Genomic DNA, 144,179 nt, shown 5'->3' with positions numbered 1-144,179 from the left:
GAAAAGAGAAAGCACGTTGTAAGTCAAACGGGCGCAGCAAAGGATAAACACAAAAACATGTTCTTTGATGTTGGATGTTCCTTGAACGAGAACATCAACGGGGTGCTGCAAAAGTGATTGCGGGCGAAAGTGAGAGTTATCGCGGGCGCTTAATGAGCATGATGAGGTTTGCCATATGGCGCCACTGCTCCTAAGGACTCTCCCGCGCACATGCACTGTAGCTCTAGGCTGGTCATGGTAGCATTTTTTGAGCCCTCACTAAAAGTCTCGCCAGACCGGCACATACGCTGGGTCAGGCGAGACCTAAAAAACTAAACAAAAAGCAACAAAACTAGAAAATGCATTTCCAAATGCTGCAAAAGAGAAACAGTTAAAACAAATGAAAAATATTAAACTTTGTTGGTACCTTAGTAATGTGCTTACTTCTGAGCTTCACTCCATCTGCAGCAATAACGCTCTGAAAGGAGAAATTACTGCAGTGAGTCTCAAGAGTCTTCAGTGTTACTGGTCACAGTCACGAAGACTAGCGTCGGAAGATAACTTTCTCTTATTTGGCTTTATAGTTCCACCAGTCACGCCATCGCTTTTAGCAGACACGCTAATGTTAGCATCATCACAACTTCAGGCAGACCAGCAATTCGGATATCACCACTCAAATCGGGTGAATATTTAACAAGTATGGTCTCAGCTTACTAAATAGAACAAAATAATCGGGTCTCATACCATACCCATAGCCACAGTTAGCTCTGCCGCCACTTGAGCACACCAAATACCTCAGCACTTAAGCACCAGTCACAGGGGAGACCATCTATGATGTCCTTGTTAACTTGCACCACTCCTGGGTCAGCACAAGCAGTATCATGGACCACGTCTAAAACCGCTACCACAACATTCATGAACATCCAAATCCTTGTCACCCAAACTACACAAAAAAGGCTTTCTAGATAAGTAACCAGCCCTGTAGTTTCTGTCTCTGTGTACTAATTTGATCCCAAAGTTGTAATTTTAAAAACAGCCTTAGCAATCTTACAGGGGCCTTACTGAAACCATTAAGGGTTCAAACCAAAGGGCTGTGGTTTGTGAACTTTAAAAGACGAATGCCCCCATATCTTTTCTGGACAATAAAAACTGGTGAAACCATTTAAAGGAATTGGTGACATCATAAATCCAGAGGGCAGTAAGCTCACTTCACTCCCTCTGGGTCGTTGAGTGCTGATTTTGGAGCGGGACGGGCCCATCCGGCATCTCGGACCCGCCGAGTGGAAATCCTTAAGATGGCGGCAGCAGCCGCACGGAGTCCCAATCCTTTGCCAATCCACTGTCCGTGACCGGCCCCGCTTGCCTGTGGTGGGAGCTCCTTGTGTGGTGGGCTTCCCTCGTCATGATCGAATCGCCGCTTCCCCTGCGTGACCCACAGGCACCGAGTCTGCCGCCCTATACAGCGGGATGAGATGGTGGTTGACTGGCACTGTCGTCTTGGGCTGGCTGGCTCTCCCGAGGTGGAGCCAAGGTGTTTGCGACACCGCTGCTCTGCAAGGGGTTTCAGTGCTCGCTGGCCCACACTCAGGAGTTGTACCGTCGGGTGGAGCATGCTGGAAACAGGTCCCGACGCAACAACCTCTGCCTGGTGAGCTTCCCGGAGGGAGTGGAGTAGGGTTGTGAGGTGGGCTTCCTAGAGAAGTGGCTGAGGTCGTGGGTCCCCGGGGGCTCTCTATCCCCTAGGTTCGCAATTGACCGGGCTCACCAGTCCCTGGCCCCCAAACCAATGCCGGGTGCACAACCCCACCCGCTCATATGGAAGGTTCTTAAATTCAAGGATCGAGACACCATCCTGTCTGAAGCCCGCAAGCAACAACAACTCCTCCATGAAAATTGCGCTATCATGATCTTTCCAAATTACACCTGTTAGGTCCAGGGCCAGCGTTGCTCTTTTGGAGAGGTTAAGCAGAAATTGAGGGCACTTAAGATTCAGTATCGGCTCCTCTTCCCGGCTCGCCTGCGAGTGGTGTTCGCAAACAATACATTGTTTTTCAACAACCTGACGGAGGCTTGGACCTGGGCAACAGAGGAGCGCCCTCTGTGGGCTGAGGAGGCGCCCTGGACCGGGCGGGGGACGGGCTTGGCCGCCCCACTCCCTCTGCTACTCACGCCACGTAATCAATCCCACAGGCGCAGTGACTGGAGGCGGGCTCGCTCGGATTCCCCGCCGGGCCACTCACAGCAGCCACCCTTGGTCGAAGAGGGAGCATCGACTGGGTGGTGCTCCTGTTCCTCCAGCCGACAGAGGAGGCGCTTCACCCCGGTCTTCCATGATTGACCTCCCAGACACGGACCTCTCCTGTAGCCCGATGCTCCTGAAGGACCCTGCTTGAGCCGGTCTCTACCTGCCGGGCCTTGCTCCGCGGCCAGTGACAGCGCTCTGACTCAGAGAAGTTCCTAATTTCCTGATGGCTTTGTAAATATGCATCCGAACATGAGGAGGGGTCCTCCACGCTTGCCCATTCTCAAGCATTTTAGTTTGGTTGTTCCCCCTGTGTATTTGGATATTGTTCTAATGGGGGGTCAACAGATGCTTCTTTTCCTGAAGTGTAGGGTGGGGAGGTGGGGGCAAAGGGGGGGGTTTGGGAAGGTTTTTTCCCGTACGTTGTTATGCTTCTTGTTGTTTTTTCTTTCAGCTACCACAGAATGACACAAGCTACCAGTGGGAGGGAAGGGTGTGCCCCCATAGCAAGTGAACACACATATCACTGCTGGCTCCCAAGCGCGTCTGCATACCCAACTCAATACACACGTCCTAGACCAGGTAACAACCACCATGACCGATAACACTTCGCCTAGGGCGTCTCTCCACGTGCTGTCGTGGCATGTCAATGGCCTGTTGGACCGTACGGTGGTCCTAAGGTACGTGCAGCGTCTCCACATAGATATCCTCATGCTCCAGGAAACGCACCTCTTAGGTAATTGCTGCCCCTTCTTAGCTCGCTATGGTTATGATAGAGTTAGGAACTCCGGTTTCTCCAGGGGCTCACAAGGGGTGGCCATCATCCTGAGGTGCACCCTGCCCTTCATCCTCCCCCAAGTGATCTGTGATCCTCAAGGTTCATCTGTGACAGTTTGCAGATCGCTGGCTAGTTCCCCCTCACTCTCATGTCTGTATATGCCCCCCCTCAATGCTCGCGTCCACACTTGCACACACTGCTGCCCTGCTGAATAATACGCCTGGTGGCAACATGGTTATTGCGGGTGACTTTATTGCAGTTTTGGCCCCGGCCCTCGACACAACAGGTCCTCCATCTGCTGCCCGAAGAGCGAGTGCGAAACTGCTGAAGAACTGGCCTAAATCCCTGAGGCTCTGCGATGCATGGCGTACATGGCACCCCCGCAGCACCCAATTCACACATACCACCGCGGCTCACCACACCCAAGCACGCATAGATGCGATCTTTATCCAGGCCCGACTGTACTATGATTCTAGACGTCTGTATTTTGCCCACAGGCATTTCCGACCACTCTCCAAAACTCCTTAGCACAGAGACTCCCCCTCCTTCGGCACAGCAAACATGGAGGATGAACGCTTGGTTTCTCCAAGATAAAGAATTTAAAAAGGTGGTGGGGAAAGAACTTAAACAATACTTCGCTACTAATGAGGGCTCTATAGCCTCCCCGGGCACCCTATGGAAGGAGGGGAAGGCAACCACACGGGATGTCGCTAAAGGGCAGCTTAAGATCCAGAGGCAATACAGTTGCGCGAGGTCTCTTCAAAGGAAGTGCAGGCGCTCTGCCTGGAGAAGCCATTATCCACATCAGAGGATGCCGCCCAGGCCCGACAACTTGCCCACATTCGGGATGACATTAGGCAACTATCGCTGGACGCGGCCAAGCTCCTCTTGAGGTCCTCGGTGGCAAGAGTTTATGGTTGGGGGGACAAGAATGGCGCGATCTTGCACAGGCTGGCCACATATCCCAGGGCGAGTCGTATTATCCCAGAGGTGGTTCATGAGGCTGGAGCAGTGCAACATGCCCCCGTAGCAATGGCAAATACCTTTGCTGCCTTCTACCGGAGGCTGTAAACAGTATACACCCCTGAGCTGTCTATCTCTGCTCTCCTTGATCGGGGTAGGGTGCATCTTCCTAGGCTGGAAATAGCAGCTCAGAAAGACCTAAAGCGCCCCATCTCTCTGAAAGAAATTGAAGAGGTGATCACCCTGGCCTCCCCGGGTGGGACCCCAGTACCAGATGGCCTTCCTCAGGAGTACTATGCAGCATACCGAGACACCCTAGCGCCCCACCTGGTGAGCTTATTTCTGTGGAGAGAGGTTCCTTTCCGCCGGAAACAGACATGGCCACCATCTAGGTTCTACTAAACACAAAGAAAAGGTCCCAGGGGTATATTTAAAGACCCTTCCTGTTAAATCCCCTGAACAAAATTGACACCAACCTATGTTAACAGTGAGTCTACACAAACAATGTACCCAAATATACAATATAATAGGGAAGAGTTTAACAAAAGCGAGTTCCCATCAATCCACCATCGAGACCGCCCTTCATCATCTGGGATCTCTTATACATACACATATAGCTATCGCTTTCAGAGGTGAAAAAACCTGTACTGGCTGTTGACAAACCATGCACAGGAAAAACCACAGCAATTATGTAGATGTGAGAAAATGGCGTGTCTAGTGGAGAACTGAATAGCAGTGCATAGAAAACAGTGTGTTGTGAAAAGAAAAAGAAAAAGGTTCTAAAATTAGGTGGTGATCAGGGACAACAATTTTAATATACACCCTCACACTCCTAAATCAATAAAAACAGTGCAAATTAGTGGCATAACAAATAACCACTTATTAAAGATGTACGGTCGACATGTTTCTGCAGTCAGACGGAGTCTCGAGATCTCCTGCTGCTTCCTCAGGACCATTAGTGCTACTGCTAAATAAGATCAAAAATAAACCATATCACCTGGATAGTGTATGTTACTGTACAATCATCTTCTCATCCTGGATATAAGAAGAAAAGTATATATATATAAGAAAAATATAAATGGGTACATTGTAAATCATTAAATTATCAACTATAACATGCAGTATTATGCATTCAATATAATGTTGTGCCAGTCATATATAGTTGTTGACCGTCAACTAGACCGTCTAAGTCAGTCACAAATCACCAATTCGTGAATATGCAAATTTGAATTCACTCACCCACTCGATGGGAAGGAAAAGCCCCACCTCACCTGGCATGAGCTCAGGTAGTGGATGCACCGCACTACAAAGAAAATGACAAACAAATAGATGTAAACTACACCTATATGTATTCCTAGACTAACCAGTCTCAACTGACGGTCAACAACTATATATGACTGGCACAACATTATATTGAATGCATAATACTGCATGTTATAGTTGATAATTTAATGATTTACAATGTACCCATTTATATTTTTCTTATATATATACTTTTCTTCTTATATCCAGGATGAGAAGAGGATTGTACAGTAACATACACTATCCAGGTGATATGGTTTATTTTTGATCTTATTTAGCAGTAGCACTAATGGTCCTGAGGAAGCAGCAGGAGATCTCGAGACTCCGTCTGACTGCAGAAACATGTCGACCTTACATCTTTAATAAGTGGTTATTGGTTATGCCACTAATTTGCACTGTTTTTATTGATTTAGGAGTGTGAGGGTGTATATTAAAATTGTTGTCCCTGATCACGACCTAATTTTAGAACCTTTTTCTTTTTCTTTTCACAACACACTGTTTTCTATGCACTGCTATTCAGTTCTCCACTAGACACGCCATTTTCTCACATCTACATAATTGCTGTGGTTTTTCCTGTGCATGGTTTGTCAACAGCCAGTACAGGTTTTTTCACCTCTGAAAGCGATAGCTATATGTGTATAAGAGATCCCAGATGATGAAGGGCGGTCTCGATGGTGGACTGATGGGAACTCGTTTTTGTTAAACTCTTCCTATTATATTGTAGATTTGGGTACATTGTTTGTGTAGACTCACTGTTAACATAGGTTGGTGTCACCATCTAGGTTCTCCTGAAATTCCAGCCTCCCTCCAGCATATGCGTAGAGTATCGTCCCATCTCCCTCCTCAACACCGAAAGATGGAGCCCTAGGCTTCCGTGGTGCAGGCTGAAGATAGTCTCCGCGGATGGGAATGGCCCAATACTGAAATGGACAAGATCGCATTATACACGGACGGCGTCCTTGTCTTCCTGGCTGACCTAGCCTCCTACGGGCCATACTGCCTCCAGATCTTGCACTCTTTCGAGCAGGCCTCAGGGCTGAGGCTAAACCCTGGGAAATCAGTGCTGGTTCCCCTGCATCTTTCTAGGGAGTGCTTTGATTGGCAGTCCACCATACCACTCCGGAGGCAATCCTTTAAATACTTGGGGATTTCGATTACCCTTCTTCCCGAGATGGTCTGGTCCTTCAACGTGGCCCGGTGGTTAAGAAGGCCAAGGAGGACCTCCATAAATGGAAAGCGCTGCCTCTGAACCCTATTTCATTCTCTCATGCTACTTCTCACTTAGTTTTCACATTCTCTTATTCTATCTTTCTATCTCTTTTGTTGTTTTGGTCACACATAAGACTACCAGATTTTGAAAACAACAAAAAAGCTGTAATCTCAAAAACTAAAAAGACGACTATTTTACATCAACTGACGGGTATGGGATGACATTGCTAATCAACATCGAAACACCAAGGAAATAAATAAAATGCAATTTTAAACACAGTTTCAAAAAATGTGCCTCTTTCAGTTAGCCTGCTATGAAAAAAGGGACACCAGCCAAATTTCTTGAAATTTGAAAGACTGGGGTTGTCCTGGTAAATCCGGGTCACCTCATCACCCTAATCACACACGCACTTCATAACCTTTGTTTCTCCTTTGCTGTTTCTCATTCTATTTTTCTACAACATTCACTCTTTTTATATCCCCATTTTCTCTCTTGCTTTGTTTTCTCATACCTATTCTCGGCATATCATATCATATATTTCTATACCACATCTGATTACAGAAATAGCAGCTTGGCGAACTGCTATAAAAGACTATTCCAACCCTGATGAAGTCCATGTTGGATGAAACGCGTTGGCTGGGCTGATGCATTTGACTACTAATAAAGAATACATTGAAAAAAGAAATCTCAAGACGCTTTGCGCTGTATTTTCGGATTTGGTGGATCTTATAGTTTGCCAATGAAATGAGGTTTAATTGCATGCTTGAGCATAATTCATGAAGGAATCTAGTTATAACTGAATGCTCCTTTTCAGAATTTGACAATCCTAGTCAGGATAAGGCACAAGCCAACCCCAAATTAAACTGTGGTCAACCCCCTGGTAGCTTGGCACAGAGCAGTCAGGCTTAATTTGGAGGCAATGTGTGAATATTTTTGCAACACTTCAAACAGTAAAACAGCGTAAACAGCACACAAAATCAACACTAGGTTAGAAAAATAGAGTTTAGTTTAACTAACAAATCGAAACCCAAAATACTAAAATTCAATAAGTAGAACCAGAGATATGAATAACCCCCTGGTAGCTTGGCATAGAGCAGTCAGGCTTAATTTAGAGGTAATGTGTGAATATTTGTGCAACACTTCAAACAGTAAAACAGTGTAAACAGCACACAAAATCAATACCAGGTTAGAAAAATAGAGCTTCGTTTAACTAACAAATCGAAACCCAAAATACAAAAATCCAATAAGTAGAACCAGTGATATGAATTTTTAAAGAATAAACTTCTATATAGCACCTAAAAATATAAAGCACCAACCAAGGCAATCTGGTCCTGAAGGGGCAGCAGTTACCTAAGAGGTGTGTTTCCTGGAGCATGAGGATATCTATATGGAGACGCTGCGCGTACCTTAGGACCACCGTACGGTCCAACAGGCCATTGACATTCCACGACAGCAAGTGGAGAGACACCCTAGGCAAAGTGTTATCGGTCATGGTATGTGTTACCTGGTCTAGGACGTGTGTATTGAGTTGGGTATGCAGACGCGCTTGGGAGCCCGCAGTGATATGTGCGTTCGCTTGCTATGGGGGCACACCATTCCCTCCCACTGGTAGCTCGTGTAATTCCGTGGAATACATTGAAAAAAGAAATCTCAAGGCGCTTTGCGATGTATTTTCGGATTTGGTGGATCTTATAGTTTGCCAATGAAATGAGGTTTAATTACATGTTTGAGCATAATTCATGAAGGAATCTAGTTATAACTGTATGCTCCTTTTCAGAATTTGACAATCCTAGTCAGGATAAGGCACAAGCAAACCTCAAATTAAACTGTGGTCAACCCCCTGGTAGCTAGGCACAGAGCAGTCAGGCTTAATTTAGAGGCAATGTGTGAATATTTGTGGAACACTTCAAACAGTAAAACAGCGTAAACAGCACACAAAATCAACAGCAGGTTAGAAAAATAGAGCTTAGTTTGACTAACAAATCGAAACCCAAAATACAAAAATCCAATAAGTAGAACCAGAGATATGAATAACCCCTGATAGCTTGGCACAGAGCAGTCAGGCTTATTTTAGAGGAAATGTGTGAATATTTGTGGAACACTTCAAACAGTAAAACAGCATAAACAGCACACAAAATTAACACCAGGTTTGAAAAATAGAGCTTAGTTTAACTAACAAATCGAAACCCAAAATACAAAAATCCAATAAGTAGAACCAGAGATATGAATTTTTAAAGAATAAACTTCTATATAGCACCTAAAAATATAAAGCGCCAACCAAGGCAATCTGGTCATGATGGACCAGGTCAAAGTCAAAAGTTAAAGCTGATCATGATGGAAGGTGAATTAGATAGAGCCCCAGATTGGTACCGCTGAAGGTTTACCGCCTCAAGTTTTGAGCCAAGAGCCCTGTTCGCATTGGAGAGGGTCGCTGGGAGTAAGGAGAGTGTTGATGGCGGTGGTGGACAAGGCACGAAGAGCAGGCCGGGTGTCGCACACGGTCGGGCTGGAGCTTTGTGTTGGTGGTCTTCCACATCGATTGATGCTTGCTGTGCAAGGAGATAGGCGACAGGGGCTCACGCTGAAGTTCCGTGCGAGCAGTGGGATTTCGGTGGGAACAGGCTCATTTGCAGTTTTGAAGAGTTCAAAAGCTTGATTTAGGAGAACACTGAACCACATCAAGGGTCTAGGGCCTGAGAAGCACCATTTGGGAGCAAGGAATGCGCTGAAGACTGGTCCAGGAGCTGCTTGGGAGCTTGTTTTGGCCCTCAGGCTCAGATCAGGAGGCCAAAAGACTAGCCCTCTGACTCACTCTGGGGTCCCGGGTTCAACATAGAGTTGCAGGCCTATATATTCTTCCCCAGACAAGTGTGCAGCAGCCCAGTACGGCGCATATCCTTATAGAGCAGCAGTCCAGCAAAGAGGCACTCCTTGTAGCGGCACAGTAGTCCTTCTCCCTGGCAGTATCCCCAGGTTCAGAAGTGTACTGAAGTGCTGGTGTCCAATGTCGTTCTTTCATGTGCCTTTGAAGTGGGCAGAAACTTCTAGAGGCATACCTTTGAAGTGTACAGATGCCCTACCTTTCCGGCCCTTGTTCCGGACTAACTATAGGGGGTGTGCAGTTCTTTGTTTTGAGACACTACAGAGCCTATTCAGGCCCTCCCTCCTATCTTCGAACATTGCGGTTCTCTGCATCTCGTAATCTCCTCTGGAAGAGCACGAGGCCCACCATCTTGCAGAGTTGGCCTTAAGCATTTTTGAACGAATTCCCAGATTTGCGCAATATTTGCAGTACCGCTCAAAGTCTCATCTCCAAGGATACGTTAACTAGAAGCTTAAGACCAGAGTGGAGTGACCGTCCCTGTGCGACTTTACCTTGTTAAAACTGTGTAACTGTACGATCCGCGCCGCGTACGGTCATCTAACCCGTGCAACACCTTCTACGCTCATTGTCCTTATAGGTGACACTTTTGAGCTAGTAAAATCAGGTCCAGTGTTACTGTTATATCTGCAGTCCACTATTTGAAGTTGCAAAAGCTAGAATCCTGTTAAGGAAAGGGCTTTGAAGGAAAAAGGGGGAAATACTGGGCGCACAGCCCTATTGACACACAACTGAGTATGGTGAAGGTGGTGATGGTGGTGCAAAAGTGGCGAGGGGGTAAGCCCTTTAACCCCTCAAAAAGTATATGGTAAAGACCACACACTCACAATAGCACCAATTCAATGCCTATTGCACACACATAGTACAGAAGTATAGAAATTCTTAGTCTTAATAGACACAAAAAGAACTGATTATAGCTCTCAGAGAAACACAGATGTTTTCGTAGTTAAATCTTCATTTAATGGTCTCGATAGCCAGCCGACACGTGTTTCGTCACAGGAATGTTAAATTCCGGGACTCATCAGGGCTGGAAGGATACAAATAATACATATGGAACGTACAGTAATACAAGTGGAACATAATAATTTTTCGAGTACAGTGACTTGGTGATCATCCCATGTCGTTACAACACACTATTATCTAAGAATTTAACACATTTTCACATGATTCGAAAGGATGTGACATAGGGCAAGTAGCTAGCGGAGAGCAAGCAGAAACCCACATACCTATGTGGGCTGTAGTGTGTGAAAGAAAATGCATGTATTACACAACGACATGCCAGATACAAAATGGTGAGTTAAGTTGAGGGTGCCTAGGCCCAAGTTTCGGATAGGAATTGAGTATAGATAATTGTTGAATGAGAAAGAGAGAGATCTTAGTGAATAAAAATGGAAACAATAGGAGGTGGGGGAGGACAGGAAAAAGATAGAGGATCAGTCCTTAAACTCTAATCAGATTATACTCCCCTCACACTGCCATAAGATATTTATGTTACCTGAGAAAAGGCTAGGATGGAGGCTATTGGTCTGTAGGGGTAGGAGATTGAAAAGAGGGAACAAAATGGAGAGGAATGATATTATAAGAGCTATATTTACAGGGTCTTGCAATATCGGCACAAAGTTCTCCAATATGCAAAGGTAATAAAAGGTAATAAAGTACATCATATGTTAATGATGTACATAAGGGTCGATTTACAGAAAGACCAGAGGAAGAAATGGATAGTAGAGACTCACCGCTAGGCCGAGGATAATTCCAACCCGGCCCTGCTCAGGACCAGGTGTTTATTAAAAAACTCCATTCTAGCCAGTATTTCCTTTAACTTAAGGAACACGGAGTTTGTAATGAGGGCGGGGGCATTCCAGCACATGAGTTTACGAGCCCAGGCATTTCTTTAAACATGCCCCTGATCTCGTGCGGCTGCCGTTTTCACGAACCGCAGCGGTGGCCGGCAGCTAGCACGGATACCGACATATACACGATTGTTAATCCCGGCATCGATGGGTGCTTCACCTCCGGGTTGTGCTTTTATTTATGCGAGGGCAGTTTGAGGATCAGAACCATAACTGCTGATGTCAGCGCTCCAAATTTAACAGTTTTTAACCCCCCCCTTTTTTTATCTACATGAGCACTCCCACACAATGGCTCACGTAGGAGAATGCATGTACACTATTATTAGTGTGTCGGTACACGCTAGTGAAACACAAACTAGCATGCAACACACTCTTGATTTGAAGTCACCTGATGTTTTGTTTAATACCTGTTGTGATTTGCTTCTTCTTTTCCCCTACCAGGTAGTTGCAGCTTAACACAGGTATTTCTAAGGAAAAAGGGTAATACAGGAACATGTCCCCCCTCTTTTTCAATTTTTTAAGAATCACACTACTGTATACACATGACATATACATTAGGTACATTGATTCTTTGTAGACAGTGAACACGCTAGATACCTGCTAATTTAGTTCCTTTGGTCCTGAAGAATCGCTAGTTAATTGACACAAGCGAGAAACATGTTGACCGAACAATAGCACCCTCTGAGCGATCCTTATAATATTTAGAGCAGCGGACCGCCAGAATAAATTGTTCCTAGGTACCCCTAGCTCTATTTTAACCCACACTTGTACGTCTACAACTCTTCCTGGCCCCACACCGCACTTCATCTACACAGCAGTTGGAAAAAGATCTCAGCTGAAGAGCCCCTCTTTGAGGTGTTTCCCGTTGGGTATTGCACCACCGACCCAACGAGGAGCAGGCCCAAATGTTGAAGCATGACACCTGCAAAGGTGTGTGAGGGCATTACATCCAACAAAATGGATGCCCAAGGGTAAATCCTTTTATACCCATACAACATCCTCCCCATCACATGACTCAAATTTTAACCCTTAAACCCAGGAACGGCTCAGCACCTTTTGAATTCCTTGTAGAGCATTTATGACATAAAGTGCTTTATAATGACATCTTTTCAGGACAGGAAGCGGTTGCAATTTGACCAGTTTGTTAGAGATCGACCTTGATTTTATTAACCTCAGAACAAGCCCAACTTTGCGAATCATCCATGATCTGATCTAAAATGCAAGTTCAAACGGATGACGTATATCATTATTAAAACCAATCAATTAGATAGAGCATCATTCTTTTCTGCACCAATATTTAACACTCTCTGTGCAGCTGAGATTGAGATTTGTATAACTGTATAGAGCGCACATTTGGAAAAGTGATTCCGACTAACTGGCCAGTCTATATTTTTTGATGCACTGACCTCTAGAACTTCCTTTTTGTCTGCTGCACAGTGTAGATCCATTAGTGAGGTCTTGTCAAGCTAAGCAAGTGTCTCACAGCCCCATCAAACTTCCTTCTCATGTGTCTTCATTGCCGTAGAGGCTTTGCCGCAATTAGTTTAAAAATGAAGTTATATTAGAAAGAGGTTGTAGGTTAGTGACCTTTCATTTCAGTAGTTTCCCATTATTTTCAAAATATGTTCAGATCTTCTCATTGTTCAAAATATAGAAGTTTTTGATATTTATTTCTTCCAATGCACTTCATTCGATGATTTTTTTAAATGCAGAAAGTGCCACCGTAAGGGTCACACATTTGGCAGCTGAGTACATAAGTACATTGAAACCATTGAAATGTTACACATGAGCAATCTCAAACGTGGCAGCTATCAGACTGCACGCATAAGAAATGAAGAGGCTGAACATTACGCAGTGCCTCAGAAAGGAATGTGTGCCGTTGTATAAATAAGAACCACTGACTTCAAGAACACGGTGTCATGCACCAGCGCTTTGCAGCAGTTTCAAGTTCCTGGTTGCTCTACGGGTGTAATTTCTGATATTTATAGGTCTCCCTCGTCTTCATTGCCTGATTGTGCTCGGGAGAGTGTCCCATTAAATGTCACACATAGCTGATAAATGTCACTCATACCCGTTAAATGTCACTCATAGTCTTTGTAGCAGCAACAATCTATGTAGGCGATATTCAGATATGCCTACGTATAAGGTGATGCAGGAATCCATTCTCGAAAGAATCAGAACCTGTACCAGATCCTTCCTAGATAAAGCAGGGATTAATGGAAGTATTTTTCTGATAACTTTCAGCAGTCAGAAGCCTGTAGAGCAGGTGATTTTAATGTATCCTTTTAGGAACAGATGCAAGACCACCCAAACTTCCGATTTGCTGACCTGATGGAATGGGGTGGACAGAGATCCCAACGACACCGGCCGCCACCCTTGCGCTATGAGGCTCCGGTCCCAAATACCACTATTTCCGTTTTTCCACTGTTTAGCGCCAGGGAGTTTGAGCTCATCGAATCATTAACTTCCTGGCGGCAGCTCCTGAAATTAGTGAGCATTTTATCTGTATTTAATTCTAAACCAATGATTTGTGTACATTCGAGTAGAGGTGATATTGAATGGCTCGATCAGGCGTATTTTCTTCTAATCTAATGATTTGTGTATCATCGAGTAGATGTGATATCGATTATCGAATGACTCGATCAGGTGTATTTTCTTCTATCTAATGATCTGTGTATCATTGAGTAGAGGTGATATCGATTATCGAATGACTCAATCAGGTGTATTTTGTTCTATCTAATGATCTGTGTGACATCGAGTAGAGGTGGTATCGATTATCGAATGACTTGATCAGGTGTATTTTCTTCTATCTAATGATCTGTGTATCATAGAGTAGAGGTGATATCGATTATCGAATGACTCGATCAGGTGTATTTTCTTCTATCTAGGGATCTGTGTATCATAGAGTAGAGGTGATATTGATTATCGAATGACTCGATCAGGTGTATTTTCTTCTATCTAATGATCTGTGTATCATTGAGTAGAGATGATAGCGATTATCGAATGACTCGATCAGGTATATTTTCTTCTAATCTAATAATCTGTGTATCATCGAGTAGAGGTGATATCGAATGACTTGATCAGGCTGGCCAAGTGGGCCATGTAAAGATTGAAAAGATTGTGGCTCAAAACCAGCCGGGGGGAGGGGGAATTGTCTTAGGGGTTGATCTGAAGTTAGCTGATGTCACCGCTTGGGTCAGATCTTTGAAAAAGGATAAACACCAAGCAGGCACTTTCCCCAAAGACCCACCATCTCCAATCTCTGTAGTAATGTGGAGTGGGAGATGGTATCAAAGGCTTCTGATAGATCTAATCAGATCAGAGCCCCACCTCCCCACCCCCATACATAATGTCTCTAATATCCCACGTGGCTTTAGCTCTGTTGGAGCCCTGGATGGACTTTGTGCAGAAGTTGGTGGGACTCAAGGTATTTGGTGAGCTGCTTGTTCACCGTGGCCTCAGTTAGTTTGGCGAACATCAGGAACAGAGAGACAGGCCAATCCTTAGAGTTAGAACTGCTGTGACTACTGGAGCAGACATCTGGAAGTAATGTTGTCTAAAACACTCAGATTGGCTGCAGGCTGGGGTGCAACGGAGGGCAAGAACAAGAAGGTGGTTGGACTGGGATGTGTCCCAGAGTAATTAACAGAGCCTGGGATGAACTCAAACATTCCACCCATCATTTTGCTTATTCATAAATACGCCAGGTGTGCCCATGTGTGGGTCCCGTGCTCGCTGCACCGCTGGAATCAAGTCGCACCCTACAGTCAGAGCCCAGATGTGGGTCCCGTGCTCGCTGCACCACTGGAATGAAGCCGCACCCTACAGTCAAGGCCCAGATAGGCTGAAACCCGTCTTGGGTTGATTGTGTTCCGGTTCAGAAAGGATCTGGATTGGCTCTTCAGGCTGGACTGCCCTATTGGAAGAAGTCTAAAGCTGATTTGCATATGTCTGCTTCCTGTTTGAGGTGGCATTGTGGGCCAACAACCAATTGATCTCCCTGTCCGGCTTGGCCTGGTGAGAACCTGGACGTGAGCCGGAGTCTAGTGAGGAAGAGTATGTGATCAGGGCCTGTTGAAGACCAGGACGTGAGTCAGGGCCTTGTGAGGGCCAGGACGTGAGCCTGAGCCTGGTGAGGACCAGGACGTGAGCCTGGGCCTTGTGAGGACCAGGACGTGTGCCGGAGTCTAGCGAGGACCAGGATGTGATCAGGGCCTTGTGAGGGCCCAGACCTGAGTCGGGCCTTGTGAGGACCAGGACATGTGCGGAGCCTGGTAGGGACCAGGATGTGAGCCGGAGTCTAGTGAGGACACGAATGTGAGCTGGAGTATGGTGAGGACCTGGTTGTGAGCCAGAGTCTAGTGAGGATGAAGATGTGATCAGGGCCTTGTGAAGACCAAGATGTGAACCGGGGCCTTGTCAGGACCAGGATGTGGGTTGGGGCCTTGTAAGGCCCAGAACATTAGCCTGGGCCTTGTGAGGATGAGGATATGTGCCAGGGCCTGGTGGACAGGACGTGAGCCAGGGCCTTGTGAGGGCCAGGACGTGAGCAGGTGCTTGGTGGACCAGGATGTGAGCCAAGGCATTGTGAGGACAAGGACGTGAGCCAGGGCCATGGGAGGACCAGGACATGAGCCGGGGCCTTGGGAGGACCAGGACGTAATCCAGAGCCTAGTGAGGACCAGGTCGTGAGCCGGAGTCTAGTGAGGACCAGGACGTGAGTCTGGGCCTGGTATGGACCAGCACGTGAGCCATGGCCTTGTGAGGACCAGGACGTGAGCCGGAGCCTAGTGAGGACCAGGGCGTGAGCCGGAGTCTAGTGAGGACCAGGACGTGAGTCTGGGCCTGGTATGGACCAGCACGTGAGCAGGGGCTTGGTAGACCAGAACATGAGCCAGGGCCTTGTGAGGACAAGGACGTGAGTCAGGGCCTTGTGAGGACCAGGACGTTAGCCATTGCCTTGTGAAGACCAGGACTTGAGCCAGGGCCTTGTGAGGACCAGGATGTGAGCCGGGCCTGGCGGATCAGGATGTGAGCCGGTGCCTTGTGAAGACCAGGACGTGAGCCTGGGCCTTGTGAGGACCAGGAAGTGAGCTAGGGCCTGGTGAGGACCAGGCCGTGAGCCGGGCCCTTGTGTGGACCAGGACGTGAGACGGGGCCTTGTGAGGACCAGGCCGTGAGCCGGGGCCTTGTGTGGACCAGGACATGAGCCGGGGCCTAGTGGAACAGAATGTGAGCCTGGAGCCTGGTGGACCAGGACGTGAGCCGGGCCTTGTACAGACCAGGACATGTGTCGGAGCCTGGTAGGGACCAGGACGTGAGCCGGAGTCTAGTGAGTACACGAATGTGAGCCGGAGTCTGGTGAGGATGAGGATGTGACCAGGGCCTGGTGAAGATTAAGATGTGAACCGGTGCCTTGTGAGGACCAGAACGTGGGCTGGGGCTTTGTAAGGACCAGAGCATGAGCCTGAGCCTTGTGAGGATGAGGATATGTGCCAGGGCCTGGTGGACAGGACGTGAGCCAGGGCCTTGTGAGGACCAGGATGTGAGCCTTGGCCTGGTATGGACCAGCACGTGAGCAGGGGCTTGGTGGACCAGGACGTGAGCCAGGGCCTAGTATGGACCAGCACTTGTGCCGGGGTCTGGTGGACCAGGATGTGAGCCAGGGCCTTGTGAGGACCAGGACGTGAGCCAGTGCCTTGTGAGGACCAGGACGTGAGCCATTGCCGTGTGAGGACCAGGACTTGAGCCAGGGCCTTGTGAGGACCAGGACGTGAGCTGGGGGCCTTGTGAGGACCAGGACGTGAGCCAGGGCCTTGTGAGGACAAGGACGTGAATCGGATCCTAGTGATGACCAGGATGTGAGCCGGAGTCTAGTGAGGACCAGGACGTGAGCCTGGGCCTGGTATGGACCAGCACATGAGCAGGGCTTGGAAGACCAGGACATGAGCCAGGGCCTTGTGAGGACCAGGACACGAGCTGGGGCCTTGTGAGGACCAGGATGTGAGCCAGGGCCTTGTGAGGACCATGACGTGAGCCAGGGCATTGTGAGGACCATGACGTGAGCCAGGGCGTTGTGAGGACAAGGACCTGAGTCAGGGCCTTGTGAGGACCAGGACGTTAGCCATTGCCTTGTGAAGACCAGGACTTGAACCAGGACCTTGTGAGGACCAGGATGTGAGCCGGGGCCTGGCGGACCAGTACGATAAGGATGCTAAGTCCGCCTACAAAGCATCTATTAAATCTTATCATGCGGCCATTCTAGAGGCCAAAAAGAATTATTTCGCCAACAGAATTGAAGCTGCGTCAAACTCGTGTAAAGAAATTTTCTCCATTGTCAAAGAGTTTGTTTCTCCTAAATCGAGTTCAGTCCAGCATAAGTTCTCTGAATCCTGGGTAAAGGAGCTGGCTATCTTTTTTAATATGAAAATCAAACTCATCCAAGACGCCTTTCCTCCAGCTGTCCCCAATGTACCTATGATTGATTCAAATTTGTTGTCTTTTCCATCTGATACGTGCCCCACTCTATCGGAGTTCCCACCTTTATCGGAATCTACTTCTTTGGATCTCCTACTCAGAATTAAATCAGGCTCTCCGCTTGACCCCTGTCCGGCGAGTTTTCTAGCTAGGAATGCCAAGATTTTCAATTCCCTGATTTACCCTATCTTGAATTCATCCCTGTCCAGTGGCATGGTTCCGCCAGCATGGAAGAAGGCAATGGTTGTTCCCCTTCTAAAAAAACCAGGCCTTGACCCAGAGATACATGCGAACTATAGGCCCATATCTCTCCTGCCCAGTCTGGCTAAGATCGTCGAGAAGCACGTCCACTCTGTGCTTTCCTCCTTCTTGGAAGACCAGGGGTTACTCCACCCTACCCAATCTGGCTTCCGCTCCAATTTGAGCACCGAGACCGCTCTTTTGGAAGTAAACGAAGCCATTAAGGAAGTTCTCGACGCAGGGGGAAGAGCTATGCTGGTGATGTTGGATCTGTCGGCGGCCTTCGACACCGTCCCGCATGAGGCCCTCCTGAGAAGACTTCACGAGATTGGTCTCCGTGGAACGGTGTTGAGCTGGTTGAGATCTTACCTAGCGAGTCGTCGACAAGTGGTCTGGGCCCCGCCGTACTCCGCAGAGGTGCCGCCTATGGATGTTGGAGTCCCACAAGGGTCGGTGCTTAGCCCGACCCTTTTTAACATCTTCATGACTCCACTGGCGGTACTTGCGGAGTCCATGGGTGCCCAGATCATATCATACGCTGACGACACCCAGCTTCTCTTCACCTGCAAGAAGGGCATGGAGTTTGACGGGGAGAGCATCCGGGGTTGCCTGGGGGCTGTCTTCGACTGGTTTCAGCGAAGCAGCCTCAAATGCAACCCTGATAAATCTGAGGTGCTTTTCTTCGGCTGTCAAGCAGATCCACCGTGGCAGGAATGGTGGCCGGTGTGTATGTCACCCCCTTCCTCCTCCTCTGTGGTTGCAAAAAACTTGGGGATCAAAATTGATAACACCCTTTCGCTGAAAACACAGATCACAGGTCTTTCCAACACCTGTTTTGGTCTGTTAAAAATGCTGCGAAAATTTCTTCCTCTGCTCCCTTTAGTCCACAGGAAGCTGACGGTACAGGCTTTGATTTGCTCCAGGATTGATTACTCAAATGTCCTCTACCTGGGTTTACCGGACTACCTCCTGCACCAACTTCAGGTAGTTCAAAACTCCGCAGCAAGGGCGATCTTTGGCCTACCTCGACAAGCTCGGGCTTCAGAGCTGCTATCTTCCCTTCATTGGCTCCCAGTTAAGAAGCGTATTACTTTCAAGGCTCTCACTTTAGCCCACAAGGCACTCCATTTGGTTGGGGCCTCGTATATTCAGAAACGGCTTCTTTTCTATAAACCCACCAGATCTCTCCGATCTGAATGTCTTGGCCTGGCAATGGTTCCTCCCATTAGAAGGGTCAGGATAGGTGGTCGTTCCTTTACACATCTTGCCCCAAAACTATGGAATTCCTTGCCTGTGGATCTGCGCCGTACTTCTAATCTGCTTGCCTTCAGAAAGGCCCTGAAAACCTGGCTTTACAAGCAGTAACTTGTTATGTTTGTGTTTTCTTCCATCTTCTTTCTCAGTTTGGGGTCAGAAAGCGCCGGGACACTCCCTGGAGTAGCCGTGCGCTATATAAGCAACCCCAATAACATAACAATAACATAACATGTGAGCCGGTGCCTTGTGAAGACCAGGACGTGAGCTGGGGCCTCGTGAGGACCAGGACGTGAGCTTGGGCCTTGTGAGGACCAGGAAGTGAGCTGGGGTCTTGTGAGGACCAGGACGTGAGCTGGGATGTTGTGAGGACCAGGACATGAGCTAGGGCCTTGTGAGGACCAGGATGTGAGCTAGGGCCTGGTAAGGACCAGGCCGTGAGACAGGGCCTTGTGAGGACCAGGTTGTGAACCAAGGCCTTGTCTGGACCAGGACATGAGCTGGGGCCTAGTGGAACAGGATGTGAGCCTGGATCCTGGTGGACCAGGACATGAGCCGGGTCTTGTGAGGACCAGGACGTAAGCGTGGGCCTGGTAGACCAGGACTTGAGTCAGGGTCTGGTGGACCATGACATGACCCAGGGCCTTGTGGGGACCAGGGCGCAAGCCAGGGCCTTGTGAGGACCAGGATGTGAGCTGGGGCCTGGTGGACCAGGATGTGAGCAAGGGACTTGTGAGGACCAGGACGTGAGCCGAGGCCTGGTGGACCAGGACATGAGCCGGGGCCTTGTGAGGACCAGGACGTGAGCATGGGCCTTGTGGACCTTGTGAGGACCAGGATGTGAACATGGGCCTGGTAGACCAGGACGTGACCCGGGGCCTTGTGAGGATCAGGACGTGAACTGGGGCCTTGTGAGGACCAGGAAGTGAGTTTGGGCCCTTTGAGGACCAGGACGTAAGCTGGGGCCTTGTGAGGACCAGGACATGAGCTGGGGCATTGTGAGGACCAGGACGTGAGCCAGGGCCTTCTGAGGACCAGGATGTGACCTTGGGCCTGGTGAGGACCAGGCCGTGAGCCGGGGCCTTGTGTGGACCAGGACATGAGCCGGGCCTAGTGGAACAGGATGTGAGCCTGGAGCCTGGTGGACCAGGACGTGAGCCTGGCCTTGTGAGGACCAGGACGTAAGCATGGGCCTGCTAGACCAGGACGTGAGCTAGGGTCTGGTGGACCACAACGTGACCCAGGGCCTTGTGGGGACCAGGGCGCGAGCCAGGGCCTTGTGAGGACTATGACGTGAGCTGGAGCCTGGTAAACCAGGTCGTGAGCTGGGGCCTGGTGGACCGAGATGTAAGCCAGGACCTTGTGGGGACCAGGACGTGAGCCAAGGCCTGGTGGACCAGGATGTGAGCCGGGTCCTTGTGAGGACCAGGACGTGAGCGTGGGCCTGGTAGACCAGGACCTGAGCAGGGGCTTGGAAGACCAGGACATGAGCCAGGGCCTTGTGAGGACCAGGACACGAGCTGGGGCCTTGTGAGGACCAGGATGTGAGCCAGGGCCTTGTGAGGACCATGATGTGAGCCAGGGCATTGTGAGAACCATGACGTGAGCCAGGGCGTTGGGAGGACAAGGACCTGAGTCAGGGCCTTGTGAGGACCAGGACGTTAGCCAATGCCTTGTGAAGACCAGGACTTGAACCAGGACCTTGTGAGGACCAGGATGTGAGCCGGGGCCTGGCGGACCAGGATGTGAGCCGGTGCCTTGTGAAGACCAGGACGTGAGCTGGGGCCTTGTGAGGACCAGGACGTGAGCTTGGGCCTTGTGAGGACCAGGAAGTGAGCTGGGGTCTTGTGAGGACCAGGACGTGAGCAGAGCTGGGGTCTTGTGAGGACCAGGACGTGAGCTGGGATGTTGTGAGGACCAGGACATGAGCCAGGGCCTTGTGAGGACCAGGATGTGAGCTAGGGCCTGGTAAGGACCAGGCCGTGAGACAGGGCCTTGTGAGGACCAGGTTGTGAGCCAAGGCCTTGTCTGGACCAGGACATGAGCCGGGGCCTAGTGGAACAGGATGTGAGCCTGGATCCTGGTGGACCAGGACATGAGCCGGGTCTTGTGAGGACCAGGACGTAAGCGTGGGCCTGGTAGACCAGGACTTGAGTCAGGGTCTGGTGGACCATGACATGACCCAGGGCCTTGTGGGGACCAGGGCGCAAGCCAGGGCCTTGTGAGGACCAGGATGTGAGCTGGAGCCTGGTAAACCACGACGTGAGCTGGGGCCTGATGGACCAGGATGTGAGCAAGGGACTTGTGAGGACCAGGACGTGAGCCGAGGCCTGGTGGACCAGGACATGAGCCGGGGCCTTGTGAGGACCAGGACGTGAGCATGGGCCTTGTGGACCTTGTGAGGACCAGGATGTGAACATGGGCCTGGTAGACCAGGATGTGACCCGGGGCCTTGTGAGGATCAGGACGTGAACTGGGGCATTGTGAGGACCAGGACGTAAGCTGGGGCCTTGTGAGGACCAGGACGTGAGCCAGGGCCTTCTGAGGACCAGGATGTGACCTTGGGCCTGGTGAGGACCAGGCCGTGAGCCGGGGCCTTGTGTGGACCAGGACGTGAGACAGGGCCTTGTAAGGACCAGGTTGTGAGCCAGGGCCTTGTCTGGACCAGGACATGAGCCGGGCCTAGTGGAACAGGATGTGAGCCTGGAGCCTGGTGGACCAGGACGTGAGCCGGGCCTGCTAGACCAGGACGTGAGCTAAGGTCTGGTGGACCACAACGTGACCCAGGGCCTTGTGGGGACCAGGGCGCGAGCCAGGGCCTTGTGAGGACTATGACGTGAGCTGGAGCCTGGTAAACCAGGACGTGAGCTGGGGCCTGGTGGACCGAGATGTAAGCCAGGACCTTGTGGGGACCAGGACGTGAGCCAAGGCCTGGTGGACCAGGATGTGAGCCGGGGCCTTGTGAGGACCAGGACGTGAGCGTGGGCCTGGTAGACCAGGACCTGAGCCGGGGTCTGGTGGACCAGTACGTGAGCCAGGGCCTTGTGAGGACCAGGACGTGAGCTGGGCCCTTGTGAGGAACGGGACATGAGCCGGGGCCTTGTGAGGACCAGGACGTGAGGCACGGCCTTGTGAGGACCAGGACGTGAGCCGGGGCCTTGTGAGGACCAGGATGGGAGCTGGGACCTGGTGGACCAGGATACTGAGCCAGCTATCACTCCCCTTGAGAGGCCCGACTAAACACCTGGTTTGTCCTCTCTAGCAGGACCAGGGATGGGTCAGTCCAGAGATCCAAGGACACCAGAGACTGGGGCGCTGGACTTGCACCCCCTGTTTTTCATTGTATTTCTCCCTGAAACAAATAAAACTGTGTGAAATCTCCTTGAGAGAGATTCGTATTATCACAGATCTCACTGGACTCACAATCTGGAGAAAGAGGCTGAGAATGAACGTCCTTGCACATAAACTGTTCTACTCTTGTCTGCCACGATGCCCTGGGAAGTACCAAATATTTCCGTAGAGTGATCCCCCGAATATTCATGCCTGTACTTTCATGTAATACGTAAGGGCATTCTGGGGGTTGTAGTCGGTTACTTTACTAAAGACAGTGGTTTAAACAATAAACTCCATGCATGGAGGAGATGTGCCTTTGTCAGCAGCCATATGCGGCTCTGTGGTAACTCCAGATACTTTTCAAAAACTAGGATTATGAGCTCTTAAAATATAATGATATGTCTGGAAAGGAGCATCTCTGGGCGGTGAGAGCAGCGGGTGAGGCGGTTCACATTCTTCATACCAAGTGAAAAGGACAGGCCTCACCTCCTACCCCTAGAGGGCAGGTCTTATCCCAGCAGATGACACGCCTCCACTCCTCTGCATCCTCCTGGACAGACCTCTCCTCCTCTTCCCGCTGGACAGGCCTCCCCTCTTCCGCATCCCCCTGGACAGGCCTCACCTCCTCTGCACCCCTGGACAGGCCTCTCCTCCCCTGCACCCCTAGACAGGCCTCACCTCCCCTGCACCCCTAGACAGGCCTCTCCTCCCCTGCACCCCTTGACAGGCCTCACCTCCTCTTCCCGCTGGACAGGCCTCCCCTCTTCCGCATCCCCCTAGACAGGCCTCTCCTCCTCTGCTCCCCCTGGACAGGCCTCACCTCCTCTGCACCCCTGGACAGGCCTCACCTCCTCTGCTCCCTCTGGACAGGCCTCACCTCCTCTCCACCCCTGGACAGGCCTCTCCTCCTCTGCTCCCCCTGGACAGGCCTCACCTGCTCTGCACCCCTGGACAGGCCTCTCCTCCTCTGCACTCCCTGGACAGGCCTCACCTCCTCTGCACCCCTGGACAGGCCTCTCCTCCCCTGCACCCCTAGACAGGCATCTCCTCCCCTGCACCCCTCGACAGGCCTCACCTCCTCTTCCCGCTGGACAGGCCTCTCCTCCTCTGCTCCCCCTGGACAGGCCTCACCTCCTCTGCACCCCTGGACAGACCTCACCTCTTCTGCTCCCCCTGGACAGGCCTCACCTCCTCCCCACCCCTGGACAGGCCTCACCTCCTCCCCACCCCTGGACAGACCTCACCTCCTTTGCACCCTTTGGACAAGCCTCACCTCCTCTGTACCCCCCTGGACAGGCCTCACCTCCTCTGTCCCCTGGACAGGCCTCACCTCCTCTGCACCCCTGGACAGGTCTCACCTCCTCTGCACCCCTGGACAGTCCTCTCCTCCTCGGCCCCTCCTCTGGACAGGCCTCTCTTCCTCTGCACCCCTAGACAGGCCTCTCCTTCTCTGCACCCCTGGACAGGCCTCTCCTCCTCTGCACCCCTGGACATGCTTTTCCTCCTCCGCACCCCAAGACAGGCCTCACCTCCTCTGCACCCCTGGACAGGCCTCACCTCCTCTGCCCCCTGGACAGGCCTCTCCTTCTCTGCACCCCTGGACAGGTCTCACCTCCTCGGCACCCCTGGACAGGCCTCACCTCCTCTGCCCGCTGGACAGGCCTCACCTCCTCTATACCCCTGGACAGGCCTCTCCTCCTCTGTACCCCTGGACAGGCCTCACCTCCTCTGCCCCCTGGACAGGCCTCTCCTTCTCTGCACCCCTGAACAGGTCTCACCTCCTCGGCACCCCTGGACAGGCCTCACCTCCTCTGCCCGCTGGACAGGCCTCACCTCCTCTGCCCCCCTGGACAGGCCTCACCCCCACTGCACCCCTGGACAGGCCTCACCTCCTCTGCCCGCTGGACAGGCCTCACCTCCTCTGTGCCCTGGACAGGCCTCTCCTCCTCTGCGCCCCTGGACAGGCCTCTCCTCCTCTGCGCCCTGGACAGGCCTCACCTCCTCTGCACCCTGGACAGGCCTCTCCTCCTCTGCACCTCTGAACCGGCCTCATCTCCTCTGCACCCCTGGACAGGCCTCACCTCCTCTCCTCCGCTCCCCACTCATGCTCAGCAGGAGAAAGAGCTGAGCTCTCCTGACCTCACCCTGAATGCCAGGCCGGGGGGAAATCTGATCCCAGGATTAATAAATTGCAGCCAAGTGAGTTGGCAGCTCTCCTACCTGAGCAGAAACCTGTCCAGGCTCTCTCCTCCTCCTAGGGGGCAGATCTGGGGTCTGAGGGGGGGTCTGAAGATGAAGGTAACTGCCCACCAGACAGGGCTCCTTCCTCCTCTGCAGCAGGCTGGACACACCAGGAGAGGCCGGAAGTGATGTCACCACTGTTGCTGGTGCTGTCTCTGCCGCCGCTGACCCGGAAGAGGGAACCCTTCTCCCTTTCATCCAATGTGCAGCTCAGTGGATTCATCAGCAGGTGAGGATCGCCCTCTGGTGGCCGCTGACGGAACCGCCGCCTCCAGGCTCCAGCAGTGAATACATTTCACACAAACAAGCATTGGTGCCTGTAAAGACCTCGGATTTCAGATGTCACAGACGTGAATGTTTTTAAGGGTGACAGTTCAAGTACAGGGCCTCACACTTGGTTGCTGCTGTAGAAAAGTATTTTTAGCTTCACTCAAGATGAGCATCTTCCAAACACTGATGTAAAGGAGTATTTACAGAAAGGTGACAACTGGAAGTGGCAGTCTGTATTTCAATGAATATATCTGTATTTCAAAGAATATATCAGAATATCAGTCAGTTTTCTAATTAAACTGGACAGCTTATTTATTCTTTTTAAATAATTTATTTGCAGTTTCTCAAATCCTTAACGTGCTAGATAGCAAAGTAAACAGAGGTAAATACCATGGAGTTTAAGACACCAGATCAGTGACAACAAGGCATAGGTCATGTGTCAAAGCGACAATTGAAGGAACATCTTATTTCTAATTTTCCTGTGTCTGTGGCTTATTTCTTATATTTAATACAGTTTTATATCCTCGAACAAGACTGAATTGTAGGTTCTAATTAGGTTTTTGAGTTTCTGATTTAAGAACACAACGTCTCCTAAAATATTAAGATAGCGGCCTCTTCCAGGCTTTGTTTTTTTTGTTTACAGTAACCCCCTCCCTCTCTCAACAAAGATTCACTGACGAAAAATAAAGCAATTTATCTTTGAAACAATTAATTCCTAAGATAGGGCAACCAAGTATGAACCAGAAATTTCTCACACAGTTTACATTGTATCATAAAAATGAGTGGGTATTACAGGTCTGAAGAACAGGGGAGGGGCGTTTCATTACTCGAAAATATTCCAGTCCTTCAAATAGGCTCCTAAATCATAGTACGCTTGTCATCAATACAACGCCGGTTAGTGAGTGCGTCAACTCTTTGTAGCATTGTCATGCAAGAAGCCTTGAGTGCCTCGACAGCTACATTAATTTGGACTTGCATACATCAGAGCCCTCAAGCCTCACTCATCACGAGTGACACTCACAAATTTGGAGGTCGTGCTGAAGTCTCACACAAACCTTGGCCCATTTTTCCAAATTATGGATATAGACTAGAACTTCGCACATGACTATTCAGCACAGAGTAGACCCTCTGTCCCACATTTTAGTGGCAAAACGTTTCTCATATTTCACCATGAGTACTGCACACAGTTCAGTAGAATGTTAAATTCATTGTCTATTTTAGTGAGACTTGGTTGTAATTTTATCACTTTACATGTGTTCTGATCATGTCTATAAATTCAGTATTGTCTCTTCCTTTGGAATTGTCAAAGTCAAATGTTAAGTGACACCACTCCCTGTGTCTTTTTTTAAATACCTCAATTCTCTATTGATTATTAATATACAATGAGCATATTACAGGGATGGAAGTTTATCAATTGAGCAGAGCCCAAGATACTGTGTAAACTAGAACTTGTGAGAAGACATTGAAAACAGGAAAAACAATAAATGAAATAAACCCCTACAGATAGAGTTGATGTGGCTCAGAAGATCCTGCAGATGATCAGGGAAGGAGGATGAGGGAGAACACGAGGGGAAGGGACATGGGAACAGGAAAAAAAAATGTCAGGGTGCCAAGCCCCATGGTCGCCACCAAAAAGACAACTCCCACTATGAAGGCCATAGCCAGCTAACTCTTACAGTGGTGGGTTAAATCCTGGAATACTGACATTTTGTGAAGCAAGGTCCGACGGGCCATCAATTGCGGTGCCACCCCTAGGTTGGTCATCAAGGTATCCCAAACGGAGCCCAGTAGCACAAAGTACTGTTCAGTCCGCAGGAAATGCCAAATGTCACAGGCCGGTGTGCCGCACCTCCAGCACTTGGAATCCTCCACCATATGTGCTTTATAGACTCCGGCGTCCAGTGCCAGTGGTGTAGGAACTTGAATTAACTGAATTTCAACCTGACCACCTGGAGGAATCTGCCATGGTCTTTCCAAAGGTCGTGTCCGTCCTGCTCAGACAGTAAGAGGCACAGCCTCTGCTCCCACAAACAGCATAAAGTGTGGGCAGTGGTGCTCGAAAAAAGGCTGTCCATAGTGGTAACATACAATCCCACCATAGTGTCCTTGAATTCTTTACACATCAGGATATAATGCAACATTGGGTCAGTCTCTAGATCGAAAGGGGTAGCACCCAGCATGTGTGGCAGGCTCTGCATGAGCTGTCGGTACCGTCAGTGATGCGACTGTGGCAGCCCATAATCACGTATGAGAGTAGCAAAGGGGGCCAACTCAACGTCCCCTACTATATCGTCAACAGAGCGTATCCCTCTGGCCCTCCACTGTGTAATGGGAGTTCAGATCATACTTGGCCCCAAGCAGCTCCTTGAGAAGAGAAGGTGTCAGCAGTGCATTATACGTCTGAGCCAGGTGAAGCATGAGGTCAGTCAACCAACGCTGTTATGCCTCACAGTGGCACTTCTAGGCAGCCAAATCATTCATCAAATTACCTCTAAAAGGCCTTCCTGCCCTGCCACAGCACCTGTGCATAGGAGATGGACCCAGCGTTCTCCTCCAAGTACTGGCTCAGATATTGGCACCATCTGTGCTTGTTTTCAGGGGCTTTATACCATGCTGTATACATACGCCAATGGGCCTGAGGGGTTTGCAACAGTCGAAGATTATGGTTGAGTTGCAGAAGATCATGATCAGAGGTACTGTTTGGGAGGATCAAGGCGTAAACGTTTACAATGGATGCAGGAGGTGAAAGTATAGTCCGCGTCCCTCAGGTGTGTCAATCACCATGGATCCATCAAGGCACGGTCATCAATAATGTCAGAGAGGATGAACCGGTTGCGGGGCTGCCTGGTTGTATGGTTTCTGGATTTGTCAAGGTGCCATATTCCAGCACCCCCCTCATGAATACCCTGGCTGTCCAAAGGAGAGCAGGAGTTTGTTCAGCCGCCGGGGCATAGATAAAGCCAACACACAAAGACTCATTGAGAATCTGAACCTTGGCAAAAATATATCTGCCCAGGGGGTCCCGCCATGTCTGCAGTATGCAAACCCCCAGGGATTTGTGAAAACAGATGTCCAACCCACTCTCCCCCTGTTCCAAAGGAGTAGGTGGGTGTGTAAGGGTAGTCTGGATCCTGCTGGCATGTAGTACCGTACTCATCCAATCCCTTCAGAGTTTATCATGTTCACTAGGTGACAGGTGTGTGTCCTGGAGCAATGCTACATCAAGGCGGTGCATCTTCTGAAATGAGAGGATTTTCTGTCTCTTGATAAAATAGGTCAGGCTGTTGTCATTAAGGGGCCTAGTTACAAGGAAGTGGTAGAGCACGGCGTTGGCCTCCTTGGCTTAACGTCACGCTCTCCACTTCTGAAATGCAGGACTACACCGTATTTACAAGAATCCGGTGCAGCCCTGCATTTCTCCCTGTGCTGGTGCTAAATTTAGCTGCCTAGCGCCAATGCAGGCAGCCTTGCACCATAGTGCAACGGTGCCTGCTTTGAGGGGAGCAGGCCTGCAAGTACCACGCATCAGGGGTTAGAGTAACACATTTCAATGTGGTGGTCCGCATCACCGTATTGAAATGCAAAGACACACATTTTTATGGCTTCCTGAGCTGTCAAGTGCTGAAGCGCTGCTATAATAATTAGAAGTCAAACTGAGCAAAGCTGGCAGCGCACATTTAGGGGCTCTGGTTTAGCTACATTCAGGCATGTTTTGTATGTTGTTATGTCAAGTTAATTTCTATAGCGCATGACTCACCCGGGGGCATCTCAGCGCTCGCCTAGAAATTTGACCCGAGGACAGAAAGTCAGAACAGAGTTAGAACAGGAATGCTTTTAGTTGTTTCCTAAGGGTGCTGTATATGGAAATTTTGTTTAGGGACAGCAGTAGTTTATTCCAGTATCTTGGGGCCAGATGCGAAAAAGATTTTCCACCAGTCTGACTCAAACGTATACGAGGAACCTGTAGAAGGCCTAGAGTACTGGATCTGAGATTTCTGTTCGGTGTATGAAAGGCGAGTTTCTTTTGTAGATAGTAAGCGCCTCTGCCATTCAGCACATTGTAAGTGAGACAACAGATTTTGAAAAAGGATCTCTTCCTTACAGGTAACCAATGCAGCTCTCTCAGCAAGGGAGCAGAAGGGGAGCCAGCGGGGCGGTTCAGTAACATTCTGGCCGCCGTGTTCTGAATCACTTGTAATTTAGTAAGCAGGGTCTCTCCCACTTCCGCCAACAGAGCATTACCATAGTCTAATTGGCTGATGATCATGGCTTGAACTAAGGTTATGCGGTGATTAGTGGGCAAGTAGGGAAGAAGTTTGCGGAGTAAACTCATACTATAGTAGCAGGAGCTAGTAGTGGCAGCAATGTGGTCTTTCATGGTTAATGACTGATCTAATTTTAGGCCTAGATTTTTAACACATTTTTTAGGAACAGGAGCTAGTCCCAATTGTGAGGGCCACCATTCATCAGACCAGCTAGCTGAGGCTTTCCCCGTTAGCATGACCTCGGTCTTTCCAGGATTCAACTGAAGGCAGTTCTGTGTCATCCAGCTAGAGATTACAAGGTGATCGATGAAAAGTTAGCATAAATATTAATTATCTTTTCTTGAAAATAGATTGCTAACGAATTACAAAAATCTTGGGTTTCCATAGGCGATTGTCTACAGACATGAAGAGATACGAAGTCTTTTATTATATTAAATAGGGCCTTTGGGACGTTACTGACACGTTCAATTTGGTTAATAATAAATAGACGTCTGGCTGATTTTAAATTCAGATTACAGCTAGACAAGAATTGTTTATACCGTAGTTTGTTTTGTGGGTCTTTACTAACTCGCCAAAGTCTCTCCAATCTCTTGCATTTGGATTTTTCAATCTTTAGCTCCGAAGTGCACCAGGGGTCTGATGGTGGACATTGGGGAGAATCCAAAACTGTCACAAAGGCGGTATTACATTCTTCCAACGTCGTAGGAGCATCCTTATCCTTCTTTGGTGATTCCAGGTGAAAATCCTCATTAAAGGCTTCCACAGAAAGATTTCGCCAAGGTATTGCGCCACTTGTTTTTTCCCTGCACTTAAGTCTGAGCTCTTAGGGCATGGCTGTTCGATAGAGAATCTAATCATTGAATGATCGGTCCAAGTGAGAGAGTCTGGGAGGTTACAGGTTAGATGATCAATATTAGAAAAGATTAGGCCTAGCGAGTGGCCAGCTGGGTGAGTTGGGCCTGTAACTCTTTGGGTGAGTTCAATCATGTCAAGAGTAGAGAGGAGTTTATTAACCTCAGGGTTCGTATTATTTTCCCCATGAAAATTGAAATCCCCCAACAAAAGAAATGTATTTGAGGAGAGCACATGTATAGCAATTAGATCTATCAGTTGGTCCGTGAAATTGGTCTCAGGAGAGCTCTTCCGGGGAACCCTCCCTGCTCCCGGGACCGACGTTACAGAGCCTAACAGCAACCTAGGTCTGCTGCCAATGCCAGACACAATTCTGCCCTCCTGCTGCTGGGCCAAGGCCGAGCAGGTGAAGGTAGTACAATAGGTTTCCTGTCACAGGGAGGTCGCTCCCCACACTGCAACAGCACTACCTGTCTGCCTGTGTCTCCCAGCTCGCTGCTGTTGCCTCGGACACGAGTTCTAGGCCCTCCTCCACCCGCAGGCTACCACCTGTGCCTCATCCCTGGTGGCCAGTGGTAGGTTGCTTTGTGTAATTGTATTGCTTGTTGTATTGTTTATTTTGTTTGCTTCATTCCCCCTGTTACCTCTTGCGCTACTTCTGTGCCCTGTGCCCTTCTGCCTTCTCGCCGTTCATCCTGTGGTTTCCCCGCCGCTGAGTCCCTTGTGGCCCTACCCCCCGCTCGCTACACTTCGCCTTAGTGTATTTTGTATTGCATTTTGTCGGATTGTTAGTTGTTTTCCTTCCCATTACTCCTTTTCCTCTTGTGCCATTTCTGTGCCCTTTCTGCCTTCCGTACCCTCGCCGTTTCTTCCCCGTTTTCCCGCCACTGCGCCCCCGCCCTCCCGCTCACCCATTCATCTGCCCCCACCACCCAGCTGATCTTACCTTCCACCTCCCCTTCTTATGGCGTCCGCGCCTGGACCACGGCCACAGCCAGAACATCTGGCCCCCGCAAACGCCACGACACCCGTCTCCGCTACTATTTCAGCTCAGTCCACGCACTCAACCCCGGACGATCATGCACCTGCTGCCTGGCTGCCCCGAAACGCACCCAAGGACCCTTCTCCTGCCAGAACTGCAGCTTCACCAGCATCCGGCCCGCCAACCCTCCTACCAGGAAAGAACCCAACTGCCTTAGATGCATTCATCTCAACACTCTCAACACTAGAAAGCATGTTAAGACTCACTTACCAGCCGGGATGAGATGAAAACTGTGGATCAATGTTTTGTCCACGGGGCAAAGTAACATAATTAGGAAAATTAGTTACATTAGGATTGCTATATAAGATACAGTGCCAAAGTTCATAATGCCATCTTTGATGTAATCTTTCCTAGTTTTTCAGTGCAGGGCAGTAGAAAAACGAATTTGCAGGAAGTTGCGCTGAGTATGGCACTTCTTTACGATCCTAAAGGGATTCTATGAGGACAGTATCCACTTTTCCTAGCTCAAATTTACATTTTGTTACAATCAGTCAGGGAACTTAGAGTCAAAGAACTTAAAGTATAAGTAAAAGATTCATATATTCATTTGAAATGTAAATGCTCCACGTTCGATTTCTGAAGAACGAATAAATCATTGTGGGTTCTCTCCGCGCTTCTGGTCAACGAAACACGGCAGAGAACATCAACAGCGTGTACATGCAGTTTTCAAAGGCCTCTTGTAAGATGGCCAATCAGTTGGGTGGTGGTTTAGCTGCTGCTTGCTGTATGGTACAAGTGGGATGATACGAAGTATGCATCTAAGACTACCCAAGGTTACAGTCCTGTTTTTCTATCACAAACTTACTTCAAATGTTTTGTTTGATTTAAGCTATTGCTGTAACTGTTCAAAACGAAGAGATTGATCTTGAGAACACAATTTGTCACAAGGGTAGGCTGAGAATTAAGAAAAACAACAAATCTCCTGGTTTTATAGATGCCATCTTGTTTTTAGTGGATGTCACTGTCTGTGATGGTGAGACCGGGACTGTTCTTATCATGGAAATGCCACTGACTGCGAGCTGCCCAGACCTTGAATAGAGAGTTCACAACCACAATATTCTGGTAAAGAGGTGAAGCCACATATAAATGAGTGAGGTTTGTGGCTGTCCAATTCAGTGAACACCTTGTCGGGGGGGGGGGGGGAGATTCACAAGGATTTTTTTAAAGCACTCGCTACTTTAACAGAGCCAGTTTCCAAACACTCAAAGTGTTTACTGATAAGAGACTAGGGGACAGATGTAGGTAGCTAAATACCGGTCGGTAACGGCCAAAAATCAGTGAATTTTCCGTTACAGACCGGTATTTAGCCCTTTCCAATGTAGGAGGCTGTAAATAAGGATTCGGTAATTTACCGATTCGTTTTTCTAAGGAATCGGTAACATTCCGATTCCTTATTTTAAGGAATCAATAAATTACCGAATCCTTAAAACCTATGTAGGTAGCACTTAAGTGAGTGCATTTTTGCTGTACGGATTCTCTATTTACCACCAACTACAAGTTGGTGGTAAATACAGAATACCTTTAAAAAAGCAATGTTTTGCTTTTTTCAAAGTGCCATGTGGCAGACATACATGCCCTTAGGGCATGTATGTGCGCCACATGTGCACACATGCACGATTCAGGGGTGTAACAGGGTGTCAATGTGACACCCTGCCACCCTTGAATATGCTCCCGCTATTACCGATTCAGTATTTACCGAATCGGTAATAGTGAATGGTTTCCTATTCATTCCAGGCCCATAGGAATGAATGGGAAGGTATTCCTCATTACCGAATCAGTATTACTGATTCGGTAATAAGGAATATTACCGAATCGGTAAATTTTACCTATTTTTTACCTACATCATATTTACCGATTCTTAACTACCGAATCGGTAAAATTCGGTATTTAAGAATCGGTAAATTGAGATTACCTACATCGGGCCCTAAAGGTATAATAAGGAGATAGCGATGCCTAAGATTTTATTTCATACCAATCAAGTTACTTCCTGTGTAGACTTGGCTCACCAAATGCAGCAATAGCAGGCAGAAAAGGCTTACTTTAAGGTCCAGTACTGTCTAATCTACGGGCCCGATTCACAGAACTAACTTAAGACAAAATCCTAAACTTTCTACTTTTGGTATTCACAGAAGTTAGGTTTTTGTCTTAAGTTTGTCTTAAGAAAGACTTAAGACAGACTTAAGACAAATTCCTAACTTAAGTCTGTCTTAAGTCTGTCTTAAGACAAACTTAAGACAAAATCCTAACTTCTGTGAATACCAAAAGTAGGAGGTTTAAGATTTTGTCTTAAGTTAGTTCTTTGAATCAGGCCCAAGGTTTCTTCTAAACATTAGGGGATTCAACAAACTTTATTCGGTTTTATAAATGGAAAAAAAACATAAAAATCATAGATAGGATGCTTTTTTGCAGCATGCTGCTGGGGTTCTGGACAAGGAGATTGAACTGGCTATTAGACAATTATGTCGCTCACCTTCCCACCCTTCCCTAGGGGTTTCTTCTATTGCTCCATATGCTGGTTCCCATACTCAGTCCCCTCAAGTAGGCTTGGTGGACATACCTCAAGATATGCCTCAAGACCAGGCTGGGGGTATCGTCCCCCTTACAACAGTTGTTGTCAGACGGGTCGGTACCCAGTCTCCAATTTTTAGGTCTGCCCCTGACATGACCCCTGGCAGAGGGTTGGGCCCAGGAGGCGCTAGGAGGAGGCGCCCCGAGTTGGTGGCCCTTGTAAACGCAAAAAGAACATTGGATAACAGTCATCTTCAGCAGTCCACCCAGAAGTGTTGTTGTTGTTGTTGTATGTACTTTATTCAATAAATGTTTTATCATAAAAGTATGTACATCCTCCAATCATAAAAACAATCCATTTATACATACAAACAATATACAGGACAATGAAATGCAATAAAAAGAATATGTACAATAAAAACCTAAAGTGCCGCTACAGTACACTCGAGGAACAGCAATCTGAGTGGACCCGCTAGCTCCTAACTCATGTTTTGCTTTAAAAACTTTGTACGGGTATGCCAAGCACTACCCAGGGACTTTGCTACCCCACAGACAATGACCAAGGACGTAGTATCAGATGCTAAGATACGTTGAGCCATCCTGTGGTGCCTAAAACCCAGCTCTTTGCAGATTGGTTTCAGCCATATTCTTCTTGCCACCCTATATCCGTGGGAGCTGTACACCCTGGGCAGGGAACAGATGGAGAATTACATTTGTTCCAGCCTGCTGTGATTTCATTAATCGGGAGGGTTCCAAATCTCAGCTTTAAATAGAGTGTCCTGTCTCTGGGATTTTGAATGAAGTCGAGAAATGGTTTGAGCTTCCTAACAGGTTTGTGCTCCAGAAACTGCTCTGTAAGGGGCCCCCATTGGGAACTATGTAACTCCTCCGCCTGCACCCATTCCCAATATACTTTCTTAATTGTTTGTTTGGGTGGCGGGCACTGGCTGGCCCACGTTTCGCTCAACCCTATATTTGAGACAAGCTGCCTAAGTTTGCTTATCCACTTGATCTTATTACCGGTATTCAATTTAATGAGTTCGTCGAAGGCTGCTGCATAATTTGCCAGTTCAGGCGTCCTTCTTAAACGCACCCAAAATAATGGAGGGCGAAGACGTACTATGTCTTTAATCGAGCATTTACCCATGTCCTGACAGAGGGGCTTTAAAGGGGTGGAGTCTGGAAGAGAAACCAGACCTCTAAGGAACTTATTCTCAGATCTAACCAGGTCAATGGTGTTCTCAAACCACCATAATTCAGACCTGCATACTGCCGAAGACAATGCTTTCCCTTCGTACACCATAAGGTCCGGAGCTATTGGTTTACTAGTAGACGCTCACTGCTCTCTTAGAATTGCTCCTGACACTCGCTTGTGGTTGAGAAGCATTTTGGCCATGTGGGAGTTCCAATTCATCCTGTTATTACCCGAACTCCCAAATAGTCAAACGACTCAACCACCTCTAGTGGAATACCATTAAGGGAGATGTTATTCTTAAATCTTTTTGAAGGTGACAGGGTCATTAGCTTGGTCTTGGTGGTGTTGATGGTTAGGCCCCTTTCCACACAAAACAAGCTAAACCTATCCAGCAGTTTTTGAAGGCCTGCTGGGCTTTTAGAAATCAGGAGGGTGTCATCGGCAAAGAGCAGGGTAGGTGTTTTCTCCCCCGCCAGGACTGGGGCATCGGCTGGGTCCTCTCTCAAATGGTCTACCACGCCATTAACGAAGAGAGAGAACAAAGTCGGGGCCAACACACAGCCCTGGCGTACCCCCCTGTTCACTGCCACCCTCTCTGTCAACTGCCCCTGATCCCCCATCTGATTTTGGCATAGTTCCCCTCGTGAAGTTTCTTAATAAAATAAAGAAGAAAAATGGGGAGGCCCAGGTCTTGCAGCACCTGCCAAAGTTTATCGCGGGGCACCAAGTCGAAGGCGGTCTTTAGGTCTATAAAGGCCAGGTATAGACTGCATTTCCCTTAATTTTCCAGTAAACCATAAAAAATCTGAATACCTGGTCCATCGTGCCCACCTTCTGTCTGAAACCTGCCTGGAAGTGTGAGAGAATGTTCCCTTCTTCCATCCAAGTACCTATCCTGGAGACAATGACCCTGCCAACTACCTTCTGGATTACATCGATTAAGCTAATCGGCCTGTAGTTGGCAGGGTCCTCTAGCACCTTCTTTATATATTTTTACCACCTCAGCTCCCTTCCACGAATCGGGGATGGCGTGGCCCCTTGCATTAAGATTCCTTAGGAGGGAAATAAAGTTGGCCCAAAGCACAAGATCATATAAGAGTAGATCTCCAGGAAGACCATCGGGCCTGCAGCCTTTCCCGGGGCTATACTCTTAATGATCAAATGTACCTCTTTGATTGAAAAGGGTTCTGCTGGTACAGAGTTCTCTGATCCAGATCTTACAGGAACGCTTTGTGGGGACTGAGATTCTCCTACGCCACAGTACAGGTTGAGAAAATGGGTGTACCGTTGTTGCTCTGTAATGTGGTTTGGGATAGGATCAGCTCCCCTTCTATTGGCTTTATTAATTAACTCCTAAAATAAGGTTGGGTCTTTCATCTGGGAGGCAGATTTAAGCTCCTGCCAGTGCTGTTCCTCCCAGTCACGCTTCGCTAAAACTGTGGCTCTTGAGTACTCCTTTCTGCCTACTCTTACTAATGTCAAGTCTTTCTTGCGCAGGGCTATAGTTAAAGCCTTCCTCTTTTCTCTGCACGTGTCCGTATACCAGATGTTACTCGATTTTACAAGGTTCCGTTTCAGCGTTCTAGGCTTCTTGATAATAAAAAACGAGCCCAGCCTCTCTATTGTGTTACTATAAAATGTAGTAAGGGGGAAGACCTGAGTTTTTTCATGGGCTACGTTAAACAATTCCAGCTCTAAAATCTTCTGCTCTATGTGCTTCCTAATACTGGATAATTTGTCCTCCTGACATGCAACCAGAAGTGCCTAACCTGGATGCAATTTCGTTAGACATGCTCAAAGCGGCCTTGCTGTCAGCATTTGAAACTAAATTGGACCCCATCCTACTCCGACTTTCTGTACTGGCAAGCAACCTGTCTGCACTGATAGCTACTTGCAAAGGGACCGTGTCCTTCTCTCCACAAGTATCCCTCTTACAAGGCCTACGATCTCGACCACCATTTCCAGTCCCAGTAGTAGTGGCACAGAAGCAGGAGACAGAGCAGTGTCTATCACGAAGCACCCTAGTCACATGGTGGGAGATACAACTGCACCTATTGCCCAGGACTGACCCCCAGCACCGTCCAGCCAACCGGAAGGGGGGCGGGGGGCACCCAGAACCCAGTATCTTTTCAGTCTCTGCAATCTCAGGGTTTCAAAGTGGGTGGATTGTACAGTTCCGATGATAGGTGGGAAGGGCTGGAAGCCATTAACCATGGGACTAGAATAACTATTATCCTAGTTTGGGTTCTATTCATCTCCTACCAGAGTCCACTCCGCTTGTTGTGGTGTTAGCTGGAGTAACATGCCTCAACCCCGGGACCAAGGAAGACTTTTACCAGCTGAACAATAAGGCGGTGCACTGGCTCAATTAAAACATTGCCCCTGGGCTTAAGGTGGAAAACTAAATTCTCATGGTATGCTGGACACAGTGGGTTGGTAGCGCCAAGAAATCCTGGCTGGGGGACTGCATTATCATAAATTTTAACAATCCAGTCATGGTAAACCGAATCTTAAGCACGGTTGCCCAGTCTAACTACAGGTGTTGGAACTCAGCAATCTTGACACTCCCGCTGGGATACTTCTGCAGACCCATTTATTACCAACTACGGTCCCAGCGCGAGCGGCTCCAAGAGGTGGGCCATAGGGGTCGTGCAGAGGGGATGATAGGGGTGAGCACAGCAAATAGGTTTACTCCTCTGAGCTCATAGGAAGATTGCGATTGACGATGTGTGGGTCCCTCGGACCCGGTGGCACCCACATCCCAGGGAAATGTATCGCCCCCAGAACAGGTATCGAGTGTGAATGGAGGGTGTAAATTTCTTTCTTGGAATATCGCGAGGCTGGGGAGTGAGATTGGGAACAACGAATGGTTGGCCCTTGTTAAGAGTTTTGATGTGATATGCCTCCAGGAAACTTGGGATGGAGACAATAATTAGCACCTGGATAGCTATAAAACCCTCTTTGTTCCAGCTACCCCATCCAGGTCAGGGAGAGCCAAGAGGGGGTTTATCACATTTGTTTCTCTAGCTGTCCTTGGCATCTCCGCTACCTGTAGGAAGGAAAATGCTACTTACGTCTGTTCTTGGCATGTAGAGCTGCAGAGATTCACACTCTGTGCATAGATCGCCATCTGGTGTGGGGCTCGGATGCTTGCACCTTGTTGTTGTTTCGGAAGAAGTCTTTTGTAGTCACAAGATAGGTGACTTCTCCTTTGGACGATAGTGCGCATGGGCATCAACTCCATCCTCAGATTGTTTTTTGCCATGAAGGGAAATGATGGAGTTTGTAAGAAACAGAGATGCCCATGAGAATGTATCTAAGATAACACTGGAACAGATACAGGGTCCGGGGAGGTGGGGGGTGTGTGAATCTCTGCAGCTATACATGCCAGGAACAGATGCATACTGGTAAGTAGCATTTTCCATTCGAGGCATATGAATCGCAGAATTCACACTCTGTGCATAGACTGTACAGCCGTGTCTCCCCTACCGGTGGTTGCTTGTATCAATCAATCGATCAAAGCATTTGTATAGCGCACTACTCACCCGGAGGGTCTCAAGGCGCTGGGGGGAGGGGGTCCGCTACTGCTCGAACAGCCAGGTCTTGAGCTGCTTCCTGAAGGCGAGGTGGTCTTGGGTCAGGCGGAGGTGGGGCGGAAGGGAATTCCAAGTCTTGGCGGCCAGGTAGGAGAAGGATATTACTCCTGTGGTGGCTCTTCAGATGCGGGGGACGGCAGCGAGGGCGTGGCTGGTCGATCGAAGCTGCCGTTTGGGAGCGTAGAAGTTGAGGCGGCTGTTGAGGTATCCTGGGCCTTGGTTGTGTAGGGCTTTGTGTGCGTGGGTGAGGAGCCGGAAGGTGATTCTCTTGTTGACCGGGAGCCAGTGCAGGTCTCTCAGGTGTCCGGAGATGTGGCTGCGGCGGGGGATGTCCAGGATGAGTCGTGCTGAGGTGTTCTGGATCCGCTGGAGTCTCTTCTGGAGTTTGGCGGTGGTTCCGGCGTAGAGGGAGTTGCCGTAGTCCAGACAGCTGGTGACGAGGGCCTGGGTGACCGTCTTCCTGGTCTCGGTGGGGATCCATCAGAAGATCTTGCGTAGCATGCGCAGGATGTTGAAGCACGACGAGGAGACGGCGTTTACTTGTCTGGTCATGGAGAGGGAGGAGTCCAGGATGAAGCCCAGGTTGCGTGCATGGTCTGTGGGTTTGGGTGCGCTGCCCAGGGCGGGGGGCCACCAGGAGTCGTCCCAGGCGGAGGGTGAAGATCCCAGGATGAGGACTTCCGTCTTGTCCGAGTTCAGTTTCAGGCGGCTGTTCATCATCCACTTGGCAACGTCTGTCATCCCTTCGTGTAGGTTGGCTCTGGCGGTGGCGGGGTCGTTGGTGAGGGAGAGGATCAGCTGGGTGTCGTCGGCGTAGGAGATGTTGAGGTTGTGCTGGCGTGCGATGGCTGCGAGGGGGCTCATGTAGACGTTGAAGAGTGTTGGGCTGAGCGAGGAGCCTTGAGGAATGCCGCAGATGACTTCGGTGGCCTCCGATCTGAACGGGGGGAGGCGGACTCTCTGTGTCCTTCCGGCGAGGAAGGAGATGATCCACTTCAGTGCCTTCTCCTGGATTCCGACGTTGCTGAGGCGCTGTACTAGGGTACGGTGGCAGACAGTGTCGAAGGCCGCGGAGAGGTCCAGGAGGATGAGGGCCACCGTTTCTCCGTTGTCGAGCAGGGCTCGGATGTCATCGGTAGCTGCGATCAGGGCGGTCTCGGTGCTGTGGTTGGCCTGGAAGCCAGACTGCGAGGGGTCGACGGAGCCGTTCGTCTCGAGGAAGGCGGCCAGTTGCTTGTTGACGGTCTTCTCGATGACTTTTGCCGGAAACGGGAGCAGCGAGATGGGGCGGTAGTTCTTGAGGTCGGTGGGGTCGGCTGATGGCTTCTTAAGTAGGGCGCTGAGTTCGGCGTGCTCCCAGCTCTCCGGGAAGGTAGCGGTGTCGAAGGAGGTGTTGATGATGTCCTGCAGGTGCGGTGCGATGACAGCGTCGGCCTTGTTGAAGAAGTGGTGAAGGCAGGGGTCTGTCGGAGATCCGGAGTGTATGGAGTTCATCGTGTTGACGGTGTCTTCGGTGCTGATCGGGGTCCAGGCGCAGAGGGTGGTTGTTGGGGGCGGTGGTTCGGTCGTGGCGTGCGTCGGTTGAGTGCTGAAGCTGTTGTGTATGTCTGCGATCTTGTTGTGGAAGTAGGAGGCGAGGGAGTTGCAGAGGTCTTGCGAAGGGGTGATGTCGTTGTTTCCGGCGTTGGGGTTGGAGAGCTCTTTCACGATGTTGAAGAGTTCTTTGCTGTTGTGTGCGTTGTTGTCCAGTCGTTCCTTGAATGCGGTTTTCTTGGTGGCGTGGATCAGTTGGTGGTGTTTTCGGGTGGCGAGCTTGAGGGCAGTCATGTTGTCCGGTGTTGGGTCTCTGCGCCAGGTTTTCTCGAGTGCTCTGCAGTTCTTCTTGGAGCTCTTGAGTTCGTTGTTAAACCAAGGTGCTTTCTTGCTGCCGGGTCTGCTCGGCGGGGTTTTCAGCGGGGCGAGGTCGTCTGCGCAGTCGCTGATCCATTTCGTGAGGTTCGTGGCCGCTTGGCTGGGGTTCGTTGTGCTGGTGGGAGGGTACTTGCTCAGGGAAGTAGCGAGCTGGTCTGCAGTGATCTTGTTCCAGTTTCTGCGGGGAACCTGTTGCTGGTGGTGGTGGAGCGTGGGCCTTCTGAAGCTGAAGTGGACGCAGCTGTGGTCCGTCCAGTGGAGTCCCGTGGCGTGGCTGAAGGCGATGTCCTTGCTGGAAGAGAAGACCGGGTCGAGTGTGTGTCCGGTGTAGTGGGTGGGGGTGGTCACCAGTTGCTTGAGTCCGAGGTTGGCGAGGTTGTCCAGCAGGGTGGCGGTATTGCGGTCGCTGTTGTTCTCCAGGTGGAAGTTGAGGTCCCCGAGGAGGATGTAGTCGGCGGAGGGGAGGGCGTGCGGGCTGATGAAGTCAGCGACCGGGGGTCTGTAGATGAGGGTGCCTCTGAGGGTGGTCCTGGGGTTGACGTGGATCTGGAAGTGCAGGTGTTCGGCGGGTGCAAGGGTATCGTTGGTGTCGGTCGTGATGCGGATGGTGTTCCTGTGGACGATGGCGATGCCTCCTCCTGTCTGGTTGACGCGGTCCCTCCGGATGATCTTGTAGCCGTCCGGTATGGCGATGGCGATGTCGGGCGCTGAGGAGGCGTTCATCCAGGTTTCCGTGAGGAAGGCGACGTCGGGGGCTGTGGTGTCGAGCAGGTTCCAGAGCTCGACGGCGTGCCTGTGGACGGAGTGGGTGTTGAGCAGGATGCACTTCAGGTGGGTGCTGCTGGAGTTCGGCTTGGTGGGTGCTGGTGTAGCGTGGGTCCGGTTGCAGGTGAACTTGCAGGAGTGGCAGCTGAAGGGTCCGTGGGTGCGTCTCGGTGTGGCTCGGTAGCAGGCCGGGGATCGGCCGGTGTTGAGTGCGTTGAGTTCGGTGGCGTTGTAGGTCCGTCGGGTCGGCTTCCGTCGGTGGAGGCCAGGGGTCCTGGCGCTGGGCGCGGGCCAGGCGCGGACGGGCGCAGACGGGCTTACCTTTGGCGCACCTTCGACGCTCAATCGGTGCTCCCGCTGCGCACGTCCTCTGCGCGGTCGCTCTGGGGGCGTCATAAGTGAGGAGCCGGGAGGGCGGGTCAGCTGGGTGGTGGGAGCGGGGCGGCCAATGGGCAGGAGGGGGGGCGGAGGCGCCAGAGGGCAGTGGCGGGAAGAAGGCGGCAAGAGCACCCCGGAGGGGGAGGGCAGCCGAAGCGGGGGAGAGGGTAACAGAAGGAGAGGGTGAACAGGCGGCGGGCAGGGAAGGCAACAGGCACACAGCAGGGGTACAGAAAGAAACGGGGCGACAACAGGCGACAGGGGAACCAGGCACGCAGTGGATGGCAGGCAGGCAGTGGCGAAAACGGAGGTAACGGGAGAGCGCAGCCGTCAGCAGGGCAGCAGGGCAGGGTGCTGGCAGCAGCAGGCAGGAGCGGCGTAGGTGGGGCGACCTCGCCTGGGCAGGCTCGAGCGGTCACTCCAAGCTCCTGTGTTGGGACCCCTTAATTGAGGAGCCGGGAGGTCGGGTCAGCTGGGTGGCGGGAGCGGGGCGGCCAATGGGCAGGAGGGGGGGCGGAGGCACCAGAGGGCAGTGGCGGGAAGAAGGCGGCAGGAGCACCCCGGAGGGGGAGGGCAGCCGAAGCGGGGGAGAGGGTAACAGAAGGAGAGGGTGAACAGGCGGCGGGCAGGGAAGGCAACAGGCACACAGCAGGGGTACAGAAAGAAACGGGGTGACAACAGGGGACAGGGGAACCAGGCACGCAGTGGATGGCAGGCAGGCAGCGGCGAAAACGGAGGTAACAGGAGAGCGCAGCCGTCAGCAGGGCAGCAGGGCAGGGTGCTGGCAGCAGCAGGCAGGAGCGGCGTAGGTGGGGCGACCTCATCTGGGCAGGCTCGAGCGGTCACTCTGTATCTGTTGCAGTGGTTTGAAAAAGTGTTTGCCTGCACATCTACACAATAGTGTTTGGTGAAGGTGTGTGTAGTAGACCATGTTGCTGCCTTACAAATATCTTCTAGGGGAATGTTCCCTAAGAATGCCATGGAAGCCCCTAGTTGGCGTGTTGAGTGCACTCTAGGGGGAATTGTTAACATGCATTTTGCTTTCTGATAGCATATTTGAATGCATTTTACTATCCACCTGGCAATTCCAGCATTGAAAATTGGGTTGCCTTTATGAGGTGGTGAGAAAGCCACAAACAGTTGTTTTGTTTTCCTAAAGGCTTTAGTCTTGTCTATGTAATAAAGTAAAGCTGTTTTGACATCAAGCGTGTGAAGACCTCTTTCCGCTACAGAATCAGGGTTTTGGAAAAATACTGGTAACTCTACTGATTCATTAAGATGGAATGGAGAAAACACCTTTGGAAGAAATGTTTTTTTTTTCTAAGAACCACTTTGTTGCGATGTATTTGTAAAAATGGTTCCTGTACGGTTAAAGCCGGAATCTCACTTACTCTGTGAGAGAGGTGATTGCGACAAGGAAAGCTACTTTCCATGTAAGGAATTGTAATTCGCATTTGTGTGAAGGCTCAAACGGGGGTCCTATGAGCCTAGTAAGAACAATGTTTAGGTTCCACACTGGAGATGGTGGCAGTCTGCTTGGAATTATTCTTTTAAGGCCTTCCATGAAGGCTTTGATAGCAGGTACCCGAAACAATGACAAACGTTGCCTGTTTTGTAAGTAGGCTGCAAGAGCAGGTAGATGTAATCTGATTGATGAGTATGCAAGATTTCATCTTTGTAGATGTAGTAAATAGCAAATAATGTTCTGAATTGAAGCATCTAATGGGTCAATTTTATTGTTATTGCAGTTAATGACAAATCTTTTCCATTTAGCTGCATAGCAAGGTCTAGTAGTGGGACGTTTAGCTTCTTTAATAATATTCATACAGTCCGGTGGGAGGTTTAGGTAACCGAACTCTAAGATTTCAGGAGCCACATTGCTAGATTCAGTTGTGCTGGATCTGGGTGCCATATCTCTCCATGGTTCTGCGTCAGCAGTTTTGAGGACAGACATAGTTTTTGGTGTGAACTATTGAGAGTTCGAGGAGTGATGTGAACCATGGTTGCCGTGCCCATGTGGGAGCAACCAGGATCATCTTGAGAGACTGCTGTTTGAGCTTGCGTACTACTAGTGGGATGAGTGGGAGTTGCGGAAAAGCGTACGCAAATCTCCCTGACCAGTTCATCCATATTGCATTGCCCTTGGACAACGGGTTTGGGAACCTGGAAGCGAAGGTGTGGCATTTTGCGTTTGAGTGTGTGGCGAACAGATCTATGTCTGGTTGGCCCCACATTTGGAAGAACGGTTGAAGAACTTGTGGATGAAGTTCCCATTCGTGTATTTGTTGAGTCTGACGACTTAACAGATCCGCTATCTGATTGTTTACTCATGGAAGATGTTCTGCCAGGAGATATATGTTTTGTGTAATGGCCCACCTCCATATACTTTGCGCTAGGTGAGACAGCTGCAAAGAATGTGTTCCTCCTTGCTTTTGTATGTAGTACATTGCTGTCATATTGTCCATACAGACTAAGGCAGGCTTGTTGAGAAGATGTACTTGGAACTAGAAATATTGCCAGTGGTTCTAGGTGATTGATGTGGAGCGCTTTTTGTTGAGTGGTCCACTTGCCCTGAATTGTGTGATTTAGGAGATGGGCTCCCCAGCCGGTGAGTGATGCGTCTGTTAGCACTATTTGTGAAACTGGCTCTAGGAACAGCCGTCCTTTGAAAAGGTTTTGCTACATTATTGTGTGCCATGCCCACAAACCACTGCCCTGGCATACATCAGTCACCCCTCTTGCTGGGTGCCCTATGCCAGTGGTGAGTGTACAGGTGCATGAGCCCTATATCCCTACAGTGCCCAAGTCTATTCCTGGGCACTGTAAGTGCAGTGCTGCCATTAAGAGTAGATGGTGCTGTGAGTTTGTCATTACGAACTCCACAGCACCATAATGGCTACACTGAAGACTGGGAAGTTTGGTATCAAAGTTCTCAGCACATTAAACCCACACTGATGCCAGTGTGGTATTTAATGTAAAATGCACAACAGAGGGCATCTTAGAGATGCCCCCTGAAACTCGACCAACTCCTAGTGACCTGAGTGGCTGCTTAGGCTGCCACCACCAGACATGTTTCTGGACGCCTGGGTCGAGAGCTTGCTGCTCTCGGGGGCCGGAAACAATGCACATCCTGGGAAGAGGTGCCAAGCCTCCTCCCCCAGGGTTCACAAAGGGGAAGCTTCAAAGGCATGCCACCTTTGTGAGACTCTCCAGACCATTTGTCGCTTTCAGCAATGGGTCCCCACTGGTTCTACCCGCCACTTTGGGTGGGAGAACCGGCAGGAAAAACAAGTGCGGAAGAGAGGTGTGCCCACCTCTGCCAACTCCACCCCTAAGGTGGGGGAGGCGAGGAGAAGCACAACCTCGAGTCCCCACCATCTTGAGAATGGGGGGACCCAGTCAACCAGGGACAGGCTCCTGCCCCCTCCCACTGGAGAGTGACATAATAGGGGGTGTACCCACCCCAGGGAAGGGACCCATTGGTACCTGCCCTTTACCTACCTGTAACGCCCCTAAATTTAGTATTTAGTGGCAGCCTGAACCTTCCTTCCTCAGATCCAGCAACAACAAGAAAAGAAGGATGAGAAGCTGTGCAGAGCTAACAAGAGGACGACGCCCACTGACTTGGCCCCAGCCCTACAGGCCTGTCTCCCCTTGATATCAAACAAGGGAGGGGAGAGGGTCAAAGGGACATACAAATATTTAAAGACCACTCCTGGTTCGAGTCCTCAAATGAATACATAATACAACAGGAGAACACAGGGGGTCTAATGCAACACACTGGGTGGCAGTATCCTGGACTCCAAAAACATGTAGCCACTAAGGAGTCGGTGCCCTAGTCAACCAGGATAACCTCAAACGTGAAGAACAAAATGACCGTGGGTCTGAGTGCATGAACTACCGTACATACAGTGCCGATTAACTCGATCCCGGAGGCTCATAAGTGGATCACCATCAAAATGAACTTCCTGATCAGTCCTATCATCTGGCTCTCCAATCACATGTGGATAGTCCCTTGATCATCGAGACCCAAAGCCCACGGAGTTGTGCATCGAGCAAAGATGAGTCCATAGGCACTTATGGACGGTCATTCTGCGGCTGATCATTGATGGTTATTGAATAAGTGAATACGCAGTGCAAACAAACAAGTGGTGAGTGTAAAATAGAGTGGTATGTCCTGACTGTTTCTCCTGTGAACAACTGACGTATTTAAACTGCAGCTTCTGGTGCCAGCCAGAAACCGACAATCCAGCCCACTGCACAACCGCCGAACCCGACCCGAACTAGAGTGGAAAAACACCCCAAGGAGGTCCCCCCGGCGATCCTGACCCGAGATCCGGTGACCCACGACTTTCCTCAAGCCTCCAGAAGACGTCTGTATCCTCAATCCAGAGGACCCCCCTACCGTGACCGGAGCGGGTAAGAAAATCCGACGTCCAAAGGCACCCCTACATCCGACGCCCCACGGCCTTGTGTGCCCAACCCAGGTGTGCCTAACCAACCTACAAGATCCCAACTTACCACTCGAAGTGGTGGTCGCTCCTGGAAGATCCTCGTCCACAAGCCTGCAGTGTTTCTTTGTCCCGGAGAATCTCCATTGAAATCAACAGGGCACCCGACCTCAAAACAGCCCCTGCACCCGGCCGCCCTAGTGCCGCTGAGGGTGCACCTTTGGTCCCCAACTTGCCCTGAGCTAAACCCTAGGAGCTTTGCTCCCACAATCCTGTGGCCTGCTTGCCAGCCGCCACCAAACGAAGCTCCCCTATCTTCCATAGGATAACATTGGGCCTCAACACTCTGCACCCGGCCGTCCTAGTGCCGCTGAGGGTGCAACAACAGTGCATCACTGACCCTAGGAGACCCCCTGAGTCTAACCCCAGAACCTTTACTCCCACAGTCAATTACTTACCTCAGAACCGTTAACCTGTTTTCCCTTCATAGGATAACATGGACACTTTTTCTCCAAAATGTTTCGAAGTGTGGAGTTTTGAAATCTAAAAATATTTTTTTAAATTGCACAAATAACCAAAACCTGTTTACTTACCTGTTTCAAGGGAATGTCCCAGTGCTGAATCTAGGTATCCAAAGCGATACAAAAGGGGATGATGGACGGAGCGTTTGAGCAAATCAAACCCACACCCCCAGTCAACTGATCTGGGTTTAATCCATCACCATTCTTTAGCTCACTTCGCTACCCCAGTTCAGACATGGCCATATGCAAATCAGTGTGACCCTGTGCCTCATGGGAACAGTCCAGCCCTAACTGCCAAGCCATGTCTTCCCTGGACTGGAAACAAGTATCCTTGGACCGGTTTCGGGTTCATAACCCTCATCAGCCAGGCTATCTTGAATCCAGTGGCAAAGTGAGCAAGGGACTCACGTCTGAGCATACCCTGCCAACTTAGGGCGAACAAAGCGATACAAAAGGGGATGATGGACAGAATCTAGGTATCCAGCACTGAGTTAGAAAAGTAACACGAAAAGTAACTTACCTGCAATTTATTGTAGAAGCCCATTCATTTCAATGTACTGCTCCAAAAAGTTTACAAGTGTGGAGTTTTGAAAACTGAAAATATTCTTTAAAAATCATGCGAATAACCAAAACGTAATTACTTAGCTGTTTCTAGGAAATGTACCAGTGCTGAGTCTAGGTATCCAGCACTGAGTTAGAAAAGTAAAGCAAAAAGTAACTTACCTGCAATTTAGTGAAAAAGCCTATTCATATCAATGTACTGTATTTGCTAAGTGTTGCATACTACTTATTCCCTGTAAATCAAACAAAGTACAATTTCTACTGCATAATTGAACTGTGTTCATACAAGTAAATGATTACCGCAAAGTATTTCTATGCTTACCTGTGCCAGGCTTGCTTGGTTCTAGAAATAAAACAGTATATTTTTTTATACAAAAACAATTGGCCTAGAGTTCAGTTCTTGAGTGTGTGAATTCTTTTGCTGACTGAGTGTGTACATCAAATGCTTAACACTGTCCTCTGATACTGCCTCACTGCTCGACCAAGCTACCACTTTAGAAAGTAAGGCTCTATCTAACTTTAACCTCTGCCTACCTCTGGAGACCCTTGGACTCTATACACACTATACCTCACTTTGGTGCAGTATACAGATAAGGTTTCTTACAATACCTCATTGTATGTCTCTCTCAATTTACATGTGATGTTGCCCAGTGGAAGGAGCAAGCTGCTCTGGTAACTTCTTCAATGCTGGAGTTACACACCCGGATGAGGGAAATATAACTGCTGGGGTCTGTACTTCAGCATAGCATCTTAAAAGGTCAGAGTTATCACTACATTTTTTTAACAGGGGATTTTAACACTCATGTGTAGGGAAATCAGGCAAGGAGGAGTGGAAGCTATGGGCTGTGCACGACAAGCAGGCTTACACATGGAACATACTCCCAAGGGTGTTGAGCTTAACTTCATCTTGCTTGAATTTGATCTAACATCTGTAATAAATAAGCTGCCTCTGGGGGAAACAGACATTACCCCTACCTTTATTGAGAGAGGGTGTGAGACCGTTATTGATTTCACCTTTGTATATACCCCCTTTTACTCTCTGGTTATCGATTTTCCAGTGCAGGCGAGTGAATGCAGTGACCACAACCCCATTTGTGTCTCAACTTGCTGGACCCTAACACTAGGACAAACCAAGATGGGCGCGGGGCTGGTGTCCCCCTTAAAGAGGTAGAAGCGGGAAGGAGCGTAAAGTGGGGGTGTATTGTCCCAGAGCTACTCAACGAGTCCCTTTTAACTCGGTGTTGCAGCGAGTTTGCCACCTGCCTCGACGATGAGGCAAGTGCTCCAGACATCATGGGTGCATTTGGATCCAGGTCTACTGTCATAAGGAACTTTCTACGGGGCCTGTAGAAACCAGGTCCACGATGGTTTGACTTGGCGTGCTCCCAGGCTTCGAGGAACCTGAGAAAGGCCTTGGGTGTTAAGCGCCGAGACTGGGTGGCGGTCAAAGGACTACGAAGAGCATATAAGGCAGCTCTAGCAACTTGCGAGTCTGTCCTGAAGGAGGAGGCCTGGATCAATTTAGTGGAGGCTAGTACACTGCGTAATAGCTCAAAGTTCTGGGGCATTATTAACAGCCCATTTCTATCTGGCAATAATGCTAATTTACTGGATGCCCAAATCACAGAGGACGATTGGGTACATAATTTCGAGGGTATCTTCCAGTCAGATACCCCTCCAATTGAGGGGCAGGAAAGGGTGGAAGGCAAGTCGGAATGTTAAAACCTGAGTCGGGTCGTGGACAATCGATATTTGCCCGGCGGTATTGCCTCTGTGACCCTCTAGTTATTTAATCAATGAAGAGGCAGGCGCTGGAGACTGGAAAGCAGGAAACAAGGTTTTTATTTTCTCCGGAGGAGAACACAACGAAACGGACAGAAGGTATCGTTCTGAGGTGCTCTAGATACATTTCTGAGGCCTGGCCTCTTATACACTGTTTTATGACTTTATTGTAGATTACACATTCATGTTAAAGCTTTGATGTATGGAAAAGACATTCCCGGAACTCCCCTTTGAGCCCGTTCCCACACACATTTACAGTTGAAGTCCCCACCCTAGTCACAACAGGTGATGAGTATCACGCAGCTGGATATTCCGCCGATTCACGGAATGTGGGGGGTTTGATCGGATCTCATGGAGTGGGGGCTTTGATCAACCCGGGGATCCTTTGATGGGGGAAGCTTTCTATTGTACGGGGAGGGGCAAGGAATGGTATCGGCAGAGCTGGGTGTCGGCCTGGGAACGGGGAAGACAAAACGGGCACACGGGGAAAAAGGGGGTTTGCATCTAAGGGCCGGAGATCATGAAAGGGAAGCAGGGAGGTGTCGCGCTGGGAACAGGATGAGGGCCTGGGGCAGAGCAGCGCCGAAGAGGGGTTTATGACTCAAGGCAGGTGCAAGCAGGGGGTGGTCTTAGTGAAGGCGAAGGGCTATGTCAGGGGCCAGCAGCATGCAAATGGGTTCGTTCTGCTCGGGGCATCTTAAAAAAATGGCGGGCGCGCACGACAAAAGTGTGGCATCAGGGGAAGAGGCAAGATGGCGCAGATAATGTTCACCAAAACGTACTAATTTTCAACAGTCCTCCCTTTAACATATTCAAGACATCTTGCTGGTTCATTTTCTACTCGGTTCTATTGTGGTGGGCATGAGAAAGAAAACGGTAGGAACCCTAGAGGAAAAGAGTTGTAAACAATACATTTTAACATTTCTAGTTTTTAGGAGGTGGGCCTATTTGATAAACTTTGATCAATTTGTTTAGCAGGAAAGTCATAGGAATGCAATACAAAAACGATTCTGTAGCGAGAGCAGCAAGCATATTTCATACTGGCAGGTTATTACATATATATCAGGTTCGGATTGGAGCATGATCAATACAATGGCGGCTGGGAGAGAAATGAGGTCTAGCAGAAACGGCGATCGGGGATGTCAAATGTTCGAAGTTTAACGAGTTCTCATCATTCTTTGTTGCCTTTCGTTGGCGCTGTTGAGCACCGGCGGTGGAGCTACAAGTCCAGCTCTGTTCTAAGTTCTGCGTTGCAGGGCACGACCCTTTCCTCGCGTTTCTGGTCGGAAAGGTCCTTATCACCCTGTGTCCTTTGAGGTGATTGTCAGAAAGTTCAGATGGAAGAAGAGCGTACAAAACAGTCCATAGGGTAGGTCAGAGGAAAAGGGGGATGGAGCAAGGCCAAATTAGGAACAAACTAGGGAAACGAGAGACTTCAAATAGGCGGGCGTGTGACCGAATTCAGAGAGCGGGGACTTGTCGACCAACACTGGACATCGAGCAGGGGCATCAGGTCGACCCTTTCTTCTCATGTTGTCGAAAACAGTGCCTCGTCCTGCAGCTCTTTTCTGTCGTGGTCTCGCCTTGGCTAATGTCGCAGGTATTCCTTAGTCTGCAGTCAGGCCTCGTGCTCCCACATCCGGTCCTTCTCTCCTCCAACAGCAGTACCCTTAAACAAGTTTGAAAAGACAGTCTTTAGAGAATTTGCAGATGAAGATAATCAAAAAGTCTATTTCTCTCCCAGCTCCAGGCAAAGAATGAAAATGCCCGTTATATTAGTGTTCACAACTGGCATATGAATGACCGGTGACGGGCCTGTTGGATTTACTATGATTTTCCTTTACAATTATTTATTACAGTCACGACAGTTCATCTGATGGTGACCCACCTTCGTGAGACGAACCTGGCAAAGATATGCCGTTCTCTAGAGTTTTTCATTTACAAAGGGTACTGTGAGTCGTCAACATGGTACTACACAGGTATTTTGCTGAGAGACGAACATGGCTACCTGGTTTTCAACTACTACGGGGTTCATTTCGATGATTTCTTTACCTTGGACTAGTCTGTTAACCTTGTAAAACATCATTCTGGATCCTACGTAACCCTTTACAGCCCGATTACTTAATTAGGAAGGACAGGGGTTTTATGGGAAACAACCAGGGACATAGGAAACTTGTGGTAAGGGCATAAATCGACCCATCTCTCACAACCGGAAATGAGGGGTAGTTTCATAATTCCAGTTTTTGGGCGGCTGATACAGGGGAGGTAACAGGGGTGATCATTTTTCCGGTTTGGGTATTGCGACAATTCGGGGAGGGGAGGGTCGCGTATTCTGAGGTCCTTGTTTTATACCATAGGAGCCGCTGACATGTGGTTCCCTTATTTCGGGTCAGATTAGGGAACCTCTGTCGTCTTACCTGTCCTTTCCCTTACGGCCCAACCTCGGTTCATTGACTTCTAGCGGAAAAGGAGAGGTAATGACGCGGCCTCAGGGTGATTGTATTAAAGACACGTTTTTGTGCAAATACTGACGGTATTTGAAGCCAATTAGGTGGTGTGCTAGGGGTGGCAGTCTGCCAATTTCGGGGCTAATCACTCGGAAGAGTGGGAGTGCAAAAATAGAGGGAGAGAGAGAGAGAGAGAGAGAGAGAGAGAGAGAGAGTGCAACGGCAGGCTAAATAGTACACGTGCAACAGAGAGGGTGGCAGTGTATTCAAGAAAGGCTATTTAGTGCATTACACAGTAAAGGGCATTCACGGGTCTGCGTTAGAATCTTGTAATCATGCAGTTTGAGCATTAGACAGGGTAGAGGGGACGTGCCTTGAGAAAAAGGGAAGAGGAAAGGAGGTACCATTTTGTCGCACTTCTCGCATTCTCGGTCCTTTGACCAGTTGGGTCGACGCCTCAGTCACACACACACATTCCCTCATAGTTTCGCATCATACGTGACATGGGTTCATTCGTCCGGTCTGGTTTAAGGGTGATCACTTTTTATCAGGTTGTGCTAATTTTCCGGGTTTGTTCGATACGTGAGTAGTTTGCAGGCGTGCGTAGACACCACCTTGCGGCGCTAGTCCGCTTCGTGTATTAGACATGGCAAGGCTTCAGATCTTCGCCACACCTCGGCTGTAATCTCTGATGTAACCTGCAGAGGGAGGAAAAAGGGGGGTGGGGGAGACAGCATTCGCGCATATTCAAACACATGGGTTCATAAGTCCTTTACTTACCTCTTACTCGTCTTTCCTCCTCGGGGCAGGGTCCCCGGGGATATGGTTTCTGGAGTCGAGGGGGGTAGTGTGTCCATATAGGTCGTGTGCGGGGAAACGTAAAAAGGAAACCAGAGGTGCTTAGTGCGAGGTATCTAGTCAAAGGATGTATCTCACTATCGGGATCCTTAAACCTCTTTCAACGCTGTGGCGTTCTAAGGTTCTTCGGTTCTTGGGTCAGCTCCGTTCCCTGATACTTTGGAACGTTGTACTTTATCACATTTACATTATTTCATTTCACCCTCCTTTTACATTCCCTCATTTACACCGTTCGTTTTACCCATCCTTGGAAGTCAAGGTCTTCCTCTACGCGAGAGTTCATGAGTCAGTCGCGTACTTTTAAGGCGGAGTGTCGTGTTGTCGATCCGATCCGTCCTCCAGGGCTGGGCAACCATCTTCTTTTAACCTTAAAGAGAGAGCAGAGTAGGGTGCACAGAAAAGAACTTTCCCACCGATCCCACATTTTTTTTTAAATAAAGCATGCAATACCCGTCCATAGTTTCAAAAACTTTATTTTGCAAAATCATTTCAGCATGAGGATTATGAGGGTGCGGTCGTATTTGGCCGGTCGTGGCAATGGCTAAAGTGCGTACAGTGGGGGGTGTCGTTTGCAGCAATAAAAACATCGGAAAGTTTTACTCATTCATTTGTAAGAGACTAAAACGTCTATTAATTGGCTGGGGGTTCGGGGGCATTTATTTTCATAATTTAGAAGCATAATCATAATAGTGGTAATCAGATTTCCTATATGCATACCGTACGTGTGCGTCGTAAATGAGGTTTACATCAGTTATAAAAATATAATACATCGTACATTTGTAATCAACATTTGTAACGGGGATCCTTTCATACTGTTCGTCGAGTGAGTTCTCCTTGTCTTTTCTAGCCAAGTGTACAAAGGATCATATAAAATCTCAGAACATCAAGTTTATATTAGTGCGAAGGAACACCACGAGGTGTTCGTAAGTTCCGATTGATACCAGCGCCATTTTGGGCGGGGCCGGCTCAGTCCGGAAGCAGCATCAGGGGGAAATGTTTCCCATTACTGGCAGTTTGGACCAGAGTCCTTTTCGGCAGTTCTAGAATTCATGCTAACAGAAGGAGTGGCAATGTCATGTTTGCTTCGTTGGCGACCAAGGCAGCCGTCCCTTATCGGAAGCCTGCAAAGGCCGAAGGTTCCGCCGGGGACCTTTGTAGGATCTTCAAGGCTGCGGAGATGCTGTCGGAGATGGGGGCTCGTGCTCCAGGGGGCAAATGTTCGAGTTATATTGCCGGTCAAAGTTACTCTAGTGGCCGGGGCCCGCCTTCCAGCGGACCCAGACGCCATTTTGAGGCCCTACAGGGGCCACTCTCGTCGAGTTTGCAAGAGTGGGAGAGATCCTTCGGAGTGAAAGGAAGAGGTCCCTGTTGTGTGAAAGCGGGACGTTCAGCTGGGGTGCAGCTGTGATGCCCCCACCTGGGGGGGGGGCGAGGGAGACTCGTTCGCATCGTCTCCTTCTCCCGGTGCACTCCATGCCGCTCCTTTTCATCGCCCCGCATGAAGGTCTCTCCACATCCGGTGTTTCCCAAGTCCTGTGCTCAGTGCTGTGGGAGTATGGTCACCTGTGGCGCGCATTCGGCGCGGCACGAGTATCAGTGCAGTCATTGCAGGTTCGGTGTTCCGAAAATATGGCCACCATTGCACGTTCGGTGCTGCGCAAGTACTGGGGTGCCACCATGGTGTGTTCGGTGCTGTGGAAGTATTGGCACCATCGCCTGACTGGGGGTGTTCGGCGTCGGGCCGGGGGCTGGGAGACCTCATATCGGTGGAGGTGGGAGAGGCTCGTCCGCGTCGCCTCTCCCTCCCAGCCCAACTTGGACAAATTGTTGTGGAGGCACGTGCAGGACATCCCGCCGTCCAGAGCTGCTGCGGCTGTTACGGAAGAGAAAAGGAAGAGGTGCCTCGTTCTTCTCTGGACATGTGGCGGGACTACTTAAGTCTATCCAGGCCCGTTGCGGCTGGCTGAGGAGACATGTGGCGGGACTACCTACAACTGCCCCGGCTGCTGGCTCCTGCCTCTCCTCCGGCTCCCCCATACGTTAAGATTTCCTGACCAAGAGTTGGCGGCCGGGCCCGCCTTATATGGGTTGCCGTTGGTTGGGCGTAGCCGTAACCCTGCCCTACTTTGGAAGGTTCCAGAATGGGGGGGGGGCGAATGTTCTGTTTGACTTTCATTTTCTACAGTTTACCGTTATCATTCCTTGTTTGTTGTGCTAAATTAAAAGTTCAAGTTCATTAATGGTCTACGGATTTTGTTTTACCATTTCTTTCTTTCCAGGTTGCTTTTATGCTAAGTTTCTGCTAACAGAGGTTGAGTAACACGGAAACACGTGTAGAGGGATGACGCAGATTTGTACATTACATACACACAAACTCAGACGGGGGACAGTACAAGTACGACATACAAAGACCCAAGACGAATATAAAACAGTTATTGGTCATAATTATCTCTTTCCGTCTGTGAATTTGAAACGAGGCTGGGTTCCCGTCTTGACGTTGCCCGACCTAGGAGAACTTGAGCATGCCGCTGAAATTGTCCTGGCGAAATCTGTGCCATCGGGCATAATCAAACGTGGTGGTTCTGTCTGGTCTGTCTATGTAAGTCGGGTTCTTCTTTGTCTCGCGCTTTTTCTCGTACTGCCGGTCTGTCGTTCCTGTCGGCCCTTTGCCTTTACTCACGCTCAGTAGAGTCGGGCATTGGGCTTTCCAGTGTCCGACATACCTACAAAAAGCGCATTGGTCTGGCCCTAAGTCTGGTCGTCTTTTGCATAGTGTCGGGGGATAAGTTGTGGGTAGCGATGTCCTGGGGTTGTCCTGTCGGTATATTTCTCTACTTGGTTTGTCCTCGTCTTTTCTCTGTCGTTGCATAGCCTCTCTGCGCCACATACCGAGACTGTCGAGCATAATTGGCGTTGTCTTATTATTTCGAAGGGCTATTTCTAACGTTTCTATTTTATCAAGGTCAAAGGATCCTGCCAGTGGCCACTGTTTGTCTTGACTCTCTTCGGTATACCTGTGCCACAATTTATTATAGGCTATGGTGACTAATCCATAGTTTATGAACATGTCCTTATTAGGGGTGCCTTCTAGTGGAGCTATATGGTCCACCTCTAATAAACGGTCCGGGCTAAACAGGCTATTAATCAGTGGGGAGAAGACAGACATGACGGCTCGTAACGAGGGACTAAAAAGTCAGCACTGCCTATCTTATCACTAGGTGCAAAGACTGGACAGAATATTTCTATTCAACGTTGTTTGCAGGCAGTGAATACCTCATGGATCAAAAAATAACAAAAAGACCAATAAATAACAATGGGGAGAATGAGTAGGTCCGCAAAGATCTGCGTTACCTACCCTTTTCACTATCTGCAAAAAGGGTGGTCTCTTCCCTGTTTGCAGACAGGGAATCTCCAGGAAACAATAGTTTTGCGAACAACAGTTCAGTTTCAAGTAATTATTGAGCGGGGGAGAAAAAAATAAGCACGGCTGCTGCCCTACCTATCCTCCACTGCTTGCAAAGAGAGAGCCCGTTGTTTCTCCGTTTGTAGACAGTGAATCTCCAAATAAATAAAGAGCAATACTAGTATTTTTAAACAATCAAACAATCAAGCACTCATTTCGCAACTTGTCGTGATTACACGACCTTACCCGGACCATGTGGACAGTTTCTTGTCTTCCGAATCCAGCGCCCGATCGTCCTCTTTTTCTCGTATTTCTCACGGCACTCCTGATGGTCCCCAGTCAGGACCGTAGATCACTCGAGAGAGGTCTGTTCGGAACTAGTGAAGTTCGGATGATCGGCTGCCAGACGAGGGTCTATTGGGCAAGAGCTCTCCCGATCGTTGCAGTCGTTCACTCTGTCGTCGGGACCTCTCCCACTGGATCCACGAGTCGCTGATGGGCCCCACGTTGGGCGCCAATTGTTAAAACCTGAGTCGGGTCGTGGACAATCGATATTTGCCCGGCGGTATTGCCTCTGTGACCCTCTAGTTATTTAATCAATGAAGAGGCAGGCGCTGGAGACTGGAAAGCAGGAAACAAGGTTTTTATTTTCTCCGGAGGAGAACACAACGAAACGGACAGAAGGTATCGTTCTGAGGTGCTCTAGATACATTTCTGAGGCCTGGCCTCTTATACACTGTTTTATGACTTTATTGTAGATTACACATTCATGTTAAAGCTTTGATGTATGGAAAAGACATTCCCGGAACTCCCCTTTGAGCCCGTTCCCACACACATTTACAGTTGAAGTCCCCACCCTAGTCACAACAGGTGATGAGTATCACGCAGCTGGATATTCCGCCGATTCACGGAATGTGGGGGGTTTGATCGGATCTCATGGAGTGGGGGCTTTGATCAACCCGGGGATCCTTTGATGGGGGAAGCTTTCTATTGTACGGGGAGGGGCAAGGAATGGTATCGGCAGAGCTGGGTGTCGGCCTGGGAACGGGGAAGACAAAACGGGCACACGGGGAAAAAGGGGGTTTGCATCTAAGGGCCGGAGATCATGAAAGGGAAGCAGGGAGGTGTCGCGCTGGGAACAGGATGAGGGCCTGGGGCAGAGCAGCGCCGAAGAGGGGTTTATGACTCAAGGCAGGTGCAAGCAGGGGGTGGTCTTAGTGAAGGCGAAGGGCTATGTCAGGGGCCAGCGGCATGCAAATGGGTTCGTTCTGCTCGGGGCATCTTAAAAAAATGGCGGGCGCGCACGACAAAAGTGTGGCATCAGGGGAAGAGGCAAGATGGCGCAGATAATGTTCACCAAAACGTACTAATTTTCAACAGTAACTTATTTTCACCACGCAAGAGGTGAGTGCCGGTATTCTGGGTCTATCTAAAAACAAGGCCCCCGCACCAGATGGGATCCCACCAGATCTCTACATCGCCCACTTAAAAACCTGGGTGCCTGTCCTCACAGCTGTCATCAATACTGCAGTCCAGATTGGCCGCACAAATTCCTAGGCTTTATCGATTATAGTCCCGGCATTTAGGGGGGATAACGGGACAGTACCTATTGTTATAGGCCCATTTCTCTGCTGGACTCTGTGGTGAAGGTGGTGGGCCGCATGGTACTTGACACACTTGTATCATGGGTTGAGGAAAACAACTTTTTATCCTATATCCAAAACGGCTTTCGACCAGGTCGTTCCACTGTGGAACAGTGTCTAAACCTGTACATGGTTCTGAACAAATACACTGTGGCTCGTTCCAGCCCCATAAACCTAGCCTTCATGGACCTGTCCTCAGCATTCGACTGGGTCAATAGGACCAAGCTGTGGCAGTTGATGTCCTCCATTGGCATTGACAGTAACATCATTTTATTCACTGTGATTAAACTGCGGTTGTCCGCTATTCAAATGACCTGAAAGTGTCCTGTAAGCTTGACATCAAGAGAGGGGTGCATGAGGGGTGCATTTTAACACCCTTTCTTTTTAACCTATATATTAATTCTTTAGAGAAGGCCCTTTTGGCCACAAATGTAGATTGTCCCCAAGTAGGCAAGCATAGCCTGCCAGTCCTTCTATACGCTGACGACGCAGTTCTCTTGGCGAGGACAGCTAGGGGCCTACAACTTCTTCTGAATTCTTTTGCCCTTTTAATGGAGGACTTGGACCTGTTGTTCCATCATCCCAAGTCGTTCATTATGCAGGTGGGACCTCATAAAGCTAAGCAGTTCACTTTTAAACTCTGACTTTCATCAATACCGAAGACCAATGTTTTCTCTTATTTGGGAGTTGTGTTTGACGATTCCTTGAGTTGGTGCCCTTTGCTTACTTGGAAGAAAGGGGATCTAGTGAAAGCTTTTGCAGGTTTTTTTTAACTTTGCCAGCAGAGGGGGAGGGAAGCCAATAGGGGCTCTTTTGAAGACATATGAAGACAAATATATCTCATAGGTTAGTTTTGGGAGTGAGATTTTGGGCCACATTGGGGTAGGGGCAGTGCAAAGTACTGAAAATTCTTTCCTGCGAAGGGTCCTTTCTGTCCCACAAAGCACTTCGTTTTATGTCGTGCACAAAGAGTTGGGATGCCTTTCCACTCAGATGTACTGGCTTTCCGTCCCCTGGCTTTGTGGCTTAATCTTTGGGCTAAGCAAGAAAATACACTTAGCAAAGACATCCTACGGGAATGCCTTTCACTTGACAGTGTCTCACGCATCCGATGGCTTCAGTATATAACAGTTGGCCTCTCCAGGGTAGGTAGGAACTATTCGCTAACCCTGAGCGCAGATGTAAGAGTGACTTTTCACTGGTCAAAGAATGTTTTTAGGAATGAGCCACTGTGATAGAGAGGGAAATAAGCGGTGTAAGCCTAGTGTGCGTATGTACATCGTGTTAAAAACCGTACCAACCAGAGAACCTTAACTTATAGGGCTTAAAAGCATCCATAATCATTTTCAATGACCCGGTTTCGGCTCAACCTCTTCCATTACCTCATGGCACACCCTCGCGGCTTCCACAGAGGCCAGTGCCTCATACCCTGTAGCTGCAACAGTGAGTCTTGTCAGGACATGATGCACTTTATAATGTTTTGTAGTTTTTATGCTGTCCCTAGAAAGTTATTTATTATTCCCATTCTCAAAAAAACAGGTTTTAGGTGGGTGAGACCAGCTCTTATCTTTTTACAACTCCTCTCTAAAGACACTGTTTTAGATATGCTTTACGTTTTACGGTTCGCTGTTAGACTCAGGTCAAGTTGCGATTAACTTCGGTACTGTAATTCATGAATTTTTATCTTGTGTTTTGATTAACTTGTATGTATTATATTTGTCAATCTGTAACTTGGAAAATGTTTTATCATTTTATGTATGACTTTTATGTTTTTCTTTTATAAAACCGAATAAAGTTTGTTGATAATAATCACTAGGGGATTCATTTACAGGGTAGCGTGGTATCCCTCACAATAACTCCAGGAGTCACAGTCCACACAATGTACATGCGTTATTCACCCTACTTCTAACTTAACATGTATCCCCAATCACCTGCCCAAACCTCTCCCTCCTGATGCCAATGTGGTCCTCCGTCAACCCGCAGACCATATTTTTGGCCTCTTTGAAAGTGCCCATACAATAAAAATGCTGCAGTTGTAAATACATATCAACTACCATTTGTTGTGTTTGAAACATTTTATTGAATAATAAAACCTAATAAACATAAGCTGATTATTAAAGCAAAACAGAACATCAGTTGCCATACACATAAGAGACGAAAGTTGTACATAAAAATCAACAAACTGTAACACAGCAAAAATATATAGAGCACAATTCTTAATTTCGGGCAGTCTTTAAAGTTCAACAACAGAAACATTCATAAAGAACAGGTTAAGGAAAGAAAGAAGGTGGGATACAGTGGTTTCATTAATGTAATACATATAGAAAAACAAATATTAATTATTTTTCTTAAGCAATAAAGTCCTCACATTAAAATACTAAGAGAAATATATTGAACAATGAACATTTCATGTGTAATTAGAATTCAATTTGAATATTTTAACCTCCTGAGCATTATTTGACTCATGATTACAACCTGAATGCTTTCTGGAAAGGAACCGCCTCATGGGGTTCAAAATCACATCTTTTCCAACAATAGGATTAAAATGATAAACTTGAATTTCAATTCGATTTATTGATTTAGGCCTTCTTGGAGATCAACAATTTTAAATATATACAAAATCCATACAGTTTTGTAAAATTGTCACCTAAACTTGAATTCAATCCACCTTTTGATTAAACACTTCCCATTCCAGCAAGCATCACAGGACCACTTGTTGTTATCTTCCCAATTAGTGATAATGTGTCAGATGGCAACAATAATAAATATGTTTAGAATTTTACCTCCGAAAGCAAAACCATGCCATTTCTGAATCATGGTGCACAATAAAATGTAGGAACAGAAGGGCATCTTTAGGTATAGCATTCATTAGGGTTTGACCAGGCTTGAAACTAGAATTCCTGAACTTTTGGGCATTTAAATGTCATTTTAAAAGAATTCACACAGACCCAGCAAGAGCTCCGTGAAAAATTGAAGATGATTGAATTGCACTTAGACAACATGTGCGGATTAGTAATCTATTGATGTAAAATACAGTGGTCAGGCAATGCTTGTGGATTTAATCTACTCAGATTTTAACTCCATAGTTTGTTCAATAAATTGACTGAGCATAATACTTGAAGTCCATCTCTCAGATCAGTTCTATTACAGTTTTATTTGCTATAACAATAAAAGAGATCAATGATAAATAGGTTTTAAAAGCCATGGGTGGAATTGATCCTTGGTCTAAATCTAGATCATTGTCTGCAATAGAAACCAGTACAAACAGATCAAATCTAAAAGCATTGAATATGTTTATTATAGTGGTTTAGAGTAAACACAGATGACACACATTGTTCCTGAAACTCAGAAAATGTATTGAAAGATTATGATTACAACCTATTTTATGTCCAGAGACCGGTTTAGATGCTTTCCTGTTTAAGTGACAGCATTTGCAAATATATTTAACAAAACATTAAATCTGGATGTCAGAAATTCTGTCTTTAAGCATTGTGTAAGAGTTATGTGTGATGGTTTTTATTTGATCTGAAGCAACACTAACACTAAATAGGTACGTGCACTGGTTATCATTTAACTAACATTATTAAAGCAAACTTAATTCGGAGGGAATTGAGAAAAATTGACTCATGTACCAAGGGTTTTATTGTTAAAAAATTCACTGGTTCGGAAAATTCACAGAGTTTGCAAATGCTGAACCCCTTTTTGAAATGTAGTAAGCCCATTTAAGAATTAAGAATTTTGAAGGGGAATGTTAATAGTGTACCTTCTAAATACGTTATACCTCCTTAAGGTATGTATTAAGCTTTGAAACCATACGTGGGCTGAAAAACAGTAACAGGAGGTAGTAACCCAAGGGGACATTTGTGAATCTGAAAGTAAAATGGGGTGCATTAAAAATGCCTTTATTTAAAAGCCATCACAGACACAGTAGTGTGCTGACTCCACAAGCAAACACTTTTACCAAATGGATTATTAATACATGAACCTCAGTATTTCCTATATATTGCTGAAATGAAGTCTCTAATATTTTTGTCGTGTGGTGTAAATATTTTTTTCTATTATTTTATTTCCCATTTCAATATTGTCATGAAATGTACCTATTCTTTTTGTCAAACATATTGAAATATCTTTGTCACAATTTTTGGGGCATTCTAAAAAGTGTTTTTACTCTCTAACTTAAAGCTTTCTAAGAAAAATACTGATGCGCAGACCTGGTTTCTCCTAGATCATTTAGCTTTCTCACTAAACCGAGCACAATTTTCATTTGAGAGAGGTGGTTATTAAAGTCATACGCACTGGGGTTAGTTTAGAAAAGACAAATATAGAACTTCCTTTATCTTTAGAAATAATACTTGCAAAGTTTATGTCCAATAATTTCAGATCATTTACTGATAAAGATATCAGATAAAGATCCCCTAATTTCTTATACCTTGTGGTATCAAAAATCTGCTAGAATTAACAGACTTCTCTTCTAGATAAATCCAGGTATGAGAAGGTATTAAATGCAATTATCAACTTTCTGTTATTTTAACACATTTTCTCAGTGCACAGAGTTTTTTTCCTACATTGATCACAACATTTCAAGCAATGGTCTGTGCTTAAACGTACAATAAAGGGGTAAAAATGTATTTCTACCACAATCAAGCAACCCTTGGGTCTATGAGGATTACTGTTGCAAATGAAGACCTAGCTGAGATGAAATATCCCTTTAAAGGGAAGATTTCTCTCACCCACCATAGTTGGCATGCTTCCTCATTTGGAATCTCCTCCCACCGTTATACCTAGTTACAGTCGAGGGAAGACACCCCCTCACTGAGAGGAAGGAGTTCAGGCATGTTTTGTTATAGAGAATGGTATACGAAATACCACAAAAATGAGCTCAGGGTAGTGGGGGCAGCAGAGTGAAAGTTAATAAGAGGTCAACATGTTTCAGCCTATTAACCCTCCAAAAGAGGTGTTTGCGGCTTTCTTCAGGACCTAATCAAAAGTGCGGCTGCTCATTGTACTCAATCAATAACAAGCATTGGCATAGCCAATAGGTCTCGCCTTTAGGACCTTATAAGTGTTTAGCCATGCAGATCCAGTAACAATGTGAAATAATTTCTCTTAAAAAAGAAGACTATAAACTAACTAAGCTAGAAGTGACTTTATTACTGGTTTATCAGATGTTTCTGGATGTTTAGTATATATAAAGAACTCCTTTTTTATATGGCGTATCATATAAAATTGATGCTCTAAATTTTGGTAAGAGTACACAATGTCAAAAAATTCAATACTGCTTTTATATCAATTTACTTTTGAAAGCTTGAAGTGAAAGAGAATTCTAAATGTCATTTGCTTATGAGTATGCGCTAATGACTATTTCCGGATGTCAATGTAGTTAGCATTTTTTTTGTAAAAGATGCGTTAAAAGTATGGGTAGGGAAAATGGCTATTTTGGCCAAAGGCTCCCCTTTATATATGCATGCTTGTTTTAATTTGTAAGCAGAATCACAATTTTTTATGTGGTACACTGCAATGTTAGATGAATCTATTTTACCCTTCTGATAGCAAGGGATGACGATGAACCGTTTTTTCGTCCCTGGTTTTAAATGGATTCAGGTTGGAACAGAAGAGGTGTTGGTTGACTTTGCCTCAGAAAATGGTTGTTTCCCGTATGCTGCTTTCATGCGACTTAAATCCCTTCAGTGGAAGAGGCGGCTGCATGCCTGCAGATATGGCCAGATCAGTACTTGGCTGTTTCGGTTCTCCAGTGGGGCTAGAATAGAAGCTGTTACGGGCTAGCTTCCGATTGGTGCAGCAGGTGCAGTGGCACCAGGTCCCACATGCCATAAAGGCCCACTGACCCCTGATAACTGGGGTCCACAGAATGATTATTGCTTTTTTCCACAAAATAATGCCACATAATGCCAAATAAAGGGCAGGGGTCACATTTCCTTTCTTGCCTTAGGGCCCAGGGCACACTGGCTAGGCCACTGGTTAAGGATGCAGTGTGGAAGAGGTGGCAAGACAGGTGGATTATTTAAACAGCTCGACGATTACTTCATTCCTGGGTATTACAGTATTCATTGCAATTAAAGAATGAAGCAGGAATAGATCCCATAATATAGGGAGGCCTACTTACAAATGCAGCTCGATAAGCGGCTGCCTTTTAACTTCTCACTTCTCACCTCTCCTAATTTACAGTTATTTAAGTCTGTACTTTAGATACAGACTTAAATCGTGACCTATGAATATGTTTATCTATCCTTAGGTTCCAAATGACCCATCCTTTCCATATGCAAGTATCAGACAGGTCGGGAATGCCTAATGGCTTTGAACTTGATAGAGACACATTAATCACTGGTCTTGAAATGCAAATGGCAGCATTAGGCACGCAGAGGTGTAATCTACGTAATCTCATTATGTTCAGGGTACGGGAGGGTGTTGAGGGCATAAAGCACTTTGACAAAAACATTTCCGCCACCTTAGAAATTCAATCTTCCTTGTCCTCCCAGAGTATACAAGTAGTACCACATTCTTTGTTTACCTGAATTAAATAAGCACACAAAATAGTACCGTATTTAAAGGCCCAGTTCAGAATTACATGGAAGGTGCACTGTCCCAGACTACACATTGGTGCAGCCTTCAGTGGGTGCTGTCATCCCACACAGGGATCGAGGGAAAGAGTCTTTAGAAGTGGCAAAATCGATGCCTTTTTCCAAGCATCTGGAAAAAAGACGGACTTGAGCACCATTGTAATAACAAAGTGAGATGAGCAGAAATGGTAGCTGAAACTGAATGTTGGGCAAGAATCTGCAGGGCTCCAAAATTCATAGTGTTGATAAAATAGGAGACTTTCTCTTCAGAAAGTGGAGTGAATGTACACGTTACCAGGAAATGGTAAGTTAGTTTATTCACCGTACGTTACTCCACTGTATCTGTCTCTAAAGATTATCTAGGTTCATCTTAAAATTCAGGAATATTTTATTTACTTTGGAAAAAAGAATTTGGTTAGTTCATCACAGCTTTTCGGCTGGGAGTTGCTACATTTTTATAACCAAAGGATGAATGTGATTTAACTGTGTTGAACAATAGGCTGTAATTCTGCCTCCAAAATTGTTATTGGTGCCTTCATTTTCTTTGACATTTATGGAGTTCATAGGAGTACCATGGCGCAGACAGATGGTTGGTCTTCAATCTAAAAGGCCCTACTTGTCAAACTGCCTGGTAACAATGTGCAAGATGTTTAGCCTTAAGTAGCTCAAGATTTTCCCTGATCAGAAGTAGCACTCACTACAGAAAAGTTTGAAGACCCCTGTTGCAAACACTTAATATCTCCAAAATCAAATAATTTTAAAAATGCAACAACAAAAAAACAGAAATGTGCAACAAAACAAAGAGTATCCGTGGGCCAGTCCTGTGAAAGGGGGCCTGTTTTTACACTTGCAATAATTGTCTAGGATAGGACAGGCATGATGCAAATTGTGAAAGGGAGATGGGCGCACATGTTACCTCCACCCTTTTCAAGGGGGAGTTCAAAAATATGGATCCAGCCCACAAGGTTCTGAGTTTCCCAGAAGTGTACTGAACCCCAGACCGACCGGAGCTTTGAAGCAGCAAGAGTATATTGTAGTTACCAGACAGCCCAAGAGCTCTAGAACCAGCAGAATCTACCCTCCAAGACTCCACACAAGAACAAAAAGAAGTTAGAATAGCCTAGCCCTTTTCCATGTCACTCTACCCCACAGCAGTGCCACCAACCCCACCACAATAGCCTTGAAAACCATAGCTCCTTTCCCCAAAACACTGCCATCATCCGTTCCCACAAAACACTGGCCCTTTCTGCTTGCCCTAAAGCTAATCCCCCCCCACTGCAATCTACCCTCAAAACACTACATGGCTACACTGTCTGCTTCTGCCATAACACTGCCCTCTATCCTGCCACTCCCACCCAAACTGACCCCTACATTATGCCTATTGCCAAACACAAGCCTTTACATTGTACCTTGACAACACTGGACCTCCAGCACTAAAACACTAGTGAGATAAAGCTGGATTAGAAGGGGTGAGTGGGAGCCACCAAAGAAAGGCCAGAGGGCTCAACCAGTTGGTGTTTTAAAGCAGTGGACGGGGCAGTGGCGCGTTTGGTGTGCCTCTTTAGAAGAATATTGGCCCACTGGGCCCGGGGTTACACTACATTTAAACCTTGGCTTGTCCCAGGTCCCACCACATCCCCCAATGGGAGCTGGACCCCTGCATTAATATACTGCCCCCTCTCAGGGGCCCTCATGCTGGTTTGCCCATGCCCCCTTCGATTTCCTTGCCTAGGGCACCCACAGCCCTTGGCGAGGATAAGGAAGAACGGGTAAGCTGTAGGAGTGGAGGAGACAGGTGCACACTGCTGCAGCATGCCAGTATAACATACCTGATATTCTTTTTGGTGCCCCGTTCTCCGACGTACAGTCTGTTCTCTGCTCTGGCTGGAGAAGAGTCCATGCTGCAGCGAGGAAGGTCCTACTCTCTGGTGGTGGAGTCCGAAGCCCTCCAGATGAATGCAAAACAGCAGGCAGGCCGGTGAGGAATAAATAAACAAAGAACACATCACTTGCCTGCTGCTGAGACGCCTCCTTTTATTGGCCAATTAGAAGCTTTTCTGAAACTCAAGATATGCCTTACTTTTCACCTGGTGTGGATGCATTTCTCATGTTTAGTGAGATCTCCTTTCGGAGTAAAACGTTTCTGGTTTTCCCCTCCTGTATAAGGCTTTAGTCCAGTGTGAATTCTCTCATGTGAAGTGACATTGTATTCGTAATTAAACCTTATCTGACTTTCAGAACACACATAAGGCTTTTTTCTCCCGTGTGAGTTCGCTCATGACAAGTGAGAAGTAATTTGTAACCAAAACTTTGCTTGCATTTCGAGCACTCGTAAGGTTTTTCCCCAGAGTGGGATATCTCATGAAGCATAACTCTGTCTTTCAGAATCAAGCGTTTATGGCATAAGGATTTTCTCCAGGGGGGGCGTGGCTAGCAGCCAACGGAGATGGTCGCTGCCTGAAGCGGCTCCGGAACCCCGCCTGCTAATCCTGGCAATAATCGCCCTCAGATGGGGGGATACCCCCTGAAACTCGGGGGGAGCTCCTACTGAAGACCCCAGTGCCTGCTCTGTGGTAGGCTTTGCCCCGGTAGCCGCTGTGCAGCGGAGGGAGATCGCCGCCGTGGCGGGGATCCGGAGGCGGGCAAGATGGCGACTGCTCCGATGCCCTGAGAGACTGCCCGACTGAGCCCGCTACCTGAAGCTCCCAGCGCCGGGTGAGTCAGCCGCGGCCCCTCTCCAGGGGGAACAACTACGGGACTCCCCGGCTTCCGGGCCTAAGAGGGACACTACCTCCGAGGGGCGGCCGCCCCCACTTCGTCCCCATTGGAGGGCTGGCGCGCTGCGCCCCACATCTGGCAGAGCTCGCCCTGCCGGCGACAAGGAGGATCCGGCCGTCTAGAGGGTGGCGGCCTGTCCGAGTTGTGTGCCTGCCTGCTGGGACGCCCGCCTACGCGACTCCCCGGTTTGAGGCCTGCGACGGATCCGGGCTCTGCCGGCGGACGAGACTCAGACGGGCCCGGTTGCACCCCTCGGGGAGACCGAGGTGGTGCCGCTAGAGCTCCTGCCGCGCCCGGGACCCCACCTGGCGGCCAGACTACCTGCGGACCATTAGTTATCGTGATTGCACCCAGGGACCGGGGAGACCCCCAGAACGGCACACCTACCACCCTCCTACGCGCGCTGAAGGCAGCTTGGGGACAGACTAAAACGTCGACTTAGGGTGCATTTGGCGCCCGGAGAGAGTTGCTGCACATGACGGGACTCGGCCGCCGCCTGGTCTCCGGCACAAGCTGAACATTGGGGACCTGCCCCGCCACGTAACTCCCTCGACCTCAACGGACCTCGGGCCCCCTCCACATCAACGTCTGTTGTCTTCCAGTGGGACCAGGATTGCATTGCGACAGAGGAGAGCTCCTGGAAGCGGAATACCCACCGGGTAAACAGCGCACCGCCGCCCACGAGCTCCGCCGCTGGCGCCGGCCCGGGGGGACTTGCCTGGACTGTGTCGGCGGGGGGGCGCCGGCGCGGAGCCACCAGTGAGGCACACGGTGACCATCAGTGTTACTGGGGAGAGCCTGCCCCCGACGGCGACACCGGGCCAGCCCGACCAGGCCCCACAAGTGCAGAGGAGCAGGTACGTGTGTAGGCCTAAAGAGGCGGAGCGCCCCCGGATCAGACTCGGACTGGTACCGGACTGGTACCGGCCTGCCCACCGCCCTCTGGATTGCCCATCTAGGGGAATATCTGACGCCTGCGGGCCTCACTGGGGATCCGGTTCAACCACATAGGAACAAGATGGGGAAGCCCAGGGGTGCGAAGGGGGATGGAAACCCCACCACTAAGGCGCCCGAGGACGGCTCGCAGACCCCAACGGATCTACAACAGATGCAAGACCGCATCCTGGAGGCAATTGCAGCCACGAAAGACGCCCTCCATCAAGACATTGTGCAGGTGTCGACGGGGTTGGGGCTCCTCCGAGCAGATCACGGGAAGCTGGCGGACAGGGTCAAATCTACGGAGGTTACCTTGAAGGACATGGTGCCGGCTCACAAGTCCATGGAGAGACGGCTCACGGAGGCGCTGGACCGCATACAAACCCTGGAGAGACGGGCGGAGGATGCTGAAAACCGCAGCCGGCGGAACAACGTGCGCCTGGTGGGCCTTCCGGAGAAAAAAGAGGGCTCGGACATGGTGGGCTACCTGAGTGACTGGCTGAGGACTGCGGTGGCCCCGGAGGGCCTATCGCCCTTTTTCACCCTGGAAAGGGCGCACGAGTGCCGGCCAAACCCCCTAAACCGGGCCTACCACCTCGCCCAGTGGTCATCAAACTGCTACATTATAAGGATAGAGACTGGCTACTGCAGCGGGCCAGGGAAGCAGGCCCCTTTCAGGTGGACAATAGCAAGGTCACGCTGTACCCGAATTATACGTTCGAGACTCAAAAGTTGTGTGCCTCTTTCCTCGCCATCAAAAAAGAACTGCGAAGTGAAGGCATACAATACTCACTACTCTTCCCGGCCAGACTCCGAATAGTGGTGGACGAGAAGTCACTGTTTTTCACCACAGCGGCGGAGGCATGGGCCTGGTGGGACACCTACAAGGCGGGCACGGACGGAGCACGGTTCAGAGCGGAGGAGGAACAGCGGGGGCAACCGGTGAGGAAATCGCAGAGGATCCGAGGACGCAGGCATAGGACCAGGAAGCCGACGGAATCCCAGACGGAGGGGGAGAGGAGGGCGGCGCTGCGCGCAGTAATGGACGTCTCGGGCTCGGTGCTTGCCCAGTCGGGCTCGGAAGAACAGGGTACGGGCTCGGAGACGGAGCTCTCGGAACTTGGTAGCACGAAGGGGCCGGAGGTCATGCCACAGACGTCTGAGGAAATAATTGGGAGCTGAGAGCGGAACATGGCACTCCCGCTGGAGTGGCGGCTATTGAGGCTGCCACCTTGGACGCTGGAGCGGGCAGATGTTAGGCCGGATTATCGTGAGTCAAACTGAGTATTGCGGGGCGGGGTGAACAGGGACTGTTGTTGAAGTTCTTGAGCCTAGTTCACGCTCCTAAGGGCCCATAAGGCCTCTGCAGTGCAGACTGCGGTGTAGGAAGATTTAAGAGCACGTTTGCTCGCATATGGTTTGGATGGGAGTAACTCTAACGAAGTTAGGTCCTGTTCTGGGGGGGGGGCCTAGAGAAGTTGGGGGGGCTCGAGGCACGGAGAAGAGAGGGGGGGGAGGGAAAGTTTTGAGGGGGGGGAACATTGTCATGCCTACTGCCTGGAAACAGTTCACCACTGGACTGAACCGAACACTATGGGACAATGGATAATGCAGGTACGATAAAATGTGTGTCTTGGAATGTGAGAGGACTGCACACAATGGCAAGGAGGCACAAGATTCATGCTTATCTGGTCCGACGAGGGGTACATATAGCGTTTCTGCAGGAAACCCACCTGACAAAGAAAGAGGGAATTGCGCTACAGCGTAGATGGAGGGGACACTTATTCAACACCACATATTCCGCCTTTGCTAGAGGGGTGTTAATCTAGATAAGAGCGGGTACTCCTTTTCAAGTAACCAGACACATAGTAGACCCCGAAGGGAGATTTGTGGCGGTTGAGGGTACACTCAGGGGCCGGCACATCCTACTCAGTAGTATCTATGCACCTAACGTAGATCAGGCAACGTACTTCGCAAAGCTCTCTGGGGAACTGGCTAGCTACCTCACAGGTCCCATTTTGATGGGGGGGACTTCAATTCCATAGCAGATACAGTACTGGATAGATCGCACCCACCACTGCACACATCCCCAATACACAGGCTGGCAAGATGCATATTAGAATGGCAGGGGAAATGGGAACTGGTAAACGCTTGGCGCACGCAACACCCAGCGGAGCGAGATTACTCGTGCTACTCTGGCCTACACGACCTCCATGTCCGCCTTGACACCTTCCTGAGCTCCCAGTCGGTGCTTCCTGTGGTGGCCCGGACTGAGTACCTAGCGCGCACAATATCCGATCATAATCCAATACTCCTGACTCTAAACTGGATGACTGAAATTTCGCGGATTCCGACGTGGTGGCTGAGGCCGGACAAGCTGGATGATCCTCCCTTTCGGGAGGCGTTAGCGGAAAGGATCTCACAGTACTTTGCTGAAAATGAGAGTTCCGCCTCTACCAGAGCAGTAGAGTGGGACGCCTTCAAGACTGTAGTGAGAGGACATTGTATAGGGAAGCATGTGGGGATACGCAGGACTTTACTGGACGACTTAGAAAAAGCTGAGCGCAAGCTGAGGGAGGCCGAACTAGCGCGCCCTAACCGGCCCGAGCTTCAGGAGAGAGTCTGCAGGGCGCGGGAGCCTTCGCAGCTTTGACTATAGGACGTACCTCACAAAGTCACACGTTGAGGTGGATAAAACTGGGACACTCCTGGCTTGGTTAGCGAACCCCGCCAGGAACAGTCACCCGATCTTAGCCTTACAGGGGGAAGGGAACCGCGTCTGCTGCACGCAACCGGAGATCTTAGACAGCTTCAGAGCGTATTATGAGACATTATACCAGAGCGCGTTGGGAGACCAGGGTGAGGCGATAGATGCCTTTTTAGGCGAGCTGCAATTACCACGGCTGGACAAGGAACAGGCGAACGCCCTAGGTGGCCGAATAGAGTTGGCGGAAATAAGGGGAGCGGTGAAATTGATGGCGCGCAACAAAACCCCTGGTATAGACGGACTGCCTATTGAATTCTACGGTCGATACCTGGAACAACTGGCCCCAAAGCTACTGATAATGTACAATGAAGCCAAGGATAGGGGCCGACTCCCCAAATCTATGTGTGAGGCCATAATGATCCCTCTGCTAAAACCGCGTAGGGAGAGTACTGACCCGGCATGTTATCGACCATTATCCATGATAACGACAGATTACAAGATACTGAGCACAGTGCTGGCCTCCCGGTTACTGACCCACATGCAAGAACTGGTTCATAAGGACCAGTCCGGATTCATACCCACCCGACAACATCCGACGGCTGCTCAGACTGATGGGCGATCCGCCTCTGGGTGCAAGGGCCCCCCTCATGCTGGCTGTTGACATAGAGAAGGCCTTTGATAGTTTGGAATGGGAGTACCTCTATAGAGTGATGCAGAGTTTTGGCCTAGGTGAGGGGTACATCAGCTGGACAAAAGTTTTGTACTCGTCGGCGAGGGCTAGAGTGAGGGTCGGGACTCTGGTGTCGCACCAGTACGACGTGAAGCGGGGTACCAGACAGGGATGTGCACTATCTCCCCTGTTATTTGCGCTGGCGATGGAGCCTCTTGCAGTACTGACCAGGCGGGGTGACTATTTTAACGGATTGGAATTTAGAGGGGCCCAGCACTTTATCTCACTCTATGCGGATGACATTCTCCTGTTTTTGGATGCTGAGGAGGGAGCTGTGGAAGGTGCAGAGAGACTGCTAGCGCGCTTCGGCGACTTGTCTGGCCTGAGAGTTAATTGGTCTAAAACCTGCCTTTTCCCCCTGCGAAAAGAGGAAGAGCAGCCCCAACTCTTCCACTGCTTAGATGGGAACCTGGTTGTCTGACCTATCTGGGAGTGCATATATACCACGAGGCTGCGGATATGCTGGACGGTAATATAGGCCGCTGTATCCGTGCTTTGCAGGGCAGTATGTCCTTTTGGGCTATCCTGCCTCTGTCGGTGGCGGGTCGTATATCCCTTCTGAAAATGGTGGCGTTGCCGAGATTACTATACTACTTCAGGAATCTTCCCATTTGGGTGCCTGGGGCGATCTTTCGGAAGCTGAGGTCGACGATTGTATCCTTTTTATGGGGAAAGGGCAGGCGCAGAATTGCATTAGACACGCTGATCCGACCTAAGAATGAGGGAGGCCTAGCAGTCCCAGATTTCGAGCTCTATTATCTGGCTGCCCAACTGCAGTCCTTTACACAGGAAATTGCGAGAGGGACAACGGTACCCCTCGTCATGTGCTGGCTTACATTGCCCTGCAGCAAAAATTAGCACTCAGAGATCTGTCCCAGGAAGAACGGACATTCCGGTTATGCTGGAATTGCTCACAAAAACAGACGGGAATCCGGCACCCATATTCGCCCGAACTCCCACTGGGCATGGTGACAGCACTCCCGCACGGCGGAGACTGAACGAGACTACAGATATGGGAAGAAGCAGGACTGCAGATGGTGGGGGATCTATACGAAGACGGAGTGTTAACCCCGTATCAGACTCTGCAGGAGCGCTACAATCTCCCGAGGGGAGATTATTTGCTGCATGCTGCGGTGGTGAGAGCTATTCAAGCACACTGGGGGGAAGGGCTGACCGAACCACCGACAATGCTGGCATGCCAGTATACCATGATGTCGGCGGGCACCTTCAAGGCAGTGACGTGCCTCTACTCGAGATTGCTGAGTGAAACCCTACAGCCTCTGGCGACACTGAATGCCAAGTGGGAAACCGACCTACAGACGGAAATCCCTGACACCACGTGGTCCCAACTGGTGCGGAGGGCTAGAAAGAGCACAAGAAATGCACGTTTTCAACTAATTCACTTCTATGTTCTCCACAGGGCTTACCTCACCTCGAGTAAGATCGCAAAATATTTCGGAGTTGAGGACGCGGTGTGCCCCAGATGCAATGCGATAGGAGCGGAGCTAATGCATATGTTGAGGGACTGCCCTCACCTGCAGGATTATTGGAGGGAGATAGTCAACACGTTAAATGAAGTGACGGATAGGGACCTGCAATACGATAAAGCAATCAGTATATTACACTGGTTCCCACATACGCCCAAAAATAAAATATCGAGCAAATTCATTGACATGGGCCTACTCTTAGCTAAGAGGGAACTAACCAAGGGGTGGAAGTCAACGGGGCCGACACACCAGAGATGGCTGAACGAATTTGTAAAATGGGCGGCGGCTGAGAGCACGATCAGGTACCAACTGGCCCGTCGCGGACCAGATGAGCGAGCCCAGGAAGCAGCGATGGCTTGGGAGATGCTGGTGCAGGCACTACACGATAGCTCAGTGGAGGAGGAGGAGGAGGAGAAGGAGTGCGAGGAACCCGAGGCCCGTACTGGGTTTGCCACGGTGCCGATACACTCGCCAGACACACACACCCAATAAACAGTGAGAAGCTTCTGTCCACCACCACATAGACGTGTTTGTTTTTACAGCGCTAGGCGTATGGGATGACAGTTGGGGGGGGAAGGGAAGTTTAGCGATTCTACATAGACGACACTGACCGACTATGGCTAAGTGGTAGAGGGGAGTTGGGGAAGGAACTTAAAAAAGCAGACAATGGTACACCTCATATAGTGATCATAACTATTAGACAATGTGATGATGCACCATGAAAACAAATGACGCCGCCCAGCCTTCGGGATGTGGGCTGAATGGACGTGTAAACTGCATGTGTGCGGGATACGAGGGCGATGGATCTGCACAAACAGATCCCATACTGATTCATGTACTGTGCATACGGTTCTGCAATAAAAATAGTTTACAAAAAAAAATGATTTTCTCCAGTGTGGAGTGTCTCATGGTGAGATAGCGTTTTTCTCTGCAGCTTTTCAGGCATTCAGAGCACTCATAAGGTTTTCATCAGTATGGAGTGGATTATGGTTATTGAGGATGTGCCTATCAAAAAATAGGAATTTCTGGCATTCACAGCATTGGTAATGTTTTTTCCCTCTGTGAGTCTGCTCATGTAGTGTGAGATTGCGTTTAAAATTGAAGCTTTTCTGGCATTCGGAGCACTGAATCATTTTTGATGGTGAGTTTTCTTATGGTGCCTGTAACCATATCTACGTCTGAATCTTTTCTGACATTTAGGGCACTGATAATGTTTTCCCCCAGTGTGGATTCTCACATGTTCATTGAGATTAGATTTTTGGCTGAAACATTTCTGGCATTCAGAGCACCTATAAGGTTTTTCCCCAGTGTGGGTTCTTATATGCCGAGTGAGAATACATTTTCCACTGAAACACTTGTGGCATTCAGAGCACTGATAAGGTTTTTCCCCAGTGTGGGTTTTTATATGCTGAGTGAGATAGCTTTTTACACTGAAACATCTGTGGCATTCAGAGCACTGATAAGGTTTTTCCCTAGTGTGGGTTCTTATATGCAGCGTGAGATTTCTTTTTTCACTGAAACATTTCTGGCATTCAGAGCACTGATAAGGTTTTTCCCCAGTGTGGAATCTCACATGAGCAGTTAGAAGTGATTTAAGTTTGAAATCTTTTGGGCATTCAGAGCACTGATAAGGTTTTTCCCCAGTGTGGGTTCTTCTATGCTGAGTGAGATGCCATTTTTCATTGAAACATTTCTGGCATTCAGAGCACTGATAAGGTTTTTCCCCAGTATGGATTCTCACATGTGCAGTTAGAAGTGATTTAAATGTGAAATATTTTGGGCATTCAGAGCACTGATAAGGTTTTTCCCCAGTGTGGATTCGCACATGTGCAGTTAGAAGTGATTTAAATTTGAAACATTTCTGGCATTCAGAGCACTGATAAGGTTTTTCCCCAGTGTGGATTCGCACATGTGCAGTTAGAAGTGATTTAAATGTGAAATATTTTGGGCATTCAGAGCACTGATAAGGATTTTCCCCAGTGTGGATTCGCTCATGTGCAGTTAGAAGTGATTTAAATTTGAAACCTTTTGGGCATTCAGAGCACTGATAAGGTTTTTCCCCAGTGTGGTTTCGCACATGTGCAGTTAGAAGTGATTTAAATTTGAAAGCTTTTGGGCATTCAGAGCACTGATAAGGTTTTTCCCCAGTGTGGGTTTTTATATGCTGCGTGAGATGCCATTTTTCATTGAAACATTTGTGGCATTCAGTGCACTGATAACGCTTTTCCCCAGTGTGGATTCTTATGTGCCGTGTGAGATTACTTTTTAGACTGAAACATTTCTGGCATTCAGAGCACTGATAAGGTTGTTCCACAGAATGGGTTATTGCATGTCGAGAAAGACTTTCTTTGTTACAAAACCTTTCTTGGCATTCAGAGCACTGATAAGGTTTTTCCCCAGTGTGGAATCTCAAATGTGCAGTTAGAAGTGATTTACGACTGAAATGTTTCGGGCATTCAGAGCACTGATAAGGGTGTTCCACAGAGTGGGTTAATGCATGTTTATATAGACTGCGTTTGATACTAAACCTTTTCTGGCATTCAGAGCACTGATAAGGTTTTTCCCCAGTGTGGATTACCATATGCTCAGTGAGATAAGATTTACTGCTGAAACTTTTTTGGCACTCTGAGCACTGGTAAGGTATTTCCACAGAGTGGGTTAATGCATGTCGATAAAGAAGCCGTTTGATACTAAACCTTTTCTGGCATTCAGAGCACTGATAAGGTTTTTCCCCAGTGTGGATTCTCATATGTTCAGTGAGATAAGATTTACTTCTGAAACTTTTTGGGCACACTGAGCACTGGTAAGGTATTTCCACAGAGTGAGTTAATGCATGTCGATAAAGAAGCCGTTTGATACTAAACCTTTTCTGGCATTCAGAGCACTGATAAGGTTTTTCCCCAGTGTGGATTCTCATATGATCAGTGTAATACGATTTACGGCTGAAACTTTTTGGGCATTCAGAGCACTGATAAGGTTTTTCCCCAGTGTGTGTTCTCATATGTTCAGTGAGATAATATTTATTGCTGAAACTTTTTTGGCATTCAGAGCACTGAGAGAGGTTTTTCCCAGTGTGCATTCTCTCAAATTCAGTGAGATGAGATTGATGGCTGAATCTTTTTTGGCACAGATAACTTATTTCCCCAACTTGGGTTATTTTGCTTTGATTGAGGCGTGTTTGAACACTGAATTTGTTCTCACAGCCCGTGTTTTTATAAGGTGTATTCCTAGAGTTACATTTAGTTTTCTCTTGCTTATATGCCACGGTACGAGTGAACCCGATTTTAGAGTTGGGCTTGTTTAGATAATGTTCAGTATTTATCTCTAAAAGAAATTGTGTGTAATCTTCTTAACACTTGAATTGAGAAAAATATGTCTGGATGCAGCCCTGTAACACCTGTCGAAATGTTTCTAGCAGATAATAGTCTTTTGGTTATAGCCTCTCCGGCAGCAACTTATTTTGTGACTGAAGTTTTTCTCTAATCTATTTGTATAGGTTCTTAGCAATGCAGTGATAAGGTGTTAGTCTGATATTTAATGATTAAACTGAGAAGTACCTTTTTGCACTGGTGTAATGACAGTAACTGAGAACATTAGAACATGCACAGTACTATTGTGGCTCACCAGTCGCAGAACATGAGTTCCTTTTACCCTTTCTATGTTTGGTGTAAGGTGTAGTTCTGAAGACGAGGATTTATTTACATTAGCTATAGCGCAACGGTGCTCATTTATTCAGTTTTTACATATCACTCCTGCACAACAGATAATGTTGAGGCGATTTACATAGAATTACAGAACAGTACACAATAAAAAGGAAACAATCTGAGATGGTCATGAAAACAATAAAGTGGTGGATTTTTAAGGATTTCGCCAGAGTGAGCAGAGTGGGTCAAGGTGTTATATCCCGAGGCAGATAGTCTCAAACTTGTGTAGCTGGTTAAAAACGGTTGTTGAACAAAGGCGATTTTCCAATCTTTTGGTTGTTAACGTGTCACCTTCTGAGTCTTCTTTCAGAGTCTTTTCTTAGATGGTTTGCAGAAGAAACCTTTTGTTGTATCTTTTTTTTATGCAGTGTGTGCTTCCTCTCTGGAATTACATGATGCTTTAGATGAACAATATTCTGTCATGCTGAGGTAATTTGTCTTTCTGATAGTATTTCAGATGAGGATGCTGTGATTGGTCTTTCTGGGTTTATTTCTGATGCTGTGTGCACAGATATGACTTTGCTCTGGGTTAATGAAATGCAAAATTAGAGACTTCACTCACAGTATAGTACTTTCCTCAGCTCCCACTTCCTCGCCACACCTTTTGGAAATTGTTTAAACTTAGAATGCTGGATGTCCTTCAGTTTTTCAAAATAATCCCTCTTATGGCACTAACATTCAGTTGCCTGGTGCTAAATCTTGCTTCCTTCGTCCGTAATTTCAATCACCTATAGTATTAAAATGAAATAGTTAATACATAATACATGTAAATTTCCCCAAAAATAATTTGAAAGCCATATCAATGCAGAATCTTTGAAAATGTAGAGCTGTTTTTCATACAGAGCAGAGTGTAGAATGGTAGCCTGAGAGTACTTGGATCTAGGAGTGAGGATTTGTAGAATTTCCAACATTTTATTAAGCTCACAAAGGATACATGTACCCTATGGACTTGTAACATAGAATCCCAAAGGCAGACATTAAAGTCATATGGACTGGCACCAAACAGATATTTAAAAAAGGATACTATTAATTAATTTTTAATGTAGATTTCTGGGACGGGAATTTCCCCTCCATGGACAACAGGCGTTTGCCTCTGCCCTGAGTTACCACCTACTTGTATCTGGTATCCTGACTTTTGAGTTCTGTCCTCTGCCGCACACAAATCTATTGTGTGCTGCGAGGACTATGCCTAGACCTATCCCTCAACTATGTCCAGAGTATGAATCAAGGGCAATGAAATTAAGGCGTACTTTCATGTGTCAGATAGTTACTAACTGGTACTATATGCCGGAGCGCGTGAATCGCATTGACCCTCGACGTAGCGATCTGTTGTTGGAGGGAGTGTGGGGAGAAAGGAACATTGGAACACATCCTCTGGAGTTGCACCCACATATAGCCATACTGGTCCCAAGTACTGGATGAAATAGATCTTCACTTAGAAACTCGGCTCCCTCGTTTTCCCTCCTATATCCTCCTGGGCCTGCCTAACCCATTGATGTATCCACTAAAATCCCGAAGGGGACGACTAATAGCGATTGCCATAGGGGCGGCCTTGCAGAACATCTTGATCCCCTGGCGCACCGCCCATATCCCTACACTCTCCGGCTGGCTTCAACGGCTTTGGATGATACTGGGTGTGGTTCTGAAAATCTGGACCCTGTTGTTATCCCGATATTGAGGTCCTTTTCCGTGTCACAAAACATCCACATACCATGACGAATTTGGTATCGACGAACCGATAATGACTAGGACATCATTCCTGTGCATTTGCATCATAATCGAAGTTTGCCAACACCCCTAAATCGTAGTTTCCGTTCCGACCCCTTAGACTCCATTTTGTAAACGGCATCCATCTTACGTCTTGCCCTCATGATAAGTCAATCAAAGGTCGAGCTTGATCCAAAAGGACACGTCCACCTTCCCCGACTTCCCCCTGACCTGTCCCAACTGACTCCACTGCCTTCGGCCAGACCTGTTTGGGCGGCTCCTCGCCCAGTGGCCGAATACGATAACATCAGTGCATAACATTCCACAAACCATTCACTACATACAGACCATGCTTTCTGCAAACACGCACCTGTCCACGTTCCTTGTTTATGGCCAGTTTTATGACTAGGAGGTGCCCTTCTTTATTGAGGTTTCATCGATATCTGATGGGAGTTCCAGGCCTAACTGGGTAATCTATCAACGAACTGGACATCTAAAATGTGGGCTTGCTTACATGACTTCGCTCTTTGTATTATTGTAGAAATATGTGTACAGCCATATCATAAACTCAAGAATTCTTGCTTGGAGCTATATACTGTGTATATAAGGAGAAGGCTGTCTCTGTAAAAATGAACAGTCTCCCGAGAACCTACTGTCCGTGAGGTGTACTTCTGGGACACGTGTTACTTGGTAGCTGACAATAAAACTTGATCTTTGACTGCGATAGAAGACTCATTGTTTCTGTGGTCCGGAACAAGGGAGAACTCAGAGGTCTTCGGGTGTTATCCCCTGGCACCACCGGGTTCCTAAAAACCTGGCACCTCAGTTGGCGCCCAACTCGGGGCGGTATCAAGCGGCGACGGTCCAAGCCATATGTTCGTGAGGAGCTTCGTGTGAAAATTCCGGAGGACGGCCAGCCACTTCAGCGACCCCTGTATGTCGACGTGGTTCCGAAAGTCTTTGCTGCGAGGTTCCCCGCGTCCCGACGGCTACGAAGGACTGCTGCCCTGACTATCGCCTTGTTTTGGACCCAGTGATCCTTGGTAGAGCGAAACGATAAACGAGTCTTCTAGCGACGTCACAGATCTTCAAATACTTCAGTTAAGTATAAGTGGAGCGTCTCCCAGTCCTTAGTTTGTCCTTAGTTTTTGGTATCCTTGAGATACGCTTTGATTTGGTACTTGCAAGCCCCAAAGCCGAAGGACTCGTGTATTCACGAGAAATATCGTAATAGATAATCCTTTGAAGTTTGAAGCTAGACTAGTGAGTGAAGATGCCTGGTGTTAGCAGACTTGGAAACTTGTTTTGTCTTGGTTGTAGTAAGGACTCCCGATTAGAGGATTCTTGTCCGGTTCCTCCGATTGGAACTCCAATGTATGAGCTCTACGTAAAACACGGCGTAGGTCCTATCGCATATAACGAAGTATGGATAAAATACACCCACAAGGATGGTGTTTTAAAATGGCCCCAATATGGTAGTTTCGACTCAGAAATATTAGATAACTTAGAGGTCAAATTGTTCAAGAAAAAAGCCCGGCCAGCGATGTTTGACTCTTTCCGCCTATGGCGCAAAGAAGCCAAACAGAAAGAAATAAAATTAGCAAAAAGGAATAAAAGAGGTATGTTGATGGTGCAAGCTGCCGTTGCATACAGAGATAACGAGGAAGAGCAGGAAAGAGAACAAATGCTTAGGAGCAAGAAACTAGCAGTAGATAAATGTTACCCGATGTTACCAAATAAGGGACAGGGTCAAGAGAAAGGATCCGAGAAAGATCCATTAATGTCCCACTTATTAAATTCGCCACCACCCTATGCACAAAATGCCACAGCACCTCCGCAACCTTTAGTTGCACCTCTGGTAGCTGTTATACAGGCTCCTTTACAGCACTCACCAGCTGCTCTTCAGCTGGCTCCTGTTTCTCTAGTGCAGCCTCCTCAAGGCTCACCAATCACATCTATTTCTCCTACTGTTCCTTCTAAAGTTTCGCCTAGCGCACCTTCTAGTCTCTCTGATACTCGTTCTACGAATGTTTCTGTTTCTGCTCTGCGTGACTCTGTTCTACCACCAGTTATTCCTCCACTTTCACCTTCCGTCTGGCATAAAATGGCCAGCATTGTTACTAACTTTCCTTCACCACTTTTTCGGTCGCCTAAAACGACCCACAATACGGAACGAAGACAATTACGAAGCCAAATGCCCGATTATCAGGAAAGGGAATCATTGAATAAGCTAGCACGGAATTGGGCTATTGACACAGCAAGATATGATGTAGAGTCTGTCATGAACGTTTTCCGTCAATGGGATGAACCAACGCAAAGATACGTGTTTGAGCAGATGTGTGTTTTTCTGTGTGAGGATTTGGAAGATAATGGTCAGAAGAGCAACCAGCAAGAGTTGTGTAGTGTACGATTTAAATTTGAGGAGGGTATGATTGTGGGTCCCGACGTTGAAAAAGCAGTTGAGATATTATTATCACATTGAAGTACGGGTGGTAATTCTGGGTCATCCTCTGAAAGTGGTACATCTAGTAGGAAAAGAGCGAGACAATACCCCATGAGAGAGGTTCCTCCGGTTTGGAGGGAAGGTGACGCAACTGCAGTTCCACCGGTTCTGCCTCATTTCCAGCGCGTATGGGTACATGTCCCCTGTAAAAGAACCCAAGTTTTAGCACTCAAGCAGACACTACCCGATCCCCGTAAAAACCCGACTGGGTATTATAAGGAGTTGTCCCAAACTGCAAGCTCATGTATAATGAATTTAGCGGATATAGACATGTTGTTTGGGAACGTTGTTCCACATCCTTTATGGAGTAAAATTCGTCATACGGATCATGACCAAGAATTAGGTGACTCGTGGGCGAACATTGCGACTACAGATGCTAGACAAGTCGGTGGTTTCAAGCCTGAGCCGTTAATAGCTGAACTTCCCGGTAGAAATATTGCGTACATGAAGACAATTATGCCTGAAGTACGTGTAAACTGGGACAAGCTATCTGCATGCAAGCAGAAGAAAGACGAGAATGTATCTGACTTTTTCACGAGATTCGAGGAAACTTTCACCGATCACAGTGGTCAGGATTTGGCTACCGAGGGTGGCCAAAGATTGTTCGTAGACAAATTTGTACATAATTTGCTTCCTGAACTGTGCACTAAACTAAAAGATTCAGAGAGTGCTTGGGCTGTCTCTACGTCAGCGCAGATTTTAGCAACAGCTCAGTACTATGAAAACAGGCGCAAAGACGAGCTAGATAAGGCAGACAAAAAGACGAAAGATTTAAAAACTAAAGTTCTTCTCCAGCAGGCCTATACGCCTCGTATGGCTAGTCAGCCCAATTATCAGCAACAACCGCAGTATTCAAGAAACGCGCAAGGAAACGAGTTTTCCCATCAGCGTGTTCCGTATGGCCCGAATCAATGTGCGTATTGCAAGGAAGAGGGCCACTTCAAAAGTAATTGTCCGGCTCTTGCGCGACGCTTAAACGGTGTTTCAGGTGTAAGGGGAAGAGGTGTTCAACATGCCCCTAGAGGTAGGGGCCGTGGAAATTTTGCCCAAAACACAGCTTCTTTTCCGCCTCAGAATTCCATGAATAGCTTTGACCAACAGAATAATGCATCGTCCAGATCAGCTCAGTACTATGCTGACGACTATTACACCGAACACGACAATGAGGGTAACGATTGCTAGGACAGCCATGGACAAAGAGAGGGAGTTGTTTCAGTTCCAGTAGATCAGGATGGACCTTATGTCGAGGTAATTACCTCAGGAGTGTCAGAGCCATTTCTGCTGGATACTGGTGCTAAAAAAAGTTCTATTATGCACTCGAAACTTCCTGGCGCACCTTTGTCTGGCGAAATGAACGTCTCAGTAGGCTTCTCTGGCGCCCCTGTTAGAAACCCGATCTCTAGTCCTATATCCCTTTCTGTTGGCCCCTGTGAATTAGAAGCACCCCTCATTCTTACAACAGGTTGCGGTGAAAATTTGTTAGGATTGGATTTGCTAAAGAGGTTGTATGTGACTTTGTACTACTCCCTTTCTCACTGCTCCATCAGGATTCAAGCAAGCCGGGCCGAAGAGGCTGAAATGCCAGAAACCGGTCCCCGGTAGCTTGTCTCCTTTCTGGTGAAGAATTGGCTTGGTAGTTTGGTCTGCCCTGTTCCCATGATGCACTGGGCCAGGGACAGACTAATTTGCATATAGCCCGGTTCTGAGCTGGGATGGGGCAGTGAGATAAATAACGGTGATGGATCAAGCCCTGATCTTTGGACTGGGTAAGAGTGGTCTGCTTAATTCAGACACTCTGTTCATCACCACCCCCTTTTCTGTATCGCCTCCCTCGGGAGTACAACTTACTTTAGGGAAAAAAGTAATTTCTCCAATGTATTTGTCAAAAGAAGATATTCCAACTGAATTGTCATCACTTCCTGATATACTGTGGGCTAATGGTTCTAATGATGTAGGTCGTTTGAAGATAGCACCGTACGTTATAACTTTGAAAGCCAACGTTAGGTTGCCACGTATTCCCCAATACAAAATATCCAGCGAATGCGAAAGAGCGTTGTTGACGATTGTTTATGATCTGATTGACAAAGATGTCATCGAAGAAACAACAGGAAATGTTTGTAACAGCCCGGTTTTACCAGTCTTAAAGCGTACTGATCCTTCACAGCCCCCTGTGTACAGGTTTGTGATCGACCTCAGAGAAGTGAACAAGGTAGTTATCCCACAGTTTCCAGTTGTCCCCGACATTACTGCTTTATTGACAATGGTTCCAGCTTCAGCAGCTTGGTTCTCGGTGATTGACCTGAAAAACGCTTTCTTCAGCATCCCAATTGCTGAAGAGAGTAGAGATATTTTCGGCTTCAATTTAGGAGGACGAAGTTTCCGCTTCAAATGCGCTCCTCAAGGCTACTGCGAAAGCCCATCAATATTCAGTCAGGCTCTGAAAACACAACTAGACACAATTGTGCTGCCAGATGGGTCAACTTTGATCCAGTACGTAGACGATCTACTGATCGCCGCAGACACTGAGGAGATTTGCAAACAAGCCACGTTGTTATTATTGCGTCACTTATGTGACATGAAGCACAAAGTCTCTCTTTCCAAACTACAATTTTGTCGACAAGAGGTAACCTACCTAGGTCACATCTTGTCGAAGGAGGGAAGGAGACTGACACCAGAAAGAATACAGGCAATTGCAGAACTAAGTGCCCCAAGGACACAGAGAGAGGTTCGAGCCTTCTTGGGCATTACATCGTACTGTAGACAGTGGATACCGAATTTCTCACTACTAGCCAAACCTTTGCTGGCACTACTCCGCAAAGACACGCCTAATCCTATGCCTTGGTCTGAAGATTGTCAGACGAGTTTCCACGAGTTGCGTGATGCATTCTGTTCGGCACCTGTGTTGGGAAACCCCAACTACAGTAAGCCTTTTACATTGTATGTCCACGAAAAAGAAGGTTGTGCATTATCAGTCTTAACGCAATACTTTGGGGACAAACAGCGCCCATGCGCGTATTTTTCGGCAACTCTAGATCCTGTGGCTAAAGCCCTACCAAGTTGTCTGAGAGCAACCGCCGCAGCAGCTGTCTGCATTCCACAGTCTGCTGGATTAGTCATGAATAACACTCTGATCGTTATGGTTCCGCATGCAGTAGACATTTTGCTAAATAGGACAAAGACACAACATCTTACTAGCGCTCGACTATCCAGTTACGAACTTACACTGCTAGCAAGTCACATCCACATAAAGAGGTGTGGTACACTCAACCCCGCTATGCTACTTCCCATCCCAACAGAAACAGACACAGACAAGATTGATAACCATGACTGCTGCTTTAGGACAGAAGAAGAGACAAAAGGGAGAGTAGACCTACAGGACACTCCCCTTCCCGAATGCAATGACACTTTATGGGTTGATGGTTCATGTTTCAAGTTGCCGAATGGTGATACGACTACAGCATATGCCGTAACGACATTACACACCATTATAGAGACTGCTCGTATTTCCCACGATTCTGCACAAGCCGCAGAACTTATAGCGCTTACCAGAGCATGTGTGTTGGCGAAAGGAAAGCGAGTGAACGTGTACACTGACAGCCAATATGCTATTGGTGTGGCTCACAGTTTTGGGAGATTGTGGCGTGAACGTGGGTTCCTTACGTCCCATGGTGCAAAGATACAACATGGTCAGCTAGTTAATGAGCTCCTTGAGTCACTTACCTTGCCACTACAAGTCGCCATCATAAAATGCAGTGCACACAAAAAGATTCAGGATGATGTTGGCCGCGAGAATGCATTTGCAGACGAGGTTGCGAAAGAAACTGCAAGGAACACAATGAGTCGGATGTATGTTATGGGTCCCGCTAGATGGATTGCTGATGTGGGAATGTGTGAGGACACCATTGAAAGCGTGAAATTGATACAAGCCGAGGCCACTGAGAACGAGGTGAATAAATGGAGAGAAAGCACAGGTAGATTAGATGCGAATGGTTGTTGGGTCGAACTATCAGAACACCAGCGATGGCTATTACCTAATGCATACGTACTTGCAGTAGTAACGATGGCTCACGGAATTGCGCACATCAGTTCGAAAGGAATATGTAAACTATTGGCCCCAGTATGGCAGAATAGCCATATCCCAAAATATGCAGAGAATGTGGTCAAGAACTGTATGGTGTGTTTGAAGTACAATCCTGGTAGGGGAACCCCAACTCCAGCTGGTCATTTTGCGCCTCCAACGTATCCGTTCGAGGTCTTGCAGCTCGATTTCATCCACATGGAGAGGTGCAACAATCTAAAGTATGTGCTCGTTGTTGTTTGCGCCTTTTCAAGGAGGGTGGAAGCGTACCCCCTTAAGGACAACACCGCCTTATCAACTGCCAAAGCCCTTGTCAAAGAGTTCTTCCCGAGGTTCGGTATGCCTAGAATTGTCTGGAGTGATAACGGAAGTGAATTCGTAGGATGCGTGATGAAGAGAGTGTGTGAGTGTCTAGGCATCCACCAAAAATTCCACGCTGCAAATCACCCCCAATCAGCTGGATTAGTAGAGTGCTACAATGGCACTCTAAAACTCAAACTAGCCAAGATCCAAGCCAGTACAGGTCTTAAATGGCCCGACGCCTTGCCCCTAGCACTCTTGTCAACCAGAATGACTGTCCATTCCAGATTAGGACTTAGCCCCCATGAGATAGTGTTTGGCCACCCAGCCAACGTCTGGGGCGTGCCAAGACCAAAGAAACTCAGTGAAATAGAACACCCCGTACTGCTTGACTATTTGTGCGAATTGACAACTAAATTGCGTGTTTTACACCAACAGGTTCACAGTTCCTCTCCGCCAGCCTCTGACGATCCAGGTCACCTCATCGAACCCGGCTCGTGGGTTTTGGTGCGGAATTTTCAGCGCGCCAACAACGGACAGCCGAGGTGGACCGGACCATACCTGGTGCTGCTTTCAACGAGATCAGCAGTTCGGGTGGAAGGCAAGAAGAACTGGGTACATGAGACCCACTGTAAACGGGTCCCTCTACCCCTTCCATACGACCGATGGGTCAATAAAGGACTTGCCGACTCCGAGACCGAATCCGTACCTCGCTTCATCCCTTTCAGCGATGCATGTTTGAAAGAAACTGGTACCGAGAAGGAGAGTGATCATATTTTACAAGGACTTGTGTCACCGTCTATGCAATTGGACACTACCGAACCTGAGACATTGTTTGAAGACCACACCGTACCTGGGAAACGACGGTACAACCTACGGTCTAGACAAAGAGACTAATAAAGCTTGATCTAATGTGATTTCCCTTTTCCCCTAAGAACTATTTTTTGGATTTTTCAGCTCTCTCATCCCAGGGAACTAGCTCATTTTTGATTTTCGAACCGCCATCCGGTTCTGCTGCTAGGGTCGCGGTTGAAGTCTGGGGAGTGCAACTGGGGAAGTTTTAGGTCCACGGTTCTGGTTGGTCCACGGGAGTTACCCCGGACTGAACAGAGTGCACCCCCTGGGAGAATCAATCAACCACCGCGGGCAGCAACTAGAGGATGGAGTTTCCTAGGGTAGAGAGACCTATCAGACTCACGAACTTTGAAAAAGAGTTATGCACGATACTGTCCAAAAGAAGATTCCTGATAATATGTGTTTTAATGTTATGTAGCATAGTCGTGTTTTTTACTGGTTATACTCTATTCGTATTTAAAGTTACCTTCTCGAATGACACCCAGCCACCACCTCCTCCCACTATTTCTCCACACTACTTTCACCCTCTACCTGAACACGAGTCTGCCCGAAGACTCGAATTTGTAAATAACTCTTTCATTCAGCTTCTACACCAACACCAGTCCATAATGAACACATCAAACTGTTGGATATGCGGACTCATGCCACACACAACCGATAAGGGAATCCCATACTTCATTTTGCCATTCAGTTACTATGGTTCTCTGTGGGCTTTCCAGACCATGTTCCTATTCGCCCTAGAGCCAAACCCGACCCGCTCCACTGAGAGCGATTCCAGTAACAAGGCACTAATTGCAGGGATAAGAAATATGAGTAGGAATATCGACACATACCTGACAATACCCAAAGATGAACTCAGCCCTTACACCCGTTGGAACGTGACTAAACATGGGGTTTACCTGGTCAAGAGCCAGGCAGCAAAGAAATCCCGCCCAGTTTGGATAGTGCCCCACCGAGGTCACTTATGTTTACAGGGTATTGGTAGGGACCCCACAGCACAGTTAGGAAAGAGCATTTGCACAGAAACATATGTATTCGCTTCCCGAACTTCCCCTATACTCTTAGCAGCCAAAGGCACGTATTTCGTCTGCCACGACCAAGCCTACACCTGGTTGCCCCCTGACTTCGCAGGTACATGTTTCATCTCATTTCTGCTACCTCCCACCTACACAGCCAGAGCAGATTACCATCGGACAAGGACAGCTAGAGGTGTCGTGAGTAAAGACGACACCGCGGGTCAGGAATTCGCTGACTTCGCAAAGGGTTTTCTGCCGTTTTGGGGGCCTATGGTGAACAGCAGGAATATTCGTCAGTTAGCAAGGATAGTTGAATCCGCCGTGATTACAACGGCCGGAGCCCTTGGCAATTTGACAACCGAGCTTCAGTCGGATCGACTCATGACCCTTCAGAACCGAATTGCCCTAGATATCATACTCGCCGATCGTGGTGGTGTGTGTAGAGTCATCCAATCTAGTTGTTGCATTTTCATCCCTGATAATGCGCCGACGGTATACCAGGCCATCTCTAAGCTACATGAAATATCTGGTTCCCTTCACGTAGAGAAAGGGGATTGGTCTTTGCTTGGGTGGGTCTGGGAGCTGATCACCGCCTGGGGATGGAAAACGTTGATCTTCATTGGGATGGTCTTAGCACTCCTGTTCATGTTTTGCCTGTGTATACAGTGCGCTCCTGCACTATGTGGCCTCTGTGCTACTTCGTGTGTACGGAAGCCTGTGTCAAAGGACGAACTGAGTAACGGAATGATGCTACAGCAACATCTCCGCGAATTTCTCCATACCGATTTGGACTCAGATTAACATGAGTTATTGCCTTACATAAGGGCAAAAGGAGGGTCTGTGGTTCTGAAAATCTGGACCCTGTTGTTATCCCGATATCGAGGTCCCTTTCCGTGTCACAAAACATCCACATACCATGACGAATTTGGTATCGACGAACCGATAATGACTAGGACATCATTCCTGTGCATTTGCATCATAATCGAAGTTTGACAACACCCCTAAATCGTAGTTTCCGTTCCGACCCCTTAGACTCCATTTTGTAAACGGCATCCATCTTACGTCTTGCCCTCATGATAAGTCAATCAAAGGTCGAGCTTGATCCAAAAGGACACGTCCACCTTCCCCGACTTCCCCCTGACCTGTCCCAACTGACTCCACTGCCTTCGGCCAGACCTGTTTGGGCGGCTCCTCGCCCAGTGGCCGAATACGATAACATCAGTGCATAACATTCCACAAACCATTCACTACATACAGACCATGCTTTCTGCAAACACGCACCTGTCCACGTTCCTTGTTTATGGCCAGTTTTATGACTAGGAGGTGCCCTTCTTTATTGAGGTTTCATCGATATCTGATGGGAGTTCCAGGCCTAACTGGGTAATCTATCAACAAACTGGACATCTAAAATGTGGGCTTGCTTACATGACTTCGCTCTTTGTATTATTGTAGAAATATGTGTACAGCCATATCATAAACTCAAGAATTCTTGCTTGGAGCTATATACTTTGTATATAAGGAGAAGGCTGTCTCTGTAAAAACGAACAGTCTCCCGAGAACCTACTGTCCGTGAGGTGTACTTCTGGGACACGTGTTACTTGGTAGCTGCCAATAAAACTTGATCTTTGACTGCGATAGAAGACTCATTGTTTCTGTGGTCCGGAACAAGGGAGAACTCCGAGGTCTTCGGGTGTTATCCCCTGGCACCACCGGGTTCCTAAAAACCCGGCACCTCATGGGTATGGAGAAACTCATACTGGCTGGTAGGGGGTCGGAGTTCCCTGAGTTGTGGCGACCCTTCTTGACCCTCCTGGTATCCGAATTTCGAGAGTTGACATGCCCCAGATATCGAAGGAGTTGTTTATGATGTTCCGGAATTGGGGTGCTATTATGGTGTCGGCTTTGTTGTAGATATGATGGGGGCACGGGTCAGAGGGAGAGCCAGAGTGGACGGTGTTCATGACGTGGGTGGTGTCTTCTGTGCTGATGGGGGTCCAGGCGCTGAGGGTGGTGTTGGGGGTCATTGGTTTGGTGACTGGAAGCGGATTCTGGGCGTCAAAGCTGTCGTGTATATCTGCGAACTTGCGTTAGAAGAACGTGGCGAGGGAGTTGCAGAGGTCTTGCGACGGTGTAATGTCATTGTTGCTGGCGCTGGGGTTGGAGAGCTCTTTTACGATGTTGAAGAGTTCCTTGCTGTTGTGGGTGTTGTTGTCCAGCCGCTCTTTGTTAACGATGTCCTTTTGGTGGTGCAGATCAGCTGGTGGTATTCGCGAGTGGTGTTCTTAAGGTCTGTCATGTTTTCTGTCATCCTTTCATGGAGAGTACGGCAGGATTTCTTTGAGTCTTTGAGGGCGTCGGTGAACCATGTCGTTTTCCTGTTGCTGGTCGTGTCTGGGTCTACACCAAAAAGAGGCATAGTGTGCAGAGAGTCCAGTGGATCCCCAGAGATTTTCAGAGGCTAAAGTAGATAATACTATTGCCCTTTTGTGGTAGTGTGGGGGAGCAGTATACAAGGGTAGTTTTAAGCATTTGTTGTACACACAGTGGCAATAAATGACGCACACTGTTGTACACACAGTGGCAATAAATGACACACACTCAATGAATAAATCTGAGACCAATTTATAAAATGATACTTGGTTAGATTTATTTTGCGGACCCACAGAATTTCATCTTGAGGTAATACGTTTTGCAATAGAAATACTGTTCAATATAAAAAGTGGAAAATTAGTGCAATTTCCAGACTTTGCAATGTTAACCTATGGGGTGAAGAAAACATTCAACATACGTATCGGCAACATCTACTTACAAGACCATTCTACGAAAGTTACGGTCAGTATTGGACATGGTTCCGTTCAGAACCAACAGTGCACCAACAGCAGCACAGGGGCGCCCATGTGAAAGTTCAAGGTTGGAAACCCAATACAAATTAAGGGGGACTTGGGAAATCGGACAGAGGCTGCTTACAGGTAAGTAACAGCGGCTTGGGGGAACTAGTCTCTCGGGGTTGAGGTCAACATTGGACATGGCTCAAAGCAGCACCATGACTACACCACACTACATGCGGCACAGGGACATCGGGGTACAGGATGTCAACACAGCATCAAAGACAAATTGGAAAATGTCTGCAGGCTCAGGCCAGGAGGCCGGTTGAAGGAAACCAAAAGCTGTCATTGTAAGTTTTGATTCTCGGGGACGTAGCAACACCTTTTGTCCTCTTCACCAAAGCCCAGGACGGATGGTTGCAGGGGTGCCTTTTGGTGTCAGAAAAGACATACCAGAGCATGTCAAGGTCGAGGGGGTCTCCTTGCAGAGGCTGCAGGTAACGTCGAGGAGTCCAGAAGAGGTCCACTCATGGTGGACTCTCGCTCTAGACTGACTGGGATCGATCCTCGAGAAAGGAGCTAATCCAGCTAAGGGCTGAACCCTGAATGCCAGCCTCCTTGACACGGCCCGCCAAGATCCCATGGTCGACCGTGTCAAAGGCAACTGAGAGATCCACAGCACCAAGGCCTGAGGAGTACCCCTGTCAGCCCTCTCTCACAGGGAGTCCAATAACGCCAGTATTAAGGTCTCCGTTGAGTGGGCAGGCCGAAACCCAGCTTGATGTGAGTCGAGATAGTTTGATTGTTCAATAAAATTGGACAGGCACTTCACCACATGAGCCTCCAGTACCTTTACCAGGTATTGGAGCAAAGAGATTGGGTGGTTATTACAACAGGATCTGGGGTCTGCCCCTGATTTCTACAGAAGGGGAACCACAATTGCCTCATTAAAGGCCTTAGGGACACAACCCTGGAATAGGGACTTATTCACAAGAGAGAGGGCTGGACCCGGGAGGCCGGTGAAGGCTTCTTTTAGGACGTGTGGTGGGCAGCAGTCCGTAGGGGATCCAGGTTTTACTTTAGACAAAAGGTCCCGGAACACCTGTGTACAGTAGAGCTCTGCAATCTTCTCTGCTGGTGCAGATCCGTAGTGCCCGGCTCTTCTTAGGTGGTCAGGAACTGAAGTTCATGGACTGGGGATGCCACCTGAAAACTAGATTTAAGGGCGTTACAGTGGAGTGACAGGTGGTGTCCAATGGGCCCTTTGCCTGGGGTGTCAACGCCCTCTAACATGCCCACCTTCTGTGAGAGGAGGACACAGTCCTAGCCCTAAATGGATAAGTCCCATCATCTTCAAGATGGTGGGCACTGAAAAGTGTACTTGACCTAGCCTCCAGCACCCGAGGGTTGAAGTTGGAAGAGGGGGGCACATCGCCTATTCTATCAAAGGTTTCCGGCTTGTCCTGCCACTAAAAAGGGGGTGAGGACAGGATGGAGGCCAGCTCCTTCGAACAGGAGAGGCTGGGGTCACTTACATTTCCCTTCCTCCCTCCCTCTCCCTCGCTCTGCCTCCCTTTCCCTTCCTCCCTCCCTCTCCCTCGCTCTCCCTCCCTCTGCCTCCCTTTCCCTTCCTCCCTCCCTCTCCCTCCCTCTGCTTACTTTTCCCTTCCTCCCCCCCTCTCCCTCGCTTTCCATTGCTCTCCCTCCCTCTCAGGGATAAGAAATATGAGTAGGGATATCGACACATACCTGACAATACCCAAAGATGAACTCAGTCCTTACACCCGTTGGAACGTGACTAAACATGGGGTTTACCTGGTCAAGAGCCAGGCAGCAAAGAAATCCCGCCCAGTTTGGATAGTGCCCCACCGAGGTCACTTATGTTTACAGGGTATTGGTAGGGACCCCACAGCACAGTTAGGAAAGAGCATTTGCACAGAAACATATGTATTCGCTTCCCGAACTTCCCCTATACTCTTAGCAGCCAAAGGCACGTATTTCGTCTGCCACAACCAAGCCTACACCTGGTTGCCCCCTGACTTCGCAGGTACATGTTTCATCTCATTTCTGCTACCTCCCACCTACACGGCCAGAGCAGATTACCATCGGACAAGGACAGCTAGAGGTGTCGTGAGTAAAGACGACACCGCGGGTCAGGAATTCGCTGACTTCGCAAAGGGTTTTCTGCCGTTTTGGGGGCCTATGGTGAACAGCAGGAATATTCGTCAGTTAGCAAGGATAGTTGAATCCGCCGTGATTACAACGGCCGGAGCCCTTGGCAATTTGACAACCGAGCTTCAGTCGGATCGACTCATGACCCTTCAGAACCGAATTGCCCTAGATATCATACTCGCCGATCGTGGTGGTGTGTGTAGAGTCATCCAATCTAGTTGTTGCATTTTCATCCCTGATAATGCGCCGACGGTATACCAGGCCATCTCTAAGCTACATGAAATATCTGGTTCCCTTCACGTAGAGAAAGGGGATTGGTCTTTGCTGGGGTGGGTCTGGGAGCTGATCACCGCCTGGGGATGGAAAACGTTGATCTTCATTGGGATGGTCTTAGCACTCCTGTTCATGTTTTGCCTGTGTATACAGTGCGCTCCTGCACTATGTGGCCTCTGTGCTACTTCGTGTGTACGGAAGCCTGTGTCAAAGGACGAACTGAGTAATGGAATGATGCTACAGCAACATCTCCGCGAATTTCTCCATACCGATTTGGACTCAGATTAACATGAGTTATTGCCTTACATAAGGGCAAAAGGAGGGTCTGTGGTTCTGAAAATCTGGACCCTGTTAGTATCCCGATATCGAGGTCCCTTTCCGTGTCACAAAACATCCACATACCATGACGAATTTGGTATCGACGAACCGATAATGACTAGGACATCATTCCTGTGCCTTTGCATCATAATCGAAGTTTGCCAACACCCCTAAATCGTAGTTTCCGTTCCGACCCCTTAGACTCCATTTTGTAAACGGCATCCATCTTACGTCTTGCCCTCATGATAAGTCAATCAAAGGTCGAGCTTGATCCAAAAGGACACGTCCACCTTCCCCGACTTCCCCCTGACCTGTCCCAACTGACTCCACTGCCTTCGGCCAGACCTGTTTGGGCGGCTCCTCGCCCAGTGGCCGAATACGATAACATCAGTGCATAACATTCCACAAACCATTCACTACATACAGACCATGCTTTCTGCAAACACGCACCTGTCCACGTTCCTTGTTTATGGCCAGTTTTATGACTAGGAGGTGCCCTTCTTTATTGAGGTTTCATCGATATCTGATGGGAGTTCCAGGCCTAACTGGGTAATCTATCAACAAACTGGACATCTAAAATGTGGGCTTGCTTACATGACTTCGCTCTTTGTATTATTGTAGAAATATGTGTACAGCCATATCATAAACTCAAGAATTCTTGCTTGGAGCTATATACTGTGTATATAAGGAGAAGGCTGTCTCTGTAAAAACGAACAGTCTCCCGAGAACCTACTGTCCGTGAGGTGTACTTCTGGGACACGTGTTACTTGGTAGCTGCCAATAAAAGTTGATCTTTGACTGCGATAGAAGACTCATTGTTTCTGTGGTCCAGAACAAGGGAGAACTCCGAGGTCTTCGGGTGTTATCCCCTGGCACCACCGGGTTCCTAAAAACCCGGCACCTCATGGGTATGGAGAAACTCATACTGGCTGGTAGGGGGTCGGAGTTCCCTGAGTTGTGGCGACCCTTCTTGACCCTCCTGGTATCCGAATTTCGAGAGTTGACATGCCCCAGATATCGAAGGAGTTGTTTATGATGTTCCGGAATTGGGGTGCTATTATGGTGTCGGCTTTGTTGTAGATATGATGGGGGCACGGGTCAGAGGGAGAGCCAGAGTGGACGGTGTTCATGACGTGGGTGGTGTCTTCTGTGCTGATGGGGGTCCAGGCGCTGAGGGTGGTGTTGGGGGTCATTGGTTTGGTGACTGGAGGCGGATTCTGGGCGTCAAAGCTGTCGTGTATATCTGCGAACTTGCGTTAGAAGAACGTGGCGAGGGAGTTGCAGAGGTCTTGCGACGGTGTGATGTCATTGTTGCTGGCGCTGGGGTTGGAGAGCTCTTTTACGATGTTGAAGAGTTCCTTGCTGTTGTGGGTGTTGTTGTCCAGCCGCTCTTTGTTAACGATGTCCTTTTGGTGGTGCAGATCAGCTGGTGGTATTCGCGAGTGGTGTTCTTAAGGTCTGTCATGTTTTCTGTCATCCTTTCATGGAGAGTACGGCAGGATTTCTTTGAGTCTTTGAGGGCGTCGGTGAACCATGTCGTTTTCCTGTTGCTGGTCGTGTCTGGGTCTACACCAAAAAGAGGCATAGTGTGCAGAGAGTCCAGTGGATCCCCAGAGATTTTCAGAGGCTAAAGTAGATAATACTATTGCCCTTTTGTGGTAGTGTGGGGGAGCAGTATACAAGGGTAGTTTTAAGCATTTGTTGTACACACAGTGGCAATAAATGACGCACACTGTTGTACACACAGTGGCAATAAATGACACACACTCAATGAATAAATCTGAGACCAATTTATAAAATGATACTTGGTTAGATTTATTTTGCGGACCCACAGAATTTCATCTTGAGGTAATACGTTTTGCAATAGAAATACTGTTCAATATAAAAAGTGGAAAATTAGTGCAATTTCCAGACTTTGCAATGTTAACCTATGGGGTGAAGAAAACATTCAACATACGTATCGGCAACATCTACTTACAAGACCATTCTACGAAAGTTACGGTCAGTATTGGACATGGTTCCGTTCAGAACCAACAGTGCACCAACAGCAGCACAGGGGCGCCCATGTGAAAGTTCAAGGTTGGAAACCCAATACAAATTAAGGGGGACTTGGGAAATCGGACAGAGGCTGCTTACAGGTAAGTAACAGCGGCTTGGGGGAACTAGTCTCTCGGGGTTGAGGTCAACATTGGACATGGCTCAAAGCAGCACCATGACTACACCACACTACCAGCGGCACAGGGACATCGGAGTGCAGGATGTCAACACAGCATCAAAGACAAATTGGAAAATGTCTGCAGGCTCAGGCCAGGAGGCCGGTTGAAGGAAACCAAAAGCTGTCATTGTAAGTTTTGATTCTCGGGGACGTAGCAACACCTTTTGTCCTCTTCACCAAAGCCCAGGACGGATGGTTGCAGGGGTGCCTTTTGGTGTCAGAAAAGACATACCAGAGCATGTCAAGGTCGAGGGGGTCTCCTTGCAGAGGCTGCAGGTAACGTCGAGGAGTCCAGAAGAGGTCCACTCATGGTGGACTCTCGCTCTAGACTGACTGGGATCGATCCTCGAGAAAGGAGCTAATCCAGCTAAGGGCTGAACCCTGAATGCCAGCCTCCTTGACACGGCCCGCCAAGATCCCATGGTCGACCGTGTCAAAGGCAACAGAGAGATCCACAGCACCAAGGCCTGAGGAGTACCCCTGTCAGCCCTCTCTCACAGGGAGTCCAATAACGCCAGTATTAAGGTCTCCGTTGAGTGGGCAGGCCGAAACCCAGCTTGATGTGAGTCGAGATAGTTTGATTGTTCAATAAAATTGGACAGGCACTTCACCACATGAGCCTCCAGTACCTTTACCAGGTATTGGAGCAAAGAGATTGGGTGGTTATTACAACAGGATCTGGGGTCTGCCCCTGATTTCTACAGAAGGGGAACCACAATTGCCTCATTAAAGGCCTTAGGGACACAACCCTGGAATAGGGACTTATTCACAAGAGAGAGGGCTGGACCCGGGAGGCCGGTGAAGGCTTCTTTTAGGACGTGTGGTGGGCAGCAGTCCGTAGGGGATCCAGGTTTTACTTTAGACAAAAGGTCCCGGAACACCTGTGTACAGTAGAGCTCTGCAATCTTCTCTGCTGGTGCAGATCCGTAGTGCCCGGCTCTTCTTAGGTGGTCAGGAACTGAAGTTCATGGACTGGGGATGCCACCTGAAAACTAGATTTAAGGGCGTTACAGTGGAGTGACAGGTGGTGTCCAATGGGCCCTTTGCCTGGGGTGTCAACGCCCTCTAACATGCCCACCTTCTGTGACAGGAGGACACAGTCCTAGCCCTAACTGGATAAGTCCCATCATCTTCAAGATGGTGGGCACTGAAAAGTGTACTTGACCTAGCCTCCAGCACCCGAGGGTTGGAGTTGGAAGAGGGGGGCACATCGCCTATTCTATCAAAGGTTTCCGGCTTGTCCTGCCACTAAAAAGGGGGTGAGGACAGGATGGAGGCCAGCTCCTTCGAACAGGAGAGGCTGGGGTCACTTACATTTCCCTTCCTCTCTCCCTCTCCCTCGCTCTGCCTCCCTCATTCTGCCTCCCTCCCTCTCCCTTGCTCTGCCTCCCTCCCTCTCCCTCGCTCTGCCTCCCTTTCCCTTCCTCCCTCCCTCTCCCTCGCTCTCCCTCCCTCTGCCTCCCTTTCCCTTCCTCCCTCTGCTTACTTTTCCCTTCCTCCCTCCCTCTCCCTCGCTTTCCATTGCTCTCCCTCCCTCTCAGGGATAAGAAATATGAGTAGGGATATCGACACATACCTGACAATACCCAAAGATGAACTCAGTCCTTACACCCATTGGAACGTGACTAAACATGGGGTTTACCTGGTCAAGAGCCAGGCAGCAAAGAAATCCCGCCCAGTTTGGATAGTGCCCCACCGAGGTCACTTATGTTTACAGGGTAGTGGTAGGGACCCCACAGCACAGTTAGGAAAGAGCATTTGCACAGAAACATATGTATTCGCTTCCCGAACTTCCCCTATACTCTTAGCAGCCAAAGGCACGTATTTCGTCTGCCACGACCAAGCCTACACCTGGTTGCCCCCTGACTTCGCAGGTACATGTTTCATCTCATTTCTGCTACCTCCCACCTACACGGCCAGAGCAGATTACCATCGGACAAGGACAGCTAGAGGTGTCGTGAGTAAAGACGACACCGCGGGTCAGGAATTCGCTGACTTCGCAAAGGGTTTTCTGCCGTTTTGGGGGCCTATGGTGAACAGCAGGAATATTCGTCAGTTAGCAAGGATAGTTGAATCCGCCGTGATTACAACGGCCGGAGCCCTTGGCAATTTGACCACCGAGCTTCAGTCGGATCGACTCATGACCCTTCAGAACCGAATTGCCCTTGATATCATACTCGCCGATCGTGGTGGTGTGTGTAGAGTCATCCAATCTAGTTTTCATCCCTGATAATGCGCCGACGGTATACCAGGCCATCTCTAAGCTACATGAAATATCTGGTTCCCTTCACGTAGAGAAAGGGGATTGGTCTTTGCTGGGGTGGGTCTGGGAGCTGATCACCGCCTGGGGATGGAAAACGTTGATCTTCATTGGGATGGTCTTAGCACTCCTGTTCATGTTTTGCCTGTGTATACAGTGCGCTCCTGCACTATGTGGCCTCTGTGCTACTTCGTGTGTACGGAAGCCTGTGTCAAAGGACGAACTGAGTAACGGAATGATGCTACAGCAACATCTCCGTGAATTTCTCCATACCGATTTGGACTCAGATTAACATGAGTTATTGCCTTACATAAGGGCAAAAGGAGGGTCTGTGGTTCTGAAAATCTGGACCCTGTTGTTATCCCGATATCGAGGTCCCTTTCCGTGTCACAAAACATCCACATACCATGACGAATTTGGTATCGACGAACCGATAATGACTAGGACATCATTCCTGTGCATTTGCATCATAATCGAAGTTTGCCAACACCCCTAAATCGTAGTTTCCGTTCCGACCCCTTAGACTCCATTTTGTAAACGGCATCCATCTTACGTCTTGCCCTCATGATAAGTCAATCAAAGGTCGAGCTTGATCCAAAAGGACACGTCCACCTTCCCCGACTTCCCCCTGACCTGTCCCAACTGACTCCACTGCCTTCGGCCAGACCTGTTTGGGCGGCTCCTCGCCCAGTGGCCGAATACGATAACATCAGTGCATAACATTCCACAAACCATTCACTACATACAGACCATGCTTTCTGCAAACACGCACCTGTCCACGTTCCTTGTTTATGGCCAGTTTTATGACTAGGAGGTGCCCTTCTTTATTGAGGTTTCATCGATATCTGATGGGAGTTCCAGGCCTAACTGGGTAATCTATCAACAAACTGGACATCTAAAATGTGGGCTTGCTTACATGACTTCGCTCTTTGTATTATTGTAGAAATATGTGTACAGCCATATCATAAACTCAAGAATTCTTGCTTGGAGCTATATACTGTGTATATAAGGAGAAGGCGGTCTCTGTAAAAACGAACAGTCTCCCGAGAACCTACTGTCCGTGAGGTGTACTTCTGGGACACGTGTTACTTGGTAGCTGCCAATAAAACTTGATCTTTGACTGCGATAGAAGACTCATTGTTTCTGTGGTCCGGAACAAGGGAGAACTCAGAGGTCTTCGGGTGTTATCCCCTGGCACCACCGGGTTCCTAAAAACCCGGCACCTCATGGGTATGGAGAAACTCATACTGGCTGGTAGGGGGTCGGAGTTCCCTGAGTTGTGGCGACCCTTCTTGACCCTCCTGGTATCCGAATTTCGAGAGTTGACATGCCCCAGATATCAAAGGAGTTGTTTATGATGTTCCGGAATTGGGGTGCTATTATGGTGTCGGCTTTGTTGTAGATATGATGGGGGCACGGGTCAGAGGGAGAGCCAGAGTGGACGGTGTTCATGACGTGGGTGGTGTCTTCTGTGCTGATGGGGGTCCAGGCGCTGAGGGTGGTGTTGGGGGTCATTGGTTTGGTGACTGGAGGCGGATTCTGGGCGTCAAAGCTGTCGTGTATATCTGCGAACTTGCGTTAGAAGAACGTGGCGAGGGAGTTGCAGAGGTCTTGCGACGGTGTGATGTCATTGTTGCTGGCGCTGGGGTTGGAGAGCTCTTTTACGATGTTGAAGAGTTCCTTGCTGTTGTGGGTGTTGTTGTCCAGCCGCTCTTTGTTAATGATGTCCTTTTGGTGGTGCAGATCAGCTGGTGGTATTCGCGAGTGGTGTTCTTAAGGTCTGTCATGTTTTCTGTCATCCTTTCATGGAGAGTACGGCAGGATTTCTTTGAGTCTTTGAGGGCGTCGGTGAACCATGTCGTTTTCCTGTTGCTGGTCGTGTCTGGGTCTACACCAAAAAGAGGCATAGTGTGCAGAGAGTCCAGTGGATCCCCAGAGATTTTCAGAGGCTAAAGTAGATAATACTATTGCCCTTTTGTGGTAGTGTGGGGGAGCAGTATACAAGGGTAGTTTTAAGCATTTGTTGTACACACAGTGGCAATAAATGACGCACACTGTTGTACACACAGTGGCAATAAATGACACACACTCAATGAATAAATCTGAGACCAATTTATAAAATGATACTTGGTTAGATTTATTTTGCGGACCCACAGAATTTCATCTTGAGTAAATACGTTTTGCAATAGAAATACTGTTCAATATAAAAAGTGGAAAATTAGTGCAATTTCCAGACTTTGCAATGTTAACCTATAGGGTGAAGAAAACATTAAACATACGTATCGGCAACATCTACTTACAAGACCATTCTACGAAAGTTACGGTCAGTATTGGACATGGTTCTGTTCAGAACCAACTGTGCACCAACAGCAGCACAGGGGCGCCCATGTGAAAGTTCAAGGTTGGAAACCCAATACAAATTAAGGGGGACTTGGGAAATCGGACAGAGGCTGCTTACAGGTAAGTAACAGCGGCTTGGGGGAACTAGTCTCTCGGGGTTGAGGTCAACATTGGACATGGCCCAAAGCAGCACCATGACTACACCACACTACCAGCGGCACAGGGACATTGGGGTGCAGGATGTCAACACAGCATCAAAGACAAATTGGAAAAGGTCTGCAGGCTCAAGCCAGGAGGCCGGTTGAAGGACACCAAAAGCTGTCATTGTAAGTTTTGATTCTCGGGGACGTAGCAACACCTTTTGTCCTCTTCACCAAAGCCCAGGACGGATGGTTGCAGGGGTGCCTTTTGGTGTCAGAAAAGACATACCAGAGCATGTCAAGGTCGAGGGGGTCTCCTTGCAGAGGCTGCAGGTAACGTCGAGGAGTCCAGAAGAGGTCCACTCATGGTGGACTCTCGCTCTAGACTGACTGGGATCGATCCTCGAGAAAGGAGCTAATCCAGCTAAGGGCTGAACCCTGAATGCCAGCCTCCTTGACACGGCCCGCCAAGATCCCATGGTCGACCGTGTCAAAGGCAACTGAGAGATCCACAGCACCAAGGCCTGAGGAGTACCCCTGTCAGCCCTCTCTCACAGGGAGTCCAATAACGCCAGTATTAAGGTCTCCGTTGAGTGGGCAGGCCGAAACCCAGCTTGATGTGTGTCGAGATAGTTTGATTGTTCAATAAAATTGGACAGGCACTTCACCACATGAGCCTCCAGTACCTTTACCAGGTATTGGAGCAAAGAGATTGGGTGGTTATTACAACAGGATCTGGGGTCTGCCCCTGATTTCTACAGAAGGGGAACCACAATTGCCTCTTTAAAGGCCTTAGGGACACAACCCTGGAATAGGGACTTATTCACAAGAGAGAGGGCTGGACCCGGGAGGCCGGTGAAGGCTTCTTTTAGGACGTGTGGTGGGCAGCAGTCCGTAGGGGATCCAGGTTTTACTTTAGACAAAAGGTTCCGGAACACCTGTGTACAGTAGAGCTCTGCAATCTTCTCTGCTGGTGCAGATCCGTAGTGCCCGGCTCTTCTTAGGTGGTTAGGAACTGAAGTTCATGGACTGGGGATGCCACCTGAAAACTAGATTTAAGGGCGTTACAGTGGAGTGACAGGTGGTGTCCAATGGGCCCTTTGCCTGGGGTGTCAACGCCCTCTAACATGCCCACCTTCTGTGAGAGAAGGACACAGTCCTAGCCCTAACTGGATAAGTCCCATCATCTTCAAGATGGTGGGCACTGAAAAGTGTACTTGACCTAGCCTCCAGCACCCGAGGGTTGGAGTTGGAAGAGGGGGGCACATCGCCTATTCTATCAAAGGTTTCCGGCTTGTCCTGCCACTAAAAAGGGGGTGAGGACAGGATGGAGGCCAGCTCCTTCGAACACGAGAGGCTGGGGTCACTTACATTTCCCTTCCTCTCTCCCTCTCCCTCGCTCTGCCTCCCTCATTCTGCCTCCCTCCCTCTCCCTTTCTCTGCCTCCCTCCCTCTCCCTCGCTCTGCCTCCCTTTCCCTTCCTCCCTCCCTCTCCCTCGCTCTCCCTCCCTCTGCCTCCCTTTCCCTTCCTCCCTCCCTCTCCCTCCCTCTGCTTACTTTTCCCTTCCTCCCTCCCTCTCCCTCGCTTTCCATTGCTCTCCCTCCCTCCCCCTCCCTCTGCCTCCCTTTCCCTTCCTCCCTCCCTCCCTCTACCTCGCTCTCCCTACCTTTCCCTTCCTCCCTCCCTCTCCCTCGCTCTCCCTCCCGCTGCCTCCCTTTCCCTTCCGCTCTCCATCGCTCTCTCTCCCTCTACCTTGCTCTCCCTCCCTTACCCTTCCTCCCCCCCTCTCTCTCCCTCCCTCCCTTTCCCTTCCTCCCTCCCTCTCCCTCGCTCTCCCTCCCTCTGCCTCCCTTTCCCTCCCTCCCTCCCGCTCCCTCGCTCTCCCTCCCTCTGCCTCCCTCCCGCTCCCTCGCTCTCCCTCCTTCTGCCTCCCTTTCCCTTCCTCCCTCCCTCTCCCTCCCTCTGCTTCCTTTTCCCTTCCTCCCTCTGTGGTAAATAAATAATTAATTACCGGTACTATTTTTTAATACAATCAATAAAACAGATAGCTCAATAAATAAGAGTCAGGATTCGAGGTATCTTGAGTCGACAGGCTTTAATCAGGCATAAAGGACAGGAACAGGACAGCCTGTACGGGAATAGAATGAAGGCAGCTGCCGGGGGCAGGATCTGGGAATAAGGCGTAACTTTTTGTAACAGTTCACAGTATATATATCAAAACAATTGCATTACATTCAATACAGTAGGCGTAGCAGTAGGCGTGACTCGTAGCAGTCGCGAAAGATAAGGGCAAAATGATGTAACAAGAAGGCGTGTACAGGGCGTATACATAGACATGTGATGTAAACGTAACAGAAATGTCATAAACGGGGCGGAAACATGGAGGGGGCTACCTGAGCAGCTGGGACCTCTAACCTAGTGGTGCGCGCAAACGGGCAATGACGTGTTACCAGGGAGAACTGGGGGCTATGACTTCTGCGCTAGAAGAGGAGACTAAAGTCTGGAGTGTCAGAGCGACATGTACCCAAGGCATATCTGGTATCTGGTGTTTGGAGTACATATTGATAGAATCCAAAAGTTATCAGGGCAAAGACTACTAGACACTAAGACTGGTGCATGCATAATACTACATGTATTGCGTGTGCTAGGAATATTCTATGAATATTAATACAGTATTTCTCTTACATGGAGACATAAAGGCTAGACCATGACGGAAACTATTGATGCGATTCAGTAGCTTAGGAATGCAGAGAAGGAGGTCTGGACTGATAACTAGAAACATAACATACTCTTGGCAGACTGGGAGGCAGAGCCAGGCCGGGCCGGGCACTGCGAGGCATGAAGTAAGCGAAGGGTCAGGGATGCAGGTGGGGGCTGTATCGCTCCTCGGAGAGGGTTCAGGAGACAGGAGCTGAATCTGAGTCCGGGCCTTTTTGAGGCCTAGCAACGGGGACAATTCAATGAATTAACGTGCACACTGTGAAACGTGGCAACGTAGGTTTACATAAGCCTAATATTCGTTGTTTTCACGAGGACTGGAAACTGGCATACTAGAGATGGACACAACTGTTACTGCGTCTTTAATCGATCAGAGGGGAATACATGCATATCGATCATGCACATATAACATAAGATGGGGAACACGTAGGCACATACAACATGGCAAAATTTACTTTTCCACATTCCCTCCTTGTGCCCTACGTTTCCATCAGGAAACATCAATATTCATGATACCATCTATCATTTCATATAGCATCATTTGCTCGTCTCGAATTGTCTTGGAACGGGATTTAGGACTAGGAATACAAGAGGTAGCACACATGCCGCAAATCGCAGGGTCACATTGTATACAGAGGCAGCAACTGAATATGATCATTACTGCAATACCTAGGAATGACAATACTTTCCATCCCCAGGCAGATATGATACTCCAGAGCCAACCGGACCATGTCCAGGTGCCTGGATTCTGGTGTAACTGATGGGCAATTTTATGAAGTCTGGTTATAGCTGAATAAACAGACGGCGCGTTATTAGGAATGAAAATGCAGCAACTAGATCCGATGACTCTACATGCTCCTCCTCTATCGGCTAGTATGACGTCAAGGACGAGACGATTTTGGAGCACGACAAATCTCATAGCCGATTGCTCTTCAGTTAAGTTACCTAGAGCAGAAGTAGTCTCATTCACTACTGCTTCAAGGGTTCTTGTTAACCTACGTATTAACTTACTATTCTGGACAGGTCCTATAAAGAAGAAGAAACCTTTATTGAAGTCTTGATACTGTTCTAGAGTAGTTTCAGTTTGATCGACAATTGGGGACTCGATCTCCCTTCTATGTCTGACGTGTACTAGATGTGTGTTTCTGTGATAATCAGATGGGGCTAGAAAAACTGGTGGCAGTAGGAAGGCAATGTAACATGTTCCATCCCAATCGAGGGGCAGACGAACATATGCGGTCTGACCACAAACAAAATAAGAATGACGTGAGGCTTTGAAAATAGATTTCCCACTGTCACTATACTCGACAGTAGTAGTACAATCACTATGTCCTACATGTGCGGAACCATTCTTTCTGACACATAATTCGCCTTTGACTGGTAGTACTGAAATAGCAGGCAAATCTGGAGTAGTATCGGACTGAACATTCAGGACCATGAAATTCGAAGAATAATTACCTAAATCATATACTTCATTTTCTAGATCTAACCCTGTTCTATGGGAGAGACCTTGCTTGTCTGGAAAACATGTTCTATTCAGAAGGGACATATCATTGGAGGATGATGTTAACGTGGACCATGCTCCACATGAACCATTATGTGAAAACGGATAAGGAAAGAGTGGCAGAACTCCCTTCGGTGTCTGGAAAGGGGGGAGTCGACCACACACCCAACAATTAGTGGCATTGCTGGTCTGGTGTGAATAGTGCAACATTCGGATGAATGTGTTATTTCGCATAGCAAGACGATAGGATAGCTCGTGAGGAGGCAGATCACTAAATGTGTGCTCTACTGTAGCATTAGAAAACATATGTACATGTGAAATTGGAAAACATAAATGTAAAGCATAACTTGTGCAGGTAACCATAAGAATCAAAAATAAGAGGAAAAATAGAACAATAATACATCTTTTAGAGTTTTGACTAACTCTCTCACTATGGGGGTCTATCTCATACATGTCAGGAACCTGTCTAACCGTTTCACCCGAGAGGGACTTAGACAATTAAACTGGCTGACTTATTTTACTAGACCGGAGCTTCTCTTTATACTCCTGCTGCGGAGTTTTCTTTAACAGGGGAACTTCGAGTTCAGAGTCTGTTTTTATGCAGTCTTTAGGAATAAGGCAGTCCTTAGCAAAAGTCTTTTCTCGTAATCCATGGAATTTTTTGATGTGGCTCAGGTGGACCCACCCCTTCCTGCCTTCAAGTTTGACGGCGGTCCTTGTTGTTAGCAACACCATGCGAGGCTTCTTCCAACGGGGCTCCAGCGGACTTGAACGATCAAAATTTCGGACAAATACGTGATCACCGGGAACGACTTCATGCGGTTTCACCTCGGTGTTGTCTGGAAATGCGGCGGCAACCTGTGAACGACAAGAGTGTAGGGCAGACATCAAGGAAGCTAGGTAATCTGTCAGCATGTTACTGGAAACATCTGTAATACTGCGGGGTCTAGGTGTACCCCACATGTTTGGGGGGCGGCCGAATACGACCTCATACGGGGACAGACCTGATCTGGAATGTGCAACCATCCTCATATAAAATAAAGCAACTGGCAGGGCAACTAGCCAGTCTACACCTTTTTCTCTACATACTTTGGCAATGCGGATTTTCAAAGTCTGATTATGTCTCTCTACGAGACCGGCTGCTTCAGGATGGCGCACACAATGGAACTTCCACTGGTACCCTAACAGAAGGGAAACATGTTTCATGAGCTCAGATGAGAATGGCTGGCCGTAATCTGAATACACGACCCTAGGGAGTCCATAGCGGGGAAAGAACTCACAAACCAACTGCCTGGCAGTGGTCGCGGCTGTGTAATCTGGAACTGGATATGCTTCTGTCCACCTGGACAAAGCGCATACAACTACGAGGACATACTTGAAACCTCGACATCGCTCCATCTGAATATAATCCATCTGGAGGACTTCAAAAGGGTGGTCAGGAGGTTGGAATCCACCTTGTTCCACCGGGACACTTTTACCTGGATTGAACTGACAACATATCATACAGGTACGGACTTTATGCTTGGCTGCAGCTCGTAGGTGCTTGTTGAACCAAAGGTTCTGAATACTGTCTAACATAGCTTTTTCTCCTAGATGTGCTGGACTATGTGCGGTATTAATAATAACTTGAACCATAGAGTCGGGGAGAAACCATGTGGCTTTTCCCTTCGTCAACCATCCTTGATCTGTCTGGACCCCTCCTTGTTCGGACCATTTCTTGATTTCTTCGGGAGTAGCGTGTAACTGTATGTCTATGACATCTTGTGTAGGGTCCTTGACCATCATACAAGTAGTCGGATCTAGAGTGAGTGTCTGTGTCGTGTTAACTGGAATGTCTGGGGTCTGAGCTGTAAGTTTGGCTGTTCGATCTGCTAGATCGTTACCTTGGGAAATGATGTCAGTAACTTTCGTATGTGCCTTGCACTTCATGATAGCGATAGCTGTCGGTAAATGTATTGCATCTAACAGAGCTTGAATGAGGAGACCATGCTGAATCTTGGTTCCATGAGAAGTCATGAAACCTCTCTCCTGCCAAAGTACTCCAAAGTCGTGTACGACTCCGAATGCGTAACGTGAATCTGTATATATGTTTACTTTCAGGTTCTTGGCACGTATGCAGGCTTGGGTCAGAGCAACTAGCTCTGCTGCTTGAGCAGACAGGGTGTCAATACGATGTGTTTCTATAACTTCAGTTTCAGTAGTCACTGCATACGCGGCTACTAGTTCTCCTGTATTTGTTCTCATACATGAACCATCCACATAAAGTGTCAGGTCGGGATTAGGTAATGCAATGTCTGTCAGGTCTTGTCTTGGCTTTGTCATAGTGTTAACAACTTCCACACAGTCATGTGTGGCAGGATTTGAAGTAACTGACGGTAACAGTGTAGCAGGATTTAGAATGTTGCAGCGTCTGATTTCTATGTGTGGCTGAAACAGTGTCAGTTCATAACCTGTTAAACGTGCAATTGTCAAGTGTTGAGTCTGTGTTCGGTTTAAAAGAACTTCCACGGAGTGTGGAACTTGTACTGTCAGGGAGTGTCCTAACACTATGGAATCACTTTGTCTGATAGCTAGAGCTGTGGCTGCAACTGACTTGAGGCACGCAGGCAGAGCCTGGGCTACTGGATCTAATGTGCTCGAAAAATAAGCACAGGGCTTGTACTGTCCTGCTTGATCTTGTGTGAGAACAGATAATGCAGTACCATCACGTTCTGTGACAAAAAGTGTAAAAGGCTTACTGTAGTTCGGTGTTGCTAGAACAGGTGCTTGACATAAGGCTTTCTTTAATTCATTGAAAACAAGTGTATGTTCCTGGGTCCACGGGAGGACAGTCGATACGGCTGCCTCCTGTGTCGTTAACTGTATCAGTGGCTTGGCTAGAAATGCATACTGAGGAATCCATTGTCTGCAGTAAGAAGTGAGGCCAATAAAAGCTTGTACCTCCTTCTGTGTCTTGGGCTGTGGAAGACTCGCTATTAACTGGATACGGTCTGGTGTCAACTGCCTACCCCACTTGGACAGTAAGTGTCTTAAGTAGACCACTTGCTGGACACAGAATTGTAATTTGGAAGGGGACACCTTGTGCCCCTGCTCGGCCAGAAAATACAGAACCGTGAGTGACGCACGCTCGCAGTCACGTTCAGAACGGGCTGTGATCAGTAGATCATCGACATACTGGAGCAGGGCAGTGTCAGTTGGCATGTGAATATTGTCTAGTTGTCTCTTAAGTGCTTGACTGTAAATACTAGGACTTTCTGTGAAACCTTGAGGAGCTCGTGTGAATTTATAGCTCCTTCCATTTAAACAAAAACCGAAAAGGTACTGACTGTCTGGATGAATGGGGACACTGAAAAATGCGTTCTTGAGATCGATAACTGTGAAGAACGTGGCTTCAGAATCAATGGCTGTCAATAGGGAAGAAATATCTGGGACTACTGGATACTGCGGTATGATACATTTATTAAGCTCTCGAAGGTCAATCACTAATCGATATACTGGAGGTGCATTTGGATCAGTACGTTTCAGGACTGGAATGATAGGAGAATTACATACATTGGAGTCAGTTTCTACAACCACTCCTTGAGCAATAGGTTCGTCAATGATTTTGGATAAGGCTGCTACAGCCTCAGGTGGCAATCTGTACTGTCTGATTCGTGGCAAAACTATACCTTGCTTGAGAGTCACACGATGGGGTGTGATATGCATACAACCTACATCAGTTGGACCTTGCGCCCATAAATGCTGTGGTACATTCAATAATCTTGGATCAAAATCACGTAATACATAATGACCTTCAAAAACTCTCAGGAACAATCGGACCCCTTCTGGGGAGCAGCAAATAACTGCACCTAATTCTTTTAATGTTTTAATGCCTAACAAATTTTCTGGACATGATTTCGTGAGTAACAAATCAGTAGTTCGGGACAATGGACCAACTTCTAGAATAACAGGTTTCGAAATTTCATTAACAATCGGCTTTCCTGAAAATCCAAGGGAAACATTTTTAGAGCCTGAGAGCGGAGCCCCTGGAACCTCGTCATGACTGATAGTAGTCCTACTTGCCCCTGTATCAATCAAAAACTTTCTGTCTTTCCCTAATACTTGACTGTGTACATAGGGACCCTCTTGATCTACAGGTATCTCGATGAGAGGCAAGCCTACCTCCCTCTCTAGGCTGTTTCATGAATACTGTTGATACTCTGGATACTCTGTCTGGGCATACTGGTACATTTGCTGTGTAACATGCTGTGTTGCAGCGATAGGCTGCGGTGCTGGAACTGTCTGTTGTGCATTCTGTGGTGGCTGAGAAGTCTGTGAAACTTGTTTTGTCTAGGCGGACGTGGTCTTTCTTTAGTTTTACCAGTAGCTATGTTGTGTTTCAGAACTGCACACTCGTTTATAAAATGACCTGGCTGTTTACAGTAATTGCAAGTCCCTTTAACGGGAGCTGCAGGATGACTGGCTTGATTCGGACCCCTCTTCTGACTGTCTTGTGGAACAGATTGTGCAACTAATACTTTCATTTTCGTGTCTTTCATACGTCTCCTTTCGTGTTCTTGCTCTTCCCTGATTCTGTTCTGGTGATACTGGAGCATTTGTAACATCTGTGACGGAGTATTAGCTTGCCAACTACTTTCGACTTTCAATACTCGATTTTTAACTTGTGGACTTGAATTCTCGACTAGTTTGGTAACAAAAAGATGAGGGTACGATTCACTACTTGTTTTCAGACCACTGTTAATAATAAAACATTTTTCAAATCTAGAATAAAAATCACTAGTGTCTTCATCCTGTTTCTGTTTACAAGCTGAGATGGCATCCCAATCTTCCTTTTTCGTGGCTAGTAATCTTGGCAAAACCTGTATCAATAACTCGGGCAATTCTTTAACTTTACCCCCAAGACCGGTACCTGGTACTCGTGAATTATCTTCAGCTTCTAGAGCTGTCCAATCTATCTTTTTCTCTCCCACCTCCCATTCTTTTTCCTTGAGTTTTTCATATACCCCTGCGGGCAACAGGACCTTTAACATTTTAATGATATCAGGATACGTGTATTCTCCCATACGGAGCATGTCTTTTAATTCTCGATGGAACCCTGCTGGATCTTTGTCGTGACAGGGAATTAACTTTTTCATCTCTAAGAGTTCCATCTTTGTGATAGGGGTGTAAACAAATACTCGTTCTAACTCACCACCCGCTGTCCTAACTGGGTGTACTTCTCGTAACGGATGCTGTCTATCTATGTAAAATGATTTACTTTCTGGAGGTGGGACACGAACAAAATGCGGATTCAGAAACGTTCGATATTTGTGGCGCTGTTCTAGAATGATACTAATTAAATCGGTACCTAGACCTCTCCATCTATACTGGAGTAACTCGTTCAGAACATCATGTAACGGACCTGGATCAGAATGCTGTCCCTCATACAGTGTAATGAGGTGCTGGATCATATACATACCCACCAGTCGCTGCTCGGCTGGGGGCAGTTTCAGAAACATTTGTGCCACTATTTCGTCTGGAAAAGTGGTAGAATCAGTAGTCCATCGGACTGCTGATCGGGCTAGTTCTTGTTCATGCATGGTACTAAGTTCACTATAACCGATTCGTGATTTCAGAATGTGATCGGTAACTTGAAATACTTGCTCAAGAGAACCTTGTTCTGGTGCTGGAGGAGGGAAAACTTTCTTGTGTTCTAGGCGTGAATGTCGGTCGGGAAGTCTAGTTCTACCTACATACGCTATTCTAGAGGGATTCTCGTCGTCTACCTCTTCAGTATCAGAGTTATCTTCTTTCTCGGTTACTTGTGCTGCTTCTCGTTTCTCGTGTATCTTTATTATTTCCCTACGGATCTTCTTGTACATACTCTCTATACAGTTCTGTGTCTTGTGTCTTCCCTCGGCTATATGGTCACTCCACCTGGTCAGGACTTTCATTTCTTCCGGATCTTTATCCGGATAATCTTGTTCCCTTATTAAACAATTAATTAGAAACTTTAAAAGCATGAGCTGAATCTCGACTTTTCTTTGGACCATGGCGTCGCCAATACTTTCTGGATCTACTCCTGTACGGATGAAACGATATATTCTGTCTAGATAACCTTTCATATTCGGTAGGGTGTCCAAATATTCGGTCACCCGTCTTACACGTAATGAATACAGGACCATATCATCATCGCCTGGGACTGGATCATAACGGCATTCGGTAAGGGCTCGCTTGATATCTGCAACTGACTGAAGTTTGGGCGAACGCTGTAACGCTCGTTCATGTAGCTCGAGTAGCGTTATACGTCTGGGTTGAGGCGGGGTTCCAGGAGGACTTCCCCCTGTGGCCCCTAGACTAGAATCGTTGACGGGTATTGTACGTGCTGGGAGAGTGACTGATGTAGCGGGTACATGTACTGTAGGCTGGACCGGGGGTACCGTAACAGGTGCTGTAACGGGTGCCCCGGTGGCTGGAGGAACAGGAATTGCATTATTTACGGGAGCTGGCGGAACAGGATTTGCATATGCTGGGACTGTGTCGTCCAAATAGGACGAGAGAAAAATATCAGCTGCGGTCGGTTTGTGACGTAGCTTAATCGGAACTAATGGCGGCGGAAAATTACATGGTGCTTCCGAGGTTGCTTTCGGCAAGCCCTCGGCAAGAAGAGGATACATACCCTTAATAAGGGCATTTCTCTGTCTGTCTGACTGTTCGGCTTTAACTCGTTCACCTACTTCGATCAATTCCCTTTCTTGGGCTCTTTCTGAGGATTCCCTACTTAATTCTGTTTTTCTGATTTCTTTTTCGGTTCTTCTATGAGATTCTTTGCGCCATAACTCGATGGCATCTTTCTGGGACTGTCTGGCTTTCTTTTTCCATAATACTTCTTCTACTCGCATGATGCACTCGGCATCCCACGTACCTGATACGGGCCATCTATATTTCTCTTCTAATTCCTTGGTGTAATCCACCCATAAGTCTAGATATAATATGGCACTTAAGCCATGCTTATGATACATAAAATGACCTGGACTGTCCCTAGGCGGGACAGGAACTGCTTCCTCGAGCAATCCTTTTCTGGTTTTTAACTGACGTAACTTCGAGAATAGAGGCATTATCTAGGCTGGAATCTAGACACAATACAATACACGATAAACACAATAATAACTGGAAAAACAAATCACTCATACCACGACATTGAAAACACATGGAATAACATTTAAAATAACAGTTCGGACAAAATACTACCTGGAATACTGAGAACAGAACACATGAATTTCTCGAGAACAGAACTTACTAGAATGACTAGATGCACTGCTAAAACAGCACGAAACTTACCGGTCCCATAAAGAGACACGTCAGGACCCGCGTCCACCTAGGTGAACACTTCGTGTTGGATCTGCGTACCCAAACCCACGGACCAGAGACAAATTAATTGACCCTGTCTAGATACTACCCCAGCAACGGTACTCACCGGGCAGCAAGAACGGAAGGCCTCGGACTGGACTGGACTGCTACGACGACGGACTACGAACTTCGGACTTCAGTTACAGGTGGGCCTCCGGATACCTCGGACCTTGGACTCTCGGCTTGGGCTCTGGTCGGGACTCGCCGCGTTCCTCACCGCCTCGTCTGGATGCTGGACCGCAACCTCCGTCTCCTCCGTGGGCCTGATGGATACTTGAAGCAGAAATATCTGCACGTGCACGGTATGGTTCCGTCACGGCTGCAGAGGATCAGGGGGGCTGCGTTGCTTCTCCGGCGCGTGGGGAAAGGGCAAGTCCCTATTCGGGCGCCATTATGTGGTAAATAAATAATTAATTACCGGTACTATTTTTTAATACAATCAATAAAACAGATAGCTCAATAAATAAGAGTCAGGATTCGAGGTATCTTGAGTCGACAGGCTTTAATCAGGCATAAAGGACAGGAACAGGACAGCCTGTACGGGAATAGAATGAAGGCAGCTGCCGGGGGCAGGATCTGGGAATAAGGCGTAACTTTTTGTAACAGTTCACAGTATATATATCAAAACAATTGCATTACATTCAATACAGTAGGCGTAGCAGTAGGCGTGACTCGTAGCAGTCGCGAAAGATAAGGGCAAAATGATGTAACAAGAAGGCGTGTACAGGGCGTATAGATAGACATGTGATGTAAACGTAACAGAAATGTCATAAACGGGGCGGAAACATGGAGGAGGCTACCTGAGCAGCTGGGACCTCTAACCTAGTGGTGCGCGCAAACGGGCAATGACGTGTTACCAGGGAGAACTGGGGGCTATGACTTCTGCGCTAGAAGAGGAGACTAAAGTCTGGAGTGTCAGAGCGACATGTACCCAAGGCATATCTGGTATCTGGTGTTTGGAGTACATATTGATAGAATCCAAAAGTTATCAGGGCAAAGACTACTAGACACTAAGACTGGTGCATGCATAATACTACATGTATTGCGTGTGCTAGGAATATTCTATGAATATTAATACAGTATTTCTCTTACATGGAGACATAAAGGCTAGACCATGACGGAAACTATTGATGCGATTCAGTAGCTTAGGAATGCAGAGAAGGAGGGCTGGACTGATAACTAGAAACATAACATACTCTTGGCAGACTGGGAGGCAGAGCCAGGCCGGGCCGGGCACTGCGAGGCATGAAGTAAGCGAAGGGTCAGGGATGCAGGTGGGGGCTGTATCGCTCCTCGGAGAGGGTTCAGGAGACAGGAGCTGAATCTGAGTCCGGGCCTTTTTGAGGCCTAGCAACGGGGACAATTCAATGAATTAACGTGCACACTGTGAAACGTGGCAACGTAGGTTTACATTAGCCTAATATTCGTTGTTTTCACGAGGACTGGAAACTGGCATACTAGAGATGGACACAACTGTTACTGCGTCTTTAATCGATCAGAGGGGAATACATGCCTATCGATCATGCACATATAACATAAGATGGGGAACACGTAGGCACATACAACATGGCAAAATTTACTTTTCCACACCTCCCTCTCCCTCGCACTCCCTCCCTCTCCCTCCCTTTCCCTTCCTCCCTCCTCTCCCTCGCTCTCCCTCTGCCTCCCTTTCCCTTCCTTCCTTCCTCTCCCTCCCTCTGCTTCCTTTTCCCTTCCTCCCTCCCTCTCCCTCGCACTCGCTCCCTCTCCCTCCCTTTCCCTTCCTCCCTCTCCCTCCCTCTCCCTCGCTCTCCCTTCCTCACTCCCTCTCTCTCCCTCCCTCTCCCTCCCTTTCCCTTCCTCCCTCCCTCTCCCTCTCTCTCCCTCCCTCTGTCTCCCTTTCCCTTCCTGCCTCCCTCTCCCTCGCTCTCCCTACCTTTCCCTTCCTCCCTCCCTCTCCCTCCCGCTGCCTCCCTTTCCCTTCTGCTCTCCATCGCTCTCCCTCCCTCTCCCTCCCGCTGCCTCCCTTTCCCTTCCGCTCTCCATCGCCCTTTCTCCCTCTACCTCGCTCTCCCTCCTTTCCCTTCCTCTCTCTCCCTCGCTCTCTCCCTCTGCCTCCCTTTCCCTTCCTCCTCACTCCCTCTCCCTCCCTCTCCCTCGCTCTCCCTTCCTTTCCCTTCCTCCCTCCCCCTCCCTTGCTCTCCCTCCCTTTCCTTTCCGCTCTCCATCGCTCTCCCTCCCTCTGCCGCCCTTTCCAGCTCTCCATCCCTCTCCCTCACTTTCCCGCTCTCCCTCCCTCTACCTCACTTTCCTAATCTCCCTCGCTCTCCCTCTATCTCTCTCCCTCTATCTCCCTCTGTCTCCCTCTGTCATCTCACCCTGCCTGTGTGTGCCCGAGCTGAGACAGCTTCCCGGGCACACACACACACAGCCGCACCCGAGCATTTCACAGGTCTTTTAAAGAACATTTTCATGTTAATGAGGCTTTTGTATTTCACCTTTTAGTGCCCCTGCAGCTCCACTCTGACTATCACTGGAATGCCATGCCCCCACAGAGCAGCAGAGTCTCTCAATGTCGCGCCCAGTGTTTGCAGAAACTCTTTAAAAACATTTTTTTAAATCACGGGTATGATGTCTGCAAGGTCCGTGGGCCACCAAGGAAGGTTTGCCGGGCCGCTGGCGGCCCGCGGGCCGTACTATGAGTACCCGTGATCTTGATCAACTAAAAGCCTTGGCATCTCAATTGACTGGGATCTGTCTATGAAATCCCAGATTGGGACGGTGGTCTCTACCTGCTTTTTTCAGCTCCGGAAGATCAGGAAGATGAACATAAGTTACTTACCTGTAAACTGTGGTTCTCCAGTATTGGTATCTTTGATAGATTCACATGCTTGTGGGAGCTCCACAGTACATAGAATAAAAAGGGTTATAGCAATAGCATCGCTAAAAGAGCAATAGGACGTATTGTAACATAGAAGTTAATAGGAAAAAACTTGTCACTTTAATAACTTGTCCAAGTCATTAGATATTTTCCAAATTCTAGCCAATCAGTCAACAGCACTCTCAGGAACCTTCTCCTCAGAGGCTCTGTCATGTATTCCTATAGGTCCTGAATCGATCCCCCTATTCCTGACCCTATTCTAGTTAAACAAACCAACAAGTTAACTAGCAGTCAGCCCATGAGGCAGAAAACCCCCATGATGCAGATACCGTTATCTGACGCAGTCACACTACGGCACAGGAACGTGTTATCTGATTAGGTCATAACGCTTGCGATCTAATTAGACAAGCGATATTCCTCCAGCCCCTGATAAGACATACGGAGTTCTCATAACAAATCAAACCTATGACAACCTGGGCAAAACCCTGCGGCCATTGTTTTGATTTCACCGAGAACTTCAGTAAAAGAATGTGCTAACGAGCAAGTCGTATGACATCCTTATTGACGTATCTATGTCCATCCTTACGTCAATCTCGGCACCTTAAAGGTATAAATATTACCGATCTTGCCCTATGCAAACACACGCGTGGTGACGAGACGGAGCAGCCATACTTGCCGAAGCCAAGAGCAGAGCAGACCCCGCTGGCAGCAGCCCCGCCTTCCTGACGCTGTGGAAAAGTAAATTTTGCCATGTTCTGTGTCCCTACGCGTCCTCCATCATATGTTATCTGTGCATGATTAATATGCATATGTATTCCCCGTGTTCGATTAAAGACGCAATTACAGATTGTGTCCATCTCTAGTATGTCAGTTTCCAGTTCTCGTGAATACTACGAATATCAGGCCTATGTAAAGCTACGTTGCCACGTTTCTTAGTGTGCACGTTATTTCATTGTAAAGTTCCCGTTTCTAGGCCTCAAAAGGGCCCGGACACTAGATTCAGCTCCTGTCTCCTGAGCCTCGCTGAGGAGCGATACAGCCCCCACCTGTATCCTCGACCCTTCACTTACTTCCTGCCTCACAGTGCCCGGTTCAGCCTGGCTCTGCCTCTGAGTCTGCCAAGAGTAAGTTATGATTCTAGTTATCAGTCCAGCCCTCCTTCTCTGCATTCCTAAGCTACTGAATCGCATCAATAGTTTCCGTTATTGTCTAGCCTTTACGTCTCCATGTAAGAGAAATACTGTATTAATGATCATTTAATATTCTTCATCACGCACTACATGTAGAATAATGCATGCTCCAGTCTTAGAGTCTGTTCGCCTTTACCCCGATAACTTTTGGATTCTATCAACATGTTCTCTAAACATCAGATACTAGATACTGCTTAGGTACATGTCGCCCTGACTCTCCAGACTTCAGTCTCTGCTCCTAGCACAGAGTTCATAGCCCCCAGCTTCTTCTAGTAACACGTCATTGCCAGTTTGCGCACACCATTAGGTCAGAGGTCCCGGCTCCTTAGGTAGCCCCCTCCATGTTTCCGCCCCATTTATGACATATTCTGTTACGTTTGCATCACATGTCTATGTATACGCCCCTGTTACACCCATTTTCACCCTTATCTTTCGCGACTGCTATTGACCACACCCACTGCTCCGCCTATCGTATGTATTGTAATGCAACTGTTTTAGTATATATGATCGTGGATTGTTATTAAATGTTAGCGCGCTCATCCCAGATCCTGCCCGGCAGCTGTCGGGGCCCCCCTGTCAGGCCCTGCCATCCTATTCCTGTGCAGGTTGTCCTGTTCCTGCCCTTTATGCTGTAATAAACCTGCAAACTCCTACTACCTCGAATCTTGACTCTTATTTATTGAGCTATCTGTTATTGCTATGCCTAGTCAAACCTAGATCCGGTATTATTTATTTATATACCACATAATGGCGCCCGAATAGGGACTTGCCCTTTCCCCACGCGTCGGTGAAGCCACGCCGACCCCCTGACCCTCTGCAGTCGTGACGGAACTCTTCTGCGCACCGGCAGATATTTCTGCTTTAAGTATCCCTCAGGCCCACGGAGGAGACGGAGGAGGCGGTCCAGCATCCAGACGAGACGGTGGAGGAACGCGGCGAGTCCCGACCAGAGCCCAAGCCGAGAGTCCAAGGTCCGAGGTATCCGGAGGCCCACCCGTAACAGAAGTCCGAAGTTCGTCCGTCCGGCGTCGAAGCAGTCCAGTCCAGTCCGAGGCCTTCCGTTCTTGCTGCCCGGTGAGTACCGTTGCTGGGGTAGTATCTAGACAGGGTCAATCTAATTGACTCTGGTCCGTGGGTTGGTGGTACACAGACCCACAAAACGAAGTGTCCACTTCGGTGGATGCGGGTCCTGACGTGTCTCTGTATGAGACCGGTAAGTTTCGTACTGTTTCAGCAGTGCATCTAGTTTCTGTTCTAGTCAGTTCCGTTCTCGAGAAAATTCATGTATTCTGTTTTCCGTATTCCAGGTAGTATTCTGTTCGAACTGTTATTCTGAATGTTATTCATGTATTTTAATGTCGTGGTATGAGTGTGAAGTAATTATCGTGTTTATTGTGTATTGTGTTGTGTCCAGATTATAGTTCAGTCATGCCGCTCTTTTCAAAACTGCGTCAGTTAAAAACCAGAAAAGGTCTGCTAGAAGCAGCAGTTCCTGTTCCGCCTAGGGACAGTCCAGGTCATTTTATGTATCAGAAGCATGGCATAAGCGCCATATTGTATCTAGATTTATGGGTAGAGTATACCAAAGGTTTGGAAGAAAAGTATAGATGGCCGTATCGGGTACATGGGATGCCGAGTGCATCATGAGAGTAGAAGAGGCATTATGGAAAAAGAAAGCCAGACAGTCACAGAAAGATGCCATTGAGTTATGGCGCAAAGAATCTCATAAAAGAACCGAAAAAGAAATCAGAAAGTCAGAACTGAGTAGAGAATCCTTGGAACGAGCCCAGGAAAGGGAACTAATCGAGATAGGTGAACGAGTTAAAACAGAACAGTCAGACAGACAGAGGCATGCCCTCATCAAGGGTATGTATCCTCTTCTTGCCGAGGGCTTGCCAAAAGCGACCCCGGAGGCATCCAGTAATTTCCCGCCACCATTAGTTCCGCTCAAGCTACGTCACAAACCAACCGCAGCTGATATTTTTATTTCGTCCTATTTGGACGACACAGTCCCAGAATATGCAAATCCCGCTCCGCCAGTCCCTGTAAATCAGGCACTTCTCGCTCCTCCAGACACCGGAGTACCTGTTACGGTACCCCCGGTCCAGCCCGCCATACAAGTCCAGCCTGCATTTCCATTTCCCACTCTGCCAGGACGAAGAGCATCAGTAGACGACTCTAGTTTAGGGGCCGCAGGGGGAGGTCCTCCAGGAACCCCGCCGCCACACAAGCGTTTAACGTTAGCCGAATTACATGCACAAGCGTCACAGCGTACGCCCAGATATCAGTCTGTTGCAGAAATAAGAAAAGCCCTTACCGAATGTGGCTATGATCCAGTCCCAGGCGAGGATAATATGGTTTTATATTCATTACGCGTGAGAAAGGTGACCGAGTATCTAGTCACCCTACCAGATATGAAAGAAGATCTAGACAGAATATATCGTTTCATCCGTACAGGGGATGATCCAGAAAGTATTAGTGAAGTCATGTCTCAAAGGAAAGCTGAGATCCAGCTCATGTTATTAAAGTTCCTGATTAATTGTCTAATAAGAGAACAAGATTCCCCGACTAAAGATCGAGCCGAAATGAAAATCCTGACAAGGTGGAGTGATAATATAGCCGAGGGTAAGCATAAGACCATCAGTAGTATAGAGAGTATGTACAAGAAGATTCGTAAAGAAATAATAAGGATACACGAACAACGCAAAGAAGCACAAGTAAGCGAGAAAGAAAGTAACTCTGATACTGAAGAGGTAGAGGACGAGAATCCCGACAGAATAGAGTATGTAGGAAAATCTAGATTTCCAGATCGCCATTTGCGCCTAGAACACAAGTCAGTTTTACATCATCCAGCACCAGAACCAGGTTCTCTAGAACAAGTATTTCAAGCTACCGATCACATTCTGAAATCACGAATCGGTTATAGCGAGTTAAGTACTATGCATGAACAAGAACTAGTCCGATCAGCAGTCCGATGGATTACTGATTCTACCACTTTTCCAGACGAAATAGTGGCACAAATGTTTCTGAAAATGCCCCCAGCCGAGCAACGACTGGTGGGTATGTATATGATCCAGCACCTCATTACATTGTATGAGGGTCAACATTCTGATCCAGGTCCGTTACACGATGTCCTGAATGAGTTACTCCAGTATAGATGGAAAGGTTTAGGTACCGATTTGATTAGTGTCATTCTAGAACAGCGCCACAAATACAGAACGTTTCTGAACCCACATTTTGTTCATGTCTCACCCCCAGAAAGTAAAACCTTTTACATAGACAGACAGAATCCGTTACGAGAAGTACATCCAGTTAAGACAGAGGGTGGTGAAATGCAACGAGTGTTTGTTTACACCCCTATCACAAAGATGGAACTCTTAGAGATGAAAAAATTAATTCCCTGTCATGATAAAGATCCAGCAGGGTTCCACCGAGAATTAAAAGACATGCTCCGTATGGGAGAATACACGTATCCAGATATCATTAAAATGTTAAAAGTCTTGTTGCCCGCAGGGGTATATGAGAAACTCAAAGAAAAAGAATGGGAGGTGGGAGAGAAAAAGATCGATTGGACAGTCCTAGAAGCTGAAGACAAGGCACGAGTACCAGGTACCGGTCTTGGAGATAAATGTAAAGAATTACCTGAACTGTTAATACAAGTTTTGCCTAGGTTATTGACAACTAGAAAGGAAGACTGGGATGCAATCTCAGCCTGTAAACAGAAACAAGATGAAGATATTAGTGATTATTATTCCAGATTTGAGAAATGTTTTACCATAAACAGTGGCCTCAAGACAAGTAGCGAATCATACCCTCATCTTTTTGTTACTAAATTAGTCGAGAATTCAAGCCCACAAATTAAAAACCGAGTTTTGAAAGTCGAAAGTACCTGGCAAGCTAATACCCCGTCCCAAATGTTACAGATGCTTCAATATCACCAGAATAGAATCAGAGAAGAACAAGAACATGAAAGGAAACGTATGAAAGACACGAAAATGAAAGTACTAGTTGCACAATCCGTTCCTCAAGACAGTCAGAAAAGGGGTCCGAATCAAGCCAGTCATCCTGCAGCTCCCGTTAAAGGAAACTGCAATTATTGTAAACAGCCAGGTCATTTTATAAACGAGTGTGCAGTTCTGAAACACAACATAGCTACCGGTAAGACTAAAGAAAGACCACGTCCGCCTAGACAAGAACAAGTTACACAGACTCCTCAGTCACAGAATGCACCACAGACAGTTACAGCACCGCAGCCTATCGCTGCAACACAGCATGTTACACAGCAGATGTACCAGTATGCACAGTCTGAGTATCCAGAGTATCAGCCATATTCATGAAACAGCCTAGAGAGGGAGGTAGGCTTGCCTCTCATCGAGATACCTGTAGATCAAGAAGGTCCCTATGTTCATAGTCAAGTATTAGGGAAAGACAGAAAGTTTTTGATTGATACAGGGGCAAGTAGGACCACTATAAGTCACGCCGAAGTTCCAGGGGCTCCGCTCTCAGGCTCTAGAAATGTTTCCCTTGGATTTTCAGGAAAACCTATTGTAAATGAAATATCAAAGCCAGTTACCCTAGAAGTAGGTCCACTGTCCCGCACTACTGATCTGTTACTTACTAAGTCATGTCCAGAAAATCTATTAGGCATTAAGACACTGAAAGAGTTAGGTGCAGTTATATGCTGTTCCCCAGAGGGAATACGATTGTTCCTACGTGACTTCAAGGGTCACTATGTATTACGAGATTTTGATCCCAGATTGTCCAATGTTCCGCAGCATCTATGGGCGCAAGGTCCAACTGATGTTGGTTATATGCAAATCACACCCCATCGTGTGACTCTCAAGCCAGGTGTAGTGTTACCACGAATCAGGCAGTACAGATTGCCACCTGAGGCTGTAGCAGCCTTATCCAAAATTATTGACGAGCTCATGGCTCAAGGAGTAGTTGTAGAAACTGACTCCAATGTATGTAATTCTCCGATCATTCCTGTCATGAAACGTACTGATCCAAATGCACCTCCAGTATATCGATTAGTGATTGACCTACGAGAACTTAACAAATGCATTATTCCCCAGTACCCAGTTGTCCCAGATATCTCTTCCCTATTGACCGCCATTGATTCCGAAGCCTCATTTTTCACTGTCATAGACCTCAAGAATGCGTTTTTCAGTGTCCCCATTCATCCAGACAGCCAGTTTCTTTTCGGATTTTGTTTAAATGGAAGGAGCTATATGTTCACCCGAGCTCCTCAAGGTTTCACAGAAAGTCCTAGTATTTACAGTCAAGCACTTAAGAGACAACTAGACAATATTCACATGCCAACTGACACTGCCCTGCTCCAGTATGTCGATGATCTACTGATCACAGCCCGTTCTGAACGTGCTTGCGAGCGAGCCTCACTTACAGTCTTGTATTTCCTAGCCGAGATGGGGCACAAGGTGTCCCCTTCAAAGCTTCAATTCTGTGTCCAGCAAGTGATCTACTTAGGACACTTACTGTCCAAGAGGGGTAGGCAGTTGACACCAGACCGTATCCAGTTAATAGCGAGTCTTCCTCAGCCAAGGACCCAGAAGGAGGTACGTGCTTTTATTGGCCTTACTTCTTATTGCAGACAATGGATTCCTCAGTATGCATTTCTAGCTAAACCACTGATACAGTTAACGACACAGGAGGCAGCCGTATCGACTGTTCTCCCTTGGACATCTGAACATACACTTAGTTTTAATGAGTTAAAGAAAGCCCTATGTCAAGCCCCAGTTCTAGCAACACCGAACTACAGTAAGTCTTTTACACTTTTCGTCACTGAACGCGAAGGTACAGCATTATCTGTCCTCACACAAGATCAAGCAGGACAATACAAGCCTTGTGCTTATTTTTCGAGCACATTAGATCCTGTAGCCCAGGCTCTGCTTGCGTGCCTCAAGTCAGTTGCAGCCACAGCACTTGCTATCAGACAAAGTGATTCCATAGTATTAGGACACTCCCTGACAGTACAAGTTCCACACTCCGTGGAAGTTCTTTTAAACCGAACACAAACTCAGCACTTGACAATTGCACGTTTAACAGGTTATGAACTGACACTGTTCCAGCCACACATAGAAATCAGACGCTGCAACGTTTTAAATCCTGCTACATTGTTACCATCAGTTACTTCGAATTCTGCCACACACGACTGTGTGGAAGTAGTTAACATCATGACAAAGCCAAGACAAGATCTGACAGACATTCCATTACCAGATCCCGACCTGACACTTTATGTGGATGGTTCATGTATGAGAACAAGTACAGGAGAACTAGTCGCCGCGTATGCAGTGACTACCGACACTGAAGTTATTGAAACACACCGTATTGACACCCTGTCTGCTCAAGCAGCAGAGCTAGTTGCTCTGACACAAGCCTGCATACACGCCAAGAACCTGAAAGTTAATGTTTATACAGATTCACGTTACGCATTTGGAGTTGTACACGACTTCGGAGTGCTCTGGCAAGAGAGAGGTTTCATGACTTCTCATGGAACCAAGATTCAGCATGGTCTCCTTATTCAGGCTCTGTTAGATGCCATACATTTACCGACATCCATTGCTATCATGAAGTGCAAAGCACATACGAAAGTCACTGACATTATTTCCCAGGGTAATGATCTAGCAGATCGCACAGCCAAGCTTACAGCTCAGACTCCAGACATTTCAGTTAATCCGACACAGACACACACTCCAGATCTGACTACCTGTATGACAGTTAAGGACCCTACTCAAGATGTCATAGATATCCAGTTACATGCAACTCCCGATGAAATCAAGAAATGGTCTGAACAAGGAGGGGTCCAGACAGATCAGGGATGGTTGACGAAGGGTACAGCCACATGGTTTCTCCCCGACTCTATGGTTCAAGTCATTATTAATACCGCACATAGTCCAGCACATCTAGGAGAAAAAGCTATGTTAGACAGTATCCAGAATATTTGGTTCAACAAGCATTTACGAGCTGCAGCCAAGCAGAAAGTCCGTACCTGTATGATATGTTGTCAGTTTAATCCAGGTAAAAGTGTCCCGGTGGAACAAGGTGGATTCCAGCCCCCTGACCACCCTTTTGAAGTCCTCCAGATGGATTACATTCAGATGGAGCGATGTCGAGGTTTCAAGTATGTCCTTGTAGTTGTATGCGCTTTGTCCAGGTGGACGGAGGCATATCCAGTCCCAGATTACACAGCCACGACTACTGCCAAGCAGTTGGTTCGTGAGTTCTTCCCCCGTTACGGACTCCCTAGAGTCGTATATTCTGATAACGGCCAGCCATTCTCATCTGAGTTGATGAAACATGTTTCCCTGTTGTTAGGGTACCAGTGGAAGTTCCATTGTGTACGCCATCCTGAAGCAGCCGGTCTCGTAGAGAGACATAATCAGACCCTGAAAATTCGGATTGCAAAGGTTTGTCAAGAGAAAGGTGTGGACTGGCTCATAGCTCTGCCGGTCGCCCTGTTCTATATGCGCATGGTCGCACATTCCAGATCAGGTCTGTCCCCGTATGAGGTCGTTTTCGGCCGCCCCCCTAACATGTGGGGTACTCCTAGACCCCGAAGTATTACCGATGTTTCAAGTAATATGCTGACAGATTACCTAGCTTCCTTGATGTCTGCCCTCAACTCTTGTCGTTCACAGGTTGCCGCCGCATTTCCAGACAATACCGAGGTGGCACCGCATGAAATCGTTCCCGGATCCATGGTCCTAGTGCGAAATTTCGATCGTTCAAGTCCACTGGAGCCTCGCTGGAAGGAGCCCCGACAGGTCCTCCTGGCCACCCGCACAGCCGTGAAGTTGGAGGGACGCAAAGGCTGGGTGCATCTTTCACACATCAAAAGGTTTTATGGATTGAAACCAATTTCAAAGAACATTTCCGAGGATTTAAAGGACTGCCAAAGTACTATTCTTAAGGACTGTCCCGCAAAAGACAATGAAACTGCACCCTCCCTGTTAGAGAAAACTCCGCAACAGGAGTATAAGAAGAAATTAAGGTCTAGTAAAATAAGTCAGCCAGTTTGATTGTCTAAGTCCTCCCCTAGGTGAAACGGTTAGACCGGTTTCTGACATGTATAAAATAGACCCCCATACTGAGAGAGTTAGTCAAAACTCAATCCGATGTATCGTTTTTCTATGTTTCATATTATTTCTCAGCATTATGATTTCCTGCACCAGTTATGCATTTTATCTGTATTTTCCAGTTTCTCATGTAAATAAGTCCTCTAATGCTACAGTAGAGCACACGTTTAGTGATCTGCCTCCTCATGAACTCTCTTACCGCCTCGCTATGCGTAACAATTCTTTTATCCGTATGTTACATTATTCACACCAGACCAGCAATGCCACTAATTGTTGGGTGTGTGGTCGACTCCCCCCTTTCCAGACACCGAAGGGAGTTCTGCCACTCTTTCCTTATCCATTTTCACATAATGGTTCGTGTGGAGCATGGTCCACGTTAACGTCATCTTCAACAGATATGTCTTTTCTTAACAGTACATGTTTCCCAGACAAGCAAGGTCTTCCCCACAGAACAGGGTTAGATCTAGAAAACGAAGTTTACAATTTAGGTAATTATTCTTCGAATTTCATGGTCCTGAATGTTCAGTCTGATTCCACTCCAGACTTACCTGCTATTTCAGTACTACCAGTCAAAGGCGAATTATGTGTTAGAAATAATGGTTCCGTACATGTAGGACATAGCGATTGTACTACTATTGTCAAATATAGTGACAGTGGGAAATCTATTTTCAAAGCTTCACGTCATTCTTATTTTATTTGTGGTCAGACCGCATATGTTCGTCTGCCCCTCGATTGGGAGGGAACCTGTTACATTGCCTTCCTACTGCCACCAGTTTTCCTAGCCCCATCTGATTATCATAGAAACACACGTCTAGTACACATTAGACATAGAAGGGAGATTGAGTCCCCAATTGTCGATTATACTGAAACTGCTCTAGAACAATATACAGATTTCAATAGAGGTTTCTTCTTCTTTATAGGACCTATCCAGAATAGTAAGCTAATTCGTAGGTTAACCAGAACCCTTGAAGCAGTAGTTAATGAGACTGCCTCTGCTCTAGGTAACTTAACTGAAGAGCAATCTGCTATGAGATTTGTCGTTTTACAGAATCGTCTTGTCCTTGACGTCATACTGGCCGATAGGGGCGGGGCCTGTAGAGTCATCGGATCTAGTTGCTGCATTTTCATTCCAAATAACGCACCGTCTGTTTATTCAGCTATAACCAGACTTCATAAAATTGCCCATCTGTTACACCAAGACCCAGGCACCTGGACATGGTCCGGTTGGTTCTGGAACATAATTTCCGCTTGGGGATGGAAAGTCTTGTCCTTTCTAGGTATTGCAGTAGCGATCATATTCAGCTGCTGCCTCTGTATACAATGTGGCCCTGCGATTTGCGGCATTTGTGCTACCTCTTGTATTCCTAGTCCCAAGCCCCGTTCTAAATCCCGTTCCAAGAAAATTCGAGACGAGCAAATGATACTGTATGAAATGATAGATGGTATCATGAATATTGATGTTTCCTGATGGAAACGTAGTGACAAGGAGGGAATGTGGAAAAGTAAATTTTGCCATGTTCTGTGTCCCTACGCGTCCTCCATCATATGTTATCTGTGCATGATTAATATGCATATGTATTCCCCGTGTTCGATTAAAGACGCAATTACAGATTGTGTCCATCTCTAGTATGTCAGTTTCCAGTTCTCGTGAATACTACGAATATCAGGCCTATGTAAAGCTACGTTGCCACGTTTCTTAGTGTGCACGTTATTTCATTGTAAAGTTCCCTTTTCTAGGCCTCAAAAGGGCCCGGACACTAGATTCAGCTCCTGTCTCCTGAGCCTCGCTGAGGAGCGATACAGCCCCCACCTGTATCCTCGACCCTTCACTTACTTCCTGCCTCACAGTGCCCGGTTCAGCCTGGCTCTGCCTCTGAGTCTGCCAAGAGTAAGTTATGATTCTAGTTATCAGTCCAGCCCTCCTTCTCTGCATTCCTAAGCTACTGAATCGCATCAATAGTTTCCGTTATTGTCTAGCCTTTACGTCTCCATGTAAGAGAAATACTGTATTAATGATCATTTAATATTCTTCATCACGCACTACATGTAGAATAATGCATGCTCCAGTCTTAGAGTCTGTTCGCCTTTACCCCGATAACTTTTGGATTCTATCAACATGTTCTCTAAACATCAGATACTAGATACTGCTTAGGTACATGTCGCCCTGACTCTCCAGACTTCAGTCTCTGCTCCTAGCACAGAGTTCATAGCCCCCAGCTTCTTCTAGTAACACGTCATTGCCAGTTTGCGCGCACCATTAGGTCAGAGGTCCCGGCTCCTTAGGTAGCCCCCTCCATGTTTCCGCCCCATTTATGACATATTCTGTTACGTTTGCATCACATGTCTATGTATACGCCCCTGTTACACCCATTTTCACCCTTATCTTTCGCGACTGCTATTGACCACACCCACTGCTCCGCCTATCGTATGTATTGTAATGCAACTGTTTTAGTATATATGATCGTGGATTGTTATTAAATGTTAGCGCGCTCATCCCAGATCCTGCCCGGCAGCTGTCGGGGCCCCCCTGTCAGGCCCTGCCATCCTATTCCTGTGCAGGTTGTCCTGTTCCTGTCCTTTATGCTGTAATAAACCTGCAAACTCCTACTACCTCGAATCTTGACTCTTATTTATTGAGCTATCTGTTATTGCTATGCCTAGTCAAACCTAGATCCGGTATTATTTATTTATATACCACAACGCGCTGAGAGACGCGCTGCTTTCTCCTGCCGAGAAATCCAGCCCCGGCGTTTCTGGGTAGCCCTCGCAGGCAGCCTGGAATATCGAGACCAGAGAGAGAGATACCATTCCTCATTCATCCTAACTTCCAGGTACAGAACTGAATAACCCCTCACAGAGAATTCTTTAGTTATTCACTTGGCAAAAACAAACTTAACTTAAACTGTAACTTTCTATTCCCGCCCACGCATTAGACTTAGGTCAGGTACACGGGGTAGGCGTATCTAGAAACACCAGTTGAGTACGTTTAGTCAAATGTATATGTGTATGTAATATATTTTATTCACTTTAAAACATCTTATGGCTTAGAAACCATATCAATGTTTTTACAGTATTACTTTATACTATTGCTTTTAATGTATGCACTTTACTTAACTATAAGTATTGCAATAATATCGATCCATTTCTCTTGTATGAGAAAAGAGACTGATCAATAAATAACACCTTTTTATTGAACACGCCCGTCTCTTCCTTTTCTCTACATTCTGATGAGACTAAGAATGCACGTACTGACTGAGTAAAATAAATTGCCTTTTGTTCACACGACTCTCGAGATTTACTCTTGATTAGGGGAGAGCAAAGTTGTCATGTTCTATGGTTGTCAGAAACTAAATCCCTTCTTGTCTAATCAGGGAAGTTAAGTCCTCCTTGAACATTCGAGAAAGTTTCTAGTGAACTCTGAGCTAAGCTGGCAAACCCAAAACTTTAAGTCTAGTATCGACAGTAGTAGACCTAGGTAACGTCTGGCCTAGGCCTTTACTGCTGTAGGTATTATTCCAATGCGCAGAGCCTATTGGGATGATAGGAGCTACACTACATGGTGCCCAACGCGTTTGGAAAGGGCGATAAAACTAACGTAAGACATTTAGAGTAACTCAGTCGTGCTTTCTCACTCAGACCCCTTTCTCCCATAATACTCCAAAGACGTCTGGAGTGGGTAAAAGGTTATATCCTCCAAAACCTCGCAGGAGGGAACTCCTATGTATGGTTCTTGGTATAGTCAACGTTGAAGGATACACTGTTCCAAAATATTGTGCATCTAATCTTTGTTTCCATAAGAAACCTGATCTGCAAACAAACATAATAACCTTCAGGACAGTAAAATGTCAGACAATGAAGAAGAAAGAGAGGCAGTTAGATTAGCAGCTGAACTCGCAGCGGCTGATGCTGCAGCACTAGATGCGGACGGGTATATAATACTCATCCCGGTCATCAAAAGGAGATCTATAACCCTGAAACTTATAGAAAATGGACTGACACCTAGAGGTGGCACAGTCATATTCGTAATTGAGGCACACGAATATCGGCAGACAGAGGTATATTATTCATGGATACATTTTCCAGCAGCAAATGCTGTAACAAAGTACTTCCACTATTACAAAATAGAGGAACCTCCTAATGAGTACACTCCTTTCGAGGAGGTGGAAGTACCACTCAAATTCCAAGAGCATTTGCTCTTATTTGATGGCGCCCTAAAACACAATAATCACATCACCAGGCTCGGTCCTTTAGGTAGACCAGGAGCAACGTGGCCGGTCCTAGCCGGATACACACCACATCCAGACATCGAAGGGATGTCTACGGCAGAGCTGTTAACACAGCTAAAACAATTAATAAAAATTCACAGACAATTAGTCCAATATGTGATGCGGACTTCAACAATTCAGCCAGCGATTAAACTTCCACAGCTGACCCCTCACCAGGGGAACACAAATAAAATTACACCACAGAACATCCAATCCTGCCTAGGTAAAGTACCGGCTAAACGGGAACAAATACCATTCTGGTTGGCACAGAAAATTACCCAAATAGAGGCGGTGTTTCCTGACACCACCCCGCTAGAAAAGCACAGGATTCTGACTATCTGTCTTCCAATGGGAATCGCACCACACATTGAGGACTGTGACACTTGGGGTACAGTCTTTGCTTCCATCTACACAAAAACGTACGGTGTTCCATCCATTTCGGTAATACCAGATGTGCTAAAACAAATTCAAGATGAATATGGTCCGGAACCCGCTTTAACTCTTGGTATGAAATTACTGAAAGACTTCAAGCAGGTCTCGGCTATATTATTAGCCAACATAAAAGGTGAAGCAGCAAACGTGGCGATCCGCCAGAGGTTAAAAGAGACAGATATAGCAGACCAACCAGCTGAAATTGCCAGAATCATAGACAAATCCTATGAGGAACTAGGCAGAGATAGTTTAGGTGGAATACCAGTAAAACCGCAACTAATTGAAAGTCCTGAAAAAATATTTTTTAATAATAAATCTACATCACCAAAAAAGATCTGGGATGGAAACAAACAATCCAATCCTAAAGAAAAGAAATTCCAGTCCCGAGGAAGGTCTCCTAGGCGAAGACAAAAATCTCCAAACCAAAGACACAGGTCACCCCAGAGTGACCCCTCTGGGAATAGATATAACCTTAGAAATAGGGATAATATAAAAAAGCCTGATAGATATCAAGACATTGATACACGTCCCTCTCAATCTTTTCAGACTTCCTCGCAGAAATCGGAAAGAAGAGGACGATCAGAACAAAGAGAAGAGCACGCCAAGTCCAAAGACAAGGAACCTGCTCAGCTAAAAAAGAAATTACAATTTCCAAAAAAGAAGGTAGCCAGTATCAAGGTAGTTAACAATGCCGAGAATACTGAGGACACAACTGAAAAACGGGGAGTGGGCTCAGACAATGCTAGACAGTGCAGCAGAAGTGAGCATAGCTCGCAAAGTCCTTATGAATCATCTGGAGACAGTGGACACGAATGAATATCTTCAAGTGGAAACTGCGGACACCAGAGTTAGCAAACCTCACAAGATATACGAGATAACATTACGTATAGAGGGAGATAAGACTAGGAAAATAAGGGGACTATTTTGGGATAACCTCTCCGAGGGCTATGACATCCTTCTAGCTGAAAAAGACTGGCCACCAGAGTTTGTTAGGGAGTGCCCTCATGGCGAAGAAATAATTATGCCTGCCTTCTCGAATCATATCCCGATTCATAAAAAATACACACTTGCCAGAAAATGGGCAGTGGCTTTAGCTCCTGCCTTATATAAAAATCATGTAGGATGGGATGAGGACTCTCCTCCTCACAAAATCCAGTTAAAATCACAACCAACTGCACAAAGGCAGTACCCAATTAAGCAAGAAGCTAAAAAACAGGTAAATGAAATACTAGATCAGCTAGAATACCAGGGGGTGATTGAAACTTGCACCTCACAAATGAACAACCCTTTGTTTCCGGTCTCCAAACCAGACAATTCATATCGTCTAGTTTTGGATTACCGACACCTTAACACATGTTGCAAAACTTTTGCAGTGCAAAACTCACACAGTGCTGCACTAATGAATAACATAGTGCGCAAAAAATACAAAACAACATTAGACATTTCTAATGGATTCTTTTGTCAAAACATAGCACCAGAGAGCAGATATTTAACTGCGTTCTCAATAAATGGCACTCAAAAACAATTCTGTCGGTTAGCCCAGGGGTACAAGAACAGCCCGGGGGTATTCTCAGCGAGAGTAACAGAATTACTACAACTATATGATGATGAAGCATTATCTTATGTCGATGACATTTACTTAACAGATTATGACTTGGAGACTCACTTGAAAAGAGTGAATACCATAATACTTGGGTTCGCAGCAGAGGGTTACAAATTCAACTTTAAAAAATCCAGAATTGCCCATCTGACAGTCCTATTCTTAGGATATGAGTTATCAAGTGAAGGCAAAAGCCTGGCTGACAATTTCCTAGAGAAATGTGCCGTACTCCAAGCACCTAGAACACTAAAAAACTTACAGTCAATTCTAGGCTTCCTAAATTTCGGAAGAACATACATTGCAAATTACGCAGAAAGGGTCAAACCCCTTTATGATCTAATTAAACCAGATTTTAAAAGATCCAATTGGACTCAAATACACACAGAAATTTTGAGATCCTTACAAACAGACATGCTAATTAAAACAAAATTAGAAACACGTGATAACACACGCAATCTTGTGATTCGAGTCATCCCAGGGAGATGCGGATTCACATACCTGACCTCTAATGAGGGAGAAAAGGTACCAATTGCATTCAAATCACACTTGTACACTAAGGCTGAAATGAAATTTAGCCCTACGGAAAAAATTCTAACTGCAACACAGACAGCTATAGCAAAAGAACGAGCCCTGGCACAAGGTAAACGAATAATAATCGTGACACCGATACCAGCCTTAGAGGCTGTAACAAAAGCAAGCATTCCGAATGCTAAAGCACTCCATCCAAGATGGATACAATGGGCTAACTCTCTTGCTGCAACAGACGTAGCATACGAATTTGATCCCAACTTAAAAACACAAGAATTTCTCCAATATGAATTTGAATGTCCTCTGCCGACCGAAATTCTGCCTCTAGAACAATACGGCTGTATAATATATACAGACGGATCAGCACAACCCGCGGTAGGGGGTAAACAAGCTTACAGTGCTGCTTGCGCGATTGTCAAAGGTCGCTGGCACGAAGGAAAATTTAAACCAACCCTCACTAAAACACAATCTCTAGGAGATTGTACAGCTCAGCGAGCTGAACTACTGGCGTTCAAGATGGCGCTTGAAAATACCAATCGAGAATTCCCCACACTCATAGTGTGCGATTCGTATTATTGCGTTCAGTCTTATAATGAATACTTGCAGATCTGGCTTCAGAATGGCTTCAAGGATGCGAAAGGTGGCACAATCAAGCATAAAATGCTCTGGGAACAAGTAGTTCTTTTACAAAAAGAACTACCAAAGACTCACGTGACACACTCACTGAGTCACCAGCGTGATGGCGTTCACGTTGCAGGGAATTCATTGGCTGAGACAGCCGCAGCGGCAGCCACTAAATCGGCTCCCGTAGTTCGAAAAAAGCGTACATTAAAATACATTGACGGTGAAACAGTGCTGGCGGTGAAAACGTCATCAAAAGGCGACTGCTCAGCGTTACCGATCAACTATCCACTCAATTATACATACATAATCGATGCAAACTCCGTCCCTTTTGCTCGAATCCCTGGAGTGGGGGATAGAGTGATTCCAAACATGGACAGGAGAAACTTGTTAATCGCAGACGCACATATGGGCGAGGGTCTCAGACACCTCAAACTAAAAGATTCTCTGGAAGAATTACAATCACGGTACTGGTGGCCAGGCATGAGCCTGCGTCACACCATGTTTGTAAAAAACTGCCCAAACTGCAACAGAGATCACAGTGGGGAGAGAAACAGTTTAATACCTCGTCGTTCTACTCCAGAAAAAATCAGGAGTAAAAAGGAAGGGTTGCGATTAACATATACAGGCTAGTTCCACTTATAATGTAGATCACCAGCACTCGGCTGACGTCCGGACTGTTATACAAAGATTTGCGAGTCTAAATGGCATATACGCTAAGAGCATGCTACGTTTGACCATTGTTTTCACTCTAGCCCTCCAGCCTGAGGGGAAACATGGCCAAATGAGCATAGCCCAGCGGGAATCTTCTCACTTCCTTCCTGAGGGTACGGGATGGTGTAAAGAAAAAACCAAGGCATAAAGCAATCTATAACGGAAAGGATATTAGGTTCGGGAGCTGGGTGGGTCAAACATCTAATAAGTGTCCAACGTAGTCTCAATAACTTGCCAAGAAATTCTCTGAAGGGATTCAGTCCGTACGAATTATTATTCGGAACTAGGATGATTATCTCTGACCTTGACAGTCAGACTTCAGTGGTGAAAGAAAAAAGCTTTGATATCAAAGACCGTTTGGCTATTTTGCAGGACTTAAACAAAACAAGAAAAGACCTGAGCAACATAAAGTTGAAACAACAGCCAACAACCACTGAAGAACCAGCACCTGTCCCAGCAAGACCTGTCTGGATTCCAAAAGTCGGGGATCTAGTCAGGGAGAAGATCGCGGTAAAGAAGGAATTTGGGCCTTCTTACAGAAAAGCAGTTCCTGTCTTGTCTGTCAACGGGACAAGATCAGTTGTACTACCGCCACTTGCTGGTAAAAAGGAGAACCGAGTTGTATCCATCGACCTGGTAAAACCACAATCATGTGGCCGATAACAAACAGTAGGCCAAGTGGACTCCCAATAAGTAGCAGAACACCAAGGTTTGCTACCAGTACAGAGGTCCTAACGAAGAGGCTCATCACATTCGAAACGCCTACAGAAGAACAACAAGGACTATGCAACCATGCAATAGAACTCAGACCTCTGAAAACCCAAATAAAAACATTTAGCAGAGACACACCAATCTATAATGAAGTACCAAGTGAAAATGCAAGAAACAGAAATCCTGAACCAATTGGAACAATTGACAGAACTGCATCCGGCTACTTCATAAACTTCGATGATTCCTCTGAAAGCCTCAGTGAATCAAAGACACAGCCATCATCAAAAACCTTTAAAGATAAAGCTAAGGAACTTTTGAAACAACTGAAAGAAACATATCTGATTTCTCCATGGATTGAATTTTGGGTGGGTTTTGGTGCATTTATCCTCATACTTTGGCTCATCATGGTACTAACTTTGGGACGCTTCATTGAGGGAAAATATGCTAAAATGGACACAGCAAGTCAGAAAATCAACTTGATCCTCAAACCACACACATCTTCACACGTCGAGAAAAGAGAACTTTCTTCAGCCAACTTCACAGCCAATCGATACCTGGTGGGGTAGCCTGGGACAACACTGACTATGAAATTTATGGTCCGGTCGAGATCCTGAAATATCCACACCAAATTAAGATCTCCTTGAGTGACTTTGTAAAACCAAACTCATTTGCTGATGATTGGGACTTCGAAAGCATTAATAATATGATGTCTGATTTAGTAATGTCTGCTAAATTTACCAAACATGATTATTTGCAGGGTTCTACAAATTATGATAGTATGTACTGTTATAACCACTATGGTAACCATTTTTTACATAGATCTGCACAACCTAGAAATGTTTTAAATTATAATCAATGGGAACATTGTGCAACACCTCCTAAAGGGAGCTCAAGAACCGTTTACGACAAATATTCATATTTTTCTGGTTTTAACACAAGTAATGCTGAAGCATTTTATTTTAAATTGTCAAATAAGACAGGGACCAAGACAATGATAACCAACACAAAATTGATATATTCAGACTCATTTTTTGAACAAATGAATACTTTTGGATTTGATTATTGGGACAAAAATGTTGAATTGAAAAGTGTTTGGGGTACAAAAGAATGGCAAGTACAGGGTATAGAAGCTTTGTTTAGAGCCTGCATGATCCCAGAACAAATGATAATTTTAAATGACACTGTTCAACAAACCACCTGTCTTGGCTTAGCCAAAATCAAAGATTTAAATAAACCGTCTATTCCAAAGCCAACAATGTTTAGCAACACTTCTACAGATGAAGAGATAGACGTAAACCATATATTAAACCAAAACAGAACACATCCTGATTGGAAACAGTGGTTGATCTGGCCCACAGATACAAATAACTGTCAAGACAGATTCCTGAACAAAACACAGGGGTTCAAAATGACCAGGCCAGACCCTAGATATCCTCAAAGACATCACCCAGGGATAATAACAACCTACAGTGTGGGCAAATTATGCCTTCAGTGGCTACAAACTTCCACACTGGCAGAAATTAAGCAACACCTAACTTTACTTACTGATGGTGCTGACTTGCGTGATTTCATAATGGGACCACGCAAACAGCGTCAAAAACGTTTCATAGCAGCCTCTGTATATGCAGCATACAATGAGGCCTGGAAGGTTACTCAAATTGAAACAGCAGAGAGAATACGGGAAATTGACCGTATTAATTTGGAAAAATCACTTTCTGTAGTGGACAATGGGTTAATGACTCTGTCCTCCAGAATTTTTTCTTTGGACAGCATTGTGTCGTCAGCAATCGATATATTATCGCAAGACTTACTGTTATTACAACACGGTCAGTCACAATTGCGCTCTATTGTACAGCTTGGCTGGACGTTACAAAATCTGCGTTCAGGCTATGTGCCTTGGCGTTTAATCAACACAACGTCATTATTCCAAATCTTTAACCTTACTGATAGACAAATCAGTATGGCACAAAAGGGTGCTGATTATACAATCTTGAGCATTGAAAAACTAGAAAGATTACCAGTGACAATGTCAGAACGACCTGTCAGTGAATGGATAATACATGGAATAATAAATATTCCAATCTCAACCTTCAGGTTTCAATACTGCCAAAAATATATACAGGCTGGCATGTACGAGAAATTGGGAAAGGGGTACATTAAAACAACATGGAACCTGCCCTATTCACATGCATGTGTCAGTAATAAAGGACAGAAAGTGTTTCTTAGTGGCAACAATTGTGCGATGTCACTAAGCGGCACACTTCTGTGTAACGGAATTAGTTTGCATGGAGCCTGTGAAGGGAATTCATACAACCTTTCATGTCACCAGCAAGGCGCACCTGCAACAGAAATAGAACCATTCTTTCAAAGACTCTATAATGGGAGTTACATTCTAATTGTAGACCGCAGATGTTGTAGTCTTATGCCCGGGACTCCTTATCTAGTTACTACGACTGCGAAGGTCAAGTGCTGTGGACGCTCATTGTTCCCCAGCTCCTTCCCAGACAGGGAGGCAAGGGCATGGCCCGATTTGAAAATTACTTCTATTCGAATAGATACTTTAAGCAGAATGAAAACAGTGCTTCTTCAGACGCCTACAAGGCTCTCGTCATCAAAAGAAACGTATGATCTACAAGTCGCAAGGACGACTGCAGAGATACATACATTATTATCAACTAATTCCCCCGTACATTTCGCGGAAATCCTGAATGAAATCTTAAATATTTCTGATACCAATGGGGTCTCAAAGGTATTTAAGACAGTATTTTCGATGGCATTAACACCATTCAAAGCCATACTGGGTATTTTTCCAGATTTCGTCCATTCGATTTTTGGCGGACTTCCCCTGATCTTGGGACTAATTGCAGGAATCCTATTCTTAGTCCTTATTTTTCGTTATGGCAACCCATGTCACAGACCAAACTCTCGCGACAATGGAAGAAACAATCCTAGCCATTGGATACCGGGACCGGATAACAAAAATCCTGGGACTCTCCCGGCTTAGAGACCTGAACATGACTTGGTTTCTATCATTTCGACCAATGTGGCAAAGATGTGTTTTACCTGTATTAAGGTGTCTGCTATGCGGAGAAGAATGCGTGTTAGACACCTGTCTGACGCTACAATCGGATGCGCCAATGGATGCAGAAACATTGTTGAGCCCGATCAAGGTTCATGCTTTGTGCTGCCCTCAAAGGCTACCAATCCTGATGACGGCATTCGTGGAAGCTTCACCACTACGATTGATGGGTAGTGAAGTTCAAGATGAAAGCAGCATCGATCAGGTACGACCTTCTGTCAGCAATGCGAATCAGAATGTCAATGGAGACAATCATGCGCAAGAATGCATGATTACTACCTATTTCCGAGTTAGTGGAACTTTCCCAGGAAGCTGTTGACAGTTTTTTCGAAAGCCTAAATGATATGATGTTCTCACCCGAACAGAAATAGAGACTTTTGAGCAAGATCGCACACGGCGTTCCCTGAATTCGGCCTTCAACTTTAATAATAAAGTCACATGAACAGATTTTTCCTCCAGTTCACGGACAGCAATTTTTCAGCAGCCCCAAATATTTTTGCATATTTTTCGGGACACTATCTTCTGCTTAAAGTAAGAACTATTCTTAGAGAACTAAGGTTTCTAAATTTTAGATAGCTTATAGACATTAGCTGCCCGCTGATACGTTCATAGATATTTTATTCTGTGATGGAATGGTCTCGAACCTTTTTTCTGTATTAAGAGCCATTTCATGTGTAATTCTCATATACCAAATAAGCAATAATGTATACAAATGCGTGATTACTTTAGCATTATTCTACAGCTTGAGTGCATACAATATATATGTCTGCAAATTTTCTGTATATTTGAAGAATTTCAAAATGCATTTATGTATTTTGGGGTGGTAAGGTATACACACTACTCTATAGTATGTTGTACTATGTTATACTATGCCTAGATTAGTAAATATGACCATAGTTAGCGTGGAGTGGGTGTCATGTATTCCTATAGGTCCTGAATCGATCCCCCTATTCCTGACCCTATTCTAGTTAAACAAACCAACAAGTTAACTAGCAGTCAGCCCATGAGGCAGAAAACCCCCATGATGCAGATACCGTTATCTGACGCAGTCACACTACGGCACAGGAACGTGTTATCTGATTAGGTCATAATGCTTGCGATCTAATTAGACAAGCGATATTCCTCCAGCCCCTGATAAGGCATACGGAGTTCTCATAACAAATCAAACCTATGACAACCTGGGCAAAACCCTGCGGCCATTGTTTTGATTTCACCGAGAACTTCAGTAAAAGAATGTGCTAACGAGCAAGTCGTATGACATCCTTATTGACGTATCTATGTCCATCCTTACGTCAATCTCGGCACCTTAAAGGTATAAATATTACCGATCTTGCCCTATGCAAACACACGCGTGGTGACGAGACGGAGCAGCCATACTTGCCGAAGCCAAGAGCAGAGCAGACCCCGCTGGCAGCAGCCCCGCCTTCCTGACGCGCTGAGAGACGCGCTGCTTTCTCCTGCCGAGAAATCCAGCCCCGGCGTTTCTGGGTAGCCCTCGCAGGCAGCCTGGAATATCGAGACCAGAGAGAGAGATACCATTCCTCATTCATCCTAACTTCCAGGTACAGAACTGAATAACCCCTCACAGAGAATTCTTTAGTTATTCACTTGGCAAAAACAAACTTAACTTAAACTGTAACTTTCTATTCCCGCCCACGCATTAGACTTAGGTCAGGTACACGGGGTAGGCGTATCTAGAAACACCAGTTGAGTACGTTTAGTCAAATGTATATGTGTATGTAATATATTTTATTCATTTTAAAACATCTTATGGCTTAGAAACCATATCAATGTTTTTACAGTATTACTTTATACTATTGCTTTTAATGTATGCACTTTACTTAACTATAAGTATTGCAATAATATCGATCCATTTCTCTTGTATGAGAAAAGAGACTGATCAATAAATAACACCTTTTTATTGAACACGCCCGTCTCTTCCTTTTCTCTACATTCTGATGAGACTAAGAATGCACGTACTGACCGAGTAAAATAAATTGCCTTTTGTTCACACGACTCTCGAGATTTACTCTTGATTAGGGGAGAGCAAAGTTGTCATGTTCTATGGTTGTCAGAAACTAAATCCCTTCTTGTCTAATCAGGGAAGTTAAGTCCTCCTTGAACATTCGAGAAAGTTTCTAGTGAACTCTGAGCTAAGCTGGCAAACCCAAAACTTTAAGTCTAGTATCGACAGTAGTAGACCTAGTTAACGTCTGGCCTAGGCCTTTACTGCTGTAGGTATTATTCCAATGCGCAGAGCCTATTGGGATGATAGGAGCTACACTACAGCTCAGGCTCTCAGATTTCCGAGCACAAGTGTGGCATAAGAGCCAAGGAGAAGAGGGGAGCCTCTGAGGGGAGGTGGATGGGTCGCATGTGAATCTATGAAAGATACTAACACTGGAGAACCACAGTTTTCAGGTAAGCAACTTATGTTTCTCTCCGCTATTGGGGTATCTTTCATAGATTCACATGCTTGAATCAGAGTAGATAGCAGTAATTCGAGAACTGTGCATGATAAGCCTTAAGTACATTGTAAACAGAGTACGAGAGAATACATATACGTACATTACAGTATAGCAGTAAACATGGGCACATCTGCAAAAGCAGAAATATACATACAATGTGTGCAGGAGGAGGTAAGAAACAGAGACTCACCTTACTTAAAAAGATTACAAAGCACCGCTTGCCCCACAGCTGTGTCAGCATTGTTGGCATCTTCCAGACAGTAGTGCTTGGTCGTAGCTCTGCAAATCTGATGAAGAGGCACACCAGCAAAGAGAGAAGTAGAAGAGGAGACTGCTCTAGTAGAGAGCACTTTATTCGTTGCATGAAGGGTCTTGCCTGCTTGCCGATTGCAAAAGGAAATTTCTCTAGATATCCAACGTGCAATAGTTTGTTTAGCAACTGGAGGTTCTTTACGCATCCTGCCGTAGGCTATGAAGAGCTGATCAGTTTTACGGATACTGGTTGTTCTTTGCAAATAAAATTTCAAACATCTCTTAACATTTAGAGAATGTACAGTCTTTTCTGCTGGCGACTGTGGATTAGGGAAAAAAGTCTTTCAGATGACCGTCTCATTCAGGTGGAACTCAGATGGAACTTTAGGAATAAAGGCCGATTTAGAGCGTCTTTGGTGAATTGAAGAAAAGGAGGTTTAAAAGTAAAAGCATGTATCTCGCTGACTTGCCGAGCCGAAGTAGGAATTAAAAGTAGCGATGTCTTCCAGGAGATGAATTTAAGATCAGCCCTACGAATGGGCTCAAATGGAGACTTTATGAGTTGTGCCAACACATTGTTCAGATGCCAAGGAGGAGGCGGGCGTCAAATTGGAGGGAACATCCGAAATAAGCCTTTGAAAAATTGTTGAATAATTCTTGAAGAATAAAGAGAATTGGAACTATCCTGACGGAATCTGGAAATTGCGGCCAGAAAAACCTTCAGGGTAGAGTGAGAGAGGTCGGATTTTGCTAATTGTAAGAAAAAAGGCAGAAGCTGCTCTGGCGTAGAGTGAACAGGGTGAACATGTATTTATTTACTTTATTCATCATTATTTGTAAAGCGCAACTGACACCCTACGGGTAACCTGGCGCTGTGATACAGGGACTAGCTTAGGGCAGAGAGGATGCCAAGAAGCATACTCAAGGGTAGAGCCAGGTTTTTAACCTTTTTCTAAACTGCAGGATGTTGTCTATTTGTCTCGTATCAAATGGAAGAGTATTCCAAAGGCGGGACGCTGCCGCACTGAAGGCCCTACCTCTTGATTTGACTTTCCTAACTCTAGGAAACCCTCACCAGATTAGCCGATGAGGAGCGCAGTGCTCGTGGAGGGACATACCATGTCAGTTTCTCCTGCAGCGATTTGGGCCCATGATCATGTAGAGCCTTAAATACTATAAATAGTGCCTTAAATCGTATCCTCTGCGAGACTGGCAGCCAGTGTAAATCTGAGAGTGCCCGGGAGGCGGAGGAGCGGCGTTGCTGCACTAGTACCAGTTGAGCCGCCATGGTCTGTACTCTCTGCAATCTCTCAATCAAATATTGTGGGGATTCTGTTAGGATGTGTCAGCAGCGCCAAAACAAGTACTGCCACTAACCTTTAGTACCACCAGCGGGGACGACGGAGTGTACAGAAGTCCCCCATCTCCCCTGAGCACAACCACACACAGAGTAGATATACACTACTATGTAAGGAAGCACCCCGGGGAATAGAGAAAATAATAAACTCTGCTGCTGTGCTGGAGTCTTCATACACCTTAAGTCTGGTCTATGGCTCAGTATAACTTCAGAAGTCACCCCACAAACATAAGCTGCAGGTGAAAAAACTGAGAGGGGTATGAGAAACAACTTAGGGATTCATTCATATCACACAACAGGATTCTCGTATAGTCAGATACTCACAATATAACAAGCAGCAATACTCTTAGGGCCCGATTCACAGAAGTAACTACCTAAACTTACTACTTTTGGTATTCACACTAGTTAGGATTTTGTCTTAAGACAGACTTAAGACAGACTTAAGTAAGAATTTTGTATTAAGTCTGTCTTAAATTTGTCTTAAGTTTGTCTTAAGTTTTTCTTAAGACAAACTTAAGACAAAATCCTAACTTCTGTGAATACCAAAAGTAGTAGTAAGTTTAGGATTTTGTTTTAAGTTAGTTCTGTGAATCGGCCCCTTAGGAAGGTTCTGAGACTATCCAATCCCAGAGAGACCATACACTGAGAGACGATGAACTGGAATGCCAGGGAGTTTATGAGCTCACTGAACCCAAGGATGATTTCAATCAACAAACAAAGTCACGGTAAATGGTGCCTTAAGAGGACTATGAATTGCACCATAAAAGAGCATAAGATCCCTGTTAATAGCACAGGGTAATAGCGAAGGAATAAAGTTGTGCACGCAGTAGTCACAAGCTCAAGTTCCATACCACTGAGCAATTGCACGCAAAACCACTGTTTGAGGGCACAGTGTAGATTGTTGGCGCAGGCTCCAAAAGAGACGACCAGCGTGGAAATAATTTCAAAATTAAACTGTTTCATAAAGCAGAAGGAGCACTCCAGCACTTCCTTTCTGAGTGCGGCTAAATACCTTGCGTTTTCAGCGTTGGGAAGATACAGAAACCTCTGACCTTTAAAGCAACCCTTCAAACACTTCAGAATGAAGAAATGTCAGCAATGGTGATTAATGTGAACCAGCTGGAACACTCCTTAGAGAAAGCCCGGGCCTCGGAAAGCAATTGCCTTGCTTTTCTATGTACGGTGGGAATCACACTTCGACGACGGGGAATGATTCAAGAATGTGAATCTATGAAAGATACCCCAATACTGGAGAACAGCAGATGTCTCACTACTGAAGCTCTTACCCAAGTTGCTTTAGCCTTAGTCATATCTCACATTGACTACACTAACTATATACTTTGGCATTCCGGCATACCAATCTAAAAGACAGCAACTAGTGCCAAACCAGGCTGCTAGATTAATCTATCGCCAGGCAAGAATGCAGTATGTCACCCCTCTTATGAAAAAGTTACATTGGCTTCTGGTAGTCGAACGCAGTGCATTCAAGTTGGGATGCCTCCTCTTTAAAGCGCTCCATGGCAACTGCCCAGTGTCTGTATCTACTCGGGTCCAGAGATATATCCACACTCGGGATATTAGGTCTTCCCATTTGAATCCCCTAGCCACTCCGTCCTTTAAATGCTAGAAATTGGGGGGGGGGGGGGGGGGGACTAAGATTTGCAGTACTGGCTCCTCAATTTTGGAATTCTCTCCCTCAGGACATTAGATACATGATATCATATCCTCAATTTTGGAAACTCTCAAAGACATGGCAATTTTACCAGGCTTATGAATGAATCACTTAGCGGCAGGACTCCCTTGTACGCAGCGCCATAAAACCTTGTGGTGTGAGCGCGCTTTATAAGTATTTTTAACATAAGATAACAACATTGTCTAAATGGGACAACCTGGAAAGTGTTATTAACAGAAACAGTGAATTCTGCAGCTTGTCTGTGTATCTTTTATCTGCACTTCGCGGACTCCTCACATTCCTCTCGAGAGAAGGTCCTGCCTCCTACTCATTACTGTTGTTTCAGTAACTGTTTCTATCACGTGTTCATGTTTCATTGACTTGTATTAGGAGAAAAGTGTATAAAAATAAATTGTGTAGCATTAGCATTATATACTCCAACTTGCTTTAGGGTGGATGCTCTCGTCCATTTCAAAGACAATTGTCACTTTTTAGTTTACTTGGCCTTTTGCTATTTTTGCATTAAATGTATGATAGATGTGTTGGCCTCCAGGTGTGTTGTGTTTTATTTTACATATCAGAAGAGATGCTGAGGAAAATGACAGTCCAATATACACTTTCTTCATATAAATCAACTCACAGTATTCTGTTCTGGAGGTTCAGTCCCATAGACATTATCTCTAACTGAACACCCTAGGAAGCATGTGCTTTTCAAACCAGTTGCCCTCTGATGCGGCGTCCTCGCTATTGGATAAGTCAGTATGTCCTGAATTTTAGGAGGGTTACCGTATCTAGTGCACCCTGTTAGACGGCGCTCACCTGTGGCAGTAAGATGTTAATAGGCACCTTATCACCTATGCACGGGGCAGGGCTTTGAGTTACAGAGCTCCTCACGCTGTGGAGAAGATTAGGTCACATTTACCTGTTTTCCCATATTTGGTCCTGATGAAATGCCAACAGATTGCTCCATTACTACACAAGGCATGAAAAAAGTTGACGTCAAGTATAGACCGCAGCTTACCAGCAGGTCCATAGGTGATCGACACTTTCACACAGTGATAGGGGCCATTTGTTCCTCAATTTCTCTGCCACTGTTTTTAATCTCAACATGGACCAGGAAGATCACATTAACTATATTGCGGCAACTGGTCGATAGTTGATCTTATATTCAGACTTTCACCAATCTCACATCTTATGACACAACATCCTCTGTCCTACTATGCTCATCCGGTGTACTTAATAAAAGATCTCCGACAAAGTGCCCTCTGGTGGTGCCTGCCAGGCATTGTAGCGCCGGCCTGGTGAGGAGTATAGCCCAATGATGAAGCATGTCACCTTCAGGTGAATGAACGCAACTTGTCTTAAAAGCACATGCTTCCTAGGGTGTCTGCGTTCAGTTACAGATAATGACTCTGGGACTGAACCTCCGGAACAGTATACTGTGATTTGATTGTGTTTTATTTTAACAAATGTACATTGCAGATATTGGCCCTTCCTTGTTTCACAAATATGATCGGATACCTGCCTCAGAGCGCACTTCTTACAGACGAGTATGGGGTTATCATGTTGCTGCGACAAGCTCCTTACCTGTGTGAGTTATCGGGAACGATGCAGGGGCAGACCGAAACTAGCCACATGTGGCGATCAATGACAAATACTGAAGAATGAACAGAGCTTCCAAGCTGGTGACCATTACTTAATTGACCCTGAAAATAAAAGACACGTTTTTAGTATTCTGGTGACTCATGACCATAAAAACAAAGGATATAAATTAAATATTATGTCAAATACTTAAAAAATGGAACTGCATGTGCTGAATCGATGTTGCCCCAGGTCATGCGTGACACCTTCCACCAGGTCATGTGTGACACCTTCCACCACTATTGTTTATGGGACTTGTAGTTTTGCTTTTCTCATTAAAAGGATGGTCTCGTCCCAGTGTTCTAAGCGATGATAGTTAAAATCAGAGGCCTGAGTGAGGGTGAAGCATGACACTGCTCTGTTTAGCAGTGAGATGAATGACAGTCCCTCAGCCCTTCCATTCTTTGACAGACATTATGGTCACTGTAACACTGGGCAGGGGACGGGAGGAAAAGAACCGGATAATGTTGAGTGGTGGCGTAGTGAACTGACGTCCTCCCCCTCTCTGCCTCATTATCAGCATGACTGGAACAGGGGAGAATCCTGTTCCTGGGATCTAGCCGACGAATTGGATGACGGCCCCTTTAACTGGAAGACACACGAGTATGCAGCTCCACCCCCTGATGACGATGCAGGATTCCTAGTGGGTAAACACGCGGAAGAAGATGTCCTGGCGTGTGACGTCACCGACCAAGGATCAAGAGTGGGAGAGCGGCCCGGAGGAGCAGAGAACGGAGCTTTTGGAGGCGAACCCGAAGACGACAGGAGTTAGCCAGGAGGCCACCGGATCCATGAATCGCCGTGCCACACTCCCGAGGGAGGAGTGTGGCTACAACAGGTATGGCAGCGTTTGGCGGGCTGGGTAGGAAGACGGGGTTCTTCTAAACCGTAGCCGCATGTGTGCCAGAATATCTGCCCATCCTTTCTTTGTCTTCACCAAGTAAATATACCCCTCCTCACCAGTAATCACGCCTCCGCACCCTCGCACGTTTAATAAAGTGTTTAGCACCTTAGCACGGGTGTCCCCTGGACTTGCCCGGTTCCCTGTGGGAGAGTCCAGATAGAGTACATATCCTGATGATCTGTACCTGTTTCTTTTCCCTGGCAGAGTCCAACGAGAAGTTAGGAAGAACGGAACATCCCCTGAAGTCTGCTTCTTAACCATCTGGAAACAAGACCATAACCAGACGCCATCACGGACCCCAGAGATTTTCAGAGAGACACCTTGACAACCTGACATAAAAAAACATTTTCCAAAATAAAACCTTACCTACCCCGAACTGGTCTTAGATCTCTTCTTGATCCCACGCCACAATCACACACTACAGCATCTTTCCCTTTAAACCGAAGATAACAGCCTACAATAAAAAACTAACCAAAAAGCAACAAAACTAGAAAATGCATTTCCAAAAGCTGCAAAAGAGAAACTGTTAATACAAATGAACAATATTAAACTTTGTTGGTACCTTAGTAATGTCCTCACTTCTGGGCTTCACTCCATCTGCAGCAATAACGCTCTGAAAGGAGAAATTACTGCTGTGAGTCTCAGAGTCTTCAGTATTACTGGTCTCAGTCACGAAGACTGTGGTGTCGGAAGATAACTTTCTCTTATTTGGCATCATAGATCCACCAGTCACGCCATCGCTATTAGCAGACAGGCCACTGTCAGCAGCATCATAACTTCAGGCAGACCAGTAAAGCGGATCTCACCACTCACATTGGGTGAACAGACTCGTCTCTGCTACATGCATTCACTCTGTTCTCAAATTTGCTTGGGGCTGCCAAAATGCAAAGAGCTGCAATATATTCGCCACACTTTCCTGACTACCTTGTTTTAAAAAGTTGTGACATTCAAGCGTGATTCTTGGTTCATCTCCAAGCTGAATTGCTTTAGAGGTTCTATTGCCACACAATACTATTCCCATATTCCAGTTTGTCCACAGGGTGCTTCAAGCCTGGTA

General features: G+C 47.2%; 1 protein-coding gene and 1 long non-coding RNA gene across 2 annotated transcripts; both read right to left on the bottom strand.

The window, feature by feature from the left end:
* Window positions 1–73,543: 73,543 nt before the first annotated feature.
* Window positions 73,544–75,971, bottom strand: LOC144805634 (uncharacterized). The gene is made up of 2 exons (XM_078672154.1): window positions 75,279–75,971; window positions 73,544–75,194 (listed from the first exon to the last, which is right to left on the bottom strand). The coding sequence occupies exons 1-2, from the start codon at window positions 75,491–75,493 to the stop codon at window positions 73,544–73,546; spliced, it is 1,866 nt and encodes a 621-aa protein (XP_078528280.1). The 5' UTR covers window positions 75,494–75,971.
* Window positions 75,972–76,122: 151 nt separating this feature from the next.
* Window positions 76,123–143,738, bottom strand: LOC144805653 (uncharacterized). Its single transcript, XR_013605568.1, has 3 exons — window positions 143,685–143,738; window positions 142,165–142,283; window positions 76,123–76,846 (listed from the first exon to the last, which is right to left on the bottom strand). It is a non-coding gene; the product is annotated as an uncharacterized LOC144805653 (long non-coding RNA).
* Window positions 143,739–144,179: the final 441 nt, after the last annotated feature.

Source organism: Lissotriton helveticus (genome assembly GCF_964261635.1).
Source record: "Lissotriton helveticus chromosome 1_1 unlocalized genomic scaffold, aLisHel1.1 SUPER_1_unloc_17, whole genome shotgun sequence".
Taxonomy (NCBI): Eukaryota; Metazoa; Chordata; class Amphibia; order Caudata; family Salamandridae; genus Lissotriton; species Lissotriton helveticus.
The sequence above is the reverse complement of the archived record's forward strand: the minus strand, read 5'-3'. Positions and strand labels throughout refer to the sequence as shown.

What these genes read in the sequence shown, in the direction of transcription:
- LOC144805634 (XM_078672154.1), bottom strand. Translation starts at nt 75,493, where the DNA reads ATGCACACTGGGAAAAACCTCTCTCAGTGCTCTGAATGCCAAAAAAGT. An exon ending in TGCTCTGAATGCCAGAAAAG is followed by an intron (nt 75,195 to 75,278) that starts GTTTAGTATCAA and finishes GTGCCCAAAAAG; the next exon opens with TTTCAGAAGTAAATCTTATC.